The sequence below is a fragment of the Mytilus edulis genome, chromosome 12 (assembly GCF_963676685.1).
Source record: "Mytilus edulis chromosome 12, xbMytEdul2.2, whole genome shotgun sequence".
Classification (NCBI taxonomy): Eukaryota; Metazoa; Mollusca; class Bivalvia; order Mytilida; family Mytilidae; genus Mytilus; species Mytilus edulis.
The window spans coordinates 20,357,885-20,502,063 of NC_092355.1; the positions used below are offsets into that span (position 1 = coordinate 20,357,885).

Sequence of the window (144,179 nt, forward strand, 5' to 3'; positions counted from 1 at the left end):
ATATTTCTTTGGTAAGACAAATTCAGTTCTACTTGACAATGATACAGATGGACGGTTTTACGCTTGAATCTGATGAATTTTTCATTGAAAAACGTGACGAATTTACTTCTCATTGTCAACTTGCCGTAATTTATTAACATAGACTTCCTCAACAGGATTGTGCCCTTACAATAGAAGTGCACACACAGAGACAAACAAACTAAAACCGACTCTTCATAGATGTTTAACCCATCGTCATGTATTGTTGTCCGATACGATAATTTACTAGCAACATGTTGTCATGGCATTATGTAGGACGTTACGCGCGATGTTCGTGTCTATAAGCGTAACAGACGTTATCGCTAAAATCGGACGTTGTTCATGGTTTTGGCGCTACAAAAATACCTCTAGAATAAGTAAAGTTAATGTACTTGTCTGGTTAGGCGAAGGGTTTGGATCCCGCTAACATGTTTAACCCCGCCACATTATGTATGTATGTGCCTGTCCCAAGTCAGGAGCCCGTAATTCAGTGGTTGTCGTTTGTTTATTTGTTACATATTTGTTTTCCGTTCATTTTAAAATAAATACGACTCTTAGTTTTCCCGTTTGAATTGTCATTGCGGGGTTTTATAGCTGACTATGCGATATGGGCTTTATTCATTGTTGAAGGCCGTTAGGTGACATATAGTTGTTAATTTCTGTGTTATTTTGGTCTCTTGCGAAGAGTTAATTGTCATATTGGCAATCATACCACATCTTCTGTGGGACCCCAATTGCGGCTTCAGTTGTACTCGACAACTGTCGGTATGGTCGCCTTATACTTCAAATGGTATTATTTATGCAGTCTTTGTAATTACCAACCAAATAGTTTTCACAAGAATGACATGACAGGTACCTGACTGTCAAATAAGCATCGTCCAAAGAAGAAAAAAACCTCGATAGAGACTTTTGGTATTAGGAACGAATTTAAAAGATATTGTGTCACGATCTGTACTTTCGACATATCTAAATATTCGGCGCTTACAATATAATAACTTAGTGCCGTTCAAATGTTTCCTGCAATATTAAAAAAAATCCGGCTGCGTCCTAAAGTCCCTTTCAAGTTTCGAAATAATTTCGAATGAAAATTTTATATCCGTGTTTGAAAAAAATGTCAATTTAGTAACATTCAAAAACAATTTCGTGACTTTTACTGAACTGATAATATAAAGTGATAATACATGAAATATCCGGCAAAATTTCTACTCCGTCTACCTCTATGTCGATAAACAACGGACACATAGATAAATACCTCGTTGCGCTGAAAATAAGTTTGTTGAAGTTCAAACTTTTTTTTGCAACTGTACTTTTTGGAATACAAGTAGTCTATAATAATGTTTTCTTTCAAAAATTTAAGTTGTGCATTTTGCCACTATGCACGGAACTGATGTCCAGCGAATTTGTATAAAAGTTCTCTAGAGTACTTACACATAATCCGGTCTAGTGCATTTTCTGACAAGTGTAAGTTTTTTCTTAGTTTTCACAGAAATATATTCGTATCGTTTTTAAAGATACATTGGGAGCATCATCCGAAACATATTTTGTCCCTAACTTTTAAAGATGCCTCTTTATTGGTATAAGATAGAAACACAAAAGAAATGCTCGTACAAATACGCACCCAAGTTTTACTCGTTTAAAAACTTTGTAAGTTCTGCACTTAATTTAAAATTTGCGAGTAAAAATAAAACATGCAATCTGTTCCGGGTTGAGGGCAACACTTATCAATATCACGGAATAACAAAAAGAATCCGAAAAATCAGTAACATATAGATAAATCAAATCGTAGTTAAAAAAGTCTCTCTCTATATATGTAGTTGAACAATACATGCTCCGACAATCGACTAAGTTGTGGGCTTGTTCTGTGTGTTTTTATGGCACTGCAGTTTTTGTTGTTTTTGGCTATTCGAAACGACGTCAGGTTGCCGCCGTGAGAAATTTAATGCGTGCGACATCTTTTTCACCAATTTATAAACATTTTTTTCTCGGAAAGTACAAATGCTATGGAGATCAATATAGATATTTTGAAAAGATTAGAAAAATAACATGTCTATATTAGAATGCCATTGTCGATAATCAAGTGCAAAACTAAACATAGTTTACTTTAATTACGACTGTACGCAACGTTTTTGAAAAAAATGAACGTGTGACATTTTATTCACCAATTTTTAAAATTTAGAATCTTTTTTGTTTTTGTGTTTGACCGATTTTGCGTTTGAAATTAATTATTTACAGAAAAATAACATTATACTAGCTATATCATTTTCTCACCTGATGACATCATTTATTCGTATTTTTTAACTGTTTTCGTTAAAGTAGTTTCGAAAATGGAGATGGGACACAATGAAACTTTGCAGATTTACCTGGCGTAACAGAATAAGACGCCATTAGCCGTCAAATAAATATATCATAATGGGTTGTCATTTCATGGTAATTTGCGGCAAAAAAAAAATATCATGAAAATCGGCAAACAGAAAGTCGAAAAGAAGGCTTATACTTCAGATTTCGTCGTCAAATGTTACCCGGGACAGCCCATTATTTTTCCAAAATCCATAATCAAATGCATAACAACTCGAACAAATGCGTTTTATTATGTCTTAATGAAGATAAATGAACAAGGACATTTAAATCAAGCACATTAATATCTTTGTTTTAATTAGAATACGTTTTTTTCTGCACCTGCAGCGCAGTTTTACCCACAAAACATACAAAAAACGTAAACGGTACGAACATCGCGCGTAACGTCCTGTACTAGCAGCATTTATCGTCTGATCTATTTTCATGAACATCTGTCACGTCCAGGGAAGCATACATTTTATTATCACCTGCAGGCATACAAAGCTTATAAGAACTAACCAAATATACAGGGATTATATTCTAGTAACACAGACTCTCGTTTCAAGTGATAACTGATCAATATTATACCTCAATGTTGACTGTTGTACCCAATTTTCGACAGTAGACCTGTTATGTCCACATATTGTTGTGAATATAGATTTTAATAGAATTATACACGACTGCCATTCATGTAAGAGGTTTAGCTACCTATATAAAATACCATGTTTAGAATAAGCAAACTCCTTTATCAAGTCAGGATTATGACAGTTGTTTTCATTCGTTTGCTATGTTTGCTGTTTTGATTTTGCAATTCGATAAGGGCCTTTTGTTTTGACTTTCTTGAAGTTCAGTATTTTATCAATTTTATTTTTTTTCTTTCTTCAACATCGGACTTTTCATTAGAGGTTTTCCAATCAAAACAGTTGACAGACCAAAATCAAGTACGACGTTAAGGAACACAACGGCCATCAGCCCCAGTTTTTTGGTTGGACTTGTGTTGCTCAGTCTTTATTTTTCTATGTTGTGTTTTGTATACAGTTGTTACTCTGATGGTCTATATATTACCATGAATTTGTCAGTTTATTTTCATCTTACGAGTATGTATGTCCCTTTGGTATAATCTTTAATAGCATCTGTTTAAAAAACGGAGAAATCTAACGCATCGAAATCTCGATCTTTCATACATTCGACAACAAAATTTCACCTTATGCATAAAATTACATAATACAATTATAAAAGATACATTTTGTAAACATAAGCCGATCTGTAAAAATGTATGAGAGACGATAACAACATTTATGTACATTAATAAATATTATATATATGAATGGTAATGACCATAACATACAATGTAGGCTTTAAAAAAAAACGTTTTTGGAAAGTTTATATATTTGTATAATAATAAAATCTGCATACATGTATCAAATTATATAAAAGTTCAGATGAATAACAACATAAAAATGATAGAAAAACTTGAAGGCTTTCTAAATTCTAAACATGTACAAATAATCGAGTTTTGAAACCTAGCTATGACTTGAGACATAAAAAAAATATTAGTTTATCACTTTTAATTTTGATAAATGCTCGCAAAGTTTTTGGTTTTTGGATTATGCATCAATATACAATTATCCCTTTTGAATAATTATAACAGAACGTTTCAGGCTCATTTAAAACAACGAACATGCTCGTCATTTCCCCATCAATATTCCACAAACTATTACTACACTTTTGTTATTGATAATCAGTAATCAATGTTTATATATATAAGTCAATCTTCGGGAAGGAGCTTCATCAACCGTTTCGAAATATTTATCGATATCTGACTTATTTTCTACATAAATATATTCTTCTATATACAACATCAATTTGACTATGTTGATCACAGTACAGTGTCCGTTGAAGTAATGTTTGACGTTTGTTTTGTACTTCTAGAATATGACGATACCATTTTAATTGCATTGGGTATCAACCTGAAATATACAATCGAATCAGCAATGCATGTTCTTGTACCTCGAAAGAGGTGAAAAATGCAATCTCATCAATTGATAAAAACTGACAACATCATGACAAAAAACAGAACATACACAATGAGAAGACAAACTATACCACGAAACACTTGATAAAACACCAAAATAATGCGCAATACTTACCACTCTAAAACCAGGGGTAATCTCTGATGAAATGTATCAACTGTTGTATATGACGGAAAAAAAACGGCTGGAGGATATGTTTATATATTCTTCCAAAGTTGTTTTGTTTTTTAGTCATAATTTCTTTTTTATAAAGTTTGTGTAAATTAACCTTCATTGAGTACCCGCCATAGTTTTGAAGAGCAAATGCTAAACATAACTCACCAGCAGAACGTACAACGAAAACGTGTCTCAGTAAAACAAAATACAACTATCAAAAGACAATTAAATAAACGATATGAAGCTTAATTAAAAGAAACAATTGATGGGTAGCAGGGTGATGACATTTTTTGAAAACAGTTGTGCACTGCATTACTTCACACGACTTATCAGTGGTGGACGAAACAAAACAGTTTAAAGGAATTAAAAATCAATTAAATAAGATAAAGAAAATCAGAAAATCGAGAAAAAAAAAATCATTTGTAATTCTTTTAGACCTCTTGTGAGATGAGAATGTAACTGAACGTCTGGATAGCGGGTCTTTCGTTTCTGTATTCCATTGGCCTTTATGTAATTTTTCTCAATTTTTAATATGTTCTGACTTTTTTCAATAATTCTCATTTCTTCATATTTTAGCACAGTGACCTCATTCTTCTCTACTGTCTATTTGTTTTGCCTATTTTTTAGTGTTGTCAAATCGTTTCCTTTTGCCTAACCGGTTACTCTGATAATCGTTCGACCGATTATCCAGTTAACCGATTGTTTAAGTTGAAGGCCTTATCTATATACCCTACACATAGATATACGAAGATGTGGTATGAGTGACAAAGTGAAAACCTTCCGTCCAAGTCATACATTTATGTTTTTATAATACGATGAATTGAAGTTTGTCCTTCGGTATTATAAGGCTTGTCTGTGAAGATTCCTGGCGGAGTTGATTTTTAATAATCAAATACACCATATCAACTACGGCGTCTGTTCTAACTTCAGATTAAAAAAAAACCCTTCTTGATCTCGTAGAATTTAATATGTCTGAAACCAATGATTCTTTCATTTTCTCTTGTTGTCTCCGAAAATTATGTGGAGTGTTTTTGATTTGAAATAATTAAGCCTGTTACTCGTACTATTAAGTATACATTGATTACAATCACATTGCTTTGCATTGCACAATATTTTAGTTAGCATTTAGTTTAAAGTATGACAAAGCCTTGCACGACGTATAATGAAGTAAATCGTAAAATTTAATCGTATTACTGATTTAAAGTTACTGTTAAAAAAAACATGTATACTAATTATGTTTCCTGAAGATCTTGCCCCTAGCGGAGAGCAAGTTCTTACTAATTAATTTTACATTTTGGGATTAACAATAGCAATCAATATATTAGACAATTGATCTGTCAAATTAATTAACACGACGACAATTTTAAAAGAAAACATAAATATTCAACGTTATGATTTCAATACAAATTTATATCAAATCTATCAAAATTCACAAAAAGTCCTGTTAACCGGTAAGGGTTTTTGGTATTCGGAATTCGTTCGTTCAAACGGTTAACCGCGTTTAACCGGTTAACCGTTGACAGCACTACTATTTTTGTATGTTCTTTGATATATTAAATTCACAACCTCATGAATTGATTGTGCGTAAATCTGAAACAGGCATTGCACTAGATTTTTTTTTATATCAGACTGATAAAATTGTAGAACAGTGAAACCTGTTTAAAGAGACCATTTAACCGAGAGCAAAAAAGTGGTCTCTTAAGACAGGTTGTCGTTACATACAGGTTCAATTTATATGAAAAAAACTACAGAGGGATCTAGAATTGATGGTCTTTTAACAGGTTTCTGCTTAACTCAGGTGGTCTCTCAAACAGGTTTGATTACTAATATTATATCTTATCCATGCTTAGTGTATTGGCAACTTGTATATACTTACGTTATATAAATTTCTGGTTTTGTCAACTTATAAATCTGTCCATCAAGGTTAATTAAAAGATCCATGTCCGATTCTGACTTAGGGATTCTAATTGTCAATGCTTTGACAACTTTGAAAGACAGGAAATCGCATCTGTCTATCTACAAATTGAAAACAATATGGTACGCTTAATATTGTATAGAATTAAAAATAATTGACGACAGAATTCAGTGTGAAATTTCAAAATGTCTGTTAACATGGTTAATTGCACATAAAATCGTTTTAATGTCATACTACTGAGTATGTCATGGTATAAATGTACCAATTAGCAAAACTAAATATCAAATATCATTAACCCCAAACCAACTGTACGATGTACTTACAGAATAAGAACTATTACTTGTTTTTACTTCCGCGACTAATGAGGCAGGATATGTTAAACCTTCCGGAACTTTTGAGATCACTCCCGGATTTGGTGTTGGTCAGTCTTTAGTATGTTGTTATTTGTTTACAGTTGTTTGTCTTTTGGTCGTGTTTCGTTTTTAGCCATGACATTCATACAAAATCATAAGATATGTAAGAAATCAATATATTCAAACATGTCATTTCTACAAAATGTAAGGGCAAAAGGTTTCAAACTTTTTAACTTTTAAAAACACAAAAAGGTTCAAATCGATATACAATGAAATATTTTGTTCGGTGAAAAAACAAAATTCAACTGATAATAAATGTTAAACGATAACTTTTTTAACAAAATGATACGTTTACAAAAAGTAGCAAGTCTAAGCTAATGACAAAAAACAAGTCTTTATTCTGAACGCTAAATTATTGTTTTAATTAAAGGCGAGACGGTCCTTTATAGAGCACAAGGGGGTGCACATTTTAAGAAATATACAAACAACCCCTCATGTGTTTCTATAGTAGTTTTACACATTTACAATTATGGTATTGGAAATCCAGGTTTAAATATCAGATATGCAGTCAACTATTGCTTTCCAACATATGATAGTAAGTTAGTCTCGATTCAAATAAGCTCGAGATTATCACATTTGCCTGGTGCATTCTGGGTAATATTTTCCAAAGTGTACACAAGCACGTAGTTATTTTATACTTAATAGGGGTCTACTGACTGCCTAAGAGGTGGCCCACTCCAGTCAGTGCATGATTCCCTTTATAATCAACCAAATTGTTTCCCACAAAAAAGGGGGGCGCCACCTTCCCCCTAAATCCGTTCTTTTTTCCAATGGACATTCAACCAATGACCAGACCTTTACTTACAAATTCTTTAGACGCAGCTTTTCCGAGTTGAATAAAATGTTTTATCATTGCGAATCGTCCTGCAGGTTTATAAATCATTAATCCAAATTCTTTACCAAACTCTAGTTTATTTGATTCGTCATCACTCAGCCCATCGTCGACACCAAATGCAATTTTATCTATTAAAGCCATTACATTCATCAATGTCATGTGTTCGGTTTCTGTGGAATAATAAAAAGTAATTAGACACAATATCGCAGAATGACAACTGCCACAAAAATAGACAAAAATTGTTACCGTCTTACATATAAACATAATAAAACAACAGTCTTAAACACGATAAACAACTACACCAAAACATGAATCTCACAAGCCGACGGCAGTCAATAAATAGCTATCAACGAAACTACTAAACTAGATAAACAAGGACCAAACAAAAATATCCCACCAACAAACCACACAAGTACGGACGCCATCACGAGTTAGTTGACCGTTATGGAATAACTGTTTCACAAATGATATCGAATATGTTCCTTACGTCGTAACTACCATCCCCTTCCCTTTCATGAATGTGACCTACCGAATTAAGACTATTTACCGGATTTGTTATCACATAAACAACACGACGGGTGCCACATGTAAAGCAGGATCTGCTTACCCTTCCGGAGCACCTGAGATCACCCGGCTAGTTTTTTGGTGGGGTTCGTGTTGTTTATTCTTTAGTTTTCTATGTTGTTTCATGTGTGCTGTTGTTTGTTTGTCTTTTTCATTTTTAGCCATGGCGTAGTCAGTTTGTTTTAGATTTATGAGTTTGACTGTCCGTTTGGTATCTTTCGTCCCTCTTTAATAAACAACAAACAAAATGTACTACAGCACAAATAAACATGACTCTAAAGACAGAATTTCGTAGAATTGCAACAGCTCAACCTAACATATCGCAGGTCCGTCTTGTATGAACATCCTGATTGCCGCCTTCACGTTTGTTCTTCATATTCATATCAAATAAAATTTTGTATAATTGTCAATGTGATAACAATCTAACAACGTTCAAAAGAGTCCGATTTTAACAAATTAGAACACCATGTGGCCTTCAACATAGAGCAAGACTCATATCGTAATAATTCAAACAAATGAAAACTAACGACTTGATTTGTTACAATATGATAAACGAAAAACTAAATACACGTTTCACAGACAGTAAACAAACGACCACAAATGAAAAGCCATAATATGTGAGGATCAATCTGTCTAATACTTGTTAAGTTTATATGTAAATTTAGTACAGTTATTCTAGCGTTATTTTTCCTTACAAAATATCTGAATGTAAACTGCAATAGAGTTAGGTTCCCTGTTAAACACTATCAAATAGTAACGAAAGTCGAAGAAATGACACACAAGTTAAAAAAAAATGTCGAAGTGCGAATCTGGTGCAATACAATTGGAATCGTTAACGTTATTGAATCAAATATTAGTATGTATCGTTGAATGATTACATATATATATATAAAAAATTATATATATATATATATATAAATATGTTTTACCTGTTTCCAAAGCTTGTTCTGGATTTGATGATTTTTGTTTGTCCTCTTTTTTCTTTTGTCTTAAAAGAGAAACATATTCACAACAACATTCTACCATAATTACAGATAACACATCGGCTGCAGTGCTTTTTATTTCTTATATTTTTTCAAAGTGAAAAGCCAACAAATGGAAACATCGTTTTCCTAATTTCATCAATTGGAACTGCAATTTAGATTATTCGAAACACCAACATTTTGAACTCTAATGTTTTTAATGCCACTTGGATATTGAGGAACTATATAAACAGAAGGTATCTTAAAAAAGTCAAACCCATCTATGGTCTAAAAAAAAAAGTCAAACCCATCTATGGTCAACTTTGCGTTTAAGGTTATTAATAACAATAGTTCAATAGTTCAACGCACCAATGTATATTTAAAGAAAAGAAAATTAAGAATTTAAATTGGTTATATGTCAAAGACACAAAAATGCGGCTAAAGAAGAGATAACAGCCGATGGCAACATATGCGTTTTCAACGAAGCGAGAAAATCCCACATTCGGAGGTGGTCCTCAGATTACCCCTTAATAAAAGTGTGTACTAGTTCAGTGAAGATTAGTCTTGAATTATCCCAGTAGCAACTACTGAGCCGATGCTAGCCTTTGGACGAGAAGTCCACAAACAGCATGTGTAATTCCAAAGAAAACTTCATTGCAATTGGTATATATAAGATGATACATTTCAATATTAACAACATATTTGTTTTGTTTGTTTGACATTTTTGGCAACGGACAGCTTGTATTTTTATCAAAAGCAACTATGTTCTTCAAGAAAGTTTGTCTCTATATATTATCCAGATGTGTCCTTATAAAAGTGGGGACCAAAAACTAGTTTGCTGTCAATATAACAACCACTTGTTTTGGATGGTTTGATCTATGAAGCACTTCGGTGTTGACATGAATATCAATTATATGGTAATTTTAATATAGTTTCTGTTTGCAAAAGTATGAATTATTCCAAATACTAAGGATCTTCTTATCCCATGCATAACAAAACTTAGCCGTATTTGGCACAACCTTTTGGAATTTTGGTTCATCAATGCTCTTCAATTTTTTACTTGTTTGGCTTTCTAACTATTATTATCTTAGCTTCACTGATGAGTATTATGTAGACAAAAAGCGCGTCTGGCATATTATATAAATTATAAGCCTGATACCTTTGATAACCATTTACACCACATGGTCTGTGACACTGCTGGTGGCCGTTTCGTTTTCGAGGGTATAACCAGCCCAGTAGTCAGTTATTCGGTGTTAACATGAATATCAACTATATGGTAATTTTTATAAATCTTTTATAATCTTCTGTTTGCAAAAGTATGAAATATTCGAAATACTAAGGATTTTCGTATCCCATACTTAAATAACCTAAGCCGTATTTCATATGTATTTGGCACAAATTTTTTTGGAATTTTCAATGCTCTTCTACTTTGAATTTATTTAGAGTTCTTACTACTAGTAGTTTGATCTGAGCGTCACTGATGAGTCTTATGTAGACGAAACGCGCGTCTGGCGTATTAAATTATAAGCCTGATACGTTTGATAACTATTAACACCACTGGGTCTATGCCACTGCTGGTGGACGTTTCGTCCCAGAGGGTATAACCAGCCCAGTAGTCAGTAATTCGGCATGAATATCAATTTTATGGTAATTTTTATAATTTTTCTATTTGCAAAAGTATGAATTATTTCAAATACTAAGGATTTTTCTTATCACAAGCAAAAATAACCGTAGCCGTATTTTGCACAACTTTTTGGAATTTTTGGTCATCAATGCTCTTCAACTTTGTACTGGATTGGCTTTCTAACTATTTTGATAGTCACTGGTGCGTCTAATATATACGATACGCACGTCTGGCGTATTAAATTATAAGCGTGGTACCTTTGATAACTATCTACATATCATTCTTTAAAAAAAAAAATTATCTTAAGTATCATATTTAGATATTTGATTTTGCAAATCTGTAAAACAACAATTGCTTACGTATATTCAAAAGTCAACTCAGCATCAAAATTCCTCAATCCCTTGAAAAGGAAAAACCAGATTGGCACAACTGAAAATATTAAAGTATTTCACCCCTTAATACAAGGAAATATTCTGTTTGTTTAAACAATAATCTAATAAAATTATGTAAAGAATGGCATGACTTAATACAATGTCAAAGCAGGTTAATTCGTATTAAATGTCAATTTCAATCAATCTCAAAATGACTTTTAAATAACTTATTATCCTCTTTATTATCTAAATAATATGTATTGACCGGACTCTTACTAGTACTACTGGACAAGAGGTTGGAAAATTTGTGGGATTATAAAGGCATCTGGTTGTTTTCCTCTTATAGTTGATGTGTTTATTTCGGTTGTAGTTTGGTTCTCGCAAAATCGATTTATGACTATTGCACAGTGGTATATTACTGTTATCTTTATTCACAGTCCTATTGTTTATACCTTATTGGTGAAAATATACATCAGGATCCAGAAGTATAGAGTCGTTCACCATATAAAAACGAATTACCGGTATATTCCAGAAAACAGTGTTTGACTTGTAGAGACTCCGGTTAAACTGTTTAATTTTGACACAACTAAGAGTCGAAACGCTTAAGAGATTTGCCAATTATATAGTCACCGACTACCGTTATGACTATATGCTGGCTTTTGATTTTTTTATTATTTGGTCTATTGTCTCATTTATGTATGCACTAAATCTCTTTTTTTTTTATATTGATGAAAACACTTTAAACTATAAGAGGAAAACAACCAGATGCCTTTATGTTTTTGTTATAACATGAGCAACAAGACGGATGCCACATGTGGAGCAGGATCTGCTTACCTTTCCGGAGCACCTGAGATCACCCCTAGTTTTTGGTGGGGTTCGTGTTGCTTATTATTTAGTTTTCTGTGTTGTGCCATGTGTACTATTGTGCCATGTGTACTATTGTTTGTCTTTTTCATTTTTAGCCATGGCATTGTCAGTTTATTTTCGAATTATGAGTTTGACAGTCCCTCTGGTATCTTTCGTTCCTATTTTAAAACGTTTACGTTTGTTCGTCCAAAGTGCTATTCTTGATATATCTTCATCCAGGACGTTCACATGAGAGCACAATTTGATCTTTGTTCTTCAACTTCGTACTTTATTTGGCCTTTTTACTTTTTTTTTGTTCGAGCGTCACGGATAAGTCTTTTGTGCAGTCTTTCGTTTCCGTGAAGTGTGATGTTTTTTGTCCTTTTATTTCCTTTTTGGCAATGCCTGTTTTTATTTAGACTTATGGTTTTTGATTGTTCCCTTGTATCACCTTTTTTATTACTATTCAACTTACCTAAATATCTCAGTTTTTTCAACCATCGTTGAGAATCCACCGAATGAATCAGATCTGCAAACAATCCATATGCTGCCATCATAAAAGAGTATGCCACCAGCTTGTTTTCACAAAAATTACCAAATACTGGGTAATCTTTTATACCACCTTCAAAACAAAATATAAATTACACTTTTTTATTAAAGTTAAGGATATGGTATCTCACAAATTTCCATTTTTTGAGTGTCTTTATCTTGTGTACTATTACTTGTCTGTCTGTCTTTTCTTTTTTAACCGTGATGTTGTCAGTTTATTTTTATCTATGAGTTTGAATGTACCTCTGGTAATTTTCGCCCATCTTTTATCAGGCTTATGTTAAAGTACAAATAAGAATTTTGTGGGATCCAGAATCTGCTAGACTAAGTAGAAGTTGAAATATCCAGATTTGAACAAAGAGAATCCTTTAAGTTCTACACAAGATGGATATAACACACAAGAAACAGATATATTTTGTTGTTATTTACTATTAGCAAATGACATTGCCATCTCTTCCTATCTTTAAGTGTGGAGATATTTACGTACGCTATGCGTCTTTCAGCTCAATTCTCCCTTAGCTTGTGATCTCGTTGTAGCATACTGTTCTTAAGTAAGGTTTGGGGGAGGTTCGATATACGACTGGTCATACAAATGACAACTTTCTTAAACGATCCTGGATGTGTACCAAACTTGGACAGACGGATGTTAATGATCATAAGATAGTGTCAAAATTTATTTCCTGTTTTCAATTTATAACATATGAATGGACTTACTTTTTTTCCATTTTACATTACATAAGGTCTGCAGTTAAAGTTTTAGATTCATAAAGTAAGAAAAAAGTGGGTTCCGCGAAACCTTACGAATTTGTAAGAAATCAATACTGTAAATTTGTAGCATTTACCTCACGAATTATGATGAAAGGGCATACTTCTAAGTAAACAGAGAGTACGTAGTCTGTGTATTTCTTCCAGTGCGATGAAAATGTACATGTTTACTCACCCTTAACTAAATGTAAAGTTGACGTGACGACATCGACACATCCATACAAAATGTTGGCCATTCCATTACCAGTACCTAGTGAATATAAAAGTTGAGTCAATCAGCAATTCTCGGGTAAATCCGCTACTCTTCTTCTTTATCTTAGCTGGAGGAACAGACTCGGTCGAGTTAAGACGAGTGAGGCATTCTGGTATATATTTTTTTTAGGACAGATTGTGATAGAAGGTTAAAAGGATTTGATTCACAACAAAAAAAACTTAAACCCTGCTGCATTTAGATATGCTTTGTATTCTAGTTGAACTACTGTTTTAAATCGAGAGCAACTGATCTGAATCTTATATAGACAAAACACACAGTTGGCGTAACAATGATATGTTAGATGAGTTATTCTTATTATAAAGGGGTATTTTGTGAATTTTATTAACAGCTTGTCGACTGTTTGGGAGAGTTCAAACTTTACATTGTGCTTATACACTATAATAATTTGGTAAAATTGAATATCGTTTGAAGTTGCCTGTATTTCATTGTTAGTAGATAAATGCCAAAAAATCATCGACGACCCTATGTTATCATGAGTGTAGGTGAAATAGTTCATCGAACTACATATTATATATATATATATATTTTGTCATTCATCACTATCGTCCATATTCTGACATATATATATATATGTCAGAATATTGACGATAGTGATGAATGACAAAAGCGGTCACCATTTGAAAAATTGCTAAACAAATACAATTATCCAACCTCATGTATCTTTCTATATTTAATACCTGCTGGTATAAACGATATCGGGATGTCAAGTTGATCTAAAGCAGCGTGATGATCATTCACATCAATATTTCTTTCAGCTTGTTTCTTTAGTAACAGACCATTTACCAGATCGTTCAATGTTCCATCTCCTCCCATTATAACTAACCTAATAAAGGAAACAGTTCAGCCTATATTACCCCTTGTTTTTGGTGGGGTTTGTGTTGTTTATTATTTAGTTTTCTATGTTATAGCATGTGTACTATTGTTTGTCTGTTTGTCTTTTTCATTTTTAGCCATGGCGTTGTCAGTTTATCGTGGATTTATGAGGTTGACTGTCCCTCTGGTATCTTTCGTCCCTCTTTTATGTAGATAAGATAGAAAGATAGGAGATGGAGTGGATTACCATCAGGGGCGTAGCTGCCGTTAGGCACTTTAGGCACGTGTCTTCACATAATTTTTTCACAAATATTTTTTTTTTCATTAAAAAATAAATTTACAACGTTATATGTAGATGAACTCCAGTGAAGTTTTCACAATTCTAATTATCGAATGTCATGTGTACACTAGTCTCTCGTCCTTAGTGAATGGAATATTGGATATAATTGAATGGTTTTTTTTTATGTGTGTACCTTATATAGAAACTATAGACTAGAACTTTGGTTCAGATCATTTCAATTCTATCAACAAAAACTTGAATGAACCTCAGCTTAGACACATGAATTTTTAATTAGTTGTTGCTAGTTTTCAACTAGCTTTCCACTTTGTCTTCACCCGACTTGCCAATGTTGGTCGTCCGTTTGGTTGTGCAGGATATATAAATACGTTGTCACGTCTGATCAGAATGGGGACATTTAATCTTATGCCTAGTTGTAGAGAGAATGCCACTCTTTGAGGAGTTCGTAGTTGGTCTACTAAAAGGCAAAGTTTCTGCTCCTATCCAATAATCCCTCATTTTCCAATGCATGGCATTTTCAAATTTCCAGACCTTCGTCCTGTACAACACCTATTACAGGACTAAGCTCCCTGTTGTGTTTATTGTAAATAATCATTTTTTTTTGTTCTAAATTTGCATACATATTTTACACTGGATGTTTAAAAATCAATCTATCAACTAGCTTCCAGTAGTTTTGAGTATTCTCAGATCTACGTGTAATGACCACAATTACTCAAATTCCTAAGCCGGTAGCGATTCTACAGTAGAGCGGGATATAAAGAAATACGAATTTCTTGAATTTTGTTACGTTAGTATGAACAGAACAGAACTTTTGCATTAGGCATCGACTATGTGTATATGTGTTTGTGTGGCTAGCGTGAAGGTTTAAGAATCAAAAGATTGATGGTTGATGTCTTTCTAGCCAAAAGGATAGTGTTATTATATAGTAATTCAGTGTTTACGTGCACGTGCCTTTTTTTTTAATGAAGGATCGTCAGATCGTCAATATGTACTATCAACTAGTAAGTTAAACGTATATATCGATCATAACGGAATAGATTTAAAAAATAACAAACAGGGTGTACTGCTTAGGGGACGACCATTTGATATTCTGGCCTGGGGGGGGGGGGGGCAGGAGGGCAGAAGGATTTGTTTTTGATCGCTTATTTATTTTTGCAAACTAAGAGGACAGATTATTCATTTTCTGCACTATTGAAGCAAGATTTTTCATTTTCATTAAAGCAAGGGACTGATTATTCATTTTCACAACTGTATTTTTGATATTCGAAAAACATACAATTTTTTAAATGTTTTGTTTATAAATAATACATATAGTATAGTCAAGCCATTATGTAACATTTAATTAGATTAACCATCCCCCTCTACAGAAATGAATCTTTTAAATTCCCAACTGCATATACACATAGTATTAAGTTTAGTTATAACTAGGCACTTTTAAATTTTTTTGAAGTGTTTTGGAGCCACTGAAGGCCCAAGAAGCTATAGAACAAATGATGCAAAATCATGCTTTCTGGGTGTTCGGAAGACCCTTTCATAATCTGAAAATGAAGTTTTGTTTTAATAATTTTTTGACAATATTTTGGTCTCAAAGCAAAATGTATAAATTCAGTGTAAGACTGAAGTTTCTAGGGAAACATCAAAAGACCAATGTGCATGATAAAGCAAAAATGGAATTCACATAGTTAAGCCTGTGGCTGCTGTTTTTTTTTTAACTCATGATCAAGTTCATAACAAAATTACTAGATTACAAAAGGAATGCAACACTAACAGAATAAAGAAGGGCAATCAATGAACAAAAGACAAATAAATAAGAAACATTGATCCCGAAAAATCAGGGCTATAAGTCTGAGGGAAAACAGAACTTTCTTCTTGCAAGGCCGTGAACACAATTTGATATGGAGACAAGCGTTTGGTTTTGAAATTTCCTACATGGAGTTACGGCCCTGTTAAAATAAAGGTGAGGTAAGGTTTCCTGAGACAATATACTTCAAGTTAAATGAAACCAATTTTCAGACATTTCAAGTATATTTAAATAATAGTTATACTTTTGTTATTAAAAAATTTGGGAAGTGTTTCCCGATTTTTTTTGGGAAAAAAGATGAATTTATGAAGAATCTGGTGCCATCTCATATACTTTCGATTAGACCTGCTGAGTTATTTATTTTCCATACATTGCAAGTCAGGTAATTTATTTTCAAACTACCACAGAACGAACCATTTATTTTTGTGATTATCAAGCCCCCCCCCCCCCCCCCCCCAGAATATCAAATGGTCGTCCCCTTAATTAAAGGGATACGCGGATCTATGTTGGGCAGTACATATTGTAAATATATTTTTTTTTAATATTTGTTTTTCCAATTGTACTGCACTATTTAATTCACCAATTAGATGTTATGGTAAATTAATCATAATTCTTCGAACTTATCATGTATATTATAATTATCATGATTAAATAAAATTTTGCAGCCATAACGCGTTTTCCGTCGGGGGGCTTCGCCCCCCTGAACCCCCTACCAGGGCTCTGCCCTGGACCTGCTGGGGGCCTTAAGCGGCCCCCAGACCCTCTGCCGATTTGTGCCTACAGTTGAATGAATACCTAGCTACGCCCCTGACCATTGAAGCAATTATTTCATCATAGTCTTAATGCATGACTGAATTTGAGGAATTACATGTCACCGAACGCGTTCGACACAAGGTTTAGGATTAGAAAGTTACATATGAGGAGAAATTCAGCATTCAGTATGTGTGCTTATACTTTTTCTGTTGAAGAAAATTAATGTTTAAAATTATTACAAAAAAGGCAAATGATAGAGAATGTACATTTTTTACATTTTATCACGGAATACAAAAACTTTTCTTTTATCAATTTCTTTTGCTTCTCAGTTTCAAAATAATTAACTTTTCAAAACACTAGTTTATATTGATAGTGGATTGCTAAAGGAATCAAAAGAGCAGAAACATATATATAGCTCAGTGTGCTTGTTTTCGAGATATTAGCAATTGAAATTTTGGCGGGAAAATATTCTCTCTTGACTTTTCATAGCTTTATTACTGACAAGTATAAGTTCTCAAAAACTGTTAAAAATAATTAACATTTCATTAGACTTTTACAGATGGCTTATCATAACATATGTAAAAGATTCATAAGAAGAAAAATTGGGGTTAATAGGCAAATTTTTTAAGTTTTAAGGCATTCAATTGGATAAAACCAGAGGATTCCGAAAATCTGACAAATATCCCAAAACATGACAAGCGAACTGCCTTAAATAAGTTTATGACCAAATCAGGAGTTGAAGAGCATTGACGACCATTAAAATGATCTCTTCAATAACCTATCTGGCCTTCAATACTCTTCTACTTATTACAATTGTACTTTATTTTGATTCAAGAGTAACTGTATGATGAGTCTTTTGTAGACGGAACGAGCGTCTGGTGTACATAAATGTAATCCTGGCATCTATGATGAGTTTATTTACGAAAGGTGTTTCTAATAAGGTATGCAAACCTATTTTTTGTGCCAACATAGAAGTGCTAACCCTGGGTAAAAACCTCTCCGAGCAGTGAAATCGATCCAGTGGTTGTAAAACAAGCTAACAGGAACAGGACCTGCTTACCCTTCTAGGGCATCTAGCTGATATCATCCCCAGTTTTAGTGAGGTTCGTGTTGCTCAGTCTTAAGTTTTCTATGTTGTGTTGTGTGTACATATGTACTATTGTTTGTCTGTTGGTATTTTTCTTTTTTAGCCATGACATTGTCAGTTTATTTTCGACTGATTAGTTTTTAATTCCTGTTGGTATCTTTCGTCTCTTTTAAAAAAAAAATAAATACTAGTATAAGGCGTATGCACGCCATATGCAAGTTTAGTCTTCAAGGACTCGTCATGTTCAAGAAGCTCGAATCAAAAATGTTAAAGATCAAGTAAAGTATGAAGTTGAAGATTTTTGAGGACCCAAAATGCTTTGCCAACTACAGCTTATAGGTAATCTATTTTTGGAGTACGAAATCCTTAGTATTTCGTACAATTCAAAGTTTTGTAACTATTATCATATGTCATGTCCGGGCAAAAGTGCTGACTCAGTATTGGACTGGTGATACTCTCAGAGTCGATGCATATTAGTAATATGTTATACTTATTGACAGTGTGAATGGAATAGTAAGTTTATTGTCCCCGAGTTGAAACTATTGCCCGGAGTCGTAGCCGAGGTAAATAGTTGTATCCGAGGGGACAATAAACTTACTATTCCACGAAAAACCAGTCAGCAAGTGTTTTATTATACCGAAAGAGACAACAGACAATAAATATCGGTGATAAATAAACAATCGTAATAAAAAAGCATTAACACAACCGTACTGTTTCACGTTAACTTCATAAATATTCTGAATTTTGAGGCTACGTCCCGCACTGTCATCCTTTGATACATTAGGTAAACGCGACATCGTCACTCCCGTGCTATTCTCAACATTATCCAATCCCGTAGCTTCATCTGAAATTCCTCGAAATAAACTGACGATCGCGCTCGAATAATTTAATCGAGGTCCAATCTTTGAAAACTATTGACCGGTCAAACAGGTCAACGCTTGCATTTTGAAAAACAGTCATTACATTGTGTACCTATTTTATATAGAAAAGGATAAAGTGAGGTATGATAAAATGTTATATATCTAAGGAGTAACCATTGCATGATACTTTCTCCTTTAGTAGAGGTAACTATTGAAGGATTTATATCAAATAGAAACACATTAATGATACATACACGTCATATTTGCTGAAGTCAAATGAAGCTGGCAATTCTTTTGCGTGGTCTGGTGTGGCAGAAACTAGATAACAAATTTTGATTAATTAAATCTTTAATATTCGCGCTTAAATTTTTTCGATTCATAATATTTTTTATCATTCCGAAAACATCTATAAAAGAGTATTGTAGTCTTGCATCCAAACATGCAGTGTACCAATCAATTCAAATATGTTTATCACAAATAATTATGTTTCTTATTATTTTCAGATTCTCAGAAATATTTTCCATATTTTACGGAAATAATGATTAATAATCCTTTTAGTCCGGCGGCTACAAGCATATTTCAGACGAATTGTGCACATCCTGCTACAAGCATGAAATTTGGCATAGAACTTCCTCAACTATTACTCTTTTATTTCAGATAGGGAGGCAATTGAAAAAAATGTCTCACTTCCGATAAAATCCAAAATGGCGGACGTCATACTTAAATCAGCCTAATATCGAAGGCTAGTATTTGAAAAGGTGTTATTATCATGCTACTAGCATAATATTTGGTACAAACCTTTGTTATGTACTACTTTTGGTATATTTTATAGATAAGATGTCTTCAAAAACCCTACTTCCGGTTAAAATCCAACATGGCGGACATTGTACTTAAATAAGCTTATTTTTTAAGGGAGCGTAATTGAAACGTGTTTTAACGTATTGATACTATCATTACATTGTGCAGGAACCTTTCTTTGGTGCTTCTGATGGTGATAATGTATAAGACATATGTCTTAAAAACCCTTACTTCCGGTAATATCCAAAATGGCGGAAATAGAAATATCAATTAATTATTCAAATATTCAACTTTTTTTTAAATGTAAAGAAAATTATTTTTTTTGTGCTGGTCATTAAACTTTTGGCTTTAAGTTATCCCCAAAACCACTAATTCTATCATGTTGTAAATGTTTAAATATAAAGTTGACACTTCCGGTATAAATTTGACGTAAATTTCAAAGATGAGTCCTCATTCCATTTCTTCGCTGTAGAGTTTTGGATAAATTGGTTAAAACAAAATAAAATCACTATAGTACTAAAACATATTTAAAATTACTACAATTTTCGGCCAAAAATAACGATCACCACGACATGCACACATCGCAGTGCACGGGAGACCCGATTTTCCACATTAAAAATGACCGCGGCATCCTTTCTTACATCCACAATGTACAAGCTTCTGACAAAATAATGAGGCCTCAAATAGAGTTTTTTCAAAGTTATCCTCTTGGTCCCCGCCTGGAATGGGTAGCATAAGAGCCAATCCCAAGCTCGTCTCCCTAAACACCTACCTAAGTATATTGCATGATTTACATGCTGGAAAAAACTAGACCAAGTTGAGGGAATAGCCTCAAAAAGCCTTCCCTTTTGCGGAAATAGTTACTTTCTTGCTTCGTTAACCATGTTATACCCATCTGTTAAGTTTGTGCGATCTTTTCCACATTAAAAATGACCGCGGCATCCTTTCTTACATCCACAATGTACAAGCTTCTGACAAAATGATGAGGCCTCAGAAAGACTTTTTTTTAAAAGGGACCATCTTTGTCCCTTCGCAATCCATTAGTGCCTGGACTGGGTAGCATAAGAGCCAATGCCAAGCTCGTCTCACTAAACACCTGCATTAGTATATTGCACGTTTTACATGCTTGAAAAGACTAGACCAAGTTGTGGGAATAGCCTCACTTATAATTAGCCTTCACTTTGTGCAAAAAATGATTTTCTTGCTTCGTTAATCATGTTAGCTCCATCTGATAAGTTTGTGCGATCTTACAGTAAAACCCCGGTGATTTAGTCTGATCAATCATCATTCTTTATGTCACATCTTCAAATGCAATCAATGTCTCCCACATAGTTTTTTTTCCTTTCAAGCAAAGAGAGAACCATATCACAACAGGTAAAGGCATGAATAACAATAAGTGTGTCAGATCACTCATTGCCTAGTGCATTTGAAAGGCCATTGATAGATATTATTCAAAAGTCTTTTGCCCTCCCAAACACAATCCATAGTTCGTCTACCCCTATGTCACGGAATAGCGAAACAGTAGTGACAGCATCATCATTAACGACTGTTCGAATCGTGACTCATTTAAGTTCGTGTTTCACTGCATCAGACACATGCACCATAATTCTAGTGTCTGCCTCTAAATGTGAACTTGGTGCCAAACTTGGAATACATCACGTGGTAGATAAGATAGAATGTCCTGACCATTTGTTGCTATAACTACCATACGCATCCAAGACTTCATCCACTCGTATTACAGTTTCAAATTATTTTATTAAGGTAAGGACATAAAGACAAATGCTCAGGATGTTCTATCTTATCCACCACTTGATGTATTTCAAGTTTAGCACCATGTTCACATAAAGAAACAGACACTAAAATCATGATGCATGTGTCTGATGCAGTGAAACACGAACTTAAACGAGTCATGATTAACAGTCACTGATGATGCTGTCAATACTATTTCGCTATTCCATGAGATAGGGGCAGAAGAACTATGGATTGTGTTTGGAAGGCAAAAATCTTTGGATTAAGATCTATCAATGGCCTTTCAAATGCACTAGGCAATGAGTGATCACACACACTTAATTCTGACCCATGCCTTTACCGCTTGTGATACAGTTCTCTCTTTGCTTGAAAAGGAAAAAAAAGACTACGTGGGAGACATTGATGGTATTTGAAGATGTGACTTTAACATAAAGAATGATGATTGATCAGCCTAAATCACCGGGGTTTTACTGTAAGATCGCACAAACTTATCAGATGGAGCTAACATGATTAACGAAGCAAGAAAATCATTTTTTGCACAAAGTGAAGGCTAATTATAAGTGAGGCTATTCCCACAACTTGGTCTAGTCTTTTCAAGCATGTAAAACGTGCAATATACTAATGCAGGTGTTTAGTGAGACGAGCTTGGCATTGGCTCTTATGCTACCCAGTCCAGGCACTAATGGATTGCGAAGGGACAAAGATGGTCCCTTTTAAAAAAAAGTCTTTCTGAGGCCTCATCATTTTGTCAGAAGCTTGTACATTGTGGATGTAAGAAAGGATGCCGCGGTCATTTTTAATGTGGAAAATCGGGTCTCCCGTGCACTGCGATGTGTGCATGTCGTGGTGATCGTTATTTTTGGCCGAAAATTGTAGTAATTTTAAATATATTTTAGTACTATAGTGATTTTATTTTGTTTTAACCAATCTATCCAAAACTCTACATCGAAGAAATGGATTGAGGACTCATCTTTGAAATTTACGTCAAATTTTTACCGGAAGTGTCAACTTTATATTTAAACATTTACAACATGATAGAATAAGTAGTTTTGGGGATAACTTACAGCCAAAAGTTTAATGACCAGCATAAAAAAAAATCATTTTCTTTACATTTTAAAAAAAGTTGAAAATTTGAATAATAAATTGATAATTCTATGTCCGCCATTTTGGATATTACCGGAAGTAAGGATTTTTAAGACATATGTCTTATACATTGTATCCATTAGAAGCACTAAAGAAAGGTTCCTGCACAATGTAATGATAGTAGCAATACGTTAAAACACATTTCAATTACCCTCCCTAAGAAATAAGCTTATTTTAGTACAATGTCCGCCATGTTGGATTTTAACCGGAAGTAGGGTTTCTGAAGACAACTTATCTATTTCATTTATCCAAAAGTAGTAAAAAACAAAGGTACCAAATATTATGATAGTAGCATGATAATAACACGTTTGTACACACTAGCCTTCGATATTGGGCTGATTTAAGTATGACGTCCGACATTTTGGATTTTACCGGAAGTGAGACATTTTTTTCAAATGCCTCCCTATCTGAAATAAAAGAGTAATAGTTGAGGAAGGTCTATGCCAAATTTCAATCTTGTAGCAGGATGTGCACAATTTTTTACAAAGCCGCCGTACTATTTTATTCTAGATGTTTTATCTTCAATATTATATAAAGTATATCGGTGTATACTACGAATTAAACACCTGTTTTAATATTTTTTTCAACGAATTCACTGTGTTTTCTGTAAGTTATAAATTGTTATGATAACAATTATTTGAGGAGTTTCAGTAGCTTAATGAAAAATTATATTTAACAAAGTCACTTTATAGTTGTCTGCTTTCCGGAATTGATAGTGATAACAAAAATCCAACTTACCTATTAGTTCGTATTTAATGCTGGCAAGTTTCAAAATAGGTTCGACTTCTTTTGTAAAAATTGACTCCGAATTACCAGAACCTCCAATAGGATTTAGGAAAATAACCACTGATTTTGGTCTTTCTTTCACTAAAATACAAAAAAAAAAGACTGAAATTTCCAAATCCTTTTGCCGCTTCGAATCTTTCTGAAATATATGCAATGAGGTCGATGTTTCGATTCCGTACCTGGTAAAAGACCACAATCTCTTCCGTTGGTAGGTTATGTTTGTAATTTTGTTGTTGACTTTCTGTCTTTTTTATGAGTATCTCAATTTATTCGGCCTGGTCTTCCTGACAACGTGTAATGTATCGCGTTAAAAATACCGCTTGGTCAGTATTCTCAGTGGTCCATTTGACCATTGCAAAATTAACTAGCATCGTTTTGCTCAATATGTATAACAAAAATATGTTCCCGCCCTGATTTCGCTGATTGACACACGTTAAAAAAAATGTTCACAAACCTTCACTTAGGTTTCGTTTTATTTCTGATTGCATCTGTTTGATGTCTGAACTTCCAGCACTGATCTGTAAAGTTTTCATTTCCAGTGTGTTAAAGCCTCCTGAAGGTCTGATGTAATATAAGTTTGAATCTGATGTCTGCTCGTCAGTTTCCCCCGTCGATGGGTCATCCATATCAATAATATCTGCATATTGTATCTTAGCTAAAATACAAAATAAAGTAATTCAAACGTTAGATAACATAGGCGGACAAAAGAAACAAATCGTCTATCAAATATAAATAGTCAACCTTTCCATGGATAGCAACAAATGCCTGTTTGAGGGGGTAGGGAGCCGAACTTGATAGATATCCTACCAACAAAATAGAGAATGGAAATGGGGAATATGTCAAGGAGACATCATCCGACCAAAGTGCGGATAACAGATGACGGACACCAATGGGTATTCAACGCAACGAGAAGATCTCGCCCTCGGAGGTGTTTTTCAGCTGACCCCCTACATAAAAGTATGTACTTGTTTTGTGACAATTGACATCGCAGTAAACTCCAAAACATATTAATGCACTCTAATTAAAAATCACACAAGACTCACTAAGACCAGAGGCTCCTGGTTTGGGACAGGCGCAAAAATGCGCGATGGATTACACTCGTTATGTGAGATCTCAACCCTCCCCTATACCTCTACCCAATGTAAAATAAAGAAACATAAAGCAATACGCACGGCCGGATTGACCGGTAAAACACATCATACGTTTTAGCTCGATATAAATTTGAAAGATATTTGTACAGTGATGGAAAATTGTGTATATATATACACATGGAAAAAAGTATTGCAACAACTTGATTTTTGAAACCATTAAAAATCAGCCTCTTATATTTTGGATAGGATTGTATTGTTTGCAATGGGTTTCCTTCTGACCAACCTTCATTATGCTTTATTTTCCCTAGCAGATGTTATCTTGATCTCGGAAGGTGTTTAACATCGTTTGTTGCCTGATTTTTATTCTCAAAACGACTTATAGTGGAATAGTGATGACCAACAATACATGCAATTGTCGCAGCGACATACCTGCTTTTCTCAATATGATAATCTGCAATCTTGCCAGAAGCGGATTTAGAGGGGGCCCAGGGGGCCCGCCCCCCCCCCCCCTTTTTAGGAAAAATTTGGTTGCTTATATAGGGAATCACTGAAACGTGACTGGAGCGGGCCCCCTCTTAGGTCAGTCAGTAAGCCCCACTTATGAAAATGTCTGGATCCGCCACTGCTTGCTGCAGTTAAGAGTTTTGGAGGACCCATTAAAAGGTGTCCATCACATAACTTTATAAACTTGATTATTTAAAGTTTTGAAAACAATGAGGATAAAAACATCAGGGCTGAGTTCAATATCATAGCAGCTACGTAGTGCTACGTAGATTCTGTCTATTGAACGTGTAGCTATAGACTAGTTATTACATCTATTGCTAGCAGCTACGTAGCCGCTACGATATTGAACTCATCCCTGTTTTATTGGTTACGGGTACAGTAGCTGCATGTGCAGATAAGAACTTATCGAGTCGGTATTTATCGATTAAACTCAGGTGAAATTTAAATAATGTTTAACTAGTTCTATTTCAACTCTGATGGCAAAAAAATAAAAAGTGTTTTTTATTTAAATTTCAATTCGGTGTTGCAATACTTTTTTCCATTTGTATATATTGTTTTTCAGACATATAAGATCTTATTTTCCCGTTTATGCATGAAATATTTGCCACTGGATGTAAAGAAACTAACCATGATCGAATCAAACAGTTCCATTAAATTGTTCTTGGAGAAAAACACACATATATATATATTTAAAAAAAAAACATTCATCATGTTCATCAGTTTAGTTTACTCCTGGTTTGCCCACTTTTAATTTTACCAATTATCTATTAGTAAAGAAAACAAAAAAGACAATTAAAAGTTGGCAAACCAGGATGACACCCATCAGTTTATGTCATTATTTTTTTACTTCGTCACTGTTCATTTGCCACAATCTAAATAGAATCCAGATGAATTGTAACTCGAATACTCGTCGAATACATAACGAAATAATGACGAGATGCTTTTAAAACATTTTTATTTTAATTAGACTATTTTTGTTGTACAGGACTGGGTTGCACAAACGTCTATTAAAGTTAATAGTCAATTAAAAGTACACTTAAATTTAATAGTCTATTACTTGCGTTGCACAAAATTTAATTAACGTTAATAGTCTATTAACTCACTATTAAATTTAATTGAACGAAGGAGCGCTATTAAGTCCTTAATTGTACATTTAAAATGGATGCCATGCAAGTGCTTGGATTACTTGTACCTCAAAATCAGCCGAAGAATACCGTGACAGGCTTCTCAACTCGATGATTTGACGGACTGAGATCCTCGCACAGCCGGTGATATCCCACATTGTATGATTTCGCCACAAAAAGAATTGTTTTTGTTATTATTAAAATAATAATAAAAAGAAAAGATAAAAATTGATAAGTTTTTGAAGCATAAATGAAGATATAATTGTAATTCTATGATTAACCATTGTCATTATGAATCTATTAGGGAAACAATGGTTTTATTTTCAATACGGCAAGTGTCATTAAACTGAAGAAAAACTTTTGCCCTCATCTTTGAAAGTATGCTTTGTTCAAACTGAAATATATTTCTTAGTATAAAATCCATTCTCCAAAATTAACAATTTTTAAAAGGCATGCATGGACGAAAGCATTGGACATTTGAAAACCCTTAATAACAGGGGTGAAGAATGTGCAATCTCCGTTGACGCTTTGATAAAGAGTGCTTTCTTTCACGTCCGCATTTCTATTAAGTATGGCATGCCGGGTTAACATTTTAATGATTACTACAGATTGGAGAAATGAATAACAGAACAGTGCACAATAACGTACAATAACATACATTGTTATTCGTAGAAGATAAGAGAAACTATGTGATACTTTTAATCTTTTATTATTATTATTTAAGATGGCATGGTGTATATTGTCCATAATATTTATATCCAATACATATTTTTAAAACAATTTTTTTTTTTGCAACTGAAAACTGTAATGAAGATGAAACAAAACTATCCGACACTTTGGTATATCTTGGATATAAACTTAAAATAAATATCTGATATTCACATGGGATAGGGTTCATAATAACATAAATTATTGGACTTATTTGGGGTTGCCTAGATATTCCGACACATTATTATTCCGACACCCCACTGTTCCGACACCCCAATAGGCCGACAAAGGTTAATAACTGCAGTTATAGAAAATATACTTCATGAGTAGAGCTTCACGAAGGTGTGGATGTGGGTTTACAGAATAGAGAATAATGGGGGAAATTTAAAGAATATTAGAGAAAAATTGACCAATAACAAAGAATTAATAGAGAAAAATGAGGTGTTTAAATATAAAGATTGGAGAATAATTGGCAAAAAGTATAAAGAATACAGATAGGAATTAACGACCCCCTCCTCCGCAATCCAATTACCCCTTCATAAAATAGTTGGCACTGTCACAGGAAGGTTCCAGTTTTCATTATTCCGATTTACCAGCATTTTTTGCTGTTGTAAACTTGTTCTTATAGATTTCTCATATGCATAGACCGCGATACATTTTACAAAGTTCTATTTGGTTTAACACTGTCTTAAGAGTTCAATGTATTAACTTTAAATAATTCACTCTTCAATTAAGTAGTGTATATAAACATTGTTGTATAAACAAACTAAACTACTGTTCTTCTCAAAATAATTCTGTAATGCGCGGATACATCGGACTGCCAGCACATCGTACGATAACAATATCGGGTCAATGGAAGGCGTCCCAGAAAAAAAAATAGCCTTGCCAAACGTCAAAATTATTTGGACTAGGTCAATATTATAATATTGTCAATGATTTAACTAGTCTTTGCTATGCAATAACAAATATGGCAGTTTTAAATTACAGCCGTAGTTTTTCTTCGTAAAATTCTACATCCAGCAGATCGATATTGGTGTCAACATTGAAAATTAATACACATTTTCCCTGAAATACGATGTATTTAAACGAATAATGTGTAAATGTGATCTCCATTGACGTTTTGATAAAGAGTGCTTTCTTTCACGTCCGCATTTCTATCCAGTATGGCATGCCAAGTTAACATTTTAATGATTACTACAGATAAGAAACACAAATAACAGAACAGTGCACAATACCATACATTGTTATTCGTAGGACATAAAGAGAAACTACGTGATAATTTTGATATATTACACAGTGAATTAATTTAGTTTTTTTTTTTAAATAAAGATGGCATAGTGTATATTGTCCATAATATTTATATCTTACCAATAAATATCTGATATTGACATGGGATAGGGTTCATAATAACATAAACAATTATTGGACTTTTGGGGATCGCCCAGATATTCCGACACCCCACTGGTCCAACACCCCAATAGTCCGATAAAGGTTAATATGTGCCGTAATAGAAAATATACTTCATGAGTAGAGCTTCGTGAGGGTGTTGATGTGGATTTACAGAAAAGAGAATAATGATGGGGGGGGGGGGGGGGAGGAGGGTTTAAAGAATAGAGAAAAATGAGGTCCTAAAATAATGGTCAAAATAGAGAAAATGGCAAACATTTTAAAGAATACAGATATGAAAGACCCCCTCCTCCCCAATGCAGACACCCTTTGATAGAATAATTGTTGACATTGTATTTGAACTATTCGTTCTAATATCACAGAAACAAATTTTAGCATGCCACCTATCGGGTATAACTATCAAAGAAGTACCATGACCATATGCATATAAAGAAACTGAAAACTTTGCAAATATTGGTATAAGAAAATGGGAACACATTCTACTAAAAAAAAAGAAATGTCATCGGCAGTGCAGTCTCTCTTCATAAAGAAAAATGTTCACGTAATCAGGGAACGACCATTTAACTTCAAGGGGGTTATGGTTTTTTCCTAAAAAAAATATTCTGATCCCCAATTTGATAGAAAAAAATATTTCTGGTCAAGCAGATGAAAAAAAATATTTAGAATGCAGATTCCCCCAACCTTACATGTATATAGTGTTAAACAACACATGCAAACATGCGACACGAAAATTACTCAAGCAACCAACACCACCCCTTTTGACACTCACAATGGAAGGTGCCAGTTTTCACTATTCCGATTTACGAGCATTTTTTGCTGTTGTAAACTTATTCTAACAGATTCCTCACAGAGAACGCGGCAAACTTTATAAAGTTCTATTTGGTTTACCACAGTCTTTATAGTTCAACGTACCGCGTATTAACTAACTCTTCAATTAAGTAGTGTATAAACATTGTTGTATATATAGACTAACTAAACTAATGTTCATCTCAAAATAATTTTGTACACTAAACTAGGCATCTCGCATACAATCGTCTAAGCGGTAAAGCCTAACTAGAACCTTAACTTTCTAATTTCTCTGCTTTGGGAGAGATACATAGCTGTGTATCGTCATGTTAGTTATTCGATAAAGCTTCACAAAGCTTATTTAGTTTGAAAAAATGTTCGCTACACCGCGTCTCATTCGTTCTTTATTTTTAGGGGTGAATATATACGACCACTTTCACTAATACGTATCTACCGATCAACCGTGATAAATTGTCTGAGCCTGCTGCAAACAAAATTCCCGGCGGTTCCTATTCAATACTAGTATGTACTTTCATTGTCTAGTGGCAGTTCAAGTGTCATTGACCTTTTTTTCATGCCGGATTGCAACTATTACAGGGCCTATCTAATTTTTTTTACTGTCAAATGATTGTTCTCGGCCTGAACATGCATGTCAATAATATTTGCCACTGGACATCACGCAAAATTGAAATATTGTAAGTACTTTATGATATGTTACTTGTATTATTATTATACCCCCGCTTTGAAAAAAAGGGGGGTATACTGTTTTACCTCTGTCTGTCCTTCCGTCCGTCCGTCAGTCTGTCAGTCCATCAGTCCGTCAGTCCGTCAGTTCGTCCGTCCCATGAATATTTTTCGTCACATTTGTCTCAGGAACTACACTACCAGGATTTCTGAAATTTGGTTTCAGGCTTGATATAAGTCAACTAAACTGTGTGATGCGTTTTCAGATTCATCACTCAACCTCTTCCTGTTTACCGAACACTTGTATCATTTTTACACCTGATAGCAAATGCATATTTGGACGGTGGTATCATCAGTGAGCAGAAGCTCACAGTTTCACTTGTTTTTAGGACTATCAGGAGGAATGTAGGTTTAACTGATGGGATTATTCTTTTGAAATCAAAATTATTTATTTAAAAAAGTTGTTGAATTAATCCATGTCAGACTATTTGGGGTATTGGACTATCATGGGGTGTCGGACTAATGGGACGTCGGACTATTGGGTTGTCGCACCAATGTGGTGTCGGACTAATGGGACATCTGAATAACGGGGCTGCCCCGATTTATGATACTTAATTTCTTCCCTCGTGTATTTTTTCCGAGAATTTTCAATCCCTTGCAATGGCAACACAAGCAATTTATTGTATCTTGTTTGAAATAAATTAGCGGCTAATTTTTTCTCATGGGAGATTAAAAATTTCTGATTTTACCACGTTTGTGCTAAATACTATAGTAATTTATTCGAGTTCCCAACCTTCCATAAACGAAGTGAAAAATGGACTTAGATTGAGTCAGACTCTCAAAATGGAAGATATAAATATAGCAGGCTGCAGTTGTCAATTTTCTTTTGTAGACGTCGACTATAAAATTTACATTTAAATTAGTAACATAATGGAATTTAAGACTAATGCTTTTTATTCCCCTATTCCCCTCGTTTTTCGAGACTTTTTTTTATCTTTTTCAATACAACATATGCAATTTCTTGTATTTTGGAATTGGACATGTTTTGGTGTCAATTGAAAGTAGACCCAGGGTTGCGTTCAATATATTAGCGGCTACGTAGATGTATGACTATTGAACGTGTAGCTAGCCTAGCAGCTACGTAGATATTAATAGCAGCTAGGCTAGCTACACGTTCAATGGTCATAAATCTACGTAGCACTATGTAGCATTATTAAGCTGCTTCGATGTTGAACACAACCCCGTTGAAAAATGCTGAAATCGCTGAAATTGTGTTGACGTCATGAAAAATTGATGAAAATCGTGAAAATCATGGTGTTGGTTGCTTGAGTAATTTTCGTGTCGCATGTTTGCATGTGTTGTTTAACACTATATACATGTAAGGTTGGGGGAATCTGCATTCTAAATATTTTTTTTCATCTGCTTGACCAGAAATATTTTTTTCTATCAAATTGGGGATCAGAATATTTTTTTTAGGAAAAAACCATAACCCCCTTGAAGTTAAATGGTCGTTCCCTGATTACGTGAACATTTTTCTTTATGAAGAGAGACTGCACTGCCGATGACATTTCTTTTTTTTTAGTAGAATGTGTTCCCATTTTCTTATACCAATATTTGCAAAGTTTTCAGTTTCTTTATATGCATATGGTCATGGTACTTCTTTGATAGTTATACCCGATAGGTGGCATGCTAAAATTTGTTTCTGTGATATTAGAACGAATAGTTCAAATACAATGTCAACAATTATTCTATCAAAGGGTGTCTGCATTGGGGAGGAGGGGGTCTTTCATATCTGTATTCTTTAAAATGTTTGCCATTTTCTCTATTTTGACCATTATTTTAGGACCTCATTTTTCTCTATTCTTTAAACCCTCCTCCCCCCCCCCCCCCCCATCATTATTCTCTTTTCTGTAAATCCACATCAACACCCTCACGAAGCTCTACTCATGAAGTATATTTTCTATTACGGCACATATTAACCTTTATCGGACTATTGGGGTGTTGGACCAGTGGGGTGTCGGAATATCTGGGCGATCCCCAAAAGTCCAATAATTGTTTATGTTATTATGAACCCTATCCCATGTCAATATCAGATATTTATTGGTAAGATATAAATATTATGGACAATATACACTATGCCATCTTTATTTAAAAAAAAAAACTAAATTAATTCACTGTGTAATATATCAAAATTATCACGTAGTTTCTCTTTATGTCCTACGAATAACAATGTATGGTATTGTGCACTGTTCTGTTATTTGTGTTTCTTATCTGTAGTAATCATTAAAATGTTAACTTGGCATGCCATACTGGATAGAAATGCGGACGTGAAAGAAAGCACTCTTTATCAAAACGTCAATGGAGATCACATTTACACATTATTCGTTTAAATACATCGTATTTCAGGGAAAATGTGTATTAATTTTCAATGTTGACACCAATATCGATCTGCTGGATGTAGAATTTTACGAAGAAAAACTACGGCTGTAATTTAAAACTGCCATATTTGTTATTGCATAGCAAAGACTAGTTAAATCATTGACAATATTATAATATTGACCTAGTCCAAATAATTTTGACGTTTGGCAAGGCTATTTTTTTTTCTGGGACGCCTTCCATTGACCCGATATTGTTATCGTACGATGTGCTGGCAGTCCGATGTATCCGCGCATTACAGAATTATTTTGAGAAGAACAGTAGTTTAGTTTGTTTATACAACAATGTTTATATACACTACTTAATTGAAGAGTGAATTATTTAAAGTTAATACATTGAACTCTTAAGACAGTGTTAAACCAAATAGAACTTTGTAAAATGTATCGCGGTCTATGCATATGAGAAATCTATAAGAACAAGTTTACAACAGCAAAAAATGCTGGTAAATCGGAATAATGAAAACTGGAACCTTCCTGTGACAGTGCCAACTATTTTATGAAGGGGTAATTGGATTGCGGAGGAGGGGGTCGTTAATTCCTATCTGTATTCTTTATACTTTTTGCCAATTATTCTCCAATCTTTATATTTAAACACCTCATTTTTCTCTATTAATTCTTTGTTATTGGTCAATTTTTCTCTAATATTCTTTAAATTTCCCCCATTATTCTCTATTCTGTAAACCCACATCCACACCTTCGTGAAGCTCTACTCATGAAGTATATTTTCTATAACTGCAGTTATTAACCTTTGTCGGCCTATTGGGGTGTCGGAACAGTGGGGTGTCGGAATAATAATGTGTCGGAATATCTAGGCAACCCCAAATAAGTCCAATAATTTATGTTATTATGAACCCTATCCCATGTGAATATCAGATATTTATTTTAAGTTTATATCCAAGATATACCAAAGTGTCGGATAGTTTTGTTTCATCTTCATTACAGTTTTCAGTTGCAAAAAAAAAAATTGTTTTAAAAATATGTATTGGATATAAATATTATGGACAATATACACCATGCCATCTTAAATAATAATAATAAAAGATTAAAAGTATCACATAGTTTCTCTTATCTTCTACGAATAACAATGTATGTTATTGTACGTTATTGTGCACTGTTCTGTTATTCATTTCTCCAATCTGTAGTAATCATTAAAATGTTAACCCGGCATGCCATACTTAATAGAAATGCGGACGTGAAAGAAAGCACTCTTTATCAAAGCGTCAACGGAGATTGCACATTCTTCACCCCTGTTATTAAGGGTTTTCAAATGTCCAATGCTTTCGTCCATGCATGCCTTTTAAAAATTGTTAATTTTGGAGAATGGATTTTATACTAAGAAATATATTTCAGTTTGAACAAAGCATACTTTCAAAGATGAGGGCAAAAGTTTTTCTTCAGTTTAATGACACTTGCCGTATTGAAAATAAAACCATTGTTTCCCTAATAGATTCATAATGACAATGGTTAATCATAGAATTACAATTATATCTTCATTTATGCTTCAAAAACTTATCAATTTTTATCTTTTCTTTTTATTATTATTTTAATAATAACAAAAACAATTCTTTTTGTGGCGAAATCATACAATGTGGGATATCACCGGCTGTGCGAGGATCTCAGTCCGTCAAATCATCGAGTTGAGAAGCCTGTCACGGTATTCTTCGGCTGATTTTGAGGTACAAGTAATCCAAGCACTTGCATGGCATCCATTTTAAATGTACAATTAAGGACTTAATAGCGCTCCTTCGTTCAATTAAATTTAATAGTGAGTTAATAGACTATTAACGTTAATTAAATTTTGTGCAACGCAAGTAATAGACTATTAAATTTAAGTGTACTTTTAATTGACTATTAACTTTAATAGACGTTTGTGCAACCCAGTCCTGATTGATTCCTAGGGTATCTAAAATAAATTTTCCGTTTTAATTCCCATTTCATCAAAAAACATGGACGCCATGGTTAAAAATAGAACATAGGGGTAAAATGCAGTTTTTTAGCTTATAACTCAAAAACCAAAGCATTTAAAGCAAATCTGACTGAGGTTAAATTGTTTATCCGGTCAAGATCTACCTGCCCTGAAATTTTCAGATGAATCGGACAACCCGTTGTTAGGTTGCTGCCCCTGAATTGGTAATTTTAAGGAAATTTTGCTGTTTTTGGTTATTATCATGAATATTATTATAGATAGAGATAAACTGTAAACAGCAAAAATGTTCAGCAAAGTAAGATTTACAAATAAGTCAACATGACCGAAATGGTCAGTTGACCCCTTTAGGAGTTATGGCCCTTTATAGTCTATTTTTAACCATTTTCCGTAAATCTTAGTTATCTTTTACAAAAATCTTCTCCTCTGAAACTACTGGGCCAAATTGAACCAAACTTGGCAACAATCATCATTGGGGTAACTAGTTTAAAAATTGTGTCCAGTGACCCGGCCAACCAACCAAGATGGCCACCATGGCTAAAAATAGAACATAGGGGTAAAATCAGTTTTTGGCTTATAACTGAAAAACCAAAGCATTAAGAGCAAATCTGACATAGGTTAAATGGTTTATCAGGTCAAGATCTATCTGCACTGATATTTTCAGATGAATCAGACAACCGATTGTTAGGTTGCTGCCTCTGAATTGGTTATTTTAAGGAAATTTTGCTGTTTTTGGTTATTACCATGAATATTATTATAGATAGAGATAAACTGTAAACAGCAAAAATGTTCAGCAAAGTAAGATTTACAAATAAGTCAACATGACCGAAATGGTCAGTTGACCCCTTTAGGAGTTATGGCCCTTTATAGTCTATTTTTAACCATTTTCCGTAAATCTTAGTTATCTTTTACAAAAATCTTCTCCTCTGAAACTACTGGGCCAAATTGAACCAAACTTGGCAACAATCATCATTGGGGTAACTAGTTTAAAAATTGTGTCCAGTGACCCGGCCAACCAACCAAGATGGCCACCATGGCTAAAAATAGAACATAGGGGTAAAATCAGTTTTTGGCTTATAACTGAAAAACCAAAGCATTAAGAGCAAATCTGACATAGGTTAAATGGTTTATCAGGTCAAGATCTATCTGCACTGATATTTTCAGATGAATCAGACAACCGATTGTTAGGTTGCTGCCTCTGAATTGGTTATTTTAAGGAAATTTTGCTGTTTTTGGTTATTACCATGAATATTATTATAGATAGAGATAAACTGTAAACAGCAAAAATGTTCAGCAAAGTAAGATTTACAAATAAGTCAACATGACCGAAATGGTCAGTTGACCCCTTTAGGAGTTATGGCCCTTTATAACAATTTTTAACCATTTTCCGTAAATCTTAGTTATCTTTTACAAAAATCTTCTCCTCTGAAACTACTGGGCCAAATTTAACCAAACATGGCCAAAATCATTATTAGGGTATCTAGTTTAAAAATTGTGTCTGGTGACCCGGCTAACCAACCAAGATGGCCGCCATGGCTAAAAATAGAACATAGGGTAAAATCAGTTTTTGGCTTATAACTCAAAAACCAAAGCATTTAGAGCAAATCTGACAAGGTTAAATGGTTTATCAGGTCAAGATCTATCTGCCCTGATATTGTCAGATGAATCGGACAACCCGTTGTTAGGTTGCTGCCCCTGAATTGGTAATTTTAAGGAAATTTTGCTGTTTTTGGTTATTATCATGAATATTATTATAGATAGAGATAAACTGTAAACAGCAAAAATGTTCAGCAAAGTAAGATTTACAAATAAGTCAACATGACCGAAATGGTCAGTTGACCCCTTTAGGAGTTATGGCCCTTTATAGTCTATTTTTAACCATTTTCCGTAAATCTTAGTTATCTTTTACAAAAATCTTCTCCTCTGAAACTACTGGGCCAAATTGAACCATATGTGGCAACAATCATCATTGGGGTAACTAGTTTAAAAATTGTGTCCGGTGACCCGGCCAACCAACCAAGATGGCCGCCATGGCTAAAAATAGAACATAGGGGTAAAATCAGTTTTTGGCTGATAACTGAAAAACCAAAGCATTTAGAGCAAATCTGACATAGGTTAAATGGTTTATCAGGTCAAGATCTATCTGCCCTGATATTTTCAGATGAATCAGACAACCTATTGTTAGGTTGCTGCCTCTGAATTGGTTATTTTAAGGAAATTTTGCTGTTTTTGGTTATTATCATGAATATTATTATAGATAGAGATAAACTGTAAACAGCAAAAATGTTCAGCAAAGTAAGATTTACAAATAAGTCAACATGACCGAAATGGTCAGTTGACCCCTTTAGGAGTTGTGGCCCTTTATAGTCAATTTTTAACCATTTTCCGTAAATCTTAGTTATCTTTTACAAAAATCTTCTCCTCTGAAACTACCGGGCCAAATTTAACCAAACATGGTCAAAATCATTATTAGGGTATCTAGTTTAAAAATTGTGTCTATTGACCCGGCTAACCAACCAAGATGGCCGCCATGGCTAAAAATAGAACATAGGGGTAAAATGCAGTTTTTAGCTTATAACTCAAAAACCAAAGCATTTAGAGCAAATCTGACAGCGGTAAAATTGTTTATCCGGTCAAGATCTACCTGCCCTGAAATTTTTAGATGAATCGGACAACCCGTTGTTAGGTTGCTGCCCCTGAATTGGTAATTTTAAGGAAATTTTGCTGTTTTTGGTTATTATCATGAATATTATTATAGATAGAGATAAACTGTAAACAGCAAAAATGTTCAGCAAAGTAAGATTTACAAATAAGTCAACATGACCGAAATGGTCAGTTGACCCCTTTAGGAGTTATGGCCCTTTATAGTCTTATTTTTAACCATTTCCCGTAAATCTTAGTTATCTTTTACAAAAATCTTCTCCTTCTTAAACTACTGGGCCAAATTGAACCAAACGTGGCAACAATCATCATTGGGGTAACTAGTTTAAAAATTGTGTCCGGTGACCCGGCCAACCAACCAAGATGGCCACCATGGCTAAAAATAGAACATAGGGGTAAAATCAGTTTTTGGCTTATAACTAAAAAACCAAAGCATTTAGAGCAAATCTGACAGAGGTTAAATGGTTTATCAGGTCAAGATCTATCTGCCCTGATATTTTCAGATGAATCAGACAACCTATTGTTAGGTGGCTGCCTCTGAATTGGTTATTTTAAGGAAATTTTGCTGTTTTTGGTTATTATCATGACTATTATTATAGATAGAGATAAACTGTAAACAGCAAAAATGTTCAGCAAAGTAAGATTTACAAATAAGTCAACATGACCGAAATGGTCAGTTGACCCCTTTAGGAGTTATGGCCCTTTATAGTCAATTTTTAACCATTTTCCGTAAATCTTAGTTATCTTTTACAAAAATCTTCTCCTCTGAAACTACCGGGCCAAATTTAACCAAACATGGTCAAAATCATTATTAGGGTATCTAGTTTTAACATTGTGTCTGGTGACCCGGCTTACCAACCAAGATGGCCGCCATGGCTAAAAATAGAACATATGGGTAAAATGCAGTTTTTAGCTTATAACTCAAAAACCAAAGCATTTAGAGCAAATCTGACAGCGGTAAAATTGTTTATCCGGTCAAGATCTACCTGCCCTGAAATTTTCAGATGAATCGGACAACCCGTTGTTGGGTTGCCGCACCTGAATTGGTAGTTTTAAGGAAATTTTGCTGTTTTTGGTTATTATCTTGAATATTATATAGATGTAGATAAACTGTAAACAGCAATAATGTAATGCTTGGGGTATACAATGTTTTTTTATACTTTCATCATAAATTATATTATGAACACGAGACAAACGAGACATTTCAGTGTGTCCACTCTTGTTTTTGCTTTTGAAGAAGATATGACAGAATCGAAGAACCATTTATATAAATTGAAAACCCAAAATAATCATTGAAGGAAGATTTAAGCAAAAAATTTAAGGTGAGCGATTCAGGCTCTTGAGTATGGCACGCCGTTTTTATATTTATTCAAATTTGAAGATATCTTATTTATTTAACAAGATATCTTATTAAGTATAAAGATATCTTTAATTTTTATAAGATATGTTATCTAATTTGAAAGTAAATAAGATATCTCTATTAGTTTATAAGATATCTCTATTAGTTTATAAGATATCTCTATTAATTAATAAGATATCTTAAAAAGTATATAAGATATCTTATAAAGTATTTAAGATATCTTACTTCTTTATAAAGATATCTCTTAAATACATACTTTATAAGATATCTTATTAATTAATAGAGATATCTTATAAACTAATAGAGATATCTTATTAACTTATGGAGATATCTTATATATTAAATAAAATATCTCTATAAGTTAATAAGATATCTCTAAAAGTTTATAAGATATCTCTATTAGTTTATAAGATATCTCTATAAGTTAATAAGATATATCTATTATTTAATAAGATATCTTATAAAGTATATAAGATATCTTAGTTCTTTATAAAGATATCTTTTAAATACATACTTTATAAGATATCTTATTAATTAATAGAGATATCTTATAAACTAATAGAGATATCTTATTAATTAATAGATATATCTTATAAACTAGTAGATATATCTTATTAACTTATGGAGATATCTTATTAAGTAAATAAGATATCTCTATTATTAACTATATAAAAGATATCTTATATAGTTAATAACATATATTATAAATTAATAGAGATATCTTATATTTTAAATAAGATATCTTATATTTTAAATAAGATATCTTATATATTTAATAAGATATCTTTATAAACATTTTAATAAGATATCTTATTTAATATATAAGATATCTCTATTAATTTATAATATATGTTATTAACTATATTTATTTAATAAATCAGATATCTCAATTAATATATAAGATATCTCATTTTGTTATTAATTAAGATATCTCAATTAGTTTATAAGATATCTTATTTAACTAAATAAGATATCTCGAAATTGAATAAATATAATAACGGCGTGCCATACTTGAGAGCCTCTTGTTTTTTTTTTCGCATTTTTTTTTTATAATTTTTTTTTATCAAACAAAATGGTTGGAAGAAGAAAAACGGTCATTTGCAAATCATTTTGAAGTAAAATTTATAACAACAAATTTAAATGGCTATTTATTAACATAATTACACATAAAGGTCTACTAAGGCACTAACCTTTTATCATAAAATAAATTGAAAAAGATAACGACACTATCTTAGTTTACCGTACACTGTGAACGTTTATTTTTCCCTTATGAATGGCCCCTCTGAACTGACATCAGATCCAAATACTGACCTGATAAAACGAGATGACAACGGACGATCATGCAACACACATGCCACATTCCTACTTACTTTCGATATCTCCTTGTGTGATGGTCAAACACTGATCTATAAACAATACTGTAGCTTCTATTCCATCAGATTTTACCTTAAATTGTGACATTTTACTGATGATTGATTTTGTTTACTATCTCTAAATTGTGTAATGTATTTGAGAATCCGGTTATTTGGGGTGCTTGAAGGGTATTTACTGGAATTCACGTTGCTCATTACTGTATAAAAATCGTTATCAACAATCATCAATTCATCTATAATTGCCATGAATGGCATCTTCTTTGCCGCTCAATCTAATTAAAATATAGATCTCTGATTACGTTACACTACATATAAAGTGTAACGTATTCACACACGAATATATTATATCATGGTAAAAATAAATGCGATAGTTTTGTGATCTCTTCTATTGGATTTTTCTAATAGAAATTCTTTAAATTAAACACATAATTCACGACGAAAATGAAGATAAAATAAATATTATTCATATATATTTCATGTATTTATCTCTTTTTATTCACAAATGTATGATCTGGGAACAGTATATCTACATGTAACTGTCAAATGAATATATTTTGTTCCTGATACGATGAATCGTAAATATTATACAAAGCAAAATTTTTACATATTCCAGTTTAAATCAGACTTTTTGGACATGACCCCCCCCCCCCCCCCCCCCCCCATTCTTTTGTTTAGGATATCTTCTTGCATTTAGGATATCCTCTTATATTTTCGTTTATATTTCATAAGTTTTCCCTTATTTTTCGTGTTGTTGCTTTTATGTCCCTTTTATTATGCCCCATTAATGGGCATCGTTTGTCCGTTCGTTCATCATGTTCATCCGTCCGTCTATCCCGATTCAGGTTAAAGTTTTTGGTCGAGGTAGATTTTTATGAAGTTGAAGTCCAATCAACTTGAAACTTGAAACTTAAGTAAACATGTTCCCTATGATATGATCTTTCTAATTTTAATGCCAAATTATAGAGATTTAATCTACATGTGGTATATGGTTTATACTTCTACATTTGCTCTTCTATTCCTTTTCTAATCAAATAAGAAGTCATCACATGCAACAAGTGCCGGATATTCAATGTGTTACGTTCGCCCTCTGCTGATTTAAATTACGTACCCTTGCAACACCTTGATCTGTAGTTTACCTTTTGAAAAGCAAAATGTGTATCCCTATAAACAAACTCTTCAATAAGTGTCAAAATTTCGGTTCTTTCAAACTATTTGACCTTCATAACTCGTGACGTCAATGTATTATAATGCAAATTAATAAATAAATGTGCACTCCTACTAAATATGCATAGAATATTTGACCTTCATAACTCGTCAATATATTATAATGCAAATTAATAAATGTGCACTCCTACTGAATATATGCATAGAATATTTGACCTTCATAACTCGTCAATATATTATAATGCAAATTAATAAATGTGCACTCCTACTGAATATGCATAGAATATTTGACCTTCAAAACTCGTCAATATATTGTAATGCAAATTAATAAATGTGCACTCCTACTGAATATGCATAGAATATTTGACCTTCATAACTCGTCAATATATTGTAATGCAAATTAATAAATGTGCACTCCTACTGAATATGCACAGAATATTTGACCTTCATAACTCGTCAATATATTGTAATGCAAATTAATAAATAAATGTGCACTCCTACTAAATATGCATAGAATATTTGACCTTCATAACTCGTCAATATATTATAATGCAAATTAATAAATGTGCACTCCTACTGAATATGCATAGAATATTTGACCTTCATAACTCGTCAATATATTATAATGCAAATTAATAAATGTGCACTCCTACTGAATATGCATAGAATATTTGACCTTCAAAACTCGTCAATATATTGTAATGCAAATTAATAAATGTGCACTCCTACTGAATATGCATAGAATATTTGACCTTCATAACTCGTCAATATATTGTAATGCAAATTAATAAATGTGCACTCCTACTGAATATGCATAGAATATTTGACCTTCATAACTCGTCAATATATTGTAATGCAAATTAATAAATGTGCACTCCTACTGAATATGCATAGAATATTTGACCTTCATAACTCGTCAATATATTGTAATTCAAATTAATAAATGTGCACTCCTACTGAATATGCATAAAATATTTGACCTTCATAACTCGTCAATATATTGTAATGTAAATTAATAAATGTGCACTCCTACTGAATATGCATAGAATATTTGACCTTCATAACTCGTCAATATATTGTAATACAAATTAATGAATGTGCACTCCTACTGAATATGCATAGAATATTTGACCTTCATAACTCGTCAATATAAGTTGTAATACAAATTAATAAATGTGTACTCCTACTGAATATGCATCAAATTTTTGTCACTGCACGTTAAGAAGGGAACAACTATTCACCTCTCTTACTCAAAAAGTAAAGCAATGCATATTGAAAAAGTTGAAAGAGATACAATAATAATCGTTGCATTTCTTCACAAATGTTCAATTTTGCATTTATAAAGAAACCGTGATGGGTTAAACAATATAAATGCACAAAAAAATGTATGAATCCATAATGTGTCCATAGTACACGGGTTACACGGATGCCCCATCCGCGCTTACACTGGCTTTCTATGTTCAGTGGACCGTGAGAATTGGGTGAACTCTCTAATTTAGCATCAAAATAGAAAAAGATTATATCATGTGGAACATGTGTACTAAGTTTAAAGTTTTTTGGACTTCAACTTCATTAAAAACTACCTCGACCAAAACCTTTAACCTGGAACGGGATAGACGGACGGACGAACGGACGCACAGACCAGAAAACACAATGCTCATAAATGGGGCATAAAAAGACAGTGAAAACAAAAGTTAACATTTAACAAAAAGTGGATGCATATCAGATTCGTTAAGTGGATTTAAATCGAACGTGTCTTCTGCAATCGTTATATCAACGAAAGACGTATATGCACACGATAAAGGGACGAAAGATACCAAAGGGACAGTCAAACTCATAAATCTAAAATAACTGACAACGCCATGGCTAAAAATGAAAAAGACAAACAAACAACAGCACACACGACACAACATAGAAAACTAAAGAATAAACAACACGAACCCCACCAAAAAACTAGGGGTGATCTCAGGTGCTCCGGAAGGGTAAGCAGATCCTGCTCCACATGTGTGTGTGTGCATGTATGGAGGAATTAATTTTTCTACTCAGTATTGTGACCAATTTTATTTTTCCAGAAAATATCTAAAATCACGATAAACTTGTTATAAATCGTGAAACAAATGTTTTAATTACACATACAAGATCATTTTATGTTAGTTAATTGGTGTTGGTTATAAAATGGTAATAGGTAATTTTGTAGTTGTAACTGTTAGAATTAGTCTCAAATGCTTTTGTTCAAAAATATAGATATACACCGACGAATGCAAATTTCAAACAGGAAATGATGTACATCCAATCAAATATATTGTAGAGACAGAACAAAAATTGCGTCAGTCACCGCAAAAGCTACCAATTTAACCTTTGAACAAACTTATTCAGAAGGGATATAGTTACGATGCTGTTTTCAGGTCATAAGGATGGTATGTTTTGAAATTAATATTGATTCACTCATAAGGATTTGGCATCGGAAATGAACACTTTGTTAGTGTATATTTTATTGTGTGTTTTTCTATGTTGTGATGTTCCAATCTAATTAAAAACCGATCTCTCATCGCTCCTGTTTCTGATATGTCGCGTGGGAGATCTAACGATACCCGCTTTGAGGTCACATGTGAGTGACCTCGTAGGTGTGTCTTTTTCGACCAATGAAATTGAGTCTTCCACGATCTTGGAAGTTTAACGTAAGGCAAAGGGATGTAACTCATTTTATTTACGACGAAATCGTCAGTCATAATAATTCATAAACTTTTTTGATTGGCTTATTAATAGGTCGTCAACTCATTTGCATATCTTTATAAATTCATGACTTATAGTTCACTCACATGTGACCTCAAAGCCGGTTTCGTTAGATCTCCCACGCGACATATCAGAAACAGGAGCGATGAGAGATCGGTTTTTAATTAGATTGGTGATGGTTATGCTACTGTTTCAGAAAAAGGGAAGGTTTGGATCCATTAAAACGTTTAATCCCGCTGCAAATGTTTGCACCTGTCCTAAGTCAGGAATATGGTGTACAGTAGTTGTCGTTTGTTTATGTAATTTATACGTGTTTCTCGTTTCTCTTTTTTTTTTTTAAATTTTATATAGATTAGACCGTTGGTTTTCCCGTTTGAATGGTTTTACACTAGTAATTTTGGGGCCTTTTACAGCTTGTTGTTCGATGTGAGCCAAGGCTCCGTGTTGAAGGCCGTACATTGACCTATAATGGTTTACTTTTTTTTAATTGTTATTTGGATGGAGAGTTGTCTCATTGGCACTCACACCACATCTTCCTATATCTACATTGTTAGTCTTGTATGTTTTTTTAATTTTTGTTCATTTATAAATATATATATGTTTTTTTGAGTTAAAATCATATACAATGAGTGACTGGGGAAAAATAATGTTTATCCAATTCTTGAATCAATGCATCATGTGCATGTATATGAGACAATATCTGAAAAAGTCTAATTTCCATGTCCCGCACTTTACCAGCAATTATTTTTTTATTCAACCATCTTTTTTGAAAATTTTAAGTTTTAGTATAAACTAAATTATATAATGCACCATGGACTGCCAATTAAACACTCATTCTTATATTTCTTCCAATAAAATATTGTAATTTAAATGTTCAACCCCCCCTAAAATCATGTTGTCCCGTGTGTTTTTTTTTAAACTAAATCATTCAAATAATATCCAAATTAATTAAAAAGGCGTCCGATTCTCACATATATGATATATTATGTAATCAACTTGCCCCTAATTTGTCTTTTTATATTATAACTATAGCATGTAATAAAATTTTGCAAATTTTAAGAAGAAAAAAAATTTGTCCCCAAGGGTAATTTCCCTCCTGTTACCACTGGTTTTTTTTTACCTGTGGAAACGTTTACAAGACCAAGAGTTATTGTCCCCTTATGTATTGTGAAGAGCATCATTCCCTGCATGTATTAGTACAAAGAAATAGTTGGAAAGGCGTCCAGGTTTGAAAATTCAAGCCCATCCAAGGTAAGAATTTTAAAAAAAATACTTATTGGTGTTCTATCCTGTTATAGCCTTTTTTTAGCTCACCTGGCCCGAAGGGCCAAGTGAGCTTTTCTCATCACTTGGCGTCCGGCGTCCGTCGTCGTCGTCCGTCGTCCGTCGTCCGTCGTCCGGCGTCCGTCGTCGTCGTCCGTCGTCGTTAACTTTTACAAAAATCTTCTCCTCTGAAACTACTGGGCCAAATCAAACCAAACTTGGCCACAATCATCATTGGGGTATCTAGTTTAAAAAATGTGTGGCGTGACCCGGTCAACCAACCAAGATGGCCGCCACGGCTAAAAATAGAACATAGGGGTAAAATGCAGTTTTTGGCTTATAACTCAAAAACCAAAGCATTTAGAGCAAATCTGACATGGGGTAAAAATGTTTATCAGGTCAAGATCTATCTGCCCTGAAATTTTCAGATGAATCGGTCAATCGGTTGTTGGGTTGCTGCCCCTGAATTGGTAATTTTGAGGAAATTTTGCTGTTTTTGGTTATTATCTTGAATATTATTATAGATAGAGATAAATTGTAAACAGCAATAATGTTCAGCAAAGTAAGATCTACAAATAAGTCAACATGACCAAAATGGTCAGTTGACCCGTTTAGGAGTTATTGCCCTTTATAGTAAATTTTTAACCATTTTTCGTTAATTAAAGTAATCTTTTACAAAAATCTTCTCCTCTGAAACTACTGGGCCAAATTAATCCAAACTTGGCCACAATCATCTTTGGGGTATCTAGTTTAAAAAATGTGTGGCGTGACCTGGTCAACCAACCAAGATGGCCGCCACGGCTAAAAATAGAACAAAGGGGTAAAATGCAGTTTTTGGCTTATAACTCAAAAACCAAAGCATTTTGAGGAAATCTGACATGGGATAAAAATGTTTATCAGGTCAAGATCTATCTGCCCTGAAATTTCCAGATGAATCGGTCAATCGGTTGTTGGGTTGCTGCCCCTGAATTGGTAATTTTGAGGAAATTTTGCTGTTTTTGGTTATTATCTTGAATATTATTATAGATAGAGATAAACTGTAAACAGCAATAATGTTCAACAAAGTAAGATCTACAAATAAGTCAACATGACCAAAATGGTCAGTTGACCCGTTTAGGAGTTATTGCCCTTTATAGTCAATTTTTAACCATTTTTCGTAAATTAAAGTAATCTTTTACAAAAATCTTCTCCTCTGAAACTACTGGGCCAAATTAATCCAAACTTGGCCACAATCATCTTTGGGGTATCTAGTTTAAAAAATGTGTGGCGTGACCTGGTCAACCAACCAAGATGGCCGCCACCGCTAAAAATAGAACATAGGGGTAAAATGCAGTTTTTGGCTTATAACTCAAAAACCAAAGCATTTTGAGGAAATCTGACATGGGATAAAAATGTTTATAAGGTCAAGATCTATCTGCCCTGAAATTTTCAGATGAATCGGTCAATCGGTTGTTGGGTTGCTGCCCCTGAATTGGTAATTTTGAGGAAATTTTGCTGTTTTTGGTTATTATCTTGAATATTATTATAGATAGAGATAAACTGTAAACAGCAATAATGTTCAGCAAAGTAAGATCTACAAATAAGTCAACATGACCAAAATGGTCAGTTGACCCCTTTAGGAGTTATTGCCCTTTATAGTCAATCTTTAACCATTTTTCATAAATCTAAGTAATCTTTTACAAAATCTCCACTGAAACTACTAGGCCACAATCATCTTTGGGGTATCTAGTTTGAAAAATATGTCTGATGACCTGGCCATTCAACCAAGATGGCCGCCACGGCTAAAAATAGAACATAGGGGTAAAATGCAGTTTTTGGCTTATAACTATGAAACCAAAGCATCTAGAGCAAATCTGACAAGAAGTTAAATTGTTAATCAAGTCAATATCTATCTGCCCTGAATTTTTCAGATGAATTGGACAACTGGTTGTTGGGTTGCTGCCCTCCAATTGGTAATTTTTAAAGAAATTTTGCCGTTTTTGGTTATCTTGAATACTATTATAGATAGCGATAAACTGTAAGCAGCAATAATGTTCAGCAAAGTAAGATCTACAAATAAGTCAACATGACCTAAATGGTCAATTGACCCCTTAAGGAGTTATTGCCCTTTATAGTCAATTTTTAACAATTTTCATTAATTTGGTAAATTTATGTAAATTTTTACCAAATATAGTTCTCTGTTACTAATGGGCAAAGTTCATTATAGATATAATTGTAAGAAGCAAAATCGTTCAGTAAAGTAAGAACTTCAAACACATCACCATCACCAAAATACAATTTTGTCATGAATCCATTTGTGTCCTTTGTTTAATATGCACATAGACCAAGGTGAGCGACACAGGCTCTTTAGAGCCTCTAGTTACACTTTCTGAGAATATTTTTAAGTGTGCACAACAGCATTAAGTGTGTTTTTATATCATCTTTTTAAAAGTTATATGTCACAGGAAATACACTTACATTTAATGTGATAAAAAGGACAAAAACTATCGCGTAATTCCTTTCTGTTACGTTCTGTCATGTTACCTGATCAAAAGTAACAGCATAACCATCATCAGTAACAGGAAGGATGTTCAAGACAATTTCACTGAAGAATCGAACAGTTAATCTACTATATGCCAACCATTTCATTTAATATAAGTTATCACCACCATATCAAATAAATTTCAATATAATATACAGTATATTGAATAAAAAAATAGGTTTTTTGCTTTTGATAACAGCAGAGAACATTGTGCAATTCTAGTATAGTAGATAGTAACAGAAAGGAATTTATTTTAGAATTTTTCATTACCTAGGCAGATTTTTCATCTTGCAAATACAGTTTCAAAGGATAAATGACATTGTTTGCTGTTATCTTCCAATTGTGACCAATCTTAAATGATTTATTTTTCTTAAACTTTAAAATAAAGCAGAAAAATCCTTTCTGTTACCAACTCTGTCCTGTTACCGTTGTCCTGTTACTCAAGATCTTCATGTTACCGACATATCTGACTATATTTAAGTATATTTCTAAACCTTTTGTATTGCAAATGCTAAAATCAATAATTGGCATTTGATAAACTATTGCAGGATATACTAGTAAACCACAAATAGTGTCTTAAACTTATTCCTTATTCCCATTAGAAACTTTTTAAAATTGATTCACTTTGGTAACAGGAAAGAGCTGGATTTTTTTGTACCATTTTTTAAATTGCCATTGTTTCCTTATTAAACAATTATTTGAATTACAGACAACAGTTCCTAGATCCCCAATGTATGTTCTTCGATTTGTGCTATTAAAATACCGGGTCTAAAGAATTTTTTTTTGGTTTTTTCTTATTGCCAAAAACTAGACTTTTTCAGATATTGTCTCATATATCAAAAAGTTTAACTAAATTAATCGTCTTCTATGCACGATTTTATCATTTTTTACGCATCCATAACGTATAATCGTCATTTTTTTCTCTCTCGGTCTGAAATGATGTGAAAATATGGCAGCTAATTAGTTGTCGTGTTTTTAAGCAGTATTTTATCGCCGTATTTTATCGATTGTCACCTAATAGTAAATAATCAACAAAGAAGCAGTGATATCATTGAGCACTTGTATAATCGTTGTACAATAAAATAATAGCTTATTCCAATGACGTATTGCTATCACACAGCGAGAAAGGTAACGTTGAGTTCATTGCATACTGAAAACATATCGACAAACATTGTTGACTTAAATGGTTTTTATAATTCAATTTTCGGAATATCGTTACTAATGATGGAAGTGTTTAACAACCTTGACTGGCTATACAGCCCTCGCACGGTACTGGTACATTGTCATTGTCTTCTATATTTAGGTATTTAGACATATCTATGTCAATTCTCTTTACTTCCGGTTGTGCAAACAAAAACGGTGTGTTAGTTAGATCAGGTAAAAATGTTAATAAAACGATAGGTTGAGACAATTAATTTCTGCTTTGAACACAAAGTATCTTTAAAATTATGAAGATTTGTGTTTTTGAAGTTAGAGGGCTCCTTAAAATACGTTAGCTCGATATTAAAATTATATCGTTAGCCTAGGTGATATCAAATTTTAAAATGACGTCGTCTCGGAAAATAAATCATCTTTTCCAAAATTGTGTATTAAATCTTAGTTTGTCTTTTTTGATATATCTGAACCATGTTGAAAATAATTTTTAAATTGAAGATTCAGATATTATGCGAACTCTTGTCTTGACGTCGGTGTCTAATTTTATAGACATAACATATACAATATGCCCTGAGGCTAGTCAGTCTTTGTAATGTTCATTGTACCGAATCATGTAATATTGTAAACATATGGAGAGTTGTTTTTGGAACATGTAAATTCATAGGTTATGATGACACTTCAATATTGAATTAATAAGCATGAACATAAAATGTTCCGTCATTACTTTTATCTCCGGAAGAACACTAGTCCAACTATTTATGAAGTCTTGAAAGGTTGTTTTATTTTTTTGCCTTGACGCCTTATTTCAGGGTCAAAGTTAATATAAATGATATTTGCCTTTTAAGACGTCATAATTACTTGGACAAGAATTCGAAGAACACCTCTTACATAACTTACAATGACTTAGATTATGCTTAGCCTTCATACATGTACATTAAATAGGTTTCTGTTAAATTCACCAATATTATTCCAAACATTTACAACTCTTTTGTTAAAAGTTCAATTAATGTGACAAAAAGTTAGCATGGTTAGCAATGGTTAGTCAAATGTTAGTGTCACACATTGAACATGTACATGATGTAAGAGAATAATGAATACTTGTTCTTAAGCTTCAAAAGTACCAAAACAGATCTTTACTTCAGATTTAAAAAAAAAAATGTGAAAATGTGCTCTATTTATAATCTAGTGACAGTAACTCAGAAAATTCTTAGCTTTGTCAAAATTAAAAGAAACTCAGTTTTGAACATGTTGTACAATTACTTGTGACATTTACCATGTTTACAAATGTATGATGATCACAGTAGGTGATTCAGGTTATCAAGAAAATAGGGGGGATGTCATGTATCTACATGTACAGGGGCGTAGCTAGAAAGAAACGATGTGGAAGCAACTATTGCCGAGCGGGGCGAGGCGAAAAAAATTTGGGACCCTATTATGCAGATTTTAAAAAAAAATTCGGTTTTCGGTCATACATGTCATAGGACGGTTAAAAGAGGAGCTATATTTAGATAAAAATTTATGAATGTAAAACTATTAATAAATCTTCTGAATATAGTAATACATAAACAACACATATTTGTGATACAGAATTTACTCAAAATTGTCCAAAATCTGCTCTTCGGGTCTGGGCAGAAACAAACTTCTCTATTACTTTGTCAACATTCACACTGAAATCCCGATGAATATGCAGTAATGCTATGTATCTTTCGTTGTTCATTGTTGATCGTACATTTGTTTTCAATTACATACGTATTACCGTGACTGATAGATCTCAGGGCCATCATGGCATGGTAGCACTCGCGAGATGTTATAAACCAGCGTTCGTGTTCGGCATCGAGCGACCTCCCAATTGAATTCGTCAAAATTACATGCTAGGTCAGTTTCGTATGTTTCAGACAATATTGAGATTTGTTCGTTTGTGATATTTCCTACAACACGATGAAGCAGATAGAGCACAAAGAAGCGATTTTCTGATAACTTGACGCGACTCCACTCTCCAGTTGCCTTATCATATGGTCTATGAACGCAAAAAATAATGAGACTTTCCAATACTGTTTTGGCGTGGTTGCAGGGTGATTGGCTCCGGTAGTCTGCCAACCACATCGCCTCGGCATATTTTCAACGATATCGAAGGGATCTGACAATTCTAATGTCGATTGGTACATCTCATTCCAAACTGATATGAACTGTTCACTGTAAAATGTGCTCCAAAACTACATATCTTAGACTGAGTATTACAAATTCAAAAGTAAAAATCTTGTAAAAAATACAAGTAACCTTCCGATTTTGTCATAATCTCCAAGTTTTTTTTTATTTTGAAACCAAATGTCGTTATTTAATGATATGTCATCAATTAAAAAAAGTGACAACATAGGTGTTTCCTTTAACATTCAATTTATAAATTTTTATTTTGCGATTTCTTTTTTTGCATGCCGAATCAATGTGCACGCAACTTCGGAGCTACGATCTTCAAGTTTTCTGAATGAACAGCTTCATCAACACTTGTAACTAGGTTGTCAAACTAATATCCGGGATAGACGGAAAGACACCAACAGTCTCCGATTCCGATTGACCAACTCATCTCTCTCTTCTGCTTTTTTTTATTTTTTTATTTTTTTTATTTGTGAAAACGACGTGGATGCACGTGCTGTCGTGCCTCCGGGTAGCTACGCCCCTGATGTACATGTACAATATTTACACTTGTCATACTTGCATGCAAATGTGTCTGCCATTTTATAAAATCAATTAAGTTCCTGTAAAATTTGGATACACACTTGTTTTTATCTAGCAGTAATGGTATAAATGTATCACTGAAATTTATCTCTAACTATCATAATTATCATATGATTCCTTCAATTTAAGAACATTTTTGTATTACCATGATTACCAATGAAAACTGATTTGTTGAAATAATTATATTTAGTAAATTAACTTCTATTAAAAAATACTTTTAAGACATTTTAATAGATTATCAGAGAACTTTTGCTTTGTCTTTTGAAATTTCCTCAATATACATGTACATCTTAGTTTTCTTGATATGGTCATTGTGCATGACCATGGTAATGGTGGTATAATATTGTCAGTTACCATGCTTACATATGATTTTTTATTGAACTTAGGCTTAAATTAGAATATTGTTTGTTTGCCCTTTACTGATGACCCTATAAATTTGTTCTGCCTGTAAATCTTATATTTGTATTTACCAATGTACCAGCAAGATTTTATTTTGTTTTATTTTTCCGTTCCTACAAAAATCTTATTTTTGTATTTTCTGCTCAAAACTTTTTTACCCGAATCCTCAGGTTTTATCTTTCTTGTACAAATGTTATATAAGGTCTAAAGTCCGTTTGGTATCACTTGTGCGTTTGACAGGAACACTTGCATAAAGAGTTTCAAAGCATTTGTTTGAAATCGATGTTGAAAGCTTTGAAATCATGATATGACGAACCTGACTCTGTGTCTTTATACTTGAAGAGCAGGGTTCATTCCAAAAAAGTTTGTCCAATACAAATTTAACAACATGTGTACGAAATATTTTGTTAACGGACGTTGTATCCTATGTAGGAATGGCTTTTGGTGATCTGTAGATCAGGCACTGTGAGGATGATTACAGGGTTGGCAAAGTATTACCTGCCCGGGAATTCCCAGGTGAAACCCAGGTTTTCCCGGGCTGGGCAATACTGCCAGAAATGGGTAATAGTGGGCATTACTGGGCAATATGATTTTTTAAGCTTATTTAACACAAAATAGTTAGACTTGGTGTAATTTTATAGTATCACAGCTAAATATATACTTTTTATACAGATAACCATTGAGTCATTTCTAGTAGAATAAAAAATTCAATTTTATTGTGTTCTTTATTTATTCTATATACATGCCATGCATGATATATGTAAGCAGATTACAAGATTTGCATATTTAAGGATACTTTGTTAATTACCAAGCATTGTTTCAATAATCCAAACTGATAAAAATGCATTATTAAGTGAATTGTTATTTTAAATGTAATACATTCATGACATTCATATTGCTAAATAAACACTGTAAGGGGTCATGCCATAAACTTTTATAGAATTGAAAGGGCTAATTATTCATGTTCCATAAACAAATCTGTGTTCTAATCTGAATAATTACTTATCAATTAGTGACAGTACATTTGTACATATACATCATGTACATTATTTAAATGTAATTGTTAATTCTTAATCATGTTAATAGGAGTTATACTTATTTGAAGAAAAAAAATGATTTTTTTGCCTTATATTTACAGTTTGACCAATCTAGACAAATAAAACAAGTTATAAATATCTTAAATGTATTACATTTGTGTTTGATCAATGAATCCTCTATAAAATTTAGACCAGTATTTTATATTACCCAGTATTACCCAGTAAAACCTGGGTTTTCCCAGTATTTCCCACTGGGCTTGGCAATACTCATAAAACCCGGGTTTTTTCCCAACTTGGATGATTATGTTAATGATGCCTTCGACCAGCATTGATATATTATTTTTATATATGACATGAACCAAAGGTCTGTAAAGTGGAGAGGTAATTGATATTAATTTTAACCATGACTGTAAGTTATGGGGGTACAATTTTTCTCATTTCAGATTTCAGAATTTAAAAAGAATTTTCTGCAAATATTCTTTTTTTGGGGGGATTTATATTCAACAGCATAGTGTATTGCTCAAAGGCAAAAAAAAAAAACAAACATTTTTTTTAAGTTCATTTGACCACATTCAATGACATTCATTCTGTGTCAACTATTTAATCACAATCCAAATTCAGAGCTTTATCAAGCTTGAATGTTGTGTCCATACTTGCCCCAACTGTTCAGGGTTTGACCTTTGCAGTCGTACAATTTACAAAGCTGGGACCTGTGGAGTAGCATCTGGTTGTTAAAGTAAAAATGCCTAATTCTTTTCTTATTGAACACTTTTAGTATGGCTCGTGGTCAACAAAAAATCCAGTCTCAGATGAAAAATGCTGAAAAGCAGGCCAAGTTGAAGAAGATGGCTGGAACTGACACAAAGAAGGCTGCAGCAGCTGCTTTAACACATAAATGTACTGTGTGTATGGTATGTATAAATACACCATAGCCTAACTACAATGTATATAGATATAAGAAGATGTGATATGAGTGCCAATGAGACAACTCTCCATCCAAGTTTCAATTTATATAAGTAAATCATTTTAGGTCTAAGTATGGTCTTCAACACAGAGCTTTGGCTCAAACTTAATCAACTTAAAAAACATATGAACAATTATTAGATAAATTTTTATTTATTAAGTGTTACCATGGTTATCATGGTTATGTATTGACTAAATTGTTATGTCTAAGTAACTGACTAATCCTTAGCCAGTCAACACTCAGATTGTTCTTACCCTGCTCGTGTGGGTGCACTTGTCTCTAATCTTAATCATGTTAATTGACTAGGATGTCAGTTTTCCTATCGAAGGTCTGTGGTTTTCTCTGGTTACCACGAAAGCCCAAAAGCAGTGCTTAACAGTGCCGTTAAAAAACAGAAAATCAATCAAATTATTTCTGATTATTAATACACTGTTACTTTAAAGTGTTCTTATGAGGATGTGTCAAAGAGACACCAACCCAACCAAATGGCCTCCAACCTACAGCATGTACAGTGAAAAAACCCTGCACTAGGAGGTGGGATCAAGATACCCCCTTAACAATAAAGTGCAATTGTATACTATTTTAGAGAAATCAGTGGCACACTAAACTTCAAAACATAAAAACAATGTAGCATTAAAAACTTGTTGGTTATAAGATGCATTAATTACAATCATGTGTTTTACCCTTTAGAGTACATGTACAATGTACTAAAAAATTTGTAAATATTATCATTTCTCTATTAATGATGTACAGTAAATGCAGAAATTATTGCGAGGATTGTTATTATTGCGAAAATGGGATAGGGTAATAATTGCAATAATTAAAACTCTTTTTTTTAAGAATTAAACAAGATTTGTCTTGATATCTGTAAGATTTGAAACACATTTTAGTCTTAAATGACAAAATCACAATATTAAATGCAAGCAATTATTTCTGAACTTACAGAACATTATATATTTTATGTACTATTTATTTGTAATACTAGATCCTTAAAATTAGTCACTTGATTGATTGATTAACTAATTTGACCTTAAACATACATGTACATGTATTATAGAGATAAGATTATTTTTTCAGTCTATGATGCCTGATCCTAAAACATACAAACAACATTTTGAAAGTAAACATCCTAAGGTTGCACTACCAGAAAACTTGAAAGATGTTGCAGCTTAAAAATCTCTACCGATATTCTCTATGGTATGTATATTTTATCTACACCGATATTCTCTACGCCACGGTATGTATATTTATCTACCCCGATATTCTCTACGGTATGTATATTTATCTCTACCGACACGTTTCTTTTTTCCAGCACTTTGCAGAACCTATATCTGGCCACACATTTAAAAAAAAATACTTATGTTTCTGCTCACTTTACCTTCACTTATCAGTGGTGGATCCAGAACTTTTTGTAAGGGGGCGGGGGGATGACCGACCTAAGAGGTGGGCCGCTCCAGTTACGCTTCTGTGATTCCCTATATAATCAACCACAATTTTTCCCACAAAAAGGGGGCCCAGGGCCCTCATATGGATCGGCCTATGCTAATTTGAAGTGCCTTAATTCTCTAAATTGTTATTGCCACTTTTGAAAAAGCACTACTCAAGTTAAACAATTCCCTCTGTTAAAACCTGACAAAGACTCTTTAAAATATTAAACTGTTATTATACCTACCTATCCTAATTTTTATATGCAATTTCATTGAAACACATGTATAAATTTTATAAGGCCTGTATAGAAATTTAAAGACTTCTTTTATTGTTGTACTTGCATTTTAGGAATTATTATTAGATCTAGAAAAATAGAATATCTAGAAAAATAAATTGCTGCAAAGTTCGCTAGGAAAGACTTATTGTGAAATTAATTACCACCCAAAATAAGTTGGTTTACAATGTTATGATGTTTGAAATTGATATCAATAAACTCATCATGAATACCAGGGTTAGAATTTTGTATTTGTGTCAGACACATGTTTTGTTTACAAAAAACTCATCAGGGATGCTCGAATAATAATTTGTTTTAATAAAAAGGCCAAATAAAGTACAAAGTTGAAGAGCATTGATGACCAAAATTCCTTAAAGTTTTGCCAAATGCAGCTAAGGTAATTAGTAATATCAAGTAAAAGGAGAATCCGTTATATAATTGTTTCTCAGTCATTTTGTTTTATTCCTCTGTAATTGATATACATGTACACCCTAATAATATTTTAATCAAATATAAGGCCTAAATTAATATATTTTTTGTTTCCCCAATCCCAACCTGGCCAAGTCAGATGTGGGTAGGGAGGTAGGGGGAAATATTTTTGTTTTTTCCAAAAAAACTAGAACAATATTGGTCGATCCATCATGCCTGATATTGTAATTTATAAAATAATATTTGACTTAGTTTTGACAATAAAATTTAATCAGTCGGACCATTTTTGCAAGGTCCATCGGGATTGAGGGAAACAAATAATATTCTATTTTAGGCCTAAGCAAGCCAGATAGTGATTGTCACTCCTCTAAATTTGAATTTTCAAGGTTTTACGATATTTGAATAGTTTTGTTGTTTCATTTTAACCGATTTTGTTTTTTTATATTTCAGACGTTATGCAAACACGGATGTTGGTAAAAGGATACTACCTAAAGACATGATACTTAATTACGTTATGTAAACAGTGACACTTTTCTTTATATTAAATAAATATAAATGTTGGTGTAGGAAAACCCTATTTTTATCATGTTTCCAGTGAAATTTATATCAAAATATTGACACTGATATTTGCCTTTTACATAGTGTATTTAGCAAGACTTTTTACATTGGTGTTAATGAAGTAAATAAAATTTAAAATCTAAAGTGACAAATTTGTACAAATTGGAATTTTTTGTTTATAAGCATTCAAAGTTTTAAAATTTTATATATTTGGTTGATTTTTAATTTAATTTTGGTATGAAGCTTGTGCCTTAGAAGATGAATTTAAATCTTTGCCATGTTTAGGGAATGACCATTAAACTTTTACATCTTTGGGGGAAGGGTTAAAAAAGAATGCTATTCTAAATTTTATTTTGGTACCACACAGGCCTTCAATAATTACCTTAAACACAGAAACATATCACAATACAGGGTATGCATCAGAAACATACAAAGTATATTGAAAAATTTAAGATGAAGTTTTTTGTCCATTATTTTAAGAGATTGTTACATAAAGCATATTTTCAGTGTAAGAAGTCTTGCTCATTATGAATTAAACATTTGCCTAACTTGCTGTATAAGTATTTAATGTATGTTTCCATATATTTTTCTCTATGGTATTTGTTTATCTTTTTAATTCTGAGAAACTTTAATTTAAATTTATTGAATTACTAAAGATTGAATGAGACAATATGATAAGTTGAGATTTTTTTCTCTCATTTAGAATGATGCTGACACTGATTTGTAAATTGTAAGATTAAATATAACTGGGGTTGATGTATAAAAACAAATGAAAGGCAGTTATTTGATTTAGTTAATGATGTACCAAATATATATATTTGTTCTAATTTGTAATAAAGTTTCATGACAAAGAATTAACATCAACTATTAAGAATTTATTTTAGTCACAAAGCTCTCACAAAAATGTTTTTATTTGTCACCAGGATTTTTCTTATTACAGCAAGTAAGGTGACTGCAAGCTAGCATTCAGGTATTTTCTAAGTCTCCAAATGTTTTGTATGATCATGTGATAAGATAAATTGGAAATATAGTCACTTCCTCTGAAATGTACAACACATTTAAAAATACCATTGAAAGTTCTTAATCTCCATAAAGATCTGTATATGTATGAATGTACATGTATAATTGTACATGTGTAATTGTGTATTTTGTCACTCCTATATACAGTAAGATTGAATGCATTTTTATTGGCCTTCTCTGATTGACAAATGTTCGTCAAGCACCTGGTATGAAAAACTCGTTAAATCTTAAATGGAATCAGGGCCGTGAGTGCAGCAACAAAGATCTGTCAACAAAGTTATGAGCTTTTACTGGTATTTTTAAACATGTTTAAAGTAGGTTTTATATTAACAATTGATATTCATTCCTTTTGACAGTTGTACAGTACATTGTAATACCTGTATTAAATAAAATGTTTTATTGAAGATATTCTCATCAATTCTTCAAAAAGGGAAAAAGTCACTTAGGTTGAACGAATAGATAGGTTGTTTGATGTTCAATGTCAAATCAAGTTAATGCATTTTCAGGATGAGAACATGATAACTTGGTATGAGTGTTAACCCTGCTCAATGCTAGACAGACATACTGAGTCCGTACTCTATTTGGCCTTTTAAACAATTTTTTGATTCGAGCGTCACTGATGACTCTTTTGTAAACGAAACTCGCGTCTGGCGTAAATATTTTTTTTATCCTGGTATCTATGATGAGTTTATTTACAACCACTGGGTCGATGCCACTGCTGGTGGAGATTTATTTTCCCGAGGGTATCACCATCCCAGTAGTCAGCACTTTGTAGACTTGAGTTATCATTGATATGTTTTATATATAATTATAAATTAATTGTTGACAAAACTTTGAATTTTTGAAAAACTAAGGCTTTTCTACCTCAGGAATAGATTACCTTAGCTGTATTTGGCAAAACTTTTAGAAATTTTTGGTCCTCAATGCTCTTCAACTTAGTACTCTATTTGGCCTTTTAAACATTTTTTGATTCGAGCGTCACTGATGAATCTTTTGTAGACGAAACGCACGTCTGGCGTAAATCATTTTTTTTCCATCCTGGTATCTATGATGAGTTTATTTTTACAAGCTAGTTTATGAGAAGAAAGTTGCATGAAGACATGCCACACTACCTTGACACATTATTCTGACTAACCAGGGATGGGCACGATTACTGACAAATGACATGAAGGATTTTTGTGCAATCGATTAATAATCGATTACTCAAATTTTAGTATGTAATCGTTACAATCGATTACTTTATCAAAAGTAATTACATACTTCAACATTTCAACAAAAAATAACATGAGTAAAACACAATTGTATTGCTCAACATTTGTATATATAGTGGAAATTAAGATCTTTACCTAATGCATCATTCAAAGCATTGTTTCTAAATTATAAGTTAATAGCTGCTTTTTAGATCAAATCTCTTGATGAAAATTAGAAATATTTAAAAAATCTCGTAATTTTGACTTTCAACATATATGAAAGATGTCATCACATTGCAATAATCACTTATTCATAACTAATTGTTTTTAAAAAAATTAGCTTTCTTACTGACACGTTAGCTTTTTTGTTTTTACTCTTTAAAAAAAAATATTTTAGCATAGTTAATTACAATGTTTAAGGAAATATAAAAAAAAGTAGAATAATTAATTAGTTCAGCTAATTTTTAAGATCAAAATTTATTTTTATAATGACATGCATGTTTTAAAACTTTTGTTTGGATAACCACCCTAATTACAGATTATTTAACTGCCACTGGAGTACAATTTATAACCTGGGGCTAAATATTGTAAATTTCCTTCTTTATTAGACATAAGATAATTGAAATAAAAACAAAGTATGTTTGTTATTGATAAGAAGACTTTGATCATCTCATTAGTAAAGGCAAGAATGTTGTTAACTTCTCCAATCAAATTATATACAAAATATATTAATAGTGTCAAAGGGATACATGTATCTATTTCTAAAAAGAATTGCTATGCATTGCCGTTGGTTCATTGTTAAAAGGATTTTGTGTTCTTTTTTAATTTAATTTATATACATGTATATATATCATAACATTTAAGAAATCAACTGTTTATGTATTCTAAGCTTTAATTTCAACTCTGATTGAAAATGATGTCTTCAGGAAAGGAGTAGGGGCATTAAGGCCTAGTTTTGGCCCAAGAAAATAAAATGTTTGATAACCATTTAAAATTGGCACATAATGTTTAGAAATGCATAGGGTCAAGAAATATAAATTAAAAACAGAAAGATTTTTATCTGCTGACGTCACAATTACGTCATAATATGTATTGTTTTCACAAAAACGATGAAAAATATAGAATTTATGCAGTTTTCTATCATTATTTCCTTTGAGGAAACATCCTGCGCAGCCGAGAAACAACAAAATAATTTAACAGAAGCTTTATTATAACTATTGGCATAATCTCACCAAATATAAAGTTGTTTCTTGGGTGCGCACATACTTTTTCAATCTAAATTATACTTAAAATTTGATGAAAATACAAGGAAATCACGAAATTTAACAAAATATGCAAATTAGGTCATGATTTGTTGCCATGGTAACTTGTTCGATGTCAAATTTGTTTTGTTTTTCTTAGTACCTTATACCTTAGTCAAGTTTTCAGTAATTTAAAAATATGTATGATAACTTTTAAACTTGCAGTAATTTTTGGGCCAAATAAGGGCCTTATTGCCCCTACTCCTTTAATACAAATAAGCTTACTACTTTTAAAAAATGTAGTACAGAACTTAACGAAAGACAGACACATTTCTTATTTAAGATCTATTTTAGTTTTTCAAATCTATTTTCTTATTTAAATATTAAAGCTCTTGAATTATTGACAAGCACATACATCCATTTGTTTCAAAAGCTAGATATAAAGTAAATTTAGGTAGGGGAGGGATCTGGTTACTCATAATGCAGCTAAAGACAATAGATAGATTTAGGCAGTTGCTTAAATCTCAAGTATTGTTAATGCATAATATTTTATCTGTACTACAAAGTGATAACATACACATTTTCCTCCGAAATAGGTTATTTTTCATCAAACTGTTTTACTAAAGTAATCGAAATGTAATCGAAAAGTAATCGATGATTACATCCAAATTTTTGCTGTAATCGATTAAATTACGATTACATGTAATCGAAAATGTCTTCGATTACAGATTACTGTCGATTACTTGAAAAAATGTAATCAATTACAATCGATTACGATTACAGATTACGATTACCCCATCCCTGACTCTAACCGACCACTCTTTGCTCTTTCTCCTAAAAACAGCTTGCTTATTGGAGAAACAGCAAAAAACAATTTTCAAGTTTCTGGTTTGAAGCAGGAAAGTTTCAGAAAGTGTAAGAGATTATCAGAACATTAAACATAAGATGAAAAATTAAACAGACAAAGTTGACAACATCATGGGCAAAATAAAAAAAGATAAAGAAAACAAGTACACAAATCACACCATAGAATTCGAAGGATTTAAAGTGGGCAACATAACAAAAATAGGGTTAACACACATTTGTTACTTTTTCTGAATTAAAGACTGGGCAACAAGAAACCAAACAAAAAAGTAGGGTAGACACAAGTGTCCTGGAAGGATTTCTTCTGTGTTAACTATTCATGTATAACATTAATGGTATTGATGATATTGCTGAGTATTTGTATACCCAACACATTTCGAGCTTCTTTTTTAATTGTTATTTATATATCTATGTCTGGCACAGTGCAAATAACCTAGTTATACCTCGAGCTGTGCTGATATTACCACTAAGACAGTAACTATGTTGGAAGCTCAATATAATTATTGCAAGTGCAGTAAAAGTTGTGGCCTGGGGATGGAACCGTTGATTAAATTCAACGGAAGCATCGACTGTTCTAAAATCAAAAGAACAATAAAAAAAAATATCGCATAAAAAATCCATCTATGAGATTTATTACCAGGAGAAACTAAATTAACATTAATGCTAATGTGGAATCAAGAGGCAACAACCCGACGAAAGAGCAGAACACAGCCCAGTGACGGCCGTAACTAGGGTTCGAATTCAGGGGAGACAGGGGTTTGGGGTCGCCAATTGAGGCCCCCAAGATAGGGGGTTTGGGGGCGCAGCCCCCCCGCCGATTTTTTTTTCTCTCAGTCATTGGCTAAAAATGACCCGTTTCCCTTCGATTTCCTTACTTTAAGAAACATCAGTATTGCTTGAACCTGGAAGCAACTTTTATTCAAAAACAAGCTGAGATTGCTGTTCGGGGTGAGCCAAGGCTCCATCTTGAAGGCCGTACTTTGACCTATAATTGTTAACATTAAATACATTGTGACCGCGGATTTTTTTCTCAAATGATATGGCTAAAAATTACCCGTTTTCCTTCGGTTTCCTTACTTTAAGAAAGATCAGTTTTGCTGGATCCTTGGAGCAATTTTCATGCAAACAATTATTATCTGTATTTAAAGATATTTTTTTTAGAAACTGGTAAGTTCAAAAAACATATAAAGCAAGATTATAGAACGCAAGATATTTTTTTTTATCGAGGATCTTGAATTTCAATATTGTTGAAAGCTGAACAGACATCTATATAACTACAACCAGGGACTTTCTATACTATTCTATACTATTCTAGTATATACTTAGTATAGAAAGTCCCTGCAACAACGGATGGTTACCTACTAAGGCATTGACCATAATGTTCTCGTACGATCGGGAGACTTAAAAAAACGATCCAACAGCTGATTCAGCCGGTAACGAATTTCCGATACCTTAAAAGATTCACAATACAAAAGGAACTTCCTCTGCTTAATTGAGCCCCCAAATAAATGTGAATAGTTAAGTTTTTATTCAAAATTATTGAAAGCAAAGTTTCATATGTGTTCTCGTCCGAATACTGACCCCTCAATACTGAATAACAGACGGACGTCCACACGAAAAAAAGAAATACTGAAACGGTTCACTTTCGATCAAAAATCAGAAAAATGACAGACATATATCACGTATCATGATAACACTGTTAAAACTGTAAACTTGTGTTGTTTATAATATAAATTCAAGTTCTTCGTGTACATATTGTCAATATTTTATTGTTTCATAGGTAGTTACGGCCTTGAGTGCCAATGGTCCTTCAGCAAGAACATCCTGTTGGAGGCCTGTTTCACGTGGCCCCTTGAACACAAAGTGAACTGCTAGTTCAGTATAAGTCTTTTCTTTATGGTACAAGGGCGATTAAATGATCTGAACGGATAGCATTATAGTAGGATGATGAATTTTATGTATGAACACATCGCAGGGAAGATATTAGGGACCATTAGTTTGTTTAACTTTAACATTCATTTCTTGTAGAATATAAAATATTCATTACAAATACACTAAAAACTCCAACTACGATGCCAAAACATAGTATTTTATAACCAAAACAACAAAGGATTTTTAAAATTGTTAAATTGTCCTTGATAACATGTGCACATGGTCGCTTTATTAACATGGCACTTTGGAACCAGTTAACGATAACATGTTTCGTTGAAAATGACGATTAACTAATTTAACGATAAAGTTTTGACAAACTCTACATTATAATACGAATGTACAATTCATGACTTATGACAAGGTGACAAGCATTCGACCAAAAATAATTAGAATTATTGAGCACCAACAACGGTATCAGCCCTCTCACAATGACTGAATGGGTCGGACTTCTGATAGCTTGCAACTTGTTGGTGGGTTTAGGAACAGAAACATAACAAAAAAAAACCCAACAACTATAGAACTCACCAAGAACTCGAGCCTGGACTTGATCCCTAGAGAACAGTGATTCAGATTTGTGTCTATTATAGTATCCAGCAAACTGCAGTATCTACCTAGGCCTTAACTGCTAGCTTCGTGTATCTTCAACCACCATTTGGATTGGATAGTCAATGACAAATGATTTTCATCTACACTGTAGTTTATTTGTTGTGTTAGTTGTGTCTATTCTGTGGAGGAGTTTGCTGTTGTTGTGGTATAAGTGTGTTATACTTTTCAACTATTTCGGCAATGCCTTATTTTCATTTTATGTATTATACATAATTTGTGTTTGCATGGTAGGAATAAATTCTTAAACAAAATGTCAATCTCTTGCTTGGATGTTTATGACGCATAAAGGTGTATAATATCAATAGTCGAATGTTGACTAATTCCGGACAATCATTTGAAATGGCATGTTGATTTTCAAAATGTTTGTTTTGTTCACACCGCGTAGTCAATATGATGGAATTTTATGCGACTCCCATACAAGGGAGAGGTTAAGCTAGCTATAAATAAAGGCAATAGTAGTTTACCGTAAAAAAAGTAACAAATCGATTAATAGAAAACAAACCCGGGTTACATACTAAAAACCGAGAGAAACACATCAACTGTAAGAAGAAAACAACGAAATTAAAAAACAAAAACACTGAAGTGCAACAAAAAACTAACGACAATGCAACACACATAGAAACGAATTATAAGATAACAGCTGCCATTTCCCTGACTTGGTAAAGGACATTTTAAGAAGAAAAAATGGTGGGTTGAACCTTGTTCTGTGGCAAGCCAAACCAAACCTCGCACTTTTATGGCAATGTTTATATATCACCAAAATTAAAACATTACATGACAGGAATACTGTACAAATAAATGCAAGAACACTCAGGACAGACAAAAACACAAATAATCAATACAATAGTAAATTTCGACATAATCTTAAAACAATTTTTATTTATATAGATAAATAAGGATGTATTATCGCATGTCGGTCGTAGACGTGGCGTACGTATTATCATATATAAAGTCTATCTGTCAGTTCGTCAACTCTTCGTGCGCTAACAAACATTAGCTGTAACTCATTATCATGCTTCTTTTTAACATGGATTGAAGGAACCCAGATAACATTGGTACGTTGGCACAACGTTGGCCCAACGTATCTACATGCATTGGCCCAACGTTATTTTTAAACGTTGGCCAATGTATAAGTGCAAAGTGGCCCTATGTTGGCCCAACGTGATGGCCAAACGATGGCATAACGTTGCAAGGTTTTATACAATACATTGGCCCAACGTTGGTCCAATGATGGAATAATACTTGCTGATGTTGAACAAACGTTAGACCAACGTAGTAATACAAACTGTTAGCAAACGTTGGAACTCCGTTGGTTCAATCTATAAACCTTTTTATCCATATGAAGGATACTAAAATCCCTTCCAGGCAACAACTGCAATAACCCCTGGTTCTTACATCAATTCAAAATGGAGAAACTATTACTTTTTTAAATGTTGCAATTATTGCGTTTTTCATTTCCACTATACCATGTTGTGTCTTACATACTACCCGAAAATTTGGTATTTTGCCACTTTCTCTCCATCTTCCTGAACATGCATATAATATTTGCCAATGAACGTTTCAGTAACCAACAACCAATTAGTCTCTCCAGGAATTGTACTTCTGAATTTTACCCAAATTTTAATGAATGCAATCAACATATCCATGTTACCCAATTTTCTTAAATAATGTAAAAACAAAGGTATGATTAAATATAATTTATTATTAGCTAGACAAACAGCAAAGTTTAAAAAAATCTGTTTTGTATCTATACGTTGCTAAATCAGATCTAGAATGAAAATTATAAAGTCTATTCATGATAATTCATTTATCCCGTTTGCATAATATCATTACAGTTTATGTAGAAATATCAAAGCTCTGTATGAAGGCATTGATAATTCATTTCATACAGCTATTTTTCTAGTTCTGTATTCCAACATGGTTTTTATTCACAAGAGTTTTCCCTTTGTTTTCTGCTACACTTTGTTTTGTCACTATTTCTGGCTCCGTCTTATGTTAAATCCTTTAGCCAGTTTAGCATATCTTCATAAAAGGTATTTCACTGACTCTGTAATAAAGTAATGAATAAAATGAGTACTCAATGTATGTATATTTTGAATATATTAAATCCTCTTAAAAATTAAAAAAAATAAAAATACATTGTTTCTGGTGTCCTGGCACATTACATTTTTGTACAATAGTTAGAAAAAATACTCTTTTTTCATATTTTCCCTAGCCTATACAAGCCAAGGCAAAAAGCATATTGCATGCTTTACCATAATAGTTAGACTTCACCAAGCTAGGTAGGTTAAGCAGGACAATTGAGTGTAGAAATGGTTACAGGAAACTTTGTCAAAAAATGTTCTAAGTAAATAAATAAAACTAGTTGAAAAAAAAATACAAAGTCAAATCTAAATACAATAGCATTAACGGTAGTATTAAACATGTTATGCATATATATCTGTGAAATTCGAATCCGATGTAGCATAAAAAGTAAAAACACAAAAATACTGAACTCCGAGGAAAATTCAAAAAAGGAAAGTCCCAAATCAAATGGAAAAATCAAAAGTTCAAACACATCAAACGAATGGATAACAACTGTGGATAAAGGATAAAGGATAAAGGATAAAGGATGGCTATTATGTTAACTTACTTTCTTAAAGTTATTCATTCTGGGATATCAAATGGTAGAATGTATTTTTTCCCATCTCCATTCCCATGCATTTTCTAGCATGTTGTCAATAATTCTTATTATTCCTAGTTCTCTTTTTTTCCTTTTGCACTCTGATTTATTTTGTCTTCTGTAGTACTCAAATACCTGACCTATAAATTCATATTAAAATGTAAAATTGTCTATTAAAAAGAAAAGCTACTTCAAGTAATTCAGACACTAGTTTATAGTCTTTTTCTTTTATAAATATCCGTCTGTGTGGTATAGTTTTTTACCGCACCTCCACCCCATCCCACCCGCCCTATTTTGTTATATTTCAAGCGTCAGCTTCTTGTGACTGATATTACTATTCAAATATCGGTTTTGTTTTGCAAAAGTTTTGCCGAGGACAAAAAACTAAATTCAGCCGAGTCCGTATAATTATATACAAATAACAACATATTCTTGCAATAAATTTAGATAAGATTTTTAAATAAGATTAAGAAATAAATACTCTATTTGATATCTAATACACTGTTACACATGCAAGTGTAACATAAGGTACATCTTAAGACAGATTTTTCCATTAACTTCAGTAATGGTCATAAATGTTATCGTTATAGAATGATAGATTTTAGAAAAAAACTATTAAAATATTGGTAATTTACAATTTGTTTGAAGATAATAATGTTCATTGGCAAATCTTTCATTACGATTCATAGGATTGAAATGATTTAAAATCAAGAAAATATTTCTCCCGAAACGTATAAACTTCAGGATCAACATTATAAAATGATAGAAATTAATATATGTTTTAATTTTTAACAACATCCCTCAGATTAAAAATTCATATTGTATTTGTCATTCTTAATCGTATACATATATTAGATGTTAGATTTTTTAAAGTTACAACTTACACATGTTACATGTTACTTTCTTTCTCTTTGAACCTCAGATGATATGTTTTTCTCTTTTGTTTTCTTCGTTTTACTTACAAATACACAACAGGAAATACAAAAGTGACCATCCCATTACATTCAGATTTCTTATAAACTTAATTACCATAGCAACTATCTTTGAAATTTGTCTAACATATGGTAAACCTTATCAGAATGTGCTTGATTAACAGACTGGCTGTATCAAATATCACTCTGCATATAATTGCTAAATTATTATGTTTCACAAAGTTTAATGAATAATTAAAGTTATTATAAATAATGATTGCAATAAATTTAAACTTTTAACCAGGCAATCTATGTTTCATGTGTTTACTATATACTTTTTTTTTATTACAGTAATGATATTCTAGTATAAATTTTACCTGGCTTATAAATACAGTATAATATGTGATCAACGTTGGCCCAGCATTGGCCCAACATAGAGTTGTAAACGTAATTTCAATTGATAAACACTTTCGGTATAACATTAACTTTTCATAAAACATGCAGCAATCGAAATTATCAGCCTCCCAAGAGAAATAAAGCGTAAAATATTTCATAATCTATTTTTATTAACAAAATTTCATATCGGCCCTCTGTTGCTACTGACATAATGCCAACATTTGCCCGATTTTAACCAGCATGAGATAATAATATGGATTTACAACAACAGACCAACGTTGGGCCAATGTTGTGCAGCCAACACCAACGTGCAACCAACGTACCGACAATTTGCCAACGTTGGGCCAATGTTGTGCAGCCAACATAAACTTGCGACCAACGGACCGACAATTTGCCAACGTTGGGCAAATGTTGTGCAGCCAACACCAACGGTCGACCAACGGGCCGACAATTTGCCAACGTTGGCCCACTGTTAGTCTGTTGACTGGGAAGACCTTTTTCTTTCTTTTTCATATATATTTTTGCCTATGTCGTTCCACAGTTGATATTGGACTTAAACTATTAGAATTTAGACAATTTTTTATATATCCAATATTAACGCCACTATGCATGGATCGCTGTTATCAAAACTGCACATCATAAATATTGTTGTGAATGATAAATAAAGGCAACAGTAGTATACCGCTGTTCAAAACTCATAAATCCATGGACAAAAAACAAAGTCGGGGTAACAAACTAAAACTGAGGGAAACGCATTAAATATAAGAGGAGAACAACGACACAACATTAAAATGTAACACACACAGAAACGGACTAAGCATTATACAAAATTCTATGAAAATAACAAATATAACATCAAAATCAAATACATGAATTTGGGATAGATAAGTACCGTGACATGTCTTATAGTAATGTGAATTCACACTCAAAAATAAGAGAAAACAAACGACACAACGGAAACACCACGTTAAAATGTAACACACACAGAAACGAACTAAAATGTATAATATAACAATGGCCATATTCCTGACTTGGTTCAGGACATTTTTAAATGAAAAAATGGTGGGTTGAACCTGGCTTTGTGGCATGCCACACCTCCCTCTTTTATGGCCATGTGAAATATAACATTAAAATGACAACACAACATTACAGGACTACAATACAAATAAATAGGAGAACATAATTGACTAAGAAACACACGAATAATAGCTAACAAAAGGCAACAAGTTTAAAATTTTGATACGCCAGAAGTGCATTTTGTCCACACAAGACTTACTAGTGACGCCCAGATACAAAAGTTTGAAAGCCGAAACAAGTACAAAATTGAACAGCATCGAGGACCAAAAGTTCAAAAAAGTTGTGCCAAAAACGGCCAGGGTTTTCTGTAAGGTACCAGAACATCCCTATTATTTAGAATAATTTATACTCTTGCAACAGTAAATTTTATAAAATGACTACAAAAGATACATGATAAAACTGAAGTATTAACTAATTACATGAAACAACCGAAATACACTACATAACCCGACGAAATGCAATTCATCCGAATAAGTTTAAACCTCAACGCCAAGTGACGTCATATTTGAAATTGTAAAAAATGTCAAAAAAATTACGTCACATTTGAATTTGTAAAACAGATCATCAAAAAATGAAAAATGACGTCACATTTGAATGAACAAGATAGAATACGGATTGATTTAAGATTATATTTGAACTAAATACTGATATTACATTTAATAACAATGCACATTTCAATACTTATTAATAAGTATTGAAATGTGCATTGTTATTAAATGTAATATCAGTATTTAGTTCAAATATAATCTTAAAACAAACCGGACATATAATATAATTGATTGATACCTTAGTTTGCTGTTAATAGCAAACTAAGGTATCAATCAATTATATTATATGTCCGGTTTGTTTTGAATCTAACTTCAAACGTAAACCATCGTACAGATTACGTTGAACACAATGAAATCTAATTAATGAAGGCGGTGATTAATTTTCTTTACCATAACACATGAATATAATAGAAAAGACGTGAACACATTTGACAAAATCCGATGAGAATTACAAATATAACATTAAACATTTAAACTAAATACATGAATTTGGGTTAGATAAGTACCGTAACACGTCTTATAGTAATGCGAATTCACACTCAGCAAAACAGTCACAATCGGTAATAAGTCACGTTTGATAATTAAAAGATTAGACGACGTAATGACAAACCACAATCTACCATGTGGTAAAAATGTCCTTAGCTAGTTTGGTCAAAGACACATCGTATGGATCCACCAATTCGTGATGGTGTCCATAAAATTTACGGAGTGTCAATTTTAATCTGTCCTTCTCATAACTTTGTTGGAGCAGTTTCCGCGTAAGGAGCACACTCCTGTATATGAAATCCGTATAGTGTGAACAAGCACGAGAATAACGTATCAATTGTGATATGTAAACACCATACGAAGGGGCAGAGGGTATGTTACTGCTGAGAAATGGGAAATTGATAATTGGGAAGTTGAAATCGTCCCGTTTATCGTAGATTTTCGTGTGAAGTCGTCCATCTGCGTCAATATTGAGGAAAAGATCAAGGTATGAAGCAGTCCTTCTAGTATCAGAAGTATCCTTAATTTCAAGTTCACGGGGATATATGAGATGTAAGTATTGGCTAAAATATAGGTTATTCAATGATAGAACATCATCAATATAACATGTATAACGGAAAGTAAAATTAAAGAATTTCGCAAGGTGTTTTTTGCTTTTTCTTTTTGTCTTTTAGAAGGTTCTGAATGAATTCTGCTTCATACGAGTACAAAAACAAATCGGCCAACAAGGGTGCACTATAAGTACCCATTGGAATACCGACTGTCTGTTGAAATATAAATCCTCCAAACTCAACAAATATATTGTCGATCAAAAAGTCCAGCACGTCATTAATATTGTTGTGAATGATAAAAGCTCCCTCTGGCTATTTTCTTTTTAAATCTACTTGTTTGTCGTTTCATAGTTACGCGACATTTATAGATATAGGGAGATGTGGTATGGGTACCAATGAGACCTTCTCAATCCAAGTCACAATTTATACATTGTAAAAGTAAACCATTATAGGTCAAGGTACGGATATCAACAAGGAACATTCTTGGTCATATTTAAGTAATATGTTTATACGACCGGAAAAGTTCGCTGACGTATATTATACATGGTATAATGGTATGGAGATGTCATCGTCCTGGTCTTAAGACATTTTGTTTCCAGACTTTAACTGGAGAATAAGTGTATTGATCTACCACCGTGCAAGGGCTGAATAGCCAGTCAAGGTTGTTAAAACCTTTCATGTATATAGATCTACCACAATGTTACATACATCAAAAGGAAGGAAAGGATTGATTTTGGGGATTACAGTTTAACCTTTTATAAATTAAGAGCAAAATAGAAGCATGTTCTGGTTTCTTGACAATAACTTTATTAATTTAGTCCTGGTTTCTATGATGAGTCCATGGATTTCCATGAAATTAAATCATAAAGTTTCAAAAACATAAATGGCGGATAAGATTGAATATGGTGGTAATTGTACTAATTAATAATCATTAACCGTTTAGAAATTAGCGGCCTAAAAGGAAACAGTAAATACTTTGTATCAATTACTTATTTCTGGGCTTCGATGTTTTTTTCTTCTTCTAGTTTGTTATTCAGGAGTCAATGGACATTCAACCGTCATAGTTGGCCCAATTTGTTTACGTCTATGAGTAGCCATATCTTTTTCCTTCGAATCCGTTGTATTTGCTTCAAATTAATGTGGTACCTAACACTACAGGGAGATAACTCGGTAAAATAGGCTAGACTTTTTAATCACGTTGTATTGTTAAGGAAATATTAAGCTTCTCAATGCTCAAAAATGAGTGTTTGTTAAACTGCTGTGTATCCAACCATTTTTTTCCGAGAAAGTGATTGGTTCAAATTTTTTGGATATTTTAATATTTTTTTCAAAGGGTCAAAGTAAATATTTTGTCAAAATTTTTATGAAAATTAAACGAGCCAAATTAATTTTAGTCAAGGTGTTGGGTACCACCTGAAATCCTTCAACATACTTCTTCCTAATTTTGCATCAATATCAAAATACAGAATTATGGTGTATCATGCTCATTGTCGCAGCTGTTTATTATGAGGAAAGCTTATTATTTATCACCTCACTGGTTTAGGTGTCAAATTCCCCTACTTTCATGGACATGGTGTCATCTGATACGGCAGGTGTCCCCTCATCACCAGACATGACAAATATCTCAAACATGGCTCATTCAGATCATCGTCCTAGTGACAATAGCAATATTACACATATACAGCCATGTTCAGTTCTCCTTAAAGACATTTTGGTTTTTGATGACACAGTACAACACTGTCGCATTTCGAGATGTGAGACCAAAGGCTGCAAAACTTGTGCAGGTTTAATTACAGCTGTAAATTCACTAGCAATTTGACCAAGAAGTCATATTTTACCAGAAGTTACGGTGATCTGAATTGTGAATTGATAAATGTCGTCTATGGATTAGAGTGCAACCTTTGCGGATTGGTATACGTCGGTGAAACGAAAGGAACGCTGAACAAACGTATGTACGGTCATAGATCAGACATTAACCTCAATGCTAACGACATTCTAAACCAGTATTTCAATCACCTCGATCATTCCATCGTTTCTATGACAGTTTGCTTTATCGAAAAGATATACCATAGCTCTAATAATCCTAATCTTTCAACGACTCTCCGTAGACGAAAAGAGGACTACTGGATTAGACAATTGGGAACTGCGACACCTTATGGTTGCAATGACAAGATTGATGGTATAGGTAGTCTATCTTGTCCTCCGTGTAACTCGGTGAATGTGATGAATATTTTCAACTCGACTCCTCGACGTAGACGCAGTCATGGTCATTGTCATTATACCTCACTTTCTCTGCATTATGTCTCTATTAATGACTTGCTGCCATTTATACAAAAGCCGTTAGGTATTCATCACATTCGCACGAAACTTTATTCATTACCACTTTCAAAACTTCATTCTCTGTTCAATTTATGTTTGGAATCCACTGTTACAAACCCTCATTCAAACCAATACAAACTTGAAGCTATAATTTCGGATATTGCAAGTCACAGACTCTTCAAGCCAGTCCGCATTGGAAAAGATGAAAAAGAGAAAAGATCGTTCCTTAGTCTTTCTTTTGCCAACAAAGGTCTCGATGGCGTCAGCTGAGGCAATATCCTTCAATATAAATTAGTTCAATCGAAAATACTTCAAAGACCAGTCTGTACCAATCATTTCTTATACCTATACTAAACCTATTGCAACTAAAATTTTCAATTACAAACACGTTTTGCAGGATCTCGATATTGACGACTTCAAGTCTAAACCTCCTGATTGCACTTGTGCTGGATCCCAATTCACATATAATCCCGCTGGCCACGTTAATACCGATGACCTCAACATTGTTAATAACATTTCTCTACGAAATGTGTAATCGAAAGGTCCGAAATATTATCGAAAGGTCCGAAATATCGTAAGCCTAAATCCATCAATTGGAAATACAACTTTAAAATTTTGATGGATTCAGTAGAGGATTATGCCAGGCAATGGGCTAAGCGCGAAAAGGAAGACGTAGACACTCTTTCCGAATGGATTAAGGCAGTGAGGTCGTTGATACAAATCAGAATTAAGAAACTGAATGGGTCTATCAATGCCCATGCTACGTCAATCATTAAACACCCAAATGTTGCAAAACACCTATCCTACCTCCATGACAAATATGTTGTTGTCCCCGCAGATAAAGCCACAAACAACATCGTTTTTTGTGTGTAAAACGCATTACATTAACTGCTTGATAAACGAATTAGGTATTGACAATTCACTTGGAAACTATACATATTCCCTCACGACACTTACCAAAGAGGAAATCCTGGATAATCATAGGTCTGTTCTATGTTCCTTTGGAATTTCAACCAAAGATGAAGATTTGGATCTTCCATCACTGTATTGGATACCTAAACTACATAAGTGTCCTTACAAACAACGGTATATTGCTGGGTCTTCCAAGTGCTCCACGAAACCTCTTTCTAAATTATTAACATCTATTTTATCAGCAATCAAAGACGGGCCTCAAAATTATTGTGAAACTGCCTATTCTAGAGGTGGCGTGAATCAGATGTGGATACTTAAAAATTCCAAAGAGTACATACAATCTAACTCTCTTTCATCTAGTAACAGTATTAAAACATTTGACTTTTCTACTCTTCACACAAATATTCCACACTTCAAACTAAAAGACAAATTGAAAGAGTTGGTATTGTTTTGCTTCATAAAAAAGAATGGCAATCGTAGATACAAGTATCTTGTCTTAGGGAGGGAAAAATCCTACTTTGTAAAGGATCACTATGATTCAAACAAAAAATTCTCTGAAACTGATATTATCAAGATGCTTGATTTCTTGATTGACAACATATTTGTTAAGTTCGGAGGACGTGTTTTTCAACAGACTGTCGGCATTCCAATGGAACAAACTGTGCCCCTCTATTATTATGAGGCTGACTTCATTCAGGAACTTCTTAGGAAGAAAGGTAAGAAGTTAGCTATATCCTTTAACTCTACCTTCCGCTATATAGATGATGTTCTTTCACTAAATAATTCAAAATTTGGTGACTGTGTGGAACGCATCTATCCCATCGAACTAGAGATAAAGGATACTACAGATACAGTTAAGTCGGCCTCATATCTTGACTTACACCTAGAAATTGACAATGAGGGTCGGTTGAAAATAAAAATTTACGACAAAAGAGATGATTTCAGCATTCCAATTGTGAACTTTCCATTTCTAAGTAGAAACATTCCAGCAGCACCTGCATACGGGGTATATATCCCACAATTGATACGATATTCCCGTGCTTGCATTTCATATCATGATTTTCTTGATAGAGGGTTGCTGCTCACAAGGAAGCTATTAAACCAAGAGTTCCAAATGGTGAAATCATCCCTTATTAAATTTTACGGACGCCATCACGAGTTGGTTGACCGTTATGAAATAACCGTTTCACAAATGATATCGGATATGTTCCTTACGTCGTAACTACAATCCCCTTCCCTTTCATGAATGTGACCCACCGAATAAGACTATTTACCGGATTTATTATCACATAAGCAACCCGACGGGTGCCACATCTGAAGCAGGACCTGCTTACCCTTCCGGAGCACCTGAGATCACCCCTAGTTTTTGTAGGGGTTCGTGTTGTTTATTGTTTATTTTTCTATGTTGTGTCATGCGTACTATTGTTTGTCTGTTTGTCTTTTTCATTTTTAGCCATGGCGTTGTCAGTTTATTTTAGATTTATGAGTTTGACTGTCCCTTTGGTGTCTGTCGTCCCTCTTTCAAGCAGTCACACCATTTTATATCTGAATATCAAATAATATGACAGTCATTGCATGTCACAACAACATCCTATGGTGTTTTGTACTGATAAAACCAATATACTAGCATCTTTGATTGTATATGAAAGATAATTGGTTCCCATATCTTTGGGCGTAACAAAATAGGTACTTAAATTCTGTGAAATAGGCAAATAAACTCATCGTAGATACAAGGAATAAATTTTGTATATACGCCAGACGCGCGTTTCGTCTACAAAAGACTCATCAGTGACGCTCGAATCTAAAAAAAATAAAAAGGCCAAATAAAGTACGAAGTTGAAGAGCAATGAGGACCAACATGTACCGTCCTTTTTTTAAATTTGTTATTTTAAATTGTATGTCAAAAAGTGTTCTACATTAATTATTTTGAAATGTCATTCAATACCAAAAATTACCAAAATATTATACATGCCTTCAATATTACACCCATGCAAAGGAACTAGTCTGTTTTACGTATGGTATGTTTTTTTCATATACAATTTAACAAATATTGAACAAGTTGAAGAATTATTACAAACATTTATTTTCCTTCATTTAACTATTACTGTAGAAAAGTTTACAACAATATTTTGTTTAAAACATAATAATAAGTATTCAATCTCATTTTTTCTTTTTTCTTTTTCGCATACACCATCTACAACGAGGTTTGTTTATATTTCTTATCAGATCAACTAAGTCACTCAAAACAATGCATACCGTGATAGAAACAAGTACAATTATTCCCAGAGTTCCTAAGTGTTGGGAGGACTTTCGATCATCTTTTGCACATGTATTCCTTCTTTTCGTACTTGACAATTTCGACTTATCAATTGTTAGTTCCTTTTCTAGTATTTTGATTCTTTCATTTATCAGAAAATATCTTTCTTCTTTTGAGTAGTTAAGGTTTTGTTGTTGATAATTGTCATTGGCCGAGCGCTTGCAGAGACACATATTCATGTTTTCTGAAAGAAAAAATTGCAATGTTTTTATGTTTTTCACAACAATGCATATTGGGCATAATCCGCTTAAACTACCTTAAGATAAATAAATGGTTGCATAATCTCTATCTGCGGCATACGAATTCTCACAAGGGGAGTCCGTTTTATCCGCCGATGCAACTGTCATACACGTGACAGGTTTAGCTAGCTATAAGACCAGGTACAATCCACCATTTTCTACATAAGAAAATGCCTGTACCAAGTTAGGAATATCGTTTGATGTGTTTGAGCTTTTGATTTTGCGATTTGAGAAGGGAATGTCCGTTTTGAATTTTCCTCCGAGTACTTTTTGTAATTTTACTTTTTAGCTGTTCGGAATGTTTGAATTTTCAGCCACCTCCGAATGTCCATGCTTGATCCGATGCCACGCTCTCTGATTGATGAAGAAACCATTCACTAACTTTGAGATGTTCGATGGTTCTCTTTTGCAAGCTTATTTTCAGCCAATATGCAATATACATTCGTATAGAGTTGCTGTCGAAATGTCCTCCTTTCATCTCAGAAGACCAATTTGGTTTAGTGGTAATTTGCTCTTATCCAGAATTTGCATGCAATATTTTCCTTTGGTCAATCAACCCTCAACATTACTAATGAAGCAAGCAATCAATCATTCAACAATGAAGCCAACCGCACCTTCCAAAATCTGTTTCGGTACTTATACATTATTGTCTTTCAAATATTTGGCAATGAGCGTCCATGAGAAAGGGTATATAGAAAAGTGCTCAAAAAGAAAAATCTATAATGTTTTTTTTTATAATTTCCAATTAAAAATAAAAGAAAAAATCATCGAAGTAAAACTGCATAGAATTTGATTGCAGGGATATGGGAATCATATAGTCCTAAATAAAATGTTAAAAACAACAAATTAGACTTAGTCTGTATTATGAAAGCTATTTTAGGAATGAGTTTCGAACTTGCTAAGGTCGAAAAGATAGAGTTCCATATACAAAACTTATAACGGTAAGCTATACCTGTTGGTTGGATACCAAAGTTCCTGCTGGCATTGGTAGTCAAGTTCATTTTATGTCTAATTTGATTTGTTATTGTGGTTCCAGTTGTTGGCTTTAAAGTATTTGTATTAACTGTTTTTCCAGTAACTGCATTTCCATAGACCTCTACTTCACATAATGTCAACGGATAGTTATGACGATCATTTTTCTTATATACTGTCAAATATTTTCCTGATATGTAGTCAGTACAGTTAATGATAATTTTAGCAGGTGCCTGTCCAATTTGCTTATGGAAAAGAGTATGCTGACTACTCCAATCAGATGTATTATGTATTCGTATATCAAAGTCGCTGTGTCGTTCAGCTGAAATACAATTTACATCATTTGTGATATTTACATGTTTTCATATCTGAAACAGTGTGGTATATGATTCATTACATATCGGAACACTTGTAATACTATCTTTAAAAATATTTACGTTTTAAACCATTCACAACGTGTTGGTGAACGCTTTTCGAAATATTACCCAGAATGCATTAGATTTTGAAACGGCGAATTGTTATCGCTGGGATAACAGATTGACAATGATACATTCCCTTCCTCGTAATTGTTTGTTCCTGTGTCTTAAGATTTATAAAAAAAAACCTTACCGAAGAACACTAATTATATCTGGGATTTCAGATTGACAATTTTTATTTCCCTTGTTGAACACTGCTTAGTACTGTTTTTTGTCCTAAACATTCATATGCTTAGATTGAATAATTCCATTACAAAATCACAGGTGAATGTTGCGAAATATGAAACAACTATTATCATTTTAGGAACTGAATTTTTTTTAACCCAAGAATTTTTCCATATTGAAAGTGTATCATTACTTTGCAATTTGTACCATGTGTATGTGTATGTATTTAATCATTGAACATATTTTGTCAAACATAAGTACAACTTTGTAAACATTTGCTATAAATAAAACTTTATAATTTCATTATTTCTGTAACCATTGGACGTAAAGCCACCAACTATCAATCAATCTATTCTGATGAAATTTGTAATAACATCAAGAACTGATCGATCGTTATCAGGTCCTTATCCCATAACTGCCCTTAGATATAAATATGTAGGTGCTTAACTGTCTTATACCATGGTCCTATTTTCAAGTTTGACCAGAGTGCAATGTAAGTACTTTGTGTCAATACATAAATAAATAAACTAAAATAAATGTATTTACCTTTCAAATATTTATGTAATTTATATTTCTTAAGCCAAGAATAATGGATGTCAATAGACACACACGCTTATAATCTGTATTATATCCTCGACTTTATCAAGGGTTTACAATACAAGACTATGGAGTGGAACATACATACAACAAACAAGTTGGCAATTATTTACATATACAAATTAAAACAAAATCAAAGAAAAGCAAATAGATGATACTAGCAAAATGGTTAAACGATGGAAGGTACCAGGAGGACGATAACAATAATTAATTCAAAAGAGGCAAAATAAAATACGACGAAAAGACAGACAATAGTCTACACTATTCTACGGAGAAAACAAAAGACTAAGCAACACGAGCATAGTATCAGGTGCTTTGGAAGGGGAAGCAGCTTCTTGGTCACCTGCATGAGCCGCCTTTTTCAATATGTTGCTGATCATCATAGTAAAATCAGAGAAAAACAGTATTCGGGGATTGTCATGAACGAAATAAAAAGGAATACAAGTTTATTTAACAAAGAAAAAGTTTCTTTAACTGTGGAACAGATAGTAAAAAAACTACATCAATAGACTCACGACAGCAATCTGTTCTTGCATAAATGTGAACGCTTTCAATAGTATACATATTTCCAAAATATACCGTCCACCATTTATCAGGATCTTGATCTGTAGTGTGCGTACAGTCACCATTAGTTGCCACCTGATTTCTCTTTCCATCATTAGCATTCCTTGGTCCAAATCTTGAAACGTTATTATTCATTGTTGAAACTTGTGTTGCGTTTTTGTTTAATGCAATGTTCAAAGAACCATTTCCTAAAATTATAGAGCAAGTGTCATGTGTACTTTACATCGATTATCATACTAATTCTACTAAATCTAAAGTTCAAACTCTCTAACTAGATTTAAAGTTTTATTAGAAGCCGGATAGTGATTATACCTATATACTAAAGTAATGAATTTTTGTATTTTGTACAGCAACCGATATCATAGTGTAGAATGGCAGGATTTCTTGTCAGTAGGATTAGTACTTCAGCTGGTGTTAATTTTTTGAGCATACTTTTCTACTTTCAAATTGTATATTATAATTATTATTGTGAATATACTTTGATGTCTATTTTATCGCTTTTTTAAAATTTAGTACTTTCTTCTACGTATGTGTATAATATTTTGTGTGTTCTTCGTGTGCGCTTTGATGGTTAAATGGTCGAGAATAAAACAGGGCGGGTTAATATTTGAAATAAACTATTCATGCCAGGAATCTCGTCCGTACTTATCGTATGTTACATCTGAATGTTTTTCTTTTCTTTTTAATGTTTATATATTAGCTGCATCGCAAAGGAAAATGAAAAATGAATATCAATATTTCTGTTGAATAAAGGCAACAACATAAAATTGAGAATGGAAATGGGGAATGTGCTAAAGAGACAGCAACCCGACCATAGAAAAAAAACATCAGCGGAAGGTCACCAACAGTTCTTCAATGTAGCGAGAAATTCCCGCACCCGGAGGCGTCCTTCGGCTGGCCCCTAAACAAACAGTATACCGCTGTTCAAAAGTCATAAATCGATTAAGCGAAAACAAATCCGGGTAACAAACTAAAACCGGAGGAAACACATCTACTATAAAATTAATGGAAAACAACGAAACAACAGAAACACGGAAGTGCAACATAAACAAACGCCAACATTTATAGAAACTATATATATATATATACAATTTGATAACAATTGTCATATTCTTGAATTGATACAGGATATTTTAAGAATTAATGTTGGGCTGAAACTGGTTTTATGAAACCGTATTTGGCACAACTTTTGGGAATTTTGGGTCCTCAATGCTTTCAACTTTGTATTTGTTTGGCTTTTTAACTATTTTGATCTGAGCGTCATTGATGAGTCTTATGTAGACGAAACGCGCGTCTGGCGTATAAAATTATAATCCTGGTACTTTTGATAACTATTTATGGCTAGTCACTCCTGCTTATATTGCAATGTTAAAATAAGATCTATTTCGGATGAAAAACTCTTTATGAAAAGTCTGTAGCCTACAAAACAGACCAAATTCATCTTTTTATTTTCGTATTTTAATATTATTAAATCGATCAAAGTTTTATACATGTACATTTCCATTCTCAATTTTACATATATACGTGTACTTGCATTAGGTCGATTTATATCTGACGCAGCTCATATGTTGCTTGTTTGTTTGTTTTTATTTTTCCTTATACATAACTTATAGACATAGAATGATCAATATATTGACATATTGAATTAATACATGTCCTTTGTTAAAGATTGTACGTTGCTTTCTAGATGGATGTTTGATTTCTTTTTGTCGTTGGGTTTCCATTGTATATATTACAAGCATATAAGAATGTATCAGCCAGCCAATTCTCCTGAACTTATTGATGCGTTTTGTATTTGTTTTCACCATATAATCTTGTAATGAGATTTGAACAGATGTCAAATAATTGGGTGTAAGATTCAAAAATACATTTACTGGAATGCAATTCCATACAACTCTACATATCTGAATGACTTTTGTCCAAACTTATAATGAAATGCAAAGGAACATTGAGTCTCTGTGCTTGATTCTTCATCAAGTTACATTTCAAAAAGAGTGATTTAAGAAGATTTCTAGTATAAGTTTTACAAAACTTTTAAGAACAACTCTTCACATATATAAAAAGGTAATTCGTTGTTAATATAAAACATGTTGTTGACTGCAGTTAGGTCCATAACAGACATGAGAGGTATTAAAATAATACTTACATGATAAAGGTAACTTTAAGACTCAAGTCTAAATGTTTGGCCATGGTCCCAGTAAAAAACTTGAAGTAGTGGTCATACGATATATTGTATGATCGATTGATTTGAGATATTCTTATCAAAGTCTATCCTTCAGGGTGTTTTAAAATGTCCACATTGAATTGTTTGTATTTACAACAAGCTCTTTTCAATTTTACTGGCTTGTGTGGTTAACATGAAAAGACTCAACTCGATTGTTATTCCATTACCACAGACGTACATTTATGCTGATTTTCTAGCCATAAATGAAGCAATGATAAAAGAGGGACGAAAGATAACAGAGGGCCAGCCAAGTTCATAGATTGAAAATAAGATGACAACGCCATGACTAAAAAATAAAAAGACAAACAGACAAATATTACTACACAAGAAACAATATAGAAAACTAAAGACTAAGCAACACGAACCTCACAAAAACTGGGGTTGATCTCAGTTGCTCCGGAAGGGTAAGAAGATCTTGCTCCACGTAATTTACTCGAAGCTTTAACTGATGCCACCATGATTTTGTTTTTTGTATCTGAATATCTGTTTTACACTTAACTTCGGATTTAACTTAACATGCACAACACGACGGATACAACAATTGGAACAGAAAATGTCGACCGGCCCCTCAAAAGAAATGAATTTATTTCTGCCAATCTTACGTGACTTATCCGTTATGTTTATGTTGAGTTAAATACCTGTTTCCCCTTTTCTCCCGCTGTGGAACTAAATAGAGATATGCATGATATGAGCTGCGTAGAACACATTGCGATCTGAAAAACTATCTACAAATAGTCTGTAACGGTTTAAAAATTGAGTTGTTATAAGAACCTTAAAAAAACTTCCAAAGTTTATCTTTTATTTCGTATTTGAATGTTAAAAAAATCAGAGTCTGATACATGTACATGTATACGTTCACTAGCATAAGGTATATTTATATCCGACGCATGTTATATATGGATAGATAAATAATGCATTGATAAGAATTGTGTAATTCTATGAATTGAGAGGTTATAAGAAATGCCATAATCCAAAATATCTTTATATGCACAGCAGTAAAGTGGTCACAAGGAGAAGGTAAAACTATTATTTTTTAATTCATTTTTCAATGATTCAAATAACTTGAATATATCTACTTACCAAACACTGATTGTAAAGAATTAGTAAGAAAAACGTAATATACACTATAGAGTATTTCCTTCATAGCTATGAAAAAAATATTTGATAAAGTACATGATTATAATGTAACTAATACATATATAGATATTGGACACTTATATTACGTCATCTACTACAGCCAATGCATGAGTTATGTGTAATTTAATATTCAAATAACAGGAAGGGATTACGGAAAGGAATATTAAGTTATTAGATTGTTTTAAATCCGTCAAGAAGGAAATGCTAGTAACGTGTTTCTGGTGTTACGTAAATTAACTGTTTACTCGAAGGAAACATAATAGGGTTGTTTAAATTAATCATACAAAGTTATATTAACAATCAGAAGATAAATATAACTAATCTATTGTGAAATAAGTGGTATCAGATTGCACATAGACATTGACTAATCAAAATATTATTTTGTTAAAAGTTTGGTTTTTCTATTTATAAAAAAAGTTTTCCTGTTCAACACATGTCTCTCCTTTGTTGTAAAAAGTCATCAAAGGTACCAAGATAACATTTTGTAAGCTGTCTTTAAACAGTTTGCTTTGCCTGAAGAATAATTCTGAATTATATTAGGTTTGTACTTTCGTGAGAGTAAGCATTATATTTTTTAGAATCTATGCAATGCTCACGATGCCTAACATTACAGGTAGTTTTAAAAGAACAATGCAAATGTTGAAACTGGATAGACTCTGACATAAATAAAGAGCACAAAACAATCAAAAATGTAAAAAGGAACGAAAGATACCAGAGGGAAAGTCAAACTCATAGATTGAAAACAAACTGACAACGCCATGGCTTAAAATAAAAAAGACAAAGAGAAAAATAATAGTACAGAAGATCCGCCATAGAAAACTAAAGACTTAGTAAAACGAACCTCATCAAAACTGGTAATTGACCATTCGTCAGTGGATCTACTAACTACCATAATTACAAAATTCAATTTAAAAACTATGTTAACATTTAAATTCAATACACTATAACATAGGGCTGGCCATACAATCTCGATTGACATGCTATTAGCCAATTATAATACTGATGAAAAACTGGTTTCATTTAAACTGACCCATAACCAACTTTTACATGTAAAAAAATTACATCCGAGAAAGACGACAAAATTTCATTACCATCCATAATCCATGATCCATAAACCATGAAATATGGTCAGGTTCAGTTGAACCCTATCTGACGGAAACTATAGGTACCAAATTCCTAAATAATAAGAGAATTTTTTTTATTTTTTTTCACTGAACCATGAAAATGAGATCATCTTATCAGACAAATAACAAAAGAAATGCTTGGGTATCTGTAAAATATTTAAAACTAGTAAACACCTTAACCCTCTTAAATATAAAGGTTCTTAATTGTTGTCTGCTCTTTGGTCGGATTGTTCTCACTTTGATATATTTTCCATTTCCATTCTCGAGTTTATTATATTCACGATTTCCCTATATCTAGCAAAAAACAGGCGAAAGATACCACATGAATAAAACAAACAATGCCTTGGTAAAAAACAAAAACGACCAACAATAGTCCATTAAACACAATATAGAGATTATAGAAAAACAAAGACTGAGCAATACGAACCTCTTTAAAACGTAGGTGATCCGGGGGGTAAGTAGATCCTACAATCTGCGACATTTTTTTCGCTAACGAAAGAAAATTAATGTGGTTAGCGTCTGTTAATAAAATGTCATTTTTTAGGACGTCACAGAAAATAACAAAACAATTTATTTCTCTGATGTAAGAAGAGATAAACTTACATTAAGATGAATACTATTGAATATGTCACATGCTGTTTAATTAGTTGTTTCCAGTAACTACTAAATGATTTTTTACGTTTCTCATCCAAATGTGTTCATTAAATTATATTAGTTATAAAGTTTAAAGTTTAATACTACCGGCAGACTGTTCTAGCAGATGTATTTCACTCATAATTACTAATTCATTATTATTATCCTATAATAATAAAAAGTGTTTTCCTGTTCAGCACATGTCTCTCATTTGTTGTAAGCTGACTTTTAACAGTTTGTTTCGCTTGAAGAATAATTCTGAATTTTATTAGGTTTGCACTTTAATGAGAGTTAGCTTTATATTTTTTTTAGAAAATATGCAACGTTCACGATGCCTAACACCAAATGCAGTTTTAATAGAAAAATGCATATGTTGAAACAGAATGGATCCTGACTCAATATAGAGCACAAAACAATACCAAATGTAACTGACCAGTCATCAGTTGTTCTACTAACTACGTAGTAACATAATTACAAAACTCAACATAAAAACTATGCTTCTATTTAAATTCAATATACTATAATATAGGGATGATCACACAATCTCGATTGACATGCTTTTTGACAATTATAATACTTATGAAACTCTGGTTTCATTTAAACTGATCAATAAACAACATTTGCATGTAAAGAATAGCAAATGAGAAAGACGACAAAATCTCAGTACCATCCATCATCCATGATTCATGAACCATGAAATAATGTCAGGTTCAGTTGAACCCTATCTGACGGAAACTATAGGTACCAAATTCCTAAATAATAATAGAAAAAATATTTTAAAATTTCAGTCCCTAAACCATAAAAATGAGATCAACTTATCAAACAAAAAACAAGAGAAATGCTTGGGTATCTGTAAAATATTTAAAACTATTAAACACCTTAACCCTCTTAAATATATAGGTTCTTAATTGTTATATGCTCTTTGGTCGGGTTGTTGTCACTTTGATATAATTATTTCCCATTTCCATTCTTGATTTTATTATATTTACGATTTTCCTATATCTAGCAAAAAACAGGCGAAAGAAAATAAAACAAACAATGTTTTGGCAAAAAAACAAACTACCAACAATAGTCCAATAAACACAATATCGAGATTATAAAAAACAAAAGACTGAGCAACACGAACCTCTTTTAAAAGTAGGGAGCTCCAGAAGGGTAAGTAGATCCTACAATCTGCGACATTTCTTCGATAGCGAAAGAAAATTAATGTGGTTAGTGTCTGCTAAAAAAATGTAATAAAAATGTATTTTTTTAGGACGTCACAAAAAATATCAAAACAATTTATTTCTCTAATATCAAGAAGAGATAAACTTATATTAAGATCAATACTATTGAATTCGTCACATGCTGTATACTTAGTTGTTTCCATTAACTACCGAATGATTTTTTACATTTCTCATCCAAATGCGTTAATTAAATTATGTTAGTTATAAAGTTCACAGCTTAATACTACCGACAGACTGTTCTAGCAGATGTATTTCACTCATAGTTACTAATTCCCACATATGACATTCTTTCAAAAAGTAGAAAAAGGGATGGTATAACTCATAAGTCGTAAACAAACTGCCAATGTTATGAGAAGACACTAAGGGGTGTTTTAAGGTTCTCCAGTAGAGCAAGTAGGTTCTTTTTTTGTAGAACCCGTTGGGTTGCTAATGTAAGTACACATCTTGTCTATTTCTGTACGTAATGTTCTAGAAAAAAGGCGGGAGTGTGGTTATGACATTTAGATCAAATTCATCGTCGTTTGTAAAATAAATATTCCATTAATATCAAACAACGTTTAATGGATTGATTTAAATTTTAAAGGATGACACCAAATTCACCATTTAGAACCCTTTGTTTCATAAAGTCTCTGTAGGCAGCACCCATATATTAAGCTATTAAGCAAATCATGATTGGAATTTAAGAGCTTGGGTATCGTTTCATATGGGAGATATATACTACGTATGTAGGCACTGCTTGAATGCTGATTCATAGCAAGGAAACATTCACAATTTGGATGTCGATCTCATCTCTTTTGTCAAAACATATTTTTCTCAACCGAGCCAAATTGTCCGTGTCTGAACATGCTGAATGCCAATCAAGAAATGCGAAAAACAACTGTATCTCTTTTCCATCAGTTGCAGTCCGACTCTTTACCGGATTTGTTATCACATAAGCAACACGACGGGTGCCACATGTGGAGCAGGATCTGCTTACCCTTACGAAGCACCTAAAATAATTCCTAATTTTTGGGTGGGGTTCGTGTTGTTTAGTCATTAGTTTTCTATGTTGTGTCATGTGTGCTGTTGTTTGTTTGTCATTTTCATTTTTAGCCATGGCGTTTTCAGTTTGTTTTAGATTAATCAGTTTTACTGTTCCTTTGGTATCTTTCGTCCCTCTTTTGTTCGATCAAATGGATGGAATAGATGCGTTCAACATATTCACCAAACTTATTTTGTGAGAGTACATCATCTATATCTTATATAACGGAACATGAAGTCAAAACATAATGCAAGATAGTTTTCATTTTTGCTTAAAAGCTATTGACTATTAAAGTTGGTAATAGTTTTAGGTAGGGTGGTCCATTAGAGCTAAGCAAAGATTGACTTGGTCACTCCACTTCTATGAAATCAGAATAATCAACCTGATGCAAACCTTGTTGGGACGATTAAACCCAAAACATATTTCAATTTCTTTACTGAATATATGGTTTTAAATCAACAAATTCAAGGTACATTTGTAACGTCATTGCTTTTCGTCGGACTCCATCATTAAAATAACTTAAACAACTCCCTCTTCAAGTTGTTCATCAACATTTGTGCTTGCTGCAATAGGTATCTGCTCATTAAAACTAAGGACATTTCCCTAATCAACAGTGTTTTAGTAAGTAAATTCATTAATATGAAGATATTTATAGTCATATTTGCCTAAAAGCTGAACAATCTTCATACCAGTTTATTCTCGAAAGCTTAAATATCGTGGTTTTTAAATGCTTATGACGCTATCTTTTGGGAGTTTTACTCTATTATTCTGGTGTTTTAAACGACCTACCTGCTAATTGATGGAAAATCGGTAATCATCATGAGGAGTAGTTCTAAAAATTAGGAGATCTGATGAATAAAAAGTAAAATAACAAAAATACCGAACTCAAGGGAAAATTCAAAACACAAGGACATGACCCTTATCAAACAGCAAATTCAAAAGCTCAAACACATTTACCACTACTGGAAATCAAATATTATATCCTTGACTGTAACATGCATTTTCAAATGTAGAAAATTGTGAGTTAAATCTGTTTTCATAGCTAGCCAAACCTGTAACTTGTATGACATTTTTGCGTAAAGTTTGCGTCAATGTACTGACAACAATCTGTGAGCAAAAGAAACATACGTGATACATGAAAGAAAAATGTCGAAGAATGGGGTACAGCAGTCAGCATTGTGTTATAATCACAATGACAAAAAACCCAAATATGTCACAAAAGAAATCCAAAATTACATGTAGATAAAATTGAGAACTGATTTATACTAGATCAGTGATAATGGACGCCGTACTAAACTCCGAATTATACACAAGAAACTAAAATTAAAAACCATACAAGACTAACAAAGGCCAGAGGATCCTGACTTGGGATAGTCACAAAAATGCGGCGGGGAAAACATGTTTTTGATATCTCAATCCTACCCCTATACCTCTAGCCAATGTAGAAAAGTAAACGCATAACAATACACACAGTAAAATTTAGTTCAAAAGAAGTCCGAGATACTCTATATACGAAGCATATGCAAGACCAGAATACAAAAAGCTACAATAGCACAATAAAACAATGATGGGCTGTATAAATGCAAAGGCTATAACCCAAAAATTAACTAAAGAGGAAAGGTTAAAAATTTACAGAGACAAATACAAATTACACTAGTACACGTAATTAGTTATCAAAAGTACCAGGATTATAATTTAGTACGCCAGACGCGCGTTTCGTCTACATAAGACACATCAGTGACGCTCATATCAAAATATTTAAACGTTAAACAAATACAAAGTTGAAGAGCATTGAGGATTCAAAATTCAAAAAAGTTGTGCCAAATACGGCTAAGGTAATCTATGCCTGGGATAAGAAAATCTTTTTTTCCCCCGAAAAGTTCAAAGTAAATAAGATAATAAACAACTTTCACACGAAATACTTGTTTCAAGAAAGTATTGGTATCTTCCGATGGACATTTTTAGACAAAACCCTGGTTCATGAACTTTCTGTGCAAACCATTTGCCGTTTTATATCAAATGAGATAGCAAATGTATATCCTATATGCAGGTACAGTTGGCATATTGCTGTTAATAGTTATCAAAGGTACCAGGATTATAATTAAGGACGCCAGATCCCGTTTCGTCTTCATAAGACTCATCAAACTATTTATAAAGCCAAAGGTCGGGAAAATTACCGTTTTTAGATTGGCGTACTAGGTATTTTCATCGAAAATAGAAGTATGATCGCATGAATTCCTATCTGGCGTTCAGGTATGGCAAGTATGTCTTTAAACAATATAACTTGTTGTATGTATGAAGTGCAGTCGGTTTTTGTTTGGGTTTTTATACATTTCCTGAACCAATTATTAGTACATGTTCTTTTATGTTCATATTGTTAGTACATTGATCGAAAAGATATTAAAAAATGTTTTGAGATCTAAGTACCATCGCTCACAAGTTTTAACTCTTGTCTAATTCTTGTCAAGGCAACTTTAGGGATGCCTTGTGATATATCATTGTATTTTTTTTTTATATATACGGAAATTAGATATTCATGGCACATTTTGTTCTCAGTTTTTTTTTTTGCTGATTTGTTTATTCACTAAGCGATATAAGATTAATCGAGACGTTGAATAAATTGTCAATGTATAACCCTGTATATGGTATGTCTCGTAAAGTAGCTGTCCCGTTGACACACCCTTTTATCATAAAAAGTAAAATCACAAAAATACTGAACTCAGAGGAAAATCAATTCGGAAAGTCCATAATCACATGGCAAAATCAAATAACAAAACGCATCAAAAACGAATGGACAAGAACTTTCATATTCCTGACTTGGTACAGGCATTTTCAAATGTAGAAAATGATGGTGGATTGAACCTGGTTTTATGGCTAGCTAAACCTCTCACTTGTATGACAATCGCATCAAATTCCATTTTATTGTCACCGATGCGTGAACAAAACAAACAGACACAATAGGCAAAAATGTTAAAAATAGGGGTACAGCAGTCAACATTGTGTTATCATCTTAATCACTATCAAAACAACAAATGTAACGAAGAAGCACAAAAAGACATACATCAAATCAACATCCTCATTTTTCTTTATATTAAACGATTTTATTTGTCTATGTAAAATGCACCCATCAAGGATGGCGAATTTTGAGTTCTGGTGTAAAATTGCACGTTTGAAATTCGCACAGGTAGACATGACATAATATTGTCGTTCAAAGTATGACGGGATACATAAATACAGTCACGTAAAATAGATATAACAAAAACTGACTTAACAGTTAAAGTAATAATAATAAATAAAACTAGAGGCTCTAAAGAGCCTGTGTCGCTCACCTTGGTCTATGTGAATATTAAACAATGGACACAGATGGATTCATGACAAAATTGTGTTTTGGTGATGGTGATGTGTTTGTAGATCTTACTTTACTTAACATTCTTGCTGCTTACAATTATCTCTATCTATAACAGTACTTTCTGTGGAAAATGTTATTGAAAATCATCAAATTTTAAGAAAATTGTTAAAAATTGACTATGAAGGGCAATAACTCCTTAGGGGGTCAATTGACTATTTTGGTCATAGTGACTTATTTTTAGTTCTTACTTTGCTGTACATTATTTCTGTTTACAGTTTATCTCTATCTATAATAATATTCAAGATAACAAAAAAACAGCAAAATTTCCTCAAAATTACCAATTCAGGGGCAGCAACCTAACAACCGATTATCCGATTCATCTGAAAATTCCAGGGCAGATAGATCGTGAATCATACCTGTCAACCTGTGACGATGAACATGCAGGTCATGACCTGCATTGAAGACTCAAATCTCAGGTCATAACGCGTACGAACTTTTTCGAGCTGAATTTCAGTATTTATGCACATTTTCTTATAATGTATATCAAAGATACCAAAACATCAATGCATGTTCACTTTGTTAAGTCATTTTAAATCTTATTAAATATTATTTCATTGCACTTTTAAAGATTTTTATAAATTTGTGTAACTCAGTCTTTTGTGCTTTACTATTTGAGAAAAAATGCTACACACATCAAACACTAGAATTTAATGTAATTCTTAAATGTTTGAGACTATTGACTTTTTTTTTTATCTTTGAGACTATTGACTATGTAGCTTTTCACCATAATATTTTTCATTTAACAAGGAAATTAGACTATGATAAAATATAGTAATACAGTTAAAGGAAGTATAAATGTAAAAAATAATTTTCAACTTTTTTTTTTAAAATTGTATAAAGGTATAAAAATAATGAAAAGTAATTTTTCAATGTGTATTTGAATTTTATATTTTTATGATTTAATCTTTTTCACCCATAAAACGTAAATATAAGGAATAATTTTGAATGGTGACAAATAAGGGGAAGTAACTATAGTTCAGTTTGTAAACCAATGGCGCAATTTATTTACGACCTAAAGCTAAGGTAATTGGTGTTAATTAACAGTGTGTTTGACACCAAAGCTGTCAAGTGAAGCCATACACTTAATGGGTCACTTAATTTGACAGTTTACATAGCTAGATGAACTTCCTGTTCATGGAAGAATTACGATTTTGCCGGTATTTCAAAGGAATATTACTAATGAAATCAATCTCAAGGCTAAGAAATACGGGTGAAATCGGGTGATGGTGATGTGTTTGTACATCTTACTTTACCGAACATTCTTGCTGCTTACAATTATCTCTATCTATAATGAACTTGGCCCAGTAGTTTCAGTGGAAAATGTTAGTAAAAATTTACAAATTTTATGAAAATTGTTAAAAATTGACAATAAAGGACAATAACTCCTTAGGGGGTCAATTGACCATTTCAGTCATGTTGACTTATTTGTAAATCTTACTTTTCTGAACATTATTGCTGTTTACAGGTTATCTCTATCTATAATAGTATTCAAGATAATAACAAACCAGATGCTCCGCAGGGCGCAGCTTTATACGACCGCATAGGTTGAACCCTGAACGGTTGGGGCAAGTATGGACACAACATTCAAGCTTGATTCAGCTCTAAATTTTGATTGTGATTAAATAGTTGACACAGCATAGGTTTTGGACACAGAATGTATGTGGTCTAATGAACTTAAAATAATTTTTTTGTCTTTGAGCAATCACTATGCTGTTGAATATTAATCCTCTCAAAAAAATGTTTAAAGAAATTTTCTTTTTATTTATGAAATCTGAAATGAGAAAAATTAACCCCCCCCACCATTTTTTTTCACATCCCCCTTTCCCTTTTTTCAAAACTGATCTCAATTCAAATTTCTAATGGAGTTTGCAACAATAACTACTCATTTAAATACATCATAAAATATTAAAATGTAACAAAAAGTGCTTGTTATCACTGAATGGTAAAGATTGTTTTAATTTATCAGTTGGTAGTAAAAGTGAATATACATTGTGCATTGTATAAAACAATGATTTAAGTTGATTTAACTACTATTCTGGACAAAGAAAGATAACTCCAATCAATTGAAAATTTCTTGCTATTGCACAATATTGTGCAATTAGATATTTCTTGCTATTGCACAATACTGTGCAATTGAAAATATTTGCTATTGCACAATACTGTGCAATTGAAGATTTCTTGCTATTGCACAATACTGTGCAATTGAACATTTTTTGCTATTGCACAATACTGTGCAATTGAAGATTTCTTGCTATTGCTGAATACTGTGCAATTGAAAATTTCTTGCTATTGCACAATACTTCATATAATAATTTTGGATCCTGATTTGAACCAACTTGAAAACTGGGCCCATAATCAAAAATCTAAGTACAAGATTAAATTCAGCAGATCAAAAAAGCCAAAGAATTCAATTTTTATTAAAATCAAACTTAGTTTAAATTTGAACCCTTTGGTATTTAATGTAGACCAATTTGAAAACGGGACTAAAAATTAAGAATCTACATACACAGTTAGATTTGGCATATCAAAGAACCCCAATTATTCAATTTTTGATGAAATCAAACAAAGTTTAATTTTGGACCCCGATTTGGACCAACTTGAAAACTGGGCCAATAATCAAAAATCTAAGTACATTTTTAGATTCAGCATATCAAAGAACCCCAAGGATTCAATTTTTGTTAAAATCAAACTAAGTTTAATTTTGGACCCTTTGGACCTTAATGTAGACCAATTGGAAAACGGGACCAAAAATTAAGAATCTACATACACAGTTAGATCCGGCATATCAAAGAACCCCAATTATTCAATTTTTGATGAAATCAAACAAAGTTCAATTTTGGACCCTTTGGGCCCCTTATTCCTAAAAACCTGTTGGGAACTTAACTCCCAAAATCAAACCCAACCTTCCTTTTATGGTCATAAACCTTGTGTTTAAATTTCAAAGATTTCTATTTACTTATACTAAAGTTATGGTGCAAAAACCAAGAATAATGTTTTCTTGGGCCCCTTTTTGGCCCCTAATTCCTAAGCTGTTCAGACCTCAACTCCCAAAATCAAACCCAACCTTCCTTTTGTGGTCATAAACCTTGTGTTTAAATTTCATTCATTTCTATTTACTTATACTAAAGTTATGGTGCGAAAACCAAGAATAATGCTTACTTGGGCCCCTTTTTGGCCCCTAATTCCTAAACTGTTCAGACCTCACTCCCAAAATCAATCCCAACCTTCCTTTTGTGGTCATAAACCTTGTGTTTAAATTTCATCCATTTCTATTTACTTATACTAAAGTTATTGTGCGAAAACCAAGAATAATGCTTATTTGGGCCCTTTTTTGGCCCCTAATTCCTAAACTGTTTGAACTAAAACTCATAAAATCAATCCGAACCTTCCTTTTGTGGTCATAAACCTTGTGTCAAAATTTCATAGATTTCTATTTACTTAAACTAAAGTTATAGTGCGAAAACCAAGAAAATGCTTATTTGGGCCCTTTTTGGCCCCTAATTCCTAAAATTTGGGACCAAAACTCCAAAAATCAATCCCAACCTTCCTTTCGTGGTTATAAACCTTGTGATAAAATTTCATAGATTTCTATTCACTTTTACTTAAGTAAGAGTGCGAAAACTAAAAGTATTCGGACGACGACGACGCAAGACGACGACGACGCAAGACGACGACGCCAACGTGATAGCAATATACGACGAAAAATTAAAATTTTTGCGGTCGTATAAAAACAGCAAAATTTCCTTAAACTTACCAATTTAGGGGCAGCAACTAAACAACGGGTTGTCCGATTCTTCTGAAAATTTAATCTTGACCTGATAAACAATTTTACCCTCAGTCAGATTTGCTCTAAATGCTTTGGTTTTTGAGTTATAAGCCAAAAACTGCATTTTATCCCATTATTCTATTTTAAGCCGTGGCGGCCATCTTAGTTGGATGGCCGGGTCACCCTACACATTTTTTAAACTAAATACCCCAAAAATGATTTTGGCCAAGTTTGGATTATTTCACCCAGTAGTTTCAGAGGAGAAGATTTTTTGTAAAAGATTACTAAGATTTACGAAAAATGGTTAAAAATTGACTATAAAGGGCAATAACTCCTAAAGGGGTCAACTGACCATTTCGGTCATTTTGACTTATTTGTAAATCTTACTTTGCTGAACATTATTGCTGTTTACATTTTATTTCTATCTATAATAATATTCAAAATAATAACCCAAAACAGTAAAATTTCCATAAAATTACCAATTCAGGGGCAGCAACCCAACAACGGGTTGTCCGATATATCTGAAAATTTAAGGGCAAATAGATCTTGACCTGATGAACAATTTTATCCATGTTAGATTTGCTCTAAATGTTTCGTTTTTGAGTTATAAGCCAAAAATTGCATTTTACCCCTATGTTCTATTTTAAGCCATGGCAGCCATCTTGGTTGGTTGACCGGGTCACCGGACACATTTTTCAAACTAGATACCCCAATGATGAGTGTTGCCAAGTTTGGTTAAATTTGGCCCAGCAGTTTCAGAGGAGAAGATTTTGTAAAAGATTACTAAGATTTACAAAAAATGGTTAAAAATTGACTATAAAGGGCAATAACTCCTAAAGGGATCAACTGACCATTTTGGTCATGTTGACTTATTTGTGTATCTTACTTTGCTGAACATTATTGCTGTTTACAGTTTATCTCTATCTATAATAATATTCAAGATAATAAACCAAAACAGTAAAATTTCCATAAAATTAATAATTCAGGGGCAGCAACCCAACAACGGATTGTCCGATTCATCTGAAAATTCCAGGGCAGATAGATTTTGACCTGATAATATTAGTTACACAGTGTGTAATTGTCCTAATACGAGAATTTGTCGGGTCAATAAAATTCATATCGGGTGAGGCGAAGCCAAACCCGATATGAATTTTATTGACCCGATAAATTCCGTATTAGGACAATTGAACACTGTGTAACGAATTTATCCTGATTTTGTTATATTACATGTCATTATATTTAAATTCAATATAAGGACAATATCAATGAAATATGTTTTAGATATTTAATCTAAAACTGTAAAAAATTAAAATATTAGGACTATGAAGCCATTTTTTTTATTTTTTTTTATTAGGTCAATGGTATAAGGGAGATAATCCCAATTGACGTGATAAATAAGGGAGATAATTCCTATTGACATAATAAAAAATTGTACTGAAATTTATTAGGACAATATCAGCCAATCAAATTGGGAGAAATTATCCTAAAGAAGGATAAACAAGCTTACCTCGTGTCAGATTTGCTCTAAATGCTTTGGTTTTTGAGTTATGAGCCAAAAACCGCATTTTACCCCTATGTTCTATTTTAAGCCATGGCGGCCATCTTGGTTGCTTGACCGGGTCACCGGACACATTTTAAAAACTATTTACCCCAATGATGATTGTGGCCAAGTTTGGATTAATTTGGCCCAGTAGTTTCAGAGAAGAAGATTTTTGTAAAAGATTACTAAGATTTACAAACTAGAGGCTCTAAAGAGCCTTTGTCGCTCACCTTTGTCTATGTGAATATTAAACAAAGGAAGCAGATTGATTCATGACAAAATTATGTTTTGGTGATGGTGATGTGTTTGTACATCTTACTTTACTGAACATTCTTGCTGCTTACAGTTATCTCTATCTATAACGAACTTTGTCCAGTAGTTTCAGTGGAAAATGTTAGTAAAATTTACAAATTTTATAAAAATTGTTAAAAATTGACTATAAAGGACAATAACTCCTTAGGGGGTCAATTGACCATTTCAGTCATGTTGACTTATTTGTAAATCTTACTTTGCTGTACATTATTGTTGTTTAAAGTTTATCTCTATCTATAACTAGAGGCTCTAAAGAGCCTGTGTCGCTCACCTTGGTCTTGTGCATATTAAATAATGGACACGGATAAATTCATGACATAATTGTGTTTTGGTGATAGTGATGTGTTTTTAGATCTTACTTTACTGAACATTCTTGTTGCTACAATTATCTCTGTCTATAATGAACTTTGAACAGTAATTACAGTGCAAAATATTTTCTACAAATTTACAAAAATTAATGAAAAATGTTAAAAATTAACTATAAAGGGCAATAACTTCTTAAGGGGTCAATTGACTATTTTGGTCATGTAAACTTATTTGTAGATCTTATTTTGCTGAACGTTATTGCTGTATACAGTTTATCTCTATCTATAATAATATTCAAGATAATAACAAAAAACGGCAAAATTTCCTTAAAATTACCAATTCAGGACAGTAACCTAACAAAGGGTTGTCCGATCCATGTGAAAACATCAGGGCAGATAGATCTTGACCTGATAAACAATTAAACCCTGTCAGATTTTCTCTTAATGCTTCGGTTTTTGAGTTATAAGCCAAAAACTGCATTTTACCCCTATGTTCTATTATTAGCCGTGGCGGCCATTTTGGTTGAATGGCCAGGTCACGCCACATATTTTTTTAAACTAGATACCCCAAAGATGATTGTGGACAAGTTTGGATTAATTTGGCCCAGTAGTTTCAGAGGAGAAGATTTTTGTAAAAGATTACTTAGATTTATGAAAAATGGTTAAAAATTGACTATAAAGGGCAATAACTCCTTCAGGGGTCAACTGACCATTTTGGTCATGCTGACTTATTTTTAAATCTTACTTTGCTGAACATTATTGCTGTTTACATTTTATTTCTATCTATAATAATATTCAAAATAATAACCCAAAACAGTAAAATTTCCATAAAATTACCAATTCAGGGGCAGCAACCCAACAACGGGTTGTCCGATATATCTGAAAATTTAAGGGCAAATAGATCTTGACCTGATGAACAATTTTACCCATGTTAGATTTGCTCTAAATGTTTCGTTTTTGAGTTATAAGCCAAAAATTGCATTTTACCCCTATGTTCTATTTTAAGCCATGGCAGCCATCTTGGTTGGTTGACCGGGTCACCGGACACATTTTTTAAACTAGATACCCCAATGATGAGTGTTGCCAAGTTTGGTGAAATTTGGCCAAGCAGTTTCAGAGGAGTTTATCTCTATCTATAATATTATTCAAGATAATAACCAAAAACAGCAAAATTTACTTAAAATTACAAATTCAGGGGCAGCAACCCAACAACAGGTTGTCCGATTCATCTGAAAATTTCAGGACAGATAAATCTTGACCTGATAAACACTTTTACTGCTTGTCAGATTTGCTCTAAATGCTTTGGTTTTTGAGTTATAAGCCAAAAACTGCGTTTTACCCCATGGCGGCCATCTTGGTTGGTTGACCGGGTCACGCCACACAGTTTTTAAACAAGATATCCCAAAGATGATTGTGGCCAAGTTTGGATTAATTTGGCCAAGTAGTTTCAGAGGAGAAGATTTTTGTAAAAGATTACTAAGATTTACGAAAAATGGTTAAAAATATACTATAAAGGTCAATAACTCCTAAATGGGTCAACTGACCATTTTGGTCGTGTTGACTTATTTGTAAATCTTACTTTGCTGAACATTATTGCTGTTTACAGTTTATCTCTATCTATAATAATATTCAAGATAATAGCCAAAAAACAGCAAAAATTCCCTAAAATTACCAGTTCAGGGGCAGCAACCCAATAACGGGTTGTCGGATTCATCTGAAAATTCGAGGGCAGATAGATCTTGACCTGATAAACAATTTTACCCCTGTCAGATTTGCTCTCAATGCTTTCGTTTTTGAGTTATAGGCCAAAAACTGCATTTTACCCCTATGTTCTATTTTTAGCCATGGCGACCATCTTGGTTGGTTGGCCGGGTCACGCCACACATTTTTTAAACTAGATACCGCAATGATGATTGTGGCCAAGTTTGGTTTAATTTGGCCCAGTAGTTTCAGAGGAGAAGATTTTTGTAAAAGTTAACGACGACGGACGACGGACGACGACGGACGACGGACGACGGACGACGACGACGGACGACGGACGACGACGACGGACGCCGGACGCCAAGTGATGGGAAAAGCTCACTTGGCTCTTTGGGCCAGGTGAGCTTATAATAGTGTGGTTCAAAGTATGACGGGATACATAAGTACAGAGTCACGTCAAATGTAAATCACAAAAAAGGGGGTTAACAGTAAAAGTAATATTAATAAATAAAATAATTTTGTCATTCAAAGTATGACAAGATATATAGGTACAGAGTCACATCATAAAATAATTTTGTCGGTCAAAGTATGATGGGATACATAAGCACAGAGTTACGTCAAAAGGATATCTAAAAAAACCAGACTTACATGTAACAGTAAAAGTAATATTAATAAAGACAAATAAAAGAATAATATAACACGTTATTAAGATGATAAACAACGTCAGTACGCAAAATCTATACTACGAGACCATCGTGTATTATTTGTGAAGTTGATACGGAATATTTATCAACAAGTTATTGGTACCTTCCGATGAACTTTTTTTAGAAAAAGGACGAGACGTTCTTTGACATACCCCTGGTTCATCAACTTTCTGCTCAGACACTGGTGACGTTTTACAAAGTCTGAGTAGGAGCTGCAAGCTCTTGAATACCGAATAAGTTGGGAAATGTATATTCCATATGCAGGTAAAGTTGGTATATTGCTACTAAGGTGGGGGAAATTGATAATTTCAAAATCAAAATCGTCTCGTTTGTCATAGATTCTGGTACTGAGATGCATTGTTCGCAAAAACAGAAGTATACATGCTGTTGTATAGTTGTTGTCGTCTGTTTATGTAGTTAATACGTGATCTCGTTCTCGTATATATATTATATAACAGATTAGACCGTTGGTTTTCCCGTTTGAATAGTTTTACATACATTTTATAGCTTGCTGTTCGGGGTGACCCAATGCTCCGTACCGTGACCTATAATGGTTTACTTGTGTAAATTGTTATTTTGATGAAGAGTTGTCTCATTGACACTCATACCACATCCTCCTATATCTATAAAATGTTTAGCCAGTTTTATCATCCATTGATTCTGTGTTGAAAGTCTTGAAGATTGCTTTTTTTTCTTCAAAGTATCACATTAACACTTTTATAGATATATGTGACAATGAGGTGACGGTCAGATAAACCCTGTCAGACGGACATTCACAATTTACTTTTATTTCATACACCAAATATAGTAGATATATTGATGATGGCAATCGATAAAACAAAACAAAACACAAAATCTTAACATTGACGAATGAACTATAAAAAGTAGCTGAAGGTCAGAATATAACCGCTAGACAGACATTTACACCTTTCAATTATTACATTCAGAAAATATAGCTTACCATTTGCAATAAGTATTTAAAAAAAGAGACCAAAACACAAAAACTTAACATTAACCATTGAACCATGATAATAAGTTCAAGGTCAGATTAAAACCAACCAACCTGGCATGTAACCTTTTCAATTATGTCATCCAACACATATAGACCTACTTCTTATAGAATATGCAAAAAAGACCTAAACATGTAGCTGTTACCTTAATCAACTATCTATGAAATTAGGTCGAAGTCATGTGAACCTTGTACGGAGGACATGGAGACGTTGCAAGGAACCAATTTCATAGCTGTAGTTACTTAGTGTCATATTACTGATAACAAAAATCTATGTTTTTTCTAGCAGTCATCTTATAATTAAAATTTGGTCAATGACAATGGACAAAATATGACAAAAGAAACTGCATATAAGGAATGACACATCGAGGTCTTCTTCCTTCTGACATAAAACTTTCAACAATCAGTTTACGCCGAAGACGCCATTATATAAGCCACCAGGTAGTAATCCTTACCTTTCGCATACTACGTGTTTTGTTGCAGTCGAGAGAAAGTATAGACCAACATAACAATCATATAGAGTTTAAATCTGATATATTAAAAGCACCAACAAATAACAAACATCCATTTCTTTCCTTATCATTTTAAAAGACTTTCCAGCTATGAAAGTCCAGTAGATAATGAACTTGAAATGCTAAAAAACGCTGCCTTCAGTTCACTGATACAAATAATTATATAGGCGTTCATCTACTTTATTACATATTAAATGTGTAAATTGAACAAACATGTATGAAGCAATCTCAGACGTCACGAATCCAATTGAGAAACATAAATTACTCCAAACAATACAATCAAATTGATATTTCTATAAGACTTAATGGGTCTTGATTACAACTTTTATGCAATCCTTTGCAATGTTGTTCAAACTATTCTATCGAAAGTTCCATAATATCGGAATAACAATTTTCTTTAGCACACAAATACGTAGTACGTCTGTAATTATCCTGTATTTGTAATTCTGCACAAGTGTCCTTTAATATCTTCACAATATCACCATGTCCATTCATACTAGCTAGGTGAAGAGCTGTTTTTCCATAATTGTCTCTTTCATTTATATTCATACCAACATCAATCAATAATTTAAGTATTTCTGCGTGTCCATTGTAACAAGCTACATGTAAGGCTGACCATCCATTTTTGTCTTTCATGGTAGTATCAACACGACTGTTTGATATTTTGCGGTTTAAATCAAGAGAATATTTCACTATTTCATAATGACCTTTTCAACAAGCCTGATAAAGCGGTGTAGTACTGGCATTAGATTTGTCATTAGGGTTCATACCAACGTCGACCAATATCTTAGCTACCTCGATATGTTCATTGATACAAGCTGTATGTAAAGCCGAATCTCCGTTGTTGAGTTTCTTTGTTGTATCTACACGACTGTTTAATTCATGGCCGTTTAAATCAAGTAAGAATTTCCTTGTTTCATAACGACCTTTAATACAAGCTTTGGTAAGTGGTGTAGAACCGCTATTTGTTGCGTCATTAAGATTCATACCAATATCGATAAATAACTTAACAACCTCTATATGTCCGTTTTGATAAGCTACATGTAAAGCTGACCATCCATTTGTATTTTTTATGGTAGTATCTACACGACTATTGAATGCTGCGCCGTTTAAATCAAGTAAGAATTTCACTGTTTCATATTGACCTCTAAAACAAGCATGGTGTAATGGTGTACCTCTATTTGATGCGTCATTAAGATTCATACCAACATCGATTAATAACTTAACTACCTCTATATGTCCGTTTTGACAAGCTACATGTAAAGCTGACCATCCTTTAGTATTTGTTATGGTAATATCTACACGACTATTTAATGCTTCGCCGTTTAAATCAAGTAAGAATTTCACTGTTTCATATTGACCCCCAAGGCAAGCATGGTGTAATGGTGTACCGCTATTTGATGTGTCATTAAGATTCATACCAACATCGATTAATACCTTAACTACCTCTATATGTCCGTTTAGACAAGCTACATGTAAAGCTGACCATCTATTTGTATTTTTTATGGTAGTATTTACACGACTATTGAATGCTTTGCCGTTTAAATCAAGTAAGAATTTCACTGTATCATATTGACCTCCAAAACAAGCTTGGTGTAATGGTGTACCGCTATTTGATGTGTCATTAAGATTCATACCAAAATCGATTAATAACGTAACTACCTCTATATGTCCTTTGATACATGCTACATGTAAAGCTGACCATCCATTTTCCTGTGTTATTGTTGTATCTACACGACTATTTAATTCTTGACCGTTTAAATCAAGTAAGTATTTCACTGTTTCATGACAACCATGTCTCCATCCAAGATATAGTGGTGTGCTATCATTTTTATCTTTTTTATTGACATCCATACCAAACTCAATCAATGTTTTCACAGTTTCTGTGTGTCCATTTTGACAGGCTACATGTAAACCAGTTTGTCCAAAAGTATCTCTACTTTTGACATCCACATTATAATCACCGGTTAATAAAAGTTTTACCAATTTCACATTCCCACTCAAGCAAGCAAAATACAGTGTGTTCTGATTATATATATTAGATATGTTGATATCTGCATTGTTGTCTAATAACAGTTGAGCCACCTGAATGTGACCATTTTGGCAGGTTGCCGATAATGCTGTTGTTTCATCTGCGTTTCCTGCATTAATGTCCTCGTTATATTTCATTAAATATCTAACAACTGCAATGCGACCCTTTTCACATGCGACATAAAATGGAGATCTTCCTTCCTTGTCTTTAACCTCTATGTGATACGGATAATTAACTACACAATATTCTACAAAATCTATGTATCCCAAGTGAGACGATACATACAAAGGCGTATTCCCATCTTCATCGAAATCAAACGAAATTTGCTGACATGCGTCTTGTTCTATCAGAAACAATAGAAGAAGTTTTCTATATGCCTCATTTTCTGTTTGAATGCTTCCAAATACTTCCCAGTATTGTCCATTTATTGCATCAAATGTGTTCGTTAATTATAAAGTTTAAAGTTTAATACATCCGGCATACTGTTCGACCAGATGTATTTCACTCATAATAACTCAATCACACACATGACATTCTTCAAAGAGTATAAAAAGTACCAGAAGTGATGGTAAAACTCATAAGTTTTAAACAAACTACTAATTGCATGACAAACACTATGGGGAGACTTTTATTTTCCAGTAGAGCAAGAAGGTCCTTCTCTTTTTGTGGCACCCGTTAGATTGTGAATGTAAGTACAAACTCCGTCAAATTCGGTACGATATTTTAATTAAAAAGGCTAGAGTGTGGTTATGACTTTTGGATAAAATTGATCGTCATTTATAAAAAAGAAATTTTATTATTGTCAACTAACTTGTGATGGAGTGATTTATGTTTTGGATAAAATTATCACAAATTCAAACAGTACTTATATCAGGCTGAAAATATTGTATATTCTCTCAAGAATACAATTAGGAAGATACTTGCTTCACCCTCCGTTTGTTTTAATGCTGGTATAATGCAAGCAACAAGAGAAAACATGCCAGTGGATTTCCAGTCGTTCTGTTGGTTTATATAGTTGAGTGTTTGGTTTGTTAGGATTTGTTGATTCACCTGTTTTCGAACTGTTATAAACAAAAGAATTGAAAAAACCAATGACCTGATTTATCAATCTCCGGCGCAGAGATCACATATCCGTTCCGTTCAATACTTTGTAACACTACACTCATAGTAAGTGCAATATTGCGGAGCATGTATGGAACGGATATGAACTCTGCGCCGGAGATTGTTGATTTACGACATAGACATAAACACGAAGAATCAAATATGAAAAACAGCAACTAATCACATTATCTGAATTACAATCTTCTGACTTCAACTAGACTCAGATGTGCGACTCATTAGTTTTGACGGACTTGATTATCAAAATTACTTAGTAAACTCACTTCCGACATTCTTATACCATATTTGTGATTGCAGTATTAGGTTTCTGATTACATAGACTAGTGATATTTTCCTAATCAATATTGTTCATTACAGTAAGAAAATCCATATTTATATGCATCCATTATGTATTTCAAAGCCAGAGAATCTACTCCTCGAGAGATTGCATATTGTCGCTTTTGTTGTAATTCAAGACGATATAGTTTCTGGACTTTATTCTGGTTTCCCGTTACTGACAATTTATTGCTCTGATTGGGTTTTAGTTCTCGTAACTACACAAATCTGTGTCTGACATAAGAATAAATGTATCTTTTTAGGGAAACACTTTTAAACGCGATTGATCGGAGTAATGAAATAATGTGCCAACTTAATTAGTGGTGCTAGATGGAAATAATGGTGAAATACACAAGATCACAACTTATCCTGAGCCTAAATGTTAGTATCAGTTAACGTTTAAGTAAGTTGTCAACTGTTCCAGAAAAGATATTAAAACTTTTTACTATATCAAGTAAGTTACACAGTTTCAGTAAACTTGTGTCTTCATGTCTGTTGATGGATGACGCTGTCGTATGATATCGTCTTTGACAGACATACACTAGTATCCGAATTAGGTCTAAAAGCGATCATTTGAATCTAAACACAATATGAGAAGTCGGACCAAAAAATTATTCAGTCGTATTCAGTCTCGTGGTCAATTTTCAGACTTATTGCGGTGCACTCAAAGACTATTCAGACAGTTTACCTGCAGTTAATTCAGCACTGTTCAGAACCTTTTCTGACAATTCAGTACGTTTTTGAGGTTAACAGATAGTATAAATAAAAACTACTGAACAATCTGAACACATCTCATCTTATTGCTAGCGAATCATTTGTACAGTTCCTATTTAACCACAGTGGATTAAGTCTGAAAATTGACTGAAAGAATGAAATTGATGGGAAACTCTATTGTTCAGACTTTAAGAGATGTTCGGATCAAAATAATCATTTCACTTCAAAATTACGTACTGGTAACAATGACGAGTAGGATTGCATGATGTCCTATCAAGTTAGAATATGTAAGCTGGCTTTCAGCTTTGGCATGCATTTTTATGGACGATATAAAGTTTTTTGTGTATGTAATTCAGTCTGTTGTTGTTGTTTTGTAATACATTTAAAAGTTTATTTTACCATAAATTTTTATTCTATGTTCTTTTATATTCCTATTGAGACTTTGATTAAAAAGATATAAAAAAAGGTGTTGAGATCTAAGAACAGTCCCTCATTAGTTTACATTCCTTCTCAAATGTTGCACAACTTCATGGATGCCTTGTCATATATCAACATGTGTTTTAAATATAGGGACACTGGTATTCATTGTAGATTGCAGTCTCTGTTTCTTCATAACATTGTTAAGTTACAAAGAGATATGAGTTTCATCGAGCGTTGGATAACAACCCATTTATTATTAAAAAAACCACATAATTATGTAACACTCTTAATGTCATGTTATGTATGGTTAATTTCCCTTTTATTTTTTTCGTACACTAAATATGGTTGACCTAGTGCTTAAAGTACTTGAAAAAAATACCAATACACAAAAAGATATTATTTGCAAAAGACCATGAAAATGAAGTAGAGGCTAGACGAACCTGTCAGACGACATGTAACCCTTACAATCATTTTATACACTACATATAGTTGACATTCAGCTTATAGTATTTGCGAAAGGAACCTAACCACGTAACTTAAACCTTAATCACTGTTCTATGAAATGAGTTCGAATTTAAGTAAAACTTGTCTGACGAGCATGAATGCGTTTCAAGGAACCCATATCCCATATATTATTATCCTATAACACAAAGCAAACTACTATCATTTCTTTCAAACATTCGCCGAACAACTAAAAAGAGATCAAGAACAATGGGCATATGACAAAAGACACTTCATTTCACAAAGTATCTGTATACAAGGAATGAAACATCCAGATTCTATTCCTTCTCTCATAACGCTGTAAACAAACAGTTTACGACTCAGCCACCACCGCCTACACACACAACCGGATGATAATCCCTATATTGAGCATACAGCGACTTTAGTAGCTTTAAGACAACAGACGTACATGTATTAAACAATAACAAATTACAAACTATATTTTCTACTTATTATGTTTTGAATACTTTGAATAAGGATAAACCTGAATTGCAATTTAACGCTACCTTTTATTCACTTGTACAAATTGTCAAATATTGACTTACTTGTTTACTAATGAGATATGTATATTGAACGTATTAAGACATCTTGACCATTTAGAGTTAGACGTCACAAAATCTAATTAGAAACAAATAGTCATTAAAAGTTTCAATAAATTGACATCCTTATATAGTTCTTAATTGGTTGTGATTACAATGTTTATACGCTCTTTATTATATTCTTCGTAATGTTGTTTAAAATATTCTTTCAAAAGATTCATATTATCGGAATAACCATTTTCTTTAGCAAACATATACGGAGTAAGTCTGTAATTGTCCTGTATTTGTAATTTATGCACTATTATCTGTTAATATCTTCACAATATCAACATGTCCATTGAATCAAGCTATGTGAACAGCTGTTTTTCAAGAATGGTCTCTTTTCTTTATATTCATACCGACATCAATCAATAACTTTAATATTTCTGAATGTTCATTAGAACAAGCTACATGTAAAAGCTAACCATTAATCCTTGTCTTTAATGGTAGTACAAACACGATTATTTAATTCTGGACCGTTTAAATCGCTATTTGTTGTGTCATAAATATTCATACCAACATCGATAAATAACTTCATTACCTCTTTACGTCCGTTTTGACACGCTAAATGAAAAGCTGACCATCCTTTGTCGTCTTTTAGCGTTGTATTTACACAACTATTTAGTACTTGACCATTTAAATCAAGTAGGTATTTTACTGTATCATAATGATCTTTCTGACAAGCCTTGTGTAGTGGTGTAGAACCTCTATTTGTTGTGTCATTAATATTCATACCAACATCGATTAATAACTTAATTACCTCTGTATATCCGTTTCGACACGCTAAATGTAAAGCTGACCATCCTTTATCGTTTGTTACTGTTGTATCTACACGACTATTAAATTCTGAACCGTTTAAATCAAGCAAGAACTTCACAGTTTCATATTGACCTCCAAAACAAGCATAGTGTAATGGTGAAGAACCGCTATTTGTTGTGTCATTAATATTCATACCAACATCGATTAATAACTTAATTACCTCTTTATGTCCGTTTTTACACGCTGAATGTAAAGCTGACCATCCTTGTTTATTCTTTTTTGGTTGTATCTACACAACTATTCAATGCTTTGCCGTTTAAATCAAGTAAGAATTTCACTGTTTCATAATGACCTTCCTGACAAACCATGTGTAGTGGTGTAGAACTGCTATTTGTTGTGTCATTAATATTCATACCAACATCGATTAATAACTTAATTACCTCTTTATGTCTGTTTTGACACGCTAAATGTAAAGCTGACCATCCTCCGTTATCTTTTATTGTTGTATCTACACGACTATTAAATTCCTGGCCGTTTAAATCAAATAAGAATTTCACTGTTTCATAATGACCTTCCTGACAAGCCATGTGTAGTGGTGTAGAACCGCTATTTGTTGTGTCATTAATATTCATACCAACATCGATTAATAACTTAATTACCTCTTTATGTCTGTTTTGACACGCTAAATGTAAAGCTGACCATCCTTCGTTATCTTTTATTGTTGTATCTACACGACTATTAAATTCTTGGCCGTTTAAATCAAGTAAGAATTTCACTGTTTCAAAATGACATTCCAGACAAGCCATGTGTAGTGGTGTAAAACCGCAATTTGTTGTGTCATTTATATTCATACCAACATCATATAATAACTTAATTACCTCTATATGTCCTTTGAAACATGCTAAATGTAAAGCTGACCATCCTTCCTTATCTTTTATTGTTGTATCTACACGACTATTAAATTCTTGGCCGTTTAAATCAAGTAAGAATTTTACTGTTTCATAATGACCTTCCTGACAAGCCATGTGTAGTGGTGTAGAACCGCTATTTGTTGTGTCATTAATATTCATACCAACATCATATAATAACTTAATTACCTCTATATGTCCTTTGAAACATGCTACATGTAAAGCTGACCATCCTTCGTTATCTTTTATTGTTGTATCTACACGACTATTAAATTCTTCGCAGTTTAAATCAAGTAAGAATTTCACTGTTTCATAATGACCTTCCTGACATGCCTTGAGTAGTGGTGTAGAACCGCTATTTGTTGTGTCATTAATATTCACACAAACATCGATTAATAACTTAACTACCTCTATATGTCATTTGAAACATGCTACATGTAAAGCTGACCATCCTTCGTTATCTTTTATTGTTGTATCTACACGACTATTAAATTCTTAGCAGTTTAAATCAAGTAAGAATTTCACTGTTTCATAATGACCTTCCTGACAAACCATGTGTAGTGGTGTAGAACCGCTATTTGTTGTGTCATTAATATTCATACCAACATCGATTAATAACTTAATTACCTCTGTATATCCGTTTCGACACGCTAAATGTAAAGCTGACCATCCTTTGTCGTTTGTTACTGTTGTATCTACACGACTATTAAATTCTGAACCGTTTAAATCAAGCAAGAACTTCACAGTTTCATATTGACCTCCAAAACAAGCATAGTGTAATGGTGAAGAACCGCTATTTGTTGTGTCATTAATATTCATACCAACATCGATTAATAACTTAATTACCTCTTTATGTCCGTTTTGACACGCTGAATGTAAAGCTGACCATCCTTGTTTATTCTTTATTGTTGTATCTACACAACTATTCAATGCTTTGCCGTTTAAATCAAGTAAGAATTTTACTGTTTCATAATGACCTTCCTGACAAACCATGTGTAGTGGTGTAGAACCGCTATTTGTTGTGTCATTAATATTCATACCAACATCGATTAATAACTTAATTACCTCTTTATGTTCATACCGACATCAATCAATAACTTTAATATTTCTGAATGTTCATTAGAACAAGCTACATGTAAAAGCTAACCATTAATCCTTGTCTTTAATGGTAGTACAAACACGATTATTTAATTCTGGACCGTTTAAATCGCTATTTGTTGTGTCATAAATATTCATACCAACATCGATAAATAACTTCATTACCTCTTTACGTCCGTTTTGACACGCTAAATGAAAAGCTGACCATCCTTTGTCGTCTTTTAGCGTTGTATTTACACAACTATTTAGTACTTGACCATTTAAATCAAGTAGGTATTTTACTGTATCATAATGATCTTTCTGACAAGCCTTGTGTAGTGGTGTAGAACCGCTATTTGTTGTGTCATTAATATTCATACCAACATCGATTAATAACTTAATTACCTCTGTATATCCGTTTCGACACGCTAAATGTAAAGCTGACCATCCTTTGTCGTTTGTTACTGTTGTATCTACACGACTATTAAATTCTGAACCGTTTAAATCAAGCAAGAACTTCACAGTTTCATATTGACCTCCAAAACAAGCATAGTGTAATGGTGAAGAACCGCTATTTGTTGTGTCATTAATATTCATACCAACATCGATTAATAACTTAATTACCTCTTTATGTCCGTTTTGACACGCTGAATGTAAAGCTGACCATCCTTGTTTATTCTTTATTGTTGTATCTACACAACTATTCAATGCTTTGCCGTTTAAATCAAGTAAGAATTTTACTGTTTCATAATGACCTTCCTGACAAACCATGTGTAGTGGTGTAGAACCGCTATTTGTTGTGTCATTAATATTCATACCAACATCGATTAATAACTTAATTACCTCTTTATGTCTGTTTTGACACGCTAAATGTAAAGCTGACCATCCTCCGTTATCTTTTATTGTTGTATCTACACGACTATTAAATTCCTGGCCGTTTAAATCAAATAAGAATTTCACTGTTTCATAATGACCTTGCTGACAAGCCATGTGTAGTGGTGTAGAACCGCTATTTGTTGTGTCATTAATATTCATACCAACATCGATTAATAACTTAATTACCTCTTTATGTCTGTTTTGACACGCTAAATGTAAAGCTGACACTCCTTCGTTATCTTTTATTGTTGTATCTACACGACTATTAAATTCTTGGCCGTTTAAATCAAGTAAGAATTTCACTGTTTCAAAATGACATTCCAGACAAGCCATGTGTAGTGGTGTAAAACCGCAATTTGTTGTGTCATTTATATTCATACCAACATCATATAATAACTTAATTACCTCTATATGTCCATTGAAACATGCTAAATGTAAAGCGGACCATCCTTCATTATCTTTTATTGTTGTATCTACACGACTATTAAATTCTTGGCCGTTTAAATCAAGTAAGAATTTTACTGTTTCATAATGACCTTCCTGACAAGCCATTTGTAGTGGTGTAGAACCGCTATTTGTTGTGTCATTTATATTCATACCAACATCATATAATAACTTAACTACCTCTATGTGTCCTTTGAAACATGCTACATGTAAAGCTGACCATCCATTTGTTTCTTTTATTGTAGTATCTACACGACTATTTAATGCTTTGCTGTTTAAACCAAGTAAGAATTTCACTGTTTCATATTGACCTTCTAAACAAGCATAGTGTAATGGTGTAGAACCCCTATTTGTTGTGTCATTAATATTCATACCAACATCGATTAATAACTTAATTACCTCTTTATGTCCTTTTTGACACGCTAAATGTAAAGCTGACCCTCCTTTGTCGTATTTTACTGTTGTATCTACACGACTATTTAATGCTTGACCGTTTTAATCAAGTAAGTATTTTACTGTATCATAATGACCTTTCTGACAAGCCTTGTGTAGTGGTGTAGAACCGCTATTTGTTGTGTCATTGAGATTCATACCAACATCGATTAATAACTTAATTACCTCTTTATGTCCGTTTTGACAAGCTAAATGTAAAGCTGACCATCCATTTGTATTTTTTATGGTAGTATCTACACAACTATTTAATGCTTCGCCGTTTAAATCAAGTAAGTATTTCACTGTATCATGACAACCATGTCTACATGCAAGATATAGTGGTGTGCTACCAATTTTATCTTTTTTATTGGCACCCATACCAAATGTAATCAATGTTTTCATGGTTTCTGTGTGTCCATTTTTACAGGCTACATGTAAACCAGTTTGTCCAAAAGCATCTCTACTTTTGACATCCACATTATAATCACCGGTTAATAAAAGTTTTACCAATTTCACATTCCCACTCAAGCAAGCAAAATACAGTGTGTTCTGATTATATATATTAGATATATTGATATCTGCATTGTTGTCTAATAACAGTTGAGCCACCTCAGTGTGACCATTTTGGCAGGTTGCCGATAATACTGTTGTTTCATCTGCGTTTACTGCATTAATGTCCACATTATATTTCATTAAATATCTAACAACTGCAATGCGACCCTTTTCACATGCGACATAAAATGGAGATCTCCCTTCCTTGTCTTTAACCTCTATGTGATACGGATAATTAACTACAAAATATTCTACAAAATCTATGTATCCCAAGTGAGACGATACATACAAAGGCGTATTCCCATCTTCATCGAAATCATACGAAATTTGCTGACATGCGTCTTGTTTTTTCAGAAACAATAGAAGTCGTTTTCTATATGCCTCATTTTCTGTTTGAATGCTTCCAAATACTTCCCAGTATTGCCCTTTCATTGCAGCTGTTATTTGTCGTTGTAAAAATTGGCTTTCGAACTCTTGTGGTATTTGAATAACAAAAGGAACACTATTTTGAGTAAATGATGAAATGTACGTACGATTTGCCAGGAATGCAATTTCAACGTGTTCTATTAAACATTTCATTATAGATGGTGCAATAGCTGCTGATATAATGTCAAACATTTTATCGTGGATTGCTGTGTAGAAGTCATCTGATTTTGTAATATAGACACCTTCAAAACACTCAAAACTGTTAAGTATCGATACAATGGATACAGGTTCTATTTTACAGTCCCAGCATATAGCCTTAACTAGCTGTTTCACATCCTCGGATCTTAATTCGTCTATACAAAATTTATTATTTCTAAGAACAAGAAGAGAAATACAGAGAAAAGATGATGTAGATCGTTTTTTCATTTTTATGATTTCATTTCCAATTATTTCAACAGGATGGGTAAAGAATCTATGATCTTGATTAAGGTTTGTACAGTACAAAGAACATAAAAGAGGGAAAAAATCGTACAGACAGATATTTTCTATGTCGTTCACAGTTTTCTCAGGCACATAAGACAATGCAATAGTCCTTCTTTCTTTTGGAGTAATTTTATATTCGGTACTAAAGCTGCATTGTACAAGTGAAAAACAAGTAAGTTTTGGGAATGCCTCGTGAACATATATATTTTCCCTGCACGTAATGATAAACTTATGCACTGATTTGCTATCATTTTCGTCATTATCATCGTTCTGATTACAAGATTCAATTAGCATACTTAATTTGCAATCGTTTTGCTCCCATGTTTCTGCTTTTTGTTGATTAAGAGCGAATTTACCACAAACATCATCAATTATAAACACTTGGAAATTATCTTTTGTAAAATGCTTAAAGATTTCTGAAGGATCATCACAATGAATTATTTCGTATTTCTCCTTTTCTAATTCCAATGCTACATGATGAGCGACTGCAGATTTTCCACAGCCTGGAGAACCAGTAATGATAACACCCGTCGTTTTGTTTAATGATTCTAGTATAAAGGTTGTTGCTGAGGTATGAATGTATTTTTTGTCCGTATTTCTCCATTCTTTCAAAGTTCGTAGTTGTATTTCTGTAAACAAATTTAGTTTTAGATAGACAGTTATGGATTCCATCATGTTTAGTAAATGATAATAGATTAATCGTAGCAAGTTATAAGTTAATGTCTGTGTCATTTTGGTCTTTTGTGGATAGTTGTCTCATTGGCAATCATACCACATCTTCTTTTTTTTTATATAAGAGACAAAATTTAAAGATGAAAATAACTTAATTGCCAGAACACAGAAACAAACCTCAAATCAGGGTAAGCGGTAAGGCTCTCTTATTTTAACAGTAAAACATACTTCATAATTCAGAACACACAAAATGTATTGTGTTATGAACTTCAAGAACAAACAATCGATAATGCATTTCACCACGACACACAGAGCATATATGCTTTATGAATAAGTTACATTGTCACTAGAGCTATGGAAAACTGAGATACTACTATAATAGATAAGATGTTAATCGTAAATCTTGCAAAGCAATACTTCCAGTTCTTTCATTGTTATATCCTCGCTTAATATAATAAATGTTCTTTAAAAATTAAAGCTTCATTAACAGCGAAATTCTGGATACGACATCAAAGGTCCGACCCTGAACATTTGGGGCAAAAATGGATACACTATTCAAGCTTGACACAGGTCTCAATTAAGATTGTATATAAATATTTGACACATTATTTGCTACTAACACATAATAAAATGTTGTCAATGAACATGAAATTGATTATATAATTCAAATTTATTTGCAATTGAAGATTTCTTGCTGTTGGACAACACTTGCTTAGTCTGTTTTCTAACTATATACAAAAAATTATCAAAATACATTGTCACCCCAATTTTTATTTAGAAAACTGATTATTTCTAAAATCTGAAAAAATTACTCCCAAATTGTTTTACACCTCCCTGATATCAAAACAAAAATGTTTACAGATTTTTTTTTTTAATTTCTTAAATCTTGATGAAATGTTTTTTTACCCCCCCTAATTTTTTTTAACCTCAATCCCCTTTTTCGAATAAATGAATAAATTAGGAACGCGTATACGGAACACAGATGATGCCTCCACTTGTCAATCATATAAAGTTATACAATTTGTTAAATTGGAAAGTAAAAAAAAAAAGATTATTTCAGACACAATAATAACTTTGTGTTTAATTCTACTTTTATATAGGAATAGTAATATGTATAAAGAAAGTTGATTATCATGAAAATTGGATTTCCGAGATATCAATTAAGGACCACAAAGTGACATTTTCCACATAGATCAGAAATACCTGTCATATTATTTTTTTCTATTTCTAGCGTCTCCAATTTCTTGTTAATTGTAACCATATGCTGATTTGTTTTTTCCAACTGTTTCTCTAGCCGTTTAAAATCTATGGTATCAGTGACGTTAGTTAACGATGAACTTATCAAAGCATCAATCTCTGGCTTTATTTCTGGTGCCAGCCTGATAATTGCCTGTAACACAATATAGTACTTAACGTAAACAATGAAACATACAACGTTACGCATTCATGATTCTGAAGAGGTAAATTAAAATATTACTGTTTGGTACATTATCCCCCAACACTAAAAAAAATGTCTTTCCTAAGACGACAAAAGCAAAAAACACATCATATTCAAGTTCTACTGAAAAGTTACAGAACCGGAAAAAAAATTGACCATAGCAAAAAAAAACACCGATAATCTTCAGACATAGTTAATATATATCTTATCTATTTTTAAATTTTCTTCTTAAATAACTCCCATTATATATTTTCATAACCTGTGCATTTGTTATATTAGATAATTATGTTTGATAATCTTAATGATAAACTTCATTTTTGATATTACTGACATGGTATATAATTTGTTTAAGTATGGAAAATTGTATGTATAATACTAAGAAAAATTAACAGCTGTATGAATATTTTATTTACTAATGTAAACGAGGCCAGAATAAGGTATAGGTACTTGGATGTTTTTCAACTAACAAATGCACAGCTTTCAATAAAATATGACCAAAAAAAAAAAAAAAAAAGACACCGAATCAATGAACGATAGTTAGAATGAAAGACCAGTACGGTATCTACGAATTGTTAGATATTTTAGAAATGCATATTCTTAACAATCAATTGAATAATGAAACTTTATTTGCACCAAATAATACTGTATCGATATCAAACAAATCATATAATTTTCAAAAGCAAGGGGTTATCAATTGTTGTTCACTCGGATTCAATTAACATTCATAGAATGAATGGATCCCAACACACATGTCTTTGACATCACCTTGATTATATATATATCAGATCAAAGAAGAATAGTTGTACAGTTTTCAATGTAGAACAACATAACTTTTCATATTTGTTGAAGTAACTCTATGAAAATGAAAGGTATAAATTAAGATTATTTTCTTTTTAACCACTATACAACTCACAGGTTTATTTTCATAAAATTTTTACTTTTTCGGTTGTATAAATACATATATTTTATAAAAACATGTATTTTTTTAAAGATAACGTCATCAACAAACGAGATAGAAAAATGTTTGATATCTTTTTTACTATTTGCAATTAATGATTAGAAAAAATACCTCAGCTACACAGCTCCATATTTCCAAAAACTTGTTTTCGTCAACTTTACCGTTGTCCGAATGAACAATGGAGTTTCTGTAAAATTTTATCCTTGACATATCTGCAGCAACAGTATGAATAGTTTTCAATGGAAGACTATCTTGGATTGGTAGATCTGTGAAATGTCTGACTAAGCATACCATCAATGATACATCAAACATGTCTGATGATACTCCTGAAGAACCTAAAACAAAAATTAAATGAAGAAAAACTGTTTTTCTGTTTGCTGTTTTCCCTAGTGACCAAACACGCCACAAGTAGACCAAAGTAAACTTTAAAAACCCAACAAACGCAGTACAAATTCTCCAATGTGGTCATTAGGGTTGAATGGTGGAAACTGTGATAATATATCATAAAAAGCCGTAATTAATCGTATGTTGGATGGAAAATAATACCTGGCATCAGACCATCTACTGACCTTTCAACTATTTGGAACAATGACTTTTCCGTGTTAAAAGAACATTATCTTTCCCTTCACGAGGTATAGAAATTTATTTCCATATTTCGATAAGACATTTTCGGTATTCACACGACAAAAATAGGCAGGCCCTAGCATAGAGTTTATGCTAAGGTATTATGCCCGTCAGGAAAATTCTTAAAACCACATTTCTACAATAAAATGACAGCTTAATGTTAAATGAAAACTGATGCAAGCAAAGAGAGAAATCTTGTTTCAAATGATAACATTGAATTTGTATACCCAAAGTAGCGTAATAATGAACAATGATTAAAAATATGTTTCTCAAATGCTCAATTGAAATAGATAGAAATGGATCAACCTACAATAGTTTTGTACCTCTAGGATATAATAAATCATACTGTGCCACTGTGATGATTCTCTGTTTATATGTAAGGTCATATATCTTGCCTCGATTTGTGCGTAGAAATTGTTGTAGCTTTTCTGGATGGAATTCATAGTCAAACCTTCGTCTTACAGCACGTGGTGCCACTCTTATTAATAAACCAGCTAACCGTAGAAAATTTATATCTTCCTGCGACATAGATGTCGGTATATCGTCCAGTGACAGGGATGTTGCCATCCTTAAATAAAACAGCAATATTAAATTTTGTTGAAAAGAAAATACATTTTTATTGCAGATCTGGTACTTAGATATGTAGGTATAATTGAAAAGTGAATAAAAGAAAAGATATGACTGATGTTAACGATTTTAACACAAAATACCTGCATTCAGTTTACAAAATTCAAAACATAGGAACAAGGCATAGATAACAGTAGAATATACCTATTTGCATAACAGAACCGAAGAATCACATAGTGAATAATAGACAATACGAAAATATCTACCAAAGAAGAAACTACAAATAGGCAAAATTCTTAGTTGACTCCTTGTATACTATATTGACCTTCAATTTTTACCCTTTTGATAAATAGTTATTACCTGGCAGAAAACTGTTTAAGAAGAAGAAAAATATCTAAGATAAACATAAAAGTTTAATGACACAAATACTCAGTCCTTTCCTCATTTTCCTTAAAATGACGATTGTTTTACAGTTTTTGAATGTTCTACATCTTTACAGAGTTAGAGATAAAATTCTAGTACCAAAAATGATCAACAAGAGAAGATATGTACATAAGGTAAACCCGACCGATAACTGAGTAACATTTTGTCTTCAAAGTTTCACTTTCTATACATGCTATATTTGGATATGGAAAGTATATTCTATATTTAGGTCCGCGCGCACGATGGTGTTTTGAAGTCAAGTAATGCTCAAATATATATCTCTTAAGTTTTAAAGGGAGACCACAGAACAAAGAACATGTGTATCTATCGCACGAACACGATCACTTTTGTTTGTATTATTTACAGGTCATTGAAGTCGGATTATAAAATTGAAAATGGAAATGGAGAATGTGTCAAAGAGACAACAACCCGACCATAGAAAAAAAGAAGGTCACCAACAGGTCTTTAATGTAGCGAGAAATTCCCGCACCCGGAGGCGTCCTTCAGCTGTTCCCTAAACAAATAAATACTAGTTCTGTGATAATAAACGCCCTACTGAACTCCAAATTGTACACAAGAAACTTAAATTAAAATAATACAAGACTAACAAAGGCCAGAGGCTCCTGATGTGGGACAGGCGCAAAAATGCGGTGGGGGCATGGTTTTTACAAACACATGTTACGGGAGAACAGGTTTGTATTTTAATGCTTAGAAATTTAATTGTAGGATTTCAGGAATATTTTCGAACTTGGGAGCTACTTAACGTCATTGAATTTCCTACTCAATCAAGCAGACTGCGTCTAACGGGAACACTTTTTCTCGATTTTTTCATTTTATAGGTTAAACTATAGTAGTTCAATGTACGCACACACAAATAATGCTGTTATAATAGTATTTTAACAAAACGTTTATCGACTAATTTGCAGATTTTTGCAGGGATGGATTTTTATTTCAGAAACAAGTTTGTCCATAAGAAGGATAATCATTTAACAGTAAAATATTCGGGGCTATAAGCGATTTTTTTCTCACTCATGGAAAGTATAAAAAAAAAACCTGTTGAAAAGGGGTGTGGGTGAATGTAGTTGTAGTAATTTGTTGATTTGACAATAACAGGGACAGAGACTCTCCAATAAAATGACGCTTACCATTTTTGATGAATATTTCAGTAAGGACATGTCGCGAACAACAGTTTAGTTAAATTGTTTTGTCGATATCTATAAGTCACACTGAAAAGAAGCGATATAAGTAAAAATAAATATAAAAAAAATCTCATGACCTTCACCTTTTCTAAAAAAAAATAATGGTAACAAATTCAATCTTTATCTGAAGACATTACTAACACCCTCATTAACTGCCTGCAAATTGCACAAACGTCACAACTTTTGAATTTTAAATGTAAACACAGACTTCGGCTTAGAAAAGTTAGTGTTAAAGGCCGAAAGTTGACTAGGACAACTTAATATTTTTTACCAACAGAGCCTGTTATCTCTGGTATCTTTCTAGTAAAATTTTATAATTTTGTCAACGGAAAATGAAGACAAGGTACACATATTAGCATCATAACCATTGTAAGTAATATAAGAGAGAAACTGTATGGGTACAAAGAACATCTGAATCAGTCCAACAAAAAAAATGAAATTCATTCTATGATTAGCACATTGAAAATTACCCATTTGTTACTTCATTGCAATAACTTCAAAGAATGTAGAAATATTGACATGGAACTCTCCTAAAAAAAACATGAATAAAAGGTCCTGTAAAGTTATACTGAATTATAATGCTTAATAGCTAAAATACCTAAATTGGTATAGCTTATTTCTTATAAAAAAACTGGTTTGGTAATGGGAAAAAATCAAGAACTAGAATATTGAAATTAAATATGAGAAGATAGATTTATAATTTGCTTAAAAAAGTAAAAAGGCAAAAAAAAATGTTTTCTTGCTACAAGTAAAACGGGGAAATGTCTTTTACATTCCTTTAAAACATATTTACTGTTCCCTTACAGGGGCGCTAGCTACGAGATAATTCGACCTCATTGAATCCGAATTGAAATGAACTTCAATTTAACCCCTTAGTTAAAAAAATGAATAACGCATGCATCGTGCGTGTTTAGTTTCTTTAAAAGAAAAGAATGTCAACATTAAAAGTAAAATCAAGGTAAATCATTTGATTGACTGATTCGATCCACAAAAAAATCCTCTGTATGCAGATAAAACGACGATAAACATATGTTTTTAATCTATATATTTATGAAATAAAAGAGACCTAAAACTAAAAAACAAGACATCTAATTGCTCGAATCAGTTTAATCTATTTATATCTATATTCATGTTTAAATACCTTGTAAAGCCATTGAAGGTCAACTTGATAGTTAATCAAATGGCGTTTAGACTAACATACGCAACGAACCTACATATTATCGTGACCATTCTCTGTAAATTGTTTAATTTTATCCTTTAATAGTGTGGATAATTGTTTTACATTGTTATAAAACAAATATGATAATTTACGTCAAATCAGTGAACTTGAATTTGACAGCTAATGTCCATTTAAATGGCAACTTTAAAAAAAATATATGATTCGAACAGAAATAAGTATCAATCAGTTATATTAATCTTTATAATTTAATCAATATAACTGATTGATTTATATATTCAAATAAACAGTCGTGTATATCAATTACAAATCTGTCTCAAGATTAACAAATCTAAGCAAAAACAATTCCTATTGTGTAAACCAAGTCAGGAACATGACAGTTGTTTTCTATTCGTTTGATTTGTTTTATCATTTCATTTAGCAATTAACTAGGGACTTTCCGCTTTGAATTTTCCTCAGAGTTCAGTATTTTTGTGATTTGACTTTTTACATCTATGATGATGGCTACAGTTATTCTAAAGCATTTTTTTTATCAAAAGATACATTATCTTATTTTTTAAGTCAAACAAAGCCAAGCCTGTATATGTGTTTGATATCTATGAATGAAAAATAAAACTACATAACTGATTTTACATAGTTTGTTAAAAACCATACAATTAAAAAGGAAATTTTTCAACAAAATAACTTAATACTTTAATATCGACCGACATTTACAAATGTATATGTGAAGTGTTCCCAGGCATTCTATAGAAAGCTCTGACAAAGAAAAGTTTATTCTGAAATATCAAAGTGAAATGTTGTGATGACAGTTACTCTCAAATAAAACAGTTTTGACTCATTTCTAATCAACATGAAATTGTAATTTGTCTTTTCATTCAAAGTTACATTTTAAATTGGCCGACAAAACAACACACTGCACTTACCTTGTTAACGGATTGGAATTTTAAGATAGATTTCGATCGAATATAAGGAATTTGTGACAAATTCTTGTCTATTTATAACTTTCGTTTCTTTCAATTGTTTCTGAGTTGATGAGGTAACACGTTTAAGGTACAGTCCCATAACAAGTGACGGATCTGAAGTACAGCAACGTAATTGTCATAACATTGGCAGCCTAGAACAAAAAACCAAAATATTACATGTGAAATAAATTTTGTTTTCTCTACTCTTTATACCAGACAACAAAAGTGTGGTCAAGGAAGTTGTTTTTAAAAGGAAGATAACTGGGGTTGTATTATTTTTTAAATTAGAATTTTTGTTTGTTTGCAAATGGCCTTTTAAAGTTATTTTACATTATGTTATATTTTTGCAGACGATCTAACATCTGAATGGTTTTATTCAGAGTGTTAAAGAACACACATCAATTAACATTACAAATCGTGTTTTTTTTTATACTATTTGAAACATAACACTCTTCAATCAGTCGCCATAGATATAAAATTAGTTAATATTTTCTGTTCTGCAATACACAATAGCGGATCAATCACTCCTTGTCAAACTTTTTGCGTCACGTGCCGAGTAACGTGACAGTAGGCACAGTTTAAACTAAGAGACAAATTGAAAGAGTTGGTATTGCTTTGCTTCATAAAACAGAATGACCAACGTAGATACAAGTATCCTGTCTTAGGGAGGGATTAATCCTACTTTGTAAAGGATCACTCTGATTCAAACTAAAAATTATCTGAAACTGATATTATCAAGACGCTTGATTTCTTGATTGACAACATATTTGTTACGTTCGGAGACGTGTTTTTCATCAGACTGTCGGCATTCCAATGGGAACAATCTGTGCCCCTCTACTTCTCGACTTGTTTCTTTATTATTATGAGGCTGACTTCATGCAGGAACTTCTTAGGAAGAAAGATAAGAAGTTAGCAATATCCTTTAACTCTGCTTTACGCTATATAGATGATGTTCTTTCACTAAACAATTCAAAATTTGGTGACTATGTGGAACACATCTAACCCATCGAGCTAGAGATAAAGGATACTACAGATACAGTTAAGTCGGCCTCATATCTTGACTTACATCTAGAAACTGACAATGAGGGTCGGTTGAAAACAAAAATTTACGACAAAAGCGATGATTTCAGCTTTCCAATTGTGAACGTTCCATTTCTAAGTAGCAACATTCTAACAGCACCTGCATACGGGGTATATATCTCCCAATTGATACAATATTTCCGTGTTTGCATTTCCTTGATTTTCTTGATAGAGGGTTGCTGCTCACTAGGAAGCTATTAATCAAAGAGTTCCAAAAGATGAAGTTGAAATAATCCCTTCGTAAATTGTACGGACGCCATCACGAGTTGGCCCGAGTTTTGTACGTCGTCGTCGTGTAACCATCCGTTCGTCATCGTAATTTCTTTTAAATCTTCTTCTTTGCCGTTGGTACTAGTCAAATATCAACAAACTTTCCAGGATTTTTTCCATAGGCTATCTTGTTAAAAACATCTTTAACAAATATGACCACTATGATAAAAAAAATGGATATTGGTTGAGTGTATTTTTTGGCTTATATCTTAAAGTAAAGCAGTAAAAGCAAAGCGGTCACTGAAGTAAATTATCAGCAAAGGTCTACCTTATTCAGAAATTAAAACAACCCATTTTATAGATGTAACGTTCCTCCTGAAATGTCAGTGTACTAAAATTGTAAAATGTTTTCTCTTGTCGAAAGAACCCAAGTAGTCAGAGTAATGACAGACGATTGAAAGTCTACATGGTCTACATGGTCTATTAAGTACAAAATATTCTGAAAATTGGACAAGCCAATTTGGAGTTAGGTAACGGTCATTACCTATCAGCTGAGGGTCCCTGTCCATTGTTTAGACATTAAAACATATAATGATCCCCTAAAACATAGTTTCAAAATCTCAAAACAAAATCCAATCGATTCAGGGGGTTCGCTTCTCAGATCAAAATAATAAGCTTTTCAAAAATGTATAGGTCAATATGCTGGTTGTCGATATATCAGCCATTGACAATCGGGAGAATGTTCTTTCGTGATCTTTTATAGCTTCATCATTGACAAGTGTAAATTATCAAAAACTATTAAAAACAGTTTTAATTTTATAAGACTATTACAGATTGGTTAACGTTATACATGTTAAAGATTTATAACAGAAAAATAGGGGTCAATCGGCATTTTGGAGGCATTCAAATAGATAAAACCAGAGGATTCCGAAAAGCTGCCAAAACATCAAAAACATGACAAGCGAACATCCTTACCATTGACACTATATGTGACAGATTCGACAGAAATATTTTCAGATTTTTAACCTTGAGCTTCCGTATTCTTTGTTTTGAAGCTGCTGAAACTGATTTTAAAACACATTTTTCAGTTTTATCCTGTTTAAAGAAACCCCTTAGTACGAAGTAAACAGTGTATCTATTTTATTCATATATGAATGTCTTACTCATGCATGTAGAAAAATGAAAAACATCTGTTATAATTATTTAACTTGAATCTGCGTGTACTGAAGTTAGTCATACATATACATATTGTCCCTTATTTTTTTAACTAATTATCCTGAACAAGTAAAGCGATTAAATGCGATATAAAATTTGTTTATTTACATTAGCATGTGCTTTAGAAATTAATAGAACAAGATAAAAAGAAAAAAATAGAGAAATTTCTATTTTCAAATTTATTTGACTACAATCCATAATTCTACAATTCCATATGTTTAACCTTTAAACAGAAAGTAACGTTCACTATTACGGAATTATTTTGGATTGAATAAACATAAGAAAGTAGGAACATGTATCATTTGTTTTGTAATAATTTTGATATTTCGGGGATTTTAATTTTTTCTTTGCAACTGAAAATAACACATTTCAAATATCACGGATATCAAATTATGTTCAATGCTCGATTTGAGATAAAGACACATATATTCGTCCCCGAGAGTATCACCAGCACAGTATTCAGCACTTTGGTGTTGACATGAATATCAATTATATGGTAACCGTCATTTTTATGAATTTCCTTACAAAACTATAAATGTTTCGAAAAACTAAAGATTTTCTTATCACAAGCATAGATTACCGTAGCCATATTTGGTACAACTTTTGGGAATTTTGGATCCTCTATGCTCTTCAACTTTTAACTTGTTTGGCTTTATAACTATTTTGATATGAGCGTCACTGGTGAGTCTTATGTAGACGAAACTCGCGTCTTGTGTATAAAATTATAATCCAGGTACATATAAAAAGATTTTATCCCGCCAATACAATGTTACAAGCTTTGATAATATAAAAAAGAGGTATTAGAAATTTTAATTAATTTGTATTCTATACATATAATTAACCGTAGTTTTAAACAAGTCTCATTTTGTGTATAAATGTCGCTCATTATGTACCAAAGGAAAAGTAGTTTTAATCCTAAACATAATACTCTTACAAAAGTTAAAATACTGACAACTTTTATTGACGCGACGACACATTTTGTAATTTTAAAATTTAATTTCTTCACATATATGTCTAACAACCAATTTGTGTTAAACTATTTATAATTTGGACCAACAGAGCAGAGTTTTAATGCTAATGAATAATATTCTAACAAAATGGAAGATATTGGCCATTTTTTATGGGATTTTTTTTTTTTTGGTAATTTTAAACTTAAAGATCTTCTTTTTAATGTTTTACAATCCATCTTTGGGTATAAAATAAGAATCAATTATCAGGCTAGCACAATAATAATAATGAAAAAAAATCCTTAGAGATAAAAGAATAGAATTTTAATTTCATTGCATAATATTCTAAAGAATTGTATAATTTGCACTTTTTATTAATAAGACAACAAGTTTTGCAATTTTATACTTAAATTTCAACACTTTTTTGTCAAACATTCCACACCGAGTGATAAAAAGAGTTGTATCATTTGCAATTATACTCCATCTTCATTCTTAAATGTTAATTATCAGGCCAGTAGAAGGATATCAATAAAAGAAAAGTATTGTCACGAGCTAGGATTATTTTGTTAAAAACTTTTGTTTGCTTGAAGTTATGAATTAGAACATAAATATATTTAATAAAGTTATTCATGTTATTTACGACGGTATGTAAACATTACCACGTGTATTTGTTTATAAATTTACACGTGTTGAAAGTATATAATAGGTTAAATATTTTTCATTGGTCGAGTTAGAACTGACCATTATATGTGACTAAGGTCAATTTAAATATGTCGTGCTATACTTTTGGCGGTTTTGTAAATTAGAGATAGTGTCATTCGAGGTTCGCCTTTGGTGCAGTAAAGTTTCCCACCCTCCCACCCGACTTAAAGTTTTTTCTTGTGCTATTGTGGATTAATTAGAACAATAATGTGTGTAAGAACAGAATCTATATTTGATTCATTATATGTATTTGCATACATAATGATAATTAGGTCTTTCAACCTTTCAGTTGAAAGACCTATAGGGTTTGTTCTGATTATTAGGTCTTTCAACCTTTCAGGTGAAAGACCTATTGTATTCGTTCTGATTATTATTATTATTATTAGGTCTTTCAACCTTTCTGTTGAAAGACCTATTGTATTTGTTCTGATTATTATTATTATTAGGTCTTTCAACCTTTCTGTTGAAAGACCTATTGTATTTGTTCTGATTATTATTAGGTCTTTCAACCTTTCTGTTGAAAGACCTATTGAATTCGTTCTGATTATTATTAGGTCTTTCAACCTTTCAGTTGAAAGACCTATAGGGTTTGTTCTGATTATTATTATTATTATTTTTTTTTTTTTTTTTCTTCCGCCAACTTTTTTTTCCTTCGCTGTTTTTTTGTTTCACAAGATATCTCTTAGATATAAGGTAAATGATATCGAACAGTTAATACGCTTCTGAAACTGACACCGCGTAACAAAAAACTTTACCTTGTAAGAGTTATCTCCCCGAACACTGTTTTTCTTGTGGCCACTACTCCTTCGCGACCGTATAAGAAACCGACAAATTTATTTATCCAAATTCCTCGTTATATCCTTAGGATGTTCTGTTTCATTTCAACCGAAGCTATCCGGAGACTCCATATGAGAGTTATCCCCCCTTTTATATATGATATCAGTGATATGCATTTCTAACTGGTAAACTATAAGTGATAGAGACCTAGGGTCTTTTGATTTAAGATCCTTGGTCCAAAAAAATGAAAATTAGGTCAAGGTCAAAGGTCAAGGTCAAATTCTAAATTTTGATTTTGGCTTATTTTCACTTATTCTCATTAACTTTATAAGATTTCGACAAATTCTTTTTACTAAATTGTTAGTTGCGACATGTCGTAACTTAAAATTTTTGATTGGAAGGGTGCGTAGACAATAAACGGGAGTTTTTGCCCCTCTTATATTTAGAATTATGCGTAAAGTGATATTACTCATGAACCATACATACTACTGACCTAGGGTCTTTTGATTTGGGATCCTTGGTTTATGACCTTAAAATTGGGGTCAAGGTCATAGGTTAATTGGACGTTCTAGATTTTGACCTTTGCTCCAAATTCATATTTTCATATCATAAAGCCATAGCAACTGACATTTTCAACTGAATCTTAATATTTTCATATCAAAATAGATCCTTATTGGTTGAAAGACCTTCAATTGTTCTTTGAACAATTGGTTTTTAATTATTATTATTATTATTATTATTTTTTTTTTTTTTTTTTTTCTTCCGCCAACTTTTTTTTCCTTCGCTGTTTTTTTGTTTCACAAGATGTCGCTTAGATATATGGTATATGATATCGAACAGTTAATACGCTTCTGAAACTGACACCGCGTAACAAAAAATTTCACCTTGTAAGAGTTATCTCCCCGAACACTGTTTTTCTTGTGTCCTCTAAGGCTTTGCAACCGTATAAAAAACCGACAAATTTATTTTTCCAAATTGCTCGTTAAGTCCTCAGCATGATCTGTTTTATTTTGACCGAAGCTATACGGAGACTCCATATGAGAGTTATCCCCCCTTTTTATATGATATAAGTGATATGCATATCTAACTGGTAAACCATAAGTGATAGAGACCTAGGGTCTTTAGATTTAAGATCCTTGGTCCAAAAAAATGAAAATTAGGTCAAGGTCAAAGGTCAAGGTCAAATTCTAAATTTTGATTTTGGCTTATTTTCACTTATTTTCATTAACCTTATAAGATATCGACAATTTTTTTTTACTAAATTGTTAGTTGCGACATGTCGTAACTTATAAATTTTGGTTGCGAGGGTGCGTAAACAATAAAAGGGAGTTTTCGCCCCTCTTATATTAAGAATTATGCGTAAAGGGATTTTACTCATGAACCATACATATTAAGGAACTAGTGTCTTTTTATTTGAGATGTTTAGTCTATGACCTTGAAATTGAGGTCAAGGTCATAGGTTAATTGGACGTTCTAGATTTTGACCTTTGCTTAAAATTCATATTTATACATCATTAAGCCATACGAACTGACATTTTCAACTGAATTTTAATATTTTCATATCTAAATAGATCCTTATTGGTTGAAAGACCTTCAATTGTTCTTTGAACAATTGGTTTTTAATTATTATTATTATTAGGTCTTTCCACCTTTCCGTGGAAAGACCTATTGAATTTGTTCTGATTATTATTATTATTATTTTTTTTTTTTTTCTTCCGCCTAATTTTTTTTCTTGCGTATTATTGATGTTTCAAAAGATGTCGCTTAGATATTTGGAATATGGTATCGTATAGTTTATACGCTTTAAAAATTTACAACTGTGTAACAAAATACTTTACGTTGTAAGAGTTATCTCCCCAAACACTGTTTTTCTTGTGGCCACTACTCCTTCGCAACCGTTAAAGATTACGACAAATTTATTTTACCAAATTGCTCGTTACATCTTCAGGATTAGGATATTCATTTGGACCGAAGCTTTACGGAGACTCCATATGAGAGTTATTCCCCCTTTTCCCTTAAATTAAGTGATATGCATTTCTAAATGGTAAACCATAAGTGATAAAGACATAGGGTCTTTAGATTAAAGGTCCATGGTCGAAAATAATAAAAATGAGGTCAAGGTCAAAGGTCAAGGTCATATTCTAAATTTTGATTTTGGCTTATTTTCATTTATTTTCAAATACCTTATGACATATCGACAAATAATTTTTCATAAATTGTTAGTTGCGACATGTCCTTACTTGTATATTTTGATTGAAAGGGTGCGCAGACAATAAATAGGAGTTTTTGCCCATCTTACATTTAGAATTACGCGTAAAAAGATATTACTAATAAACCAAACATATTAAAGACCTTGGGTCTTTTGATTTAAGGTCCTTGGTTTGTGAACTTGAAATTGAGGTCAAGGTCATAGGTTAATAAGACGTTCTAGATTTTGACCTTTGCTTTAAATTCATATAAATACATCATACAGCCATAGGAACTAACATTTTAAACTGATTTTTAATATTTCAATATCAAAAAAGATCTTTTCTAGTGGAAAGACCTACAATTGTTCTCTGAACAATTGGTTTTTAATTATTATTATTATTTTTATTTTTTTTCTTCCGCCAACTTTTTTTTCCTTCGCTGTTTTTTTGTTTCATAAGATGTCGCTTAGATATTTAGTATATTATATCGAACAGTTAATGTGCTTATGAAACTGACACCGCGTAACAAAAACCTTTACCTTGTAAGAGTTATCTCCCCGAACACTGTTTTTCTTGTGGCCACTAAGGCTTCGCAACCGTATAAGAAACCGACAAATTTATTTTTCCAAATTGCTCGTTATGTCCTCAGGATGTTCTGTTTCATTTTGACCGAAGCTATCTGGAGACTCCATATGAGAGTTATCCCCCCTTTTATATATGATGTAAGTGATATGCATTTCTAACTGGTAAACCATAAGTGATAGAGACCTAGGGTCTTTTGATTTTAGATCCTTGGTCCAAAAAAATGAAAATTAGGTCAAGGTCAAAGGTCAAGGTCAAATTTTAAATTTTGATTTTTGCTTATTTTCACTTATTTTCATTAACCTTATAAGATATCGACAAATTATTTTTACTAAATTGTTAGTTGCGACATGTCGTAACTTATAAATTTTGGTTGCAAGGGTGCGTAGACAATAAATGGGAGTTTTCGCCCCTCTCATATTTAGAATTATGCGTAAAGTGATATTACTCATGAACCATACATAATACAGACCAAGGGTCTTTTGATTTGGGATCCTTGGTTTATGACCTTGAAATTAAGGTCAAGGTCATAGGTTAATTGGACGTTCTAGATTTTGACCTTTGCTTGAAATTCATATTTATACATCATTAAGCCATAGGAACTGACATTTTCAACTGAATTTTAATATTTTCATATCAAAACAGATCTTTATTAGTTGAAAGACCTTCAATTGTTCTTTGAACAATTGGTTTTTAATTATTATTATTATTATTATTTTTTTTTTTTTTTTTCTTCCGCCAACTTTTTTTTCCTTCGCTGTTTTTTTGTTTCACAAGATGTCGCTTAGATATATGGTATATGATATCGAACAGTTAATGCGCTTCTGAAACTGACACCGCGTAACAAAATCCTTTACCTTGTAAGAGTTATATCCCCGAACACTGTTTTTCTTGTGGCCACTAAGGCTTCGCAACCGTTATAGAAAGCGACAAATTTATTTTTCCAAATTGCTCGCTATATCCTCAGGATGATCTGTTTTATTTTGACCGAAGCTATCTGGAGACTCCATATGAGAGTTATCCCCCCTTTTGTATATGATATAGGTGATATGCATTTCTAACTGGTAAACCATAAGTGATAGAGACCCAGGGTCTTTTGATTAAAGATCCTTGGTCCAAAAAAATGAAAATGAGGTCAAGGTCAAAGGTCAAGGTCAAATTCTAAATTTTGATTTTGGCTTATTTTCACTTATTTTCATTAACCTTATAAGATATCGACAATTTATTTTTACTAAATTGTTAGTTGCGACATGTCGTAACTTATAAATTTTGGTTGCAAGGGTGCGTAGACAATAAATGGGAGTTTTCGCCCCTCTTATATTTAGAATTATGCGTAAAGTGATATTACTCATGAACCATACATAATACAGACCAAGGGTCTTTTGATTTGGGATCCTTGGTTTATGACCTTGAAATTGAGGTCAAGGTCATAGGTTAATTGGACGTTCTAGATTTTGACCTTTGCTTGAAATTCATATTTATACATCATTAAGCCATAGGAACTGACATTTTCAACTGAATTTTAATATTTTCATATCAAAATAGATCTTTATTAGTTGAAAGACCTTCAATTGTTCTTTGAACAATTGGTTTTTAATTATTATTATTATTATTATTTTTATTTTTTTTCTTCCGCCAACTTTTTTTTCCTTCGCTGTTTTTTTGTTTCACAAGATGTCGCTTAGATATAAGGTATATGATATCGAACAGTTAATACGCTTCTGAAACTGACACCGCGTAACAAAAAACTTTACCTTGTAAGAGTTATCTCCCCGAACACTGTTTTTCTTGTGTCCTCTAAGGCTTCGCAACCGTATAAGAAACCGACAAATTTATTTTTCAAAATTGCTCGTTATATCCTCAGGATGTTCTGTTTCATTTTGACCGAAGCTATCCGGAGACTCCATATGAGAGTTATCCCCCCTTTTATATATGATATAAGTGATATGCATTTCTAGCTGGTAAACCATAAGTGATAGAGACCTAGGGTCTTTTGATTTAAGATCCTTGGTCCAAAAAAATGAAAATAAGGTCAAGGTCAAAGGTCAAGGTCAAATTCTGAATTTTGATTTTGGCTTATTTTCACTTATTTTCATTAACTTTATAAGATTTCGACAAATTATTTTTACTAAATTGTTAGTTGCGACATGTCGTAACTTATAAATTTTGATTGGAAGGGTGCGTAGACAAAAAATGGGAGTTTTTGCCCCTCTTATATTTAGAATTATGCGTAAAGTGATATTACTCATGAACCATACATAATACAAACCTAGGGTCTGTTGTTTTGGGATCCTTGGTTTATGACCTTGAAATTGAGGTCAAGGTCATAGGTTAATTGGACGTTCTAGATTTTGACCTTTGCTCCAAATTCATATTTTTATATCATAAAGCCATAGCAACTGACATTTTCAACTGAATCTTAATATTTTCATATCAAAATAGATCCTTATTGGTTGAAAGACCTTCAATTGTTCTTTGAACAATTGGTTTTTAATTATTATTATTATTATTATTTTTATTTTTTTTCTTCCGCCAACTTTTTTTTCCTTCGCTGTTTTTTTGTTTCACAAGATGTCGCTTAGATATTTGGTATATGATATCGAACAGTTAATGCACTTCTGAAACTGACACCGCGTAACAAAAACCTTTACCTTGTAAGAGTTATCTCCCCAAACACGGTTTTTCTTGTGGCCACTACTACTTCGCAACCGTATAAGAAACCGTCAAATTTATTTTTCCAAATTGCTCGTTATATCCTTAGGATGTTCTGTTTCATTTCAACAGAAACTATCCGGAGACTCCATATGATAGTTATCCCCCCTTTTATATATGATATCAGTAATATGCATTTCTAACTGGTAAACTATAAATGATAGAGACCTAGGGTCTTTTGATTTAAGATCCTTGGTCCAAAAAAATGAAAATTATGTCAAGGTCAAAGGTCAAGGTCAAATTCTTAATTTTGATTTTGGCTTATTTTCACGTTTTTTCATTAACCTTATAAGATATCGACAATTTTTTTTTACTTAATTGTTAGTTGCGACATGTCGTAACTTATAAATTTTGGTTGCGAGGGTGCGTAAACAATAAAAGGGAGTTTTCGCCCCTCTTATATTAAGAATTATGCGTAAAGTGATTTTACTCATGAACCATACATATTAAGGAACTAGTGTCTTTTTATTTGAGATGTTTAGTCTATGACCTTGAAGTTGAGGTCAAGGTCATAGGTTAATTGGACGTTCTAGATTTTGACCTTTGCTTAAAATTCATATTTATACATCATTAAGCCATAGGAACTGACATTTTCAACTGAATTTTAATATTTTCATCTCTAAATAGATCCTTATTGGTTGAAAGACCTTCAATTGTTCTTTGAACAATTGGTTTTTAATTATTATTATTTTTTTTTTTTTTTTCTTCCGCCAACTTTTTTTTCCTTCGCTGTTTTTTTGTTTCACAAGATATCGCTTAGATATAAGGTAAATGATATCGACCAGTTAATACGCTTCTGAAACTGACACCGCGTAACAAAAAACTGTACCTTGTAAGAGTTATCTCCCCGAACACTGTTTTTCTTGTGGCCACTACTCCTTCGCAACCGTATAAGAAACCGACAAATTTATTTTTCCAAATTGCTCGTTATATCCTTAGGATGTTCTGTTTCATTTCAACCGAAGCTATCCGGAGACTCCATATGAGAGTAATCCCCCCTTTTATATATGATATCAGTGATATGCATTTCTAACTGGTAAACTATAAGTGATAGAGACCTAGGGTCTTTTGATTTAAGATCCTTGGTCCAAAAAAATGAAAATTAGGTCAAGGTCAAAGGTCAAGGTCAAATTCTAAATTTTGATTTTGGCTTATTTTCACCTTTTTTCATTAACCTTATAAGATATCGACATTTTTTTTTTAACTTAATTGTTAGTTGCGACATGTCGTAACTTATAAATTTTGGTTGCAAGGGTGCGTAAACCAAAAAAGGGAGTTTTCGCCCCTATTATATTAAGAATTATGCGTAAAGTGATTTTACTCATGAACCATACATATTAAGGAACTAGTGTCTTTTTATTTGAGATGTTTAGTCTATGACCTTGAAATTGAGGTCAAGGTCATAGGTTAATTGGACGTTCTAGATTTTGACCTTTGCTTAAAATTCATAGTTATACATCATTAAGCCATAGGAACTGACATTTTCAACTGAATTTTAATATTTTCATATCTAAATAGATCCTTATTGGTTGAAAGACCTTCAATTGTTCTTTGAACAATTGGTTTTTAATTGTTTTTATTTTTATAGATTGGTTTTTGTGTTCGTTACTTGTAGCGTCCTAGGCAGACAGTAAATCAATTGCCTGCTTAATTGTTGTAACATATTTTACGAAAATTGATTTTAAATTTTGCATGGCGTCACATTCTGACATACCGGGTTCCTTCATAGCTCACTTTACGAGATTGTTTCTGCTTAATTGTAAAATGAGTACGAGTACCTACAATAGCTCGAATGTTCACCGTTTCTCCAGGACTAACGCAATTTTGGCGATCATACCCTGTCTCCTCATTGTTATAATTACATAATTCGTTAGAACATTAAAACACCAACTACAAAGAGTGTCATGTCCCAGGAGAAAAATAAGCAACATTCATTAGACACTTACATGTGACTTCTGGGAAATATATAATAAAAATTGAGTGAAGATGTGTTTCAATTTCCTTTCGCGTGAACTTATACAAGTGGTTTACACTTTTCATCAGTAGCTTTCCATCTAGTTGTTTTAACAAAAATAATAGCAGATATTATCTGCACAAGTACTTTACAATTTGTATGTTAAACTATTTCTTTAGCTCTCAGTTTCAGCTTCCTTTGACTACTGTTTTACACTTTAGACTAGTTAAAACTATAATAAACAAATTTATTTTAAATTTTTATTACCGATATGTTATTACGAGTGAATGGCAAAATGTCGAACTGGGAAGATAACTTCCAAAAATATCTTAATGAACTATTACACAAGAAGTCAACTGTTTCACTATAAACTGATGGAGAAGAAGGCAGGATAAAGAGTCTAATAATTTGTTTACTATTGCAACTTTATATAATTAGCATTATCAGTGCAATATTCAGAATTTTTATACGTGTTTTTTTTTTAAATGAATGACGTTACCGGCATGGACCCCTGTTAAATTTTTGAAGTTGTCTGGTGTACTTAGGTCATGTTACGGTATTGGAGATCTAGAGCTTTTTACAAACACCATAGACACATCGGAATAACCCACGCAAACATTCAAGAATACAATTAGCGATGAAAACTAACTTCGGCATCAATATTTAATGTTTTTTAAATTGTAAATAATACATTTGTATGTAGCTGTTCCAGACCATATGAGTATTTGGACCGTACGCGTACGGTCCGGACCGTATACGTATACTCGTACGGTCCGACCATACGCGTACGGTCCAGCTGATCATACGTTTTGGGATCATATGGGTTAAATTTAAGCAAACATTTATCAAAATCTTTATTTTTAGTTATACAGATTGTTATATGGCCGATGATCAAGTGAATAAGCGAACAATTGAAATTAAATATTTGCTTAATTGTATATCCGTGAATTCTATTTTGTTACTCTGGCCGAAGGTGACACTTGCTTCTAATAAGAACGTCGTATTTTTTACATTTACATGTTTTGTTAATGCATGTTCCTTTGCGTATGCATTTCTTTTGTAAAGTTCATAAATATTCTAAAACAATTGTCCTCCCACATTATGTTTACTTCCGATAACTTCAATTTGAATGAGCATACTGAGCTGCAATTAATGAATTACCGGCCTGCAAAATACAGGAGATTAACAGATTAAATAATCGTGATCTTTTTAAATAGTTAAAATATTAAGTTTTTATGTCAAATGCTGTTGAACTTTTTATATTAATTGGAGATATAAGTCATGTTGATCTGTTATATACATTTGTATCTAATAAGCTTGACCAACTTCTTAATATCAGTCAGACCGTACGCGTACGGTCGGACCGTATGCGTATTTTGAAAAAGTACGCATACGGTCCAGACCGTACGCGTACGGTCCAAATACTCATACGGTCTGGAACATAGCCATCATTGTTTTTTTTATAAATTTTGTAATGCATTTTTTTGAAAAAAAATACCTATATGGTCCAAATACTCATTTGGTCCGGAACAGATACAACATTGTAAACTGAAGCCACGAAACAATACTTCATATATATGTAAAAACGTATTTCAAAACATTAACTAGTGACTAAAATGTAGTAACCACATTTTCAACCTGTACTGCTTATATATTACCTGATAATCGATATTTGAACATTGATTTAAAACTTTGAATGAATTGCATACACCTATTCAATTCATATTCAAATCTATGTAATCGTATCTTCCTTACAGGCATCATGAATGGAAATTACAGAAACCAAGACCATTCTGATGATGAAAATTGTTTTGCCATGAGGAAAACCACGTACTTGGAAATATACAGTGTACAACGTTTTTCGTACCGTGGAAGGCGTAAATATACACCATTACTTCACCAATCTTTCGATAGAGAAATGATTATCACCAATTACGTTTTTGGACTAACAATTAGACAGTTTGATCGAATGTATAAAGCTTGTTTAGGAAGAAGGAGATTACCACAGACGTACATTTTTGATGATTTTCTTGACATATATGATACTGTTTAAATGTACAATATGTGTTACTTATGATATCGGGGTGATGAAGCAATGGTAGGGTGAAGTAATTTACTCGTATCTTGAACTACTGCAACCATTTGTTTTACAATTGTATATTTGAATATCTGCTTACCACTTAACTTCAGATTAAACTTAACATACACAACACGATGGATACCCCAATTGGATCATAAAAATGTGGACCGGTCTTTCAAAAGCAATGACTTTATTTTTTGTCCAATCTGACGTAACTGTTCCGTTATGTGGAGTAAAATACCTGTTTACCCTTTTCCCTTGGTGCAGTAATAACAACAAATATGCATGATATGAGCTTTGTAGATATTGACCTAATGTAAATGAATATCAATACATCTGGTAACCTATTTCGGGATGAAAAAATTACCTACGAAAAGTCTTTAACGGTTTAAAAATTTAGTTGTTATAAGAACCTTACAAAACAGACGAAAGTTTATCTTTTATTTTGTATTTGAATTCAAACAAATCAGAGTCTGATTCATGTACATGTATACGTCCACTTGCAAAGGTATGTTTCTATCCGACGCAGGTTATATATGGATAAACAAAATTATGCATTGATAAGATTTGTGTAATTTTATCCAAGGATTTGTATAGTGAGAAGGATTGGAATCTCGCGAGCAGTTTGCATTGGTTGTATATAAAAAGCTGCGTATACGAGATTTTGGCGAGATTAACCGTGATGCATCTCGTTTGTCGTTTTATGTCCTCCATTAACAGTTCAATTCGTGTCGCATCAAGATTAAAGTCAGCCTATTGTAAGTATAATATATATATTTCCATAATAATGATACTTTTATGTGTAATATTATGTCAGTTCAGATTAAGAAATCAATTAACATCGTTACAATACGCATTATTTACAGCTAAATTGACTATGCATATTCTCTCCTGGTCATCGCCATAATCCCGCCCAAAAAGGCTGTCCAAACCCCATCTTTGAGTTCAATCTCCTCCTTCAAAATGAGGAATTATGTGAAAAAACTTTAATAATATGAAATAAATGTGTTTGATACGTGAACAGTTCAAATGATATGGTGAAAGGTGCTTTGGTTGTTGCTATTTTGATGAATGTTTCAGGCCGACCTGTCCAAAATGGTTCCGCGTCAGTGCAAAGTAGGATGGGCTTAGATAAAATCAATAAAGTATTTCATTTAGTCGATTTCAGCTATGAAACGTAATTATATCATTTAATAATAGTTTGTTTGGTGTTCTTTAAAAAAAAAGGGCATGTAAATTGATAACGTGTGCTATTATCATCGTTTTAAAATACCACTACGGTCACCAGATGCATCAAAATGTCGTCATTATGGGCGGGATCAAATTAACATAAATTAACTTCCTTGATCTCGAATTTTCTGAGAAAACGTGATGGAAATGTTTACATCTATACTTGCTTCTGTGTTAAATTGGATGTTAACAACAAAGGTATTGTATCTCTCAACAGAATTATGTCTTTTAAAACGGCCTATTGTGCATACATGTATGTTCCCTAGAGGTCGGAGAGAAGCACTTGTAAGCAGTCATATAATTACCCTTTTTCATATTGCCTCTTTTGTGTTTACGATAACTATGGTGAAAATTGAATGTCCGTAAAAGAACTCTGAAATCAGAGACAGCTCCCAGTGGCGAATCCAGCCATTTGAAAAAGGGGGTTCCTAACCCAGGACAGGGGGGAAGGGGGGTCCAATTATATGTCCCCATTCAAATGCATTGATCGTCCCAAAAAATGGGGGAATCCAACCCTCGGAACCCTCTCCTTGGATTTGACACTGGCTCATGCTCATGTTTTGTCTATTGTTATTTACATTTTATATGACATTTTATACAAATCCTTGGTCTAACTCGAAATTATTCCAGAAGATGTATAAATAATCAGAAAGAGACTACAACAAGGTATAATCCAGTGTCGAAATGATAAATGAAAGGTGCACATGTTTGTGCTGAAGCGCAGCTGGCATTTGAACACCTCCCTTTATTCCTTCATTGAATAATCATGATAATTGGAAAATGCCTCTATACCTATATTGAATAATTGGTAGATGCACGATCATCCGAACATCACAATCTACTATTTTCTACCAGTACAAGCTAGAGCTACGACTTGAACCTAGTCTAAAATATTCATCTTAAAAAAATCGAACGAGCCAAGGATTTGTCTCGCTATACAAATCCTTGGACGCGCCAAATAAATTAAGAGACAGAGAAAAACTGCTTTATGGGTTGTTAGTCTGGCAAACATTTGTTAAGTCTGAAATTCATTATGGTGAAAAACTATACAAAATCACAAGCTGATGTAACAGAAAGGACAGTCTGCAAATTTTAAGTTTGTCTCAAGTTGCTGTTCAATTGTTGTTTTGATTTACATGTTCAGTATGTACATGTTTTTGTATATATGTTAAGAGTTTGCATGTATGTATGTAAGTAGATCCATCTGTTTACAAGTTTACAATTATAACTTTAATTGTCTGAATAAATTTAGAAACTACTTCGGGATAACCAAATGTGTAAATATATATATTATATCAAACTTTCTGTAATGGTCATTTTTCTTATAAAAAGATTACTGTACAACTGTTGAAAAGATTGCATATGGTGTGATTTCTGTGAAAATATATAACTTGTACAAAAAAATAATATCATGGCTCACTATTCAATATGTTTACACATGTGCTTTTATCCAATAATTTGACCCATGGTCAGTAGACTTCAAATGCAGTTAATAAACAGTCAAACATGTACATGTATTAAGGAAATCATGAATTATTATTTGTAATGCACACTAGCAAATCACAAGATATTGTCTTTTCTCAGTGAAAAAAGGGGGAGGATCAACAAAACTTTTGAAAACAATATTGCTGCACCTTTTCAACTATTAAGCTAGTTAGCTAGCACTCGTTGCTGCTAATATAAAAGATTTAAATGAAGGTTGATAAGCCACAAGGGAGAAGCGTTTTTCTTTCTTTGCGATAAAACTTTCAAGAATTTGATTTTTGCTCTCTCAATAATACTTATGTATCTAAACCAAATAATAACACAGCCGGAGTAATTGTTTTGTCTTTTTTCAGTTCCAGACATAGCATTACTTTTTAACCTGAGATGGCAAACTAGAGGTTTTAAAAAGTCCTGAATAACTGGTAAGCATTTTGTTTTATTTGGCAAGCTCTAAATTGTTTATTTATGGTATTTATGCAAATCAAATTACAGTCGGTATGTTAAAAATATACTGATATGAAAACTGTTGCTATATGGTCTTGGCATTAAATAAAAATGCTTGGTTACTGATCTTTTCGACTCCATATTTCAAGTTAAACCTTGCGGCAACTGTTCTTCATGTAACACTGCAAACTATAATTAGCATTATTTTGATGTGTCGTTAGTTAATGACGCCATATTACGTGTGATGCCACAATGTTTCCTTTAAAACCTCATGCCGATATCTCACTGATAAAAGATTTTCACTGAAATACATGTAAAAAACATTTTTTTCTCAAATAGAATTATGTGAAAGAACAAGTTTTGAAAATTTGCACTTCATTGCACTCTAATTATATGTTTGAAATGACTTTTACAGTAGTTTATAGTGGTTTCTACAGTATAAAATACAAGGTTTCCACTGGCAAGAATAATTAAGTATTTTGGTGGGGTTTTTTTTATGAAATCTTCATTTTTGCATAATTTCTCTGTCAAAATGCACTTTTAGGCACCAGAAAATTTTATTGAATGCTTTAACAGGGTCTGTGTGTTGTAATTTAAGGTTACATTCAGATGTTTTGTCCTTCTTTTGACTAGTGAAGGTATACTGGAAGAAATTAATTATGCATACACTTTGTATTCAAAATAAATAAATATAGCGATAAAAGTGTCATTGCCTTATAGTGCTGAAACAACTTTATTTTTTTTCAGAAATGGACAAAAATACACAGATTTATTCAGAATGTCATACCAATGAAGATCACATAAAAATATGTGGAAAAATCAGAACTCTGGATTGCAATATGGGACAACATCCCTAATGCGCCTCGAAATGAGGAACTCAAAAGTCACGTGTAAAGAAAAAATCTCTATGTAGTGATATTTGACATGTTTCTATTTTTAACAAATGACTGAACTTAATTATTTGTGGTGATTAGGAAAGTAGAGGAACATAGAATAAATGTGTAAAAACTATGGAGCTATTGAATGTGTTCAAAGTATCAAATTTTCAAAGAACTTATTGTGTTAAAAAGGGGATATTTTACCACAAGGAGCCGCATCACAAAAGGATGTTCGGGGTTTGCTAATTTACGGAAAAAGTAATCTCACTTCGTACCCCGAAAATTTAACCACATATGTGAAAATGTCACAGCTTTGAAACGAGCTATCATACATATCCAAGTTTACGATATGTACTGAGCTACAGGAAAAAACGTTACCATTACCCCCTATGTAAAAATAATTAAAGATATTGAGCCATGTGCTAGGTTCAAGTACCACAATTGTTCTTATTTATTATCTTATATTGACAGAATATTGATGGTATGGTTGTCGTGGATACAAATAAATTCATTTCGTCTCATTTGTTGAAGACCTTATATTGTTCCTGTTTAGTGTAGGCCGTATGAGATAAGTTTTGTAGTTGGATTGCAGCTAAATTTTCTTTCAGTTACTTTGGTTGTTGGGTTGCTGTCTTTAATATTGACATGTTTAGACCTCACATCTCCTTTAATGCATGTATAACATATTTTTAAAGGTCAAGTGAAATATTTTAGAGTGACAGTAGTAGTTGTAAAGCAGTGTTATGAAAGACAATAAATAAAAAGACATTTACACATTTCACTTTTTTTAAATATTCATGTTCATACAACAGTTACATCAAGATCATGTGGAAACAATTTAAATAATTATATTTCATGTATGAACAGAACAAAACTAAATTTCACAGTGTCAACAGTTTAAAGATTTCTCCTTTAAGGCTTGTCTTAGACTGGATGAGGGTTGAGATTTTGCTTTCTTGGTTAGTTTATTACGTTCTATGCGAGTAACAGCAAAGCCACGGATGGTTAAAAACAAATGTATGATGTCTTCAGTTATAGCTGACACAATATCTGCAGTTTCACCTTGCATAAGAATGTCACAATAATGTTTTACCATAAACCCTTCCATCATAGTTTCTTTTAAAGGATCAATAAGAAGCGTACTAGCACTACATGAAGGTTCAACTGTTTTGCGAATAATTGTCTCTAATTCACGGATTAATAAGAACAGGGAATCTGATGGTTTCTGAAGGCCACCACGGTCTTGTGCCTTGTACCACTTGTCATCTTGTTTCACAAAGTTAACACCTGAAGAATTGTCTGTAAATTTATTTATGACGGACAACTTCTTAGTAGAGTACCTGGTGTATCTCTTCTGTAGGGCACGAATGGTGTAACCAGCAATATAATAAAGAATGTTTTGGTCATTTTCTGTAAACTTTTCCTGATTTGATGTAGATTTCTGAACAGCTGTCATTGTCTGAACTTTAAAAATTTCACCAACAATATCTTCATGTACCATCTGTAGGAATAAGTTGGTACAGTTCAATGAATAAGATGGACAATGAGAGTGGAAAGTGTTTGCTAATTCTGGCTTAACTCTACTTATGTGTAAACGGCGAAACATTTGCTCTTTGTCACACGAGGAAGATATGTTGCTTGTAGTTTCAACAAATATCGGCTGAAAATATTTCAACAAAATGTCTTGCACTAATGCTGAATTGGTCACAAATTTGCAAATGTCTGTTATGCTGTCATTGATGGTAAATGGATCATTAGCAATGTTGGACAAACTGGACTGCAAAGCTGTAGGGAATATTACAGCAAATAAACTTTCAGTTAAGGCGCCACGGACTGTGCTAGGTAGTTTACTATCTGCATGTGTGCGATGGTCTGATGCTCTCAAATTCTGTCCATGTTGTTTCTGGACATGACCACGGAAGCCTGAAATTGTTTTCAGAGTCTTTTTGCAAACAGGGCAACTGTAGGAAGGTTTAATACATGTATCTGGTACAGCTTCAGACTTTTTCTTTTTGGCAATGTAACATTCTTTATCACTGTCACTGGGTTCTGGATCATACTCAGTATATTCATCTAACAAAAGATCAAGGTCAATATCTTGGTCCCAGGATAAAAAATCTGACATGGTTGTAACATTGAATAATAATTTGAACTGAAAGTTGATAACTAAATATTCCATTTTATAATATATCTAAGCTTGTTCTGATACTGAGATCAAAGACTTCATTTAATTGATCATCTTAATTTTTGTTAAATTAAATGTTATGTTTTGAGAATGAAGGTTGTAATTTATTTAATTATATATATTCTTCACTAATTAATCTAATTACCACAAAAATATATTTCAATTACAAACAGTTCCTTGCATAATTAATAAAAAACAAAGAACTATTTAAAAAAACAGAAAGTCAAACAACAAGCTGTGACAATCAAATTATTATTTCATCTACCTCTTTGAGTAAATGATTATTATGATGATAATAATGGACTATCAAAACTGCGGTCACATGAGCATCATGATGAGGGGGAAAACTAAATATTTTTATCTTTTTCCGGCATGAATATCAAATTTACAAACTAAATTAATTTTTAATACGAAAATTGCACAGACAGACTTTATAAACGCAAACTGTTCCTTTTGATCAAATTAGGTAATTATCACTTTGTAATTTAAGAGAAATAAGAATAATATTATCGGTAAGTCTACACAAAATTAATATCGTAAATAGATCGTAAGATCGTAGCTTACCATGTGTATTTTCATAACGTTGTCAACCAAGCGATAAAACCGGATATTTACAATACAAGCGAGTATCCTGGTATAAGTGGCGAGTTTATGACTTCTCACGATACGCGTGAACTAACGAGATACCGCGAGATTCCAATCCTTCTCACTATACAAATCCTTGTTTTATCAAATGAGAAGTTATTAAAATCAAGGAATAGGTAAAACTAATCTAGATTACTAATTTTCTGATTCATTTTTCTATGATTAAAATAATGTTGATATATTTACTGTCCAAACACTGATTGTAAAGAATTAATAAGAAGTACCTAAAACACACTATAGAGTATTTCCATCCTAGCTATGAAAAAATACTTTGATAAAGTACATGACTGTAGTGTTACAAATACATCTATAGATAGTGGACACTTATATAACGTCATCTACTACAGCCAATGCATGAGTTATGTGTTATTAATATTCAAATAACAGGGAGGGATTACGGAAAGGATATTAAGTCAGTAAATTGTTTTAAATCCTTCAAGAAGGAAATGCTAGTGGCATTTTTTCTGGTTTTACGTAAGTTAATTATTTACTCGAAAAAATCATAATAGGGTCGTGCAAATTAATCATAGAAATTTATATTAACAATCTGTAGATACATATAATTAAGCTATTATGAAATAAGTTGTATCAGATTGCAGATAAAAATTTACTAATCAAAATATTATATTGTTTAAAGATCATTATTTTAATAATAAAAAGTGTTTTCCTGTTCAACACATGTCTCGATCCTTTGTTGTAAGCTGTCTTTTAACTGTTTGCTTCGCCTGAAGAATAATTCTGAATTGTGTTAGGTTTGCACTTTAATGAGAGTAAGCTTCATACTTTTTAGAATATATGCAATGTTCACGATGCTTAACATCAAATGAAGTTTTAATGGAGCAATACACATGTAGTTTTAATGGAACAATACACATGAAGTTTAAATGGAATAATACAAAGGTAGTTTTAATGAAACAATAACAATGCAGTTTTAATGGAACAATACAAAGGTAGTTTTAATGGAACAATACAAATGAAGTTTTAATGGAACAATACAAAGGTATTTTTAATGGAACAATACAAATGAAGTTTAAATGGAACAATACACATGTAGTTTTAATGGAACAATACAAAAGAAGTTTTAATGGACCAATACAAATGTAGTTTTAATGGAACAATACACATGTAGTTTTAATGGAACAATACAAATATAGTTATAATGGAACAATACAACTGAAGTTTAAATGGAACAATACAAAGGTAGTTTTAATGGAACAATACAAATGAAGTTTTAATGGAACAATACACATGTACTTTTAATGGAACAATACAAATGAAGTTTTAATGGAACAATACACATGTAGTTTTAATGGAACAATACAAATGTAGTTTTAATGGAACAATACACATGTAGTTTTAATGGAACAATACAAATGAAGTTTTAATGGAACAACACAAAGGTAGTTTTAATGGAACAATACAAAGGTAGTTTTAATGGCACAATACAAATGAAGTTTTAATAACACAATACAAATGTAGTTTTAATGGAACAAGACAAATATAATTTTAATGGTACAATACAAATGTAGTTTTAATTGTACAATACAATTGTAGTTTTAATGGAACAATACAAATGTAGTTTTAATGGAACAATACAAATGTAGTTTTAATGGAACAATACAAAGGTAGTTTTAATTGAACAATACAAAATTTAATTGTATAAACTGGTTGGACCCTGACTAGAATTAATATAGAACGCAAAACAATACACAAATGTAATTTACCAATACTCAGTAGTTCTTCCAACTAACATAATTACACAATTCAACATAAAAACTAAAACAACATTTAAATTCAATACACTATAACATAGGGTTGGTCATACAATCTCGATTGACATGCTATGACAGCTGAGGGGGAGACTTTGCGCGAACGACCTTTTCAAGTTAAATATATGACCTGTTTGTTTATTCTTCTTCAAAAAACATATAAGAATTTATAGATAGCCTTATCTTTTTATATGGTTAAATTCTATTTACACTATGTTGGTTTGTTACAACAACAAATGGAAGTTATTTCGACCTTGACTGGATATACAGCCCTTGCACGATCGGTTTGACACTTTTATATATATATGGAAGTATTAAACGACCTTGACTGGCTTTTCAGCCCTCGCACAATCAGCAGTTTTGGTCAATACATATCTTTAACATTGAATAGACATATAGATCTTTTAAATGATTTTCAAATATAATTATTTTTTTTTTGTCTTAAGGCATACACGATCATTTAATTGTCATCCTTTTTTATCCTTTGTTCATTTTGTATTTAGTTTATATTGTTTTATCAATTTCCATTATTTTAAGAAGGATAACTTAAACAGGATTAATCAGGGGAAGTAATCCGATATTTCTTTGAAAAGTTTTTATTAACACAAAGCTTGAGGCAACAGTCGTTAATAATCGGTAATTAGTACTATCTTTGACACCTAAGCTAAAAAGTGAAGCCTTTTAATTTATCATGGTCTGTGATTTACCATGTTTACAAGTAACAAAAACCCTCAGCAGTGACACAAAAACGTCATTTAAATTCTAACTCGTAAACTCAAACGAGCATAACATATTTATCAAATAACCACAAACTCTTACATGGGAGACGCCACTTGCAGAGACAAGCGCACATTTTATTATAATATGAGTATAATATTGTTGAAAGTTCATATACATATTTAGCTATTGAAAATATAAGCAGCTTGTACTGGTTTCCCCATACTTGTGGTCCACAAATCTGAAAATAAATAATATGATTAATAATATTATTTATTCTACAAAATGCTACTGTACACTTTGACTGCAATGGCTCGAAGGACCTTAAACCACCTGAGTTCACTTGTGCATGAACTCAATGTCACAATCGAACCGAGCTTACTATAATGAACCAAACACATGTTAACTATAAACAAACAACATTTTACATGTTCGATTTTGTACAACTTTGATAAATACAATTAAATTCTAATTCGTAAACTCAAACGAACATAAAATATTTATCAAATAACCACAAACTCTTACATGGGACACGCCACTTGCAGAGACAAGTGCTTTCGAAACACAAAGAACGGGAAAATAGCATTGAATATTTATTTTAATTTCTGAATTTCGATGAACAGATAACTGTGCTGGAAAGTCTTCTCTAGCGTAATATTTTTTTCCTCTGTCCGATTTTTACCTGTTAAGCTTCAGAAAAATCTTATCAGAAGTACATGTGTTAGCACTGGCTCTTGTATACGAGAGACGAATCATTTCGAATCTTATGAACATTTGACTACTTGGCAAATGTTATTCTAACTAGTCTAAGATAATAATCAAGGTGTATGTCAGCATCTTTAATATAACTATTTAAAGACATTTATTTTGTTAAATAATATAGCAATATACATGCCTGAAATTTAGCCTAAAAGCTTCAATAACAATCCGTATTGTCTATACATTCGCCTTAGTGACTTAAATAATAATATGCTTAATAAAATTTACTTACATAATCTGCTAATTTACTTAAATAATAACCAGCCTAGTTACTTCATCAAAAGCCACCTGTCCAGTGTCTTCAACAACAACCAGCCCAGTGTCTGTAATAACAACCTGTCCAGTGTCTGTAATAACAACCTGTCCAGTGTTTTAAACAACCAGCACAATGTCTTCAATAACAACATACCCAGTGTCTTCAACAACAACCAGCCAAGTGCCTTTAATAAAAACTTGTCCATTGTTTTCAACGACAACCACCTCAGTGTCTTTAATAACATTTTCAGTGGTGTATACAAAAACTGATCCAGTGTCTTCAACAACAACCAGCCCAGTATCTTAAAAAACCAGCCGAGAATTTTAAACAACCAGCTCAGTGTCTCCAATAATAACAAGCCCATTGTCTTCAATAAATAAACAACCTGCCCAATGCCTTCAACAACAATCAGCAGTGTCTTCAATAACAACATACACAGAAGCTTCATCAACAAACCTGCCAAGTATCTTCAATAACAACTTGACCAGTGGCTTCAACAACAAGCAACTAAGTCACTACAAGTGTCTTCAACATCTATCAACCCAATGTCCTCAACACCAAGCCTATTGTCTTCAAC

The 144,179-nt window shown here is 32.6% G+C and overlaps 6 protein-coding genes and 1 long non-coding RNA gene across 8 annotated transcripts; 2 read left to right on the top strand and 5 right to left on the bottom strand.

The window, feature by feature from the left end:
• Positions 1 to 3,723: 3,723 nt before the first annotated feature.
• Positions 3,724 to 39,946, bottom strand: LOC139497987 (uncharacterized). The gene is made up of 12 exons (XM_071286246.1): positions 39,802 to 39,946; positions 24,202 to 24,402; positions 23,700 to 23,828; positions 19,526 to 19,589; positions 14,337 to 14,482; positions 13,561 to 13,635; positions 12,547 to 12,693; positions 11,214 to 11,283; positions 9,198 to 9,256; positions 7,675 to 7,874; positions 6,418 to 6,557; positions 3,724 to 4,322 (listed from the first exon to the last, which is right to left on the bottom strand). Exons 1-12 carry the CDS (start codon positions 39,890 to 39,892, stop codon positions 4,232 to 4,234), a joined length of 1,413 nt encoding a protein of 470 aa, XP_071142347.1. The 5' UTR covers positions 39,893 to 39,946; the 3' UTR covers positions 3,724 to 4,231.
• Positions 39,947 to 48,788: 8,842 nt separating this feature from the next.
• On the top strand, positions 48,789 to 57,886 carry LOC139497992 (zinc finger protein 706-like). Its single transcript, XM_071286260.1, has 4 exons — positions 48,789 to 48,862; positions 53,585 to 53,720; positions 54,851 to 54,970; positions 56,355 to 57,886. The coding sequence occupies exons 2-3, from the start codon at positions 53,586 to 53,588 to the stop codon at positions 54,944 to 54,946; spliced, it is 231 nt and encodes a 76-aa protein (XP_071142361.1). The 5' UTR covers positions 48,789 to 48,862; position 53,585; the 3' UTR covers positions 54,947 to 54,970; positions 56,355 to 57,886.
• A 17,385-nt stretch (positions 57,887 to 75,271) lies between these two features.
• LOC139497990 (uncharacterized) lies at positions 75,272 to 78,680 on the bottom strand. Its single transcript, XM_071286254.1, has 3 exons — positions 78,459 to 78,680; positions 76,686 to 77,027; positions 75,272 to 75,678 (listed from the first exon to the last, which is right to left on the bottom strand). The coding sequence occupies exons 1-3, from the start codon at positions 78,640 to 78,642 to the stop codon at positions 75,338 to 75,340; spliced, it is 867 nt and encodes a 288-aa protein (XP_071142355.1). The 5' UTR covers positions 78,643 to 78,680; the 3' UTR covers positions 75,272 to 75,337.
• A 20,633-nt stretch (positions 78,681 to 99,313) lies between these two features.
• Positions 99,314 to 101,586, bottom strand: LOC139497951 (putative ankyrin repeat protein RF_0381). The gene has a single exon (XM_071286203.1). The coding sequence runs from the start codon at positions 101,297 to 101,299 to the stop codon at positions 99,842 to 99,844; it is 1,458 nt and encodes a 485-aa protein (XP_071142304.1). The 5' UTR covers positions 101,300 to 101,586; the 3' UTR covers positions 99,314 to 99,841.
• Positions 101,587 to 104,925: 3,339 nt separating this feature from the next.
• LOC139497498 (serine/threonine-protein phosphatase 6 regulatory ankyrin repeat subunit B-like) lies at positions 104,926 to 109,245 on the bottom strand. The gene is made up of 3 exons (XM_071285726.1): positions 107,627 to 109,245; positions 106,009 to 106,831; positions 104,926 to 105,857 (listed from the first exon to the last, which is right to left on the bottom strand). Exons 1-3 carry the CDS (start codon positions 109,243 to 109,245, stop codon positions 105,237 to 105,239), a joined length of 3,063 nt encoding a protein of 1,020 aa, XP_071141827.1. The 3' UTR covers positions 104,926 to 105,236.
• Positions 108,899 to 115,023, bottom strand: LOC139497983 (uncharacterized). The gene is made up of 4 exons (XM_071286242.1): positions 114,782 to 115,023; positions 113,946 to 114,169; positions 112,642 to 112,828; positions 108,899 to 111,395 (listed from the first exon to the last, which is right to left on the bottom strand). Exons 1-4 carry the CDS (start codon positions 114,984 to 114,986, stop codon positions 109,369 to 109,371), a joined length of 2,643 nt encoding a protein of 880 aa, XP_071142343.1. The 5' UTR covers positions 114,987 to 115,023; the 3' UTR covers positions 108,899 to 109,368.
• Positions 115,024 to 133,886: 18,863 nt separating this feature from the next.
• On the top strand, positions 133,887 to 137,712 carry LOC139497993 (uncharacterized). 2 transcript variants are annotated; one of them, XR_011657781.1, is made up of 3 exons: positions 133,887 to 133,992; positions 136,303 to 136,371; positions 137,141 to 137,712. It is a non-coding gene; the product is annotated as an uncharacterized lncRNA (long non-coding RNA). The 2 variants fall into 2 exon arrangements; XR_011657780.1 differs by lacking the exon at positions 133,887 to 133,992 and adding an exon at positions 134,478 to 134,662.
• The last annotated feature ends 6,467 nt before the right edge of the window (positions 137,713 to 144,179 follow it).

Bases quoted from the DNA above. Each gene is read 5' to 3' on its own strand.
- LOC139497992 (XM_071286260.1), top strand. From the start codon at position 53,586: ATGGCTCGTGGTCAACAAAAAATCCAGTCTCAGATGAAAAATGCTGAA. The intron at 53,721-54,850 runs GTATGTATAAAT...TTATTTTTTCAG, and splicing joins ATAAATGTACTGTGTGTATG to TCTATGATGCCTGATCCTAA.
- LOC139497983 (XM_071286242.1), bottom strand. From the start codon at position 114,986: ATGTCGCAGGAAGATATAAATTTTCTACGGTTAGCTGGTTTATTAATA. The intron at 112,829-113,945 runs GTATTTTTTCTA...ATTGTGTTACAG, and splicing joins TATGGAGCTGTGTAGCTGAG to GCAATTATCAGGCTGGCACC. The intron at 111,396-112,641 runs GTATTTCTGATC...ATTTGTTTACAG, and splicing joins AGAAAAAAATAATATGACAG to AAATACAACTACGAACTTTG.
- LOC139497987 (XM_071286246.1), bottom strand. From the start codon at position 39,892: ATGTCACAATTTAAGGTAAAATCTGATGGAATAGAAGCTACAGTATTG. The intron at 24,403-39,801 runs GTAAGTAGGAAT...TTTGTATTTTAG, and splicing joins CACACAAGGAGATATCGAAA to CTAAGATACAATATGCAGAT. The intron at 6,558-7,674 runs GTAAGTAAAGGT...TTCAATTTGTAG, and splicing joins AAGCTGCGTCTAAAGAATTT to ATAGACAGATGCGATTTCCT.
- LOC139497498 (XM_071285726.1), bottom strand. From the start codon at position 109,245: ATGAATATTAATGACACAACAAATAGGGGTTCTACACCATTACACTAT. The intron at 106,832-107,626 runs ATGGTTAGCTTT...CACAACAAATAG, and splicing joins ACCATTAAAGACAAGGATTA to CGGTTCTACACCACTACTCA. The intron at 105,858-106,008 runs GTAATTAAGTTA...ATAGTTGTGTAG, and splicing joins GTCAAAACAGACATAAAGAG to ATACAACCAAAAAAGAATAA.
- LOC139497951 (XM_071286203.1), bottom strand. From the start codon at position 101,299: ATGAAATATAACGAGGACATTAATGCAGGAAACGCAGATGAAACAACA.
- LOC139497990 (XM_071286254.1), bottom strand. From the start codon at position 78,642: ATGAATAATAACGTTTCAAGATTTGGACCAAGGAATGCTAATGATGGA. The intron at 77,028-78,458 runs GTGAGTCTATTG...ATTGTATTTCAG, and splicing joins TGCAAGAACAGATTGCTGTC to CTGAACGACACAGCGACTTT. The intron at 75,679-76,685 runs GTATAGCTTACC...TTTTTCTTTCAG, and splicing joins CTTTGGTATCCAACCAACAG to AAAACATGAATATGTGTCTC.